Source organism: Salmo salar, chromosome 09, assembly GCF_965601325.2.
Source record: "Salmo salar chromosome 09, fSalSal1, whole genome shotgun sequence".
Lineage (NCBI taxonomy): Eukaryota > Metazoa > Chordata > Actinopteri > Salmoniformes > Salmonidae > Salmo > Salmo salar.
Window position 1 is genome coordinate 23,244,013 of NC_138299.1, and position 144,179 is coordinate 23,388,191.

The 144,179-nt window shown below is 44.9% G+C and overlaps 5 protein-coding genes across 10 annotated transcripts; 3 read left to right on the plus strand and 2 right to left on the minus strand.

Annotated features, from left to right (window-relative positions):
* Window positions 1–9,566: 9,566 nt before the first annotated feature.
* Window positions 9,567–41,662, plus strand: slc35f4 (solute carrier family 35 member F4). Of its 2 annotated transcripts, NM_001173862.1 has the most exon segments (7): window positions 9,567–10,338; window positions 38,305–38,605; window positions 39,121–39,340; window positions 39,473–39,598; window positions 39,711–39,903; window positions 40,006–40,095; window positions 40,901–41,662. In NM_001173862.1, coding segments are annotated over 7 exon segments (1,389 nt in total). In that variant the 5' UTR covers window positions 9,567–10,115; the 3' UTR covers window positions 41,137–41,662.
* Window positions 41,663–42,905: 1,243 nt separating this feature from the next.
* Window positions 42,906–47,850, plus strand: LOC106611023 (uncharacterized). Of its 3 annotated transcripts, none has more exons than XM_014210822.3 (7): window positions 42,906–43,225; window positions 43,339–43,625; window positions 43,747–43,838; window positions 44,081–44,143; window positions 44,284–44,367; window positions 46,535–46,652; window positions 46,812–47,850. In XM_014210822.3, exons 2-7 carry the CDS (start codon window positions 43,400–43,402, stop codon window positions 47,300–47,302), a joined length of 1,074 nt encoding a protein of 357 aa, XP_014066297.1. In that variant the 5' UTR covers window positions 42,906–43,225; window positions 43,339–43,399; the 3' UTR covers window positions 47,303–47,850. The 3 variants fall into 3 exon arrangements, with proteins under 3 accessions (XP_014066297.1, XP_014066299.1, XP_014066298.1); XM_014210824.3 differs by having other exon boundaries at window positions 43,762–43,838; XM_014210823.3 differs by having other exon boundaries at window positions 43,353–43,625.
* A 246-nt stretch (window positions 47,851–48,096) lies between these two features.
* Window positions 48,097–53,764, minus strand: naa30 (N-alpha-acetyltransferase 30, NatC catalytic subunit). 2 transcript variants are annotated; one of them, XM_082955669.1, is made up of 4 exons: window positions 53,208–53,764; window positions 52,624–52,744; window positions 52,120–52,175; window positions 48,097–49,069 (listed from the first exon to the last, which is right to left on the minus strand). In XM_082955669.1, exons 2-4 carry the CDS (start codon window positions 52,739–52,741, stop codon window positions 48,932–48,934), a joined length of 312 nt encoding a protein of 103 aa, XP_082811795.1. In that variant the 5' UTR covers window positions 52,742–52,744; window positions 53,208–53,764; the 3' UTR covers window positions 48,097–48,931. The 2 variants fall into 2 exon arrangements, with proteins under 2 accessions (XP_082811795.1, XP_014066300.1); XM_014210825.3 differs by having other exon boundaries at window positions 53,171–53,764.
* Window positions 53,765–55,791: 2,027 nt separating this feature from the next.
* Window positions 55,792–58,944, minus strand: ap5m1 (adaptor related protein complex 5 subunit mu 1). 2 transcript variants are annotated; one of them, XM_014210821.3, is made up of 8 exons: window positions 58,657–58,944; window positions 57,831–58,491; window positions 57,486–57,713; window positions 57,243–57,382; window positions 56,966–57,051; window positions 56,727–56,839; window positions 56,550–56,646; window positions 55,792–56,437 (listed from the first exon to the last, which is right to left on the minus strand). In XM_014210821.3, the coding sequence occupies exons 1-8, from the start codon at window positions 58,722–58,724 to the stop codon at window positions 56,355–56,357; spliced, it is 1,476 nt and encodes a 491-aa protein (XP_014066296.2). In that variant the 5' UTR covers window positions 58,725–58,944; the 3' UTR covers window positions 55,792–56,354. The 2 variants fall into 2 exon arrangements, with proteins under 2 accessions (XP_014066296.2, XP_045579437.2); XM_045723481.2 differs by having other exon boundaries at window positions 57,831–58,519; window positions 58,657–58,914.
* Window positions 58,945–59,378: 434 nt separating this feature from the next.
* exoc5 (exocyst complex component 5) lies at window positions 59,379–76,695 on the plus strand. The gene is given in 18 exon segments (NM_001165325.1): window positions 59,379–59,495; window positions 62,140–62,234; window positions 64,079–64,226; window positions 64,456–64,650; window positions 66,033–66,097; window positions 66,362–66,390; window positions 66,490–66,599; window positions 66,823–66,867; window positions 67,007–67,147; window positions 67,240–67,322; window positions 67,824–68,033; window positions 68,667–68,814; window positions 70,592–70,700; window positions 70,857–70,977; window positions 73,804–73,890; window positions 73,999–74,107; window positions 74,274–74,489; window positions 74,646–76,695. Coding segments are annotated over 18 exon segments (2,127 nt in total). The 5' UTR covers window positions 59,379–59,468; the 3' UTR covers window positions 74,835–76,695.
* The last annotated feature ends 67,484 nt before the right edge of the window (window positions 76,696–144,179 follow it).

A 144,179-nucleotide genomic window follows, 5' to 3' on the forward strand; every position in this document is an offset into this window, starting at 1 on the left:
GCTGGCTGAAGGAGAGCGTAGAGCATTTGTATGAGCTCTGTTTCATTGTCGTCTGGCAAGACGGTCGGAGCAGAAGTGTCAAAGGAGCGTGAGAGGAGGTCTGCCACCACGTTATCCCTCCCCGGAGTGAACTTCAGCTGATAGTCATACTGTCTGAGGCGGTCGGTCCATCAGTGCAGTCGAAGTGGCTTGTGGCCAGTTCCTGATGCTGACAGTAGCATTGTGAGGGACTGGTGGTCAGTTCAGAGCATGAACAGCCAGCCGTATTGATGGATGTGCCACCTTTCACATGCCCAGACACAGGCCAGTGCTTCTCGTTCGCCCACAGAGTACAGTTGTTCAGTGGGGCTCAGGGCCCTTGAGGCGAAGGCGATGGGCCTCTCAATGCCATTCTGCAGCTGTGAGAGGACAGCTCCTATTGCTCCAGCTGAGGCATCACAGGTGACAATGGTGGGGCAGACAGGGTCAAAGTGAGCCAAAACTGGGGCTGTGGTGGGCTGGCTCTTCAGTGAGCGGACCGCGTCTGAGCAGGCTGCCATCCAGGCCCATGGCTCATCCTTCTTGAGGAGCTGGCGCAGGGCTGCTGCGGTCTGAGAGTAGTGGGGCAGAAACTGGAGGTAGTTGGCTGTCATGCCCAGGTACTAGGCCACCTGAGAGGCTGAGGTCGGTTCCGGGATGCGGAGGACGGCTTCAATGTTCGACATGAGTGGGGCAATGCCTTTGGCCAATAGACGGAAACCCACAAACTCAACAGCTGAAGCTGCAAAGGTGCACTTTCCACCGTTCAGGGTCAGGTTGTTCCGCAGTAGAGCACTGAATACTCTGTGTAGTTGATGGTCATGGATGTGGAGGTCAGGGCCGTGGACCATGATGTCGTCCAGAAAGACTGCCACCCCGGGTATTCCAGCGAGGATGGTGCTCATCACCTTCTGGAAGCAGCTGGGGGCAGGGCTAAGTCAAAAAGGTATGCGTGTATATCTGAACACACCAGCATGTGTGACAAAGGCTGTGAGGTCTCTGCTGGCTGGGTGGAGGGGCACCTGAAGATAACCCTGACGCAGGTCGAGCTTCGTGAAGACCATGGAGCCATGAAATTGTGCGGTCAGCTCCTCAGCTGTAGGCAAGGGGTACTTATCCAGGACAACAGCCTTGTTCACAGCACGGAGATCCACGCAGGTCCGGATTCCACCTGACTTTTTGGTTGCGATGACCAAGTTTGAAATCTAGGGGGCAGCGTTGACTGGCTCAATGATGCCTGCCTCCAACTGTGACTGGAGATCTTTTGTGACATCATCACGCAGTGCAAAGTGGATGCGCCGCAGGGGCTGTATGACTGCGGTCTCGTCCGGGTTCACTAGGGGCCTGTGAGTAAAAGCTGTGAGGCAGCCCAGTCCATCAAACAGAATTGGCCAGTTCTGTTGCCATGTGCCGGTAACTTGGTGGATAGCTGACCCACTGTCATCTCTCAGTGTGAACCCCAAGCCTGTGAAGAGGTCGAGGCCCAGGAGGTTGGCACCCCGCTTTGCAATGTGAAATGTGAATGATGGCAGGTGCTTGGCGCCGTAGTGCACTGGGACCTGGAGGGTGCCTGCAATGTCTATCTTGGATCTCCCATACCCACACAGGGCAGTGGAGGGCTGTTGGAGTGTTAGGTGACTGAAAAACGTGTAGTAAGTTGCGAGGTTGAGCAACGACACCACAGCGCCAGTATCCAGTAACAAAAGCAAACCCACCTCGCCCAGTTGCACGGTGCATGTCATGAATGACACATGGTTAGCGGAGACGATTCAGATTTCAGTGTGTTCATGTTGAGAGCGAGATGAAAATAAGGGCCTGTTCTGGGTGGAGCTAGCAGCTGGGGCAGAATGACACACTTTAGCAAAGTGATTGTACTTTGAACAGTTCTTGCATATTTTCCCACGGGCTGGGCAGTTTGAAGCCCTTGAATTGTGAGAGCTAGCCCCACAGTTGCTACAGCTACTTCTGTTTGTTTGTCTGTGTGCCTGCTGCACGGGCATGTCTGTGTCCATGCAGCTATCGACGTGGGACGGCGTGTGCAGCGTGTGATCGTTGTAGTGCGCCTGCTCGGGCTGAAGCTGCTGTGTGAGAATGGCTGGGGGCCAAGTGTATGCTGCAGAGCTGTCTGTTAGCATAGTAGAGCATTCCAAAGCCGCTTCAACCTGGAGTGCTATTTTAATAGCTCCATCAAGTTGTAAATTATCCAGTTCCAAAAGCAGTTTCTCCCTTGTCTTTTCACATAACATCCCCTCTAACAGCTGATCCCTGATGATCTAGTCCTGAAGTGTCCCGTAGTTACAAGAGCTAGCCAAATTCCTCAGATTAGCCACATAGCTTTGAATGGACTCACCCGGGCGTTGGTGTCTTTTCCATAACCGGTAGCGTCGGAGGAGCACTCGCTCTTTCCCGGCAAAGTGGTTCCGTAGGAGGCTGACTGCAGCGGTGAATGTAGGAGCAGATCCAAGCGCTCTGAAAATCCTCTGTACCGAGGCAGTGATGGAGCAGTGCTGTCCTCGGCTTGTCGGAGATTGAAGAAAATACGTAGCTTTGAGATAAGTGTTAAAACTTTCAAGCCAGTTATTCCACGGGACTGGAGGTTTGCCAGGCACGGCGAGGAATGATGCTGGTGGTGGTAAGCGGAATTCAGCCATCTTCGTCACCAATGTTATATCTAGCTTCGCTGTCAAAGAACGCACAGTTTCACAATGCACATCACTCTCTTGTTTAACGACGTGCCACTCATCCTGACACCCCATTCATCCGTAAAGCAGCAAACTGACGTAACCCATAACAACGTACAGTATGACGAACAGCAAGTCGTACCATACATAACACTGGCGGTGTTGGTGGAGGGGATGATGCTGCTGGTGGAGGGGGGCTGGTGCGGTGCCAACCAAGTCACATGGTACATGATGTCTCCTCTAAGGGTCCTTTTATTCCTTTTAGAGGAAGGATTATGTTTAATTCTTTGCCACCTGTAGCTATTAGTAAGGGCTTTGTCTGGAGTCTTCACTGTACATTATAGAGAGAGTCTTTGCAGGGATGAGTAAACATATACACTGAGTGTACAAAACATTAGGAGAACACCTAAGACTGACCAAGTGAATCCAGGTGAAAGCTATGATCCCCAGGTGAAACCGTCCTCTGTGTTGTAATGGTGATGTGAGGCAGAGTGGTAGGCCCCATCACACAGTGACTCACACTCTGTCATCCAGACCCAGCATTAGGAAAGCAATCATGCTGTGGGCACCAGAACATGTTATCTGTGATAGTGTGGCTGTCTACAGGCGGAGGGATGTTATCTCTCCTGTACCTCGATACATTTAGGAGGGAATTGCACTGGATGTATTTTCATGGGAGGTTGAAAATAAATGTGATTTGTTAAATTAAATATACCCTGCACATATATTGAGAGAGTGAGATATATGGTATTTCTGTCTATACTGTATACACTGAGTGTACAAAACATTAGGAACACCTGAGCTATGTTCGAATACTCTATTTGTGACGTGATACTCTATATGCTATTTGTGACGTGAATTGATTATATAGTATGCTTATTGGTCATAGTATGGATATAGTTAGTATGCCAAAAGTTCCCGGATGTCGTACTAAATTAGACAAAATACGAAGTATACATGCAGTGGACACAATTTCCGAGCTTTTAGGGACCATAATGCATTTCTTCCCGAAAATGGGCGTGGCTTCACAACGTTTTCAGATTTGAAGAAAATGGCAGAAAATATGCAGCCGAAGTCCGACGAGAGAGGATACAAATTCATTGCTTTAATTTTATGACAAATGTTAAGAAAATGTTCAGCAATGTAATAAAGTAATGACTTTTCAAACAAGTTACGTTACATGTTATGTTGGCTGACAATTTGGTAGCTGCGCTATCCTTACGAACCGCATAGATTTACAGCAGTATGTACGGGTATGTTAGCTAGTTACCTAACGTTAGTTGGCTACTAATACATCGAACTAGCCAGGCAGTATTATTAACTATCTGCTATCTAACTAACTACCCAACGTTTATTGACTTGATTATTCACATCATTCCTAGCTAAGTGGTATAGTCGCTGTGCATTTGTTCATTCTGGCTATCTACTCTGAATTTACGAACGGACAATCTGACATTGCTCTGGATTTACGAACACCCAGAGCGCACTCTGGCAATCCAGATTGAATTTACGAACACACCCGAAATTGTCAAATGTTTAGCAAGTCATTTGTTATGCTAACAAGCTAGCAAGAGGTTGCATAGCAACAGCATCAACTTCCGGTAGACAGGCGAAACTCTAGTATGCTCAACTGAAACGATACCATTTGTTTACAGTATACTAAAATGAACTAATGGTATATAGTATGTAGTATACACTCATTAAGTATGTAGTATACAGTATGTTGGTGTGAGTATTCGATCACAGCTCTGCTCTTTCCATGACCTAGACTGATCAGGTGAACCCAGGTAAAAGCTATGATCCCTTATTGATGTCACTTGTTAAATCCACTTTAATCAGTGTAGATGAAGGGGAGGAGATAGGTTAAAGAAGTATTATTAAGTGTTGAGACAATTGAGACATGGATTGTGTATGTGTGCCATTCAGAAGGTGAACGGTCAGGACAAAAGATTTAAGTGCCTTTGAACAGGGTATGGAGGTAGGTGCCAGGCGCAGCGGTTTGAGTGTGTCAACATCCAAAAGGCCGCTTGGTTTTTTATGCTCAACAATTTCCGGTGTGTATCAAGAATGGTCCAACACCAAAGGACATCCAGCCAACTTGACACAACTGTGGGAAGCATTGGAGTCAACATAGGCCAGCATCCCTGTGGAACACTATCGACATCTTGTAGAGTCCATGCCCCGACGAGGGCAAAAGGGGTGCAACTCAATAATAGGAAGACGTTCCTAATGTTTTGTACACTCAGGCTATGTCAATCTAAACCTTGATTATACAGCCGGTCTGACTGCCCTATCAAATCCAGCCTCTCTTTTAATTCCACATCTAAAACCAGAAGCTATAAATAGAAGCTTAACAGTGTAATTGGTCTATTTATAGGCATTAGCTGTCCAACTGCCTGAAAAACATGTTACTGATAATAAGCATCAACTAACACTGCTGTCATGTAACCCCCTCTGATGATGACGTGACACCTCATTAGAGAGGGTGCGGGACACAGGGTCAGAATATTAATAGATTCAATTGATCGGAGGGCTAGAAGAGTAGGCCCTATGACACAGAGTTCAGCTTCATTGACAAGACTAATAAGACCAGACCCCCATGGGTTAGCTGTGCCTGAGAAACATTAACCACCGTCATCTTCACAGAGACAAGATGTCAGGCTGAGAATGCTAAGAATACTGAGCAGGAGGCTGTAGAAGTGTCAGAATGCATTGTTATGACGTTGCCCTCTTTGGGTACAGCGAGCACAAGTGACCCCCCTCCCTCTGCACCAGCCCTTTTCTATGCACCATCCCCCCGACCTCTATACTCCTGACACCAGGCTTTGTAAGAAGAGGTCGTAAATTCCTATGAGGAGATTCTCTCCTCATGGCCACAGTATAGAGACAGTGAGTTTTCATAGACCACACCAAGGAATTTCTTCTACCTCACAGAACTTGACAACCGAACAATATTCAGGTTCTGGAGAAGGTATAAAAGATCGGTGAAGAATCCAGCTATGAACTGGTCTGTTTGGTACAATTTTGTGAAACTCATAAGAGACAATACAACCACATTACTATAATCATGTTTATACAATAGCCTCAGCTATGAGACTTACATCTAAATGGTTGTATAAAATGAATGAATAAGGATGGAACTGTGTGTGAAATTGTGTAATGTGATTTTGGACTGTTTAATGAAGGAAACTCCAATTCCCTTTGGAGTCTTAACTAAATCAGAGGACCGCCCATGAGCACAGTTATGGTCTGGCGTCATCGGACAGGCCCTTTTCTGCTCTTCCGAATAAAACCCCCACCGAGGTTTTCTATCACAAGACCGAGCTTACCTCAATTATGAGATGGCTAAAGGTTGGAGACCATGCATTTCTCTTGATGACCTTTTAACCATACCACGTGGTTAAACTCTTAGACTATCAATACTGACAGAATAAGAACAAGTCTTTGATATTAATTACTAGTCTGCAGCTAGGAATTCGGTATCATTGAATGTGAAGACCGACAACCGCCGAAACAGCTATTCTATAACGACATGAATGAATGTTATTCTGAACTATCCTTTCTAACCACGACAGAGAGAGAGAGAGGGCGGACAGACTCTCCAACAGAAACAAACTTTTCAACAGAGATCCCGACGACATACTGAGCGTAAATATATATATTGATTGCAATTGTTCCCGAATGAGTGAGCGTTCACGTGCAAAGGATTAGCATTTCAATTGTTATAATTATCAACTCTGTAGTGCCTTCTCAGTTGACCCCCCCCCCACTCCCCTTTTGTCTAAGAAGCCGCCATGCCGGTTTAGCCCACTAGGGCACATTCCCCTATGATTTCCTTGTAACCATATCTACTGTTTGTTATGCATTTCTGTGAATTACCTCGTTAGTAAATAAAGGATTTTAAGACAATTGATGTATGGATGACTCATAGTGAAGACTGGGTTCGTGCAGATAACCAACAATTTACGACGTTTGGAATGAGACTGACGTGAGGTAAATAAGTAATTCATTTGAAGACTAATTGATCAGATATTAAAATATCTGAAAGTTATATTAGGAAAATTAGAACTTTGTAATCTGAATATTTTCCTTGGTGCCCCAACTTTCTAGTTAAATACAGTTACATGATTAATCAGGTTAATCGCGTAATAATAATTACAGAGAGTTATTTGATAAATATGTCTTCAGTTTTAATGATACCAAAGACACGACAGCATCTTCATCCCTACGTCCTCATGTTCTCCTTATTACTGAGGGTATGTCACATAACAGATACGGAAATGTATTTATTATGAATAAATAATATTATGAATAAACCAGTCCCCATCCAACCTTGTTATGTGCGTAAAGTAGGCCTACATGTCATTTTTTTTTTAAATATGACAGGCCTGATGTGTAAGGGGTGCGTGTTGGTGGCAGGGAAGTCAGGCGCAGGAGAACAAACTTGGTATAAACAGAGTTGTTTAATAAATGCTGATAAAACTCCAAAACCACCAAAATAACAAAATAACAAAGTGGGTACAGAACCCGTCGCACACCAACACTGAATCGCACATCACATACAAACAAAACAATCTCCAACAAGGACATGAGGGGAAACAGAGGGTTAAATACACAACATGTAATTGATGGGATTGGAACCAGTTGTGAAGGAAGACAAGACAAAACCAATGGAAAATGAAAAATGGATCAGTGATGGCTAGAAGGTCGGTGACGTCGACCGCTGAACACTGCCCGAACAAGGAGAGGGACCGACTTCGTGACATGATGGAAAAATGACACTTTTCGGTAAACTTTCCAAATGTCGACAAAACAAAATACGCTAGAAAACATGGGATCTTTTTATGTTGGTAAAATGTATTATGCAAGAAATGTCGGTGGAAACGCTTTTATGCGCAAATATGATAACCATCATATCAAAGTAAACTTGGAGTCACACATGACGTGTGGTCCTCCTACTACGACTCGTCGGGAAAGCATGCAGTTTATTAGGCTACAGTGGAAATAAGTTATGATGAACTTAACAGGGTGGTGAAAGTGCAAGTTGATGAGCTTGATGCTCTTTTCCAATCAATTCTGTGGGTCTTATTCTGGTGACATGAACATTGATGCTTCTTGGCTGCTGTTTGACAAATAAAAATAATATTTTTTGGGGGGGGAGTCCATAATAATCTCATCATGTAAATTACTCGATCTGCGAGCGTTTGGCTAGAGCGCATGTGCCAATACCGGAGTCGGCACACTTGCTATGTAAGGGGGGGTTTAGTTTGTAAAGACTGGACTCCGGTGGCCAATAAAAAAATCACAGAAACAAAGCTCATAAAGCCTTTGAGGGAAAACACTTCTGGGCACTGGCATCTCTATGTTGTTGCAGCCATGAAGCTTTCATGTCCCTGCCAGGTAGTGGAGAGAGAACTGTTCTGAAGAAAAACAACCAGAGACAATAGAACATGAGGTGGAGATTGGTTTAGTAAGTAAGAGAGGGAGATGAAACACTGCTGGCACCCAGGGGCATCACCACAACTCAGCGAGTGTCTGCACAAAAATGCCAACAGGGGTGCAAATTCTCCACACTCTAGAAATCAATTTCACACAAAGTGCTGAGGACTTGGACAGAGGCGAATCAGAAAGACATTGAAATACTGCAGCTTGTGTTCTTGAATTTGGAGCTGAATAGTAAGCACTTTTTGGGCAGCATCTACAAACTAGGGGATCCTGTCAAGAGGAGCTCCCCTTCTTTCCAACGTCAGCCGTGGAACCTCTGGCGCTCCCTCAGCCAGCAGGAGAAAATAAATTGTTAGGGGCTTTACCTCACATTTAAAGTTCTCCTCATATTTTAATTAAAAACGTAATGGTTGCTTATAGTTATACTAGAGAGTATGACTACTAACTCTGTAAGCTACTCTATTGTAAAGTGCATGCTTTAACTACCCCTGACCTATATTTATGTAAAATACCTTCTCCTGATGTAGGCCTAATACCCTGACAACTACCTCTGTCCTGCCACAAATCAACAACAACAATACCCCCTTTCCCTTCAATAAACTGTATTTGCAGAATCCATTCAGTGGTCCCTGTAGGCTCTCTAGCTCTCCACACTGCACATTTGCTGTACTTTAAAGGTCCAATGCAGCCGTTTTTATCTAAATATCAAATCATTTCTGGGTAACAATTAAGTACCATACTGTGATTGTTTTGAATTAAAAAAGTAAAAAAGAAACAAAAATAGCTTCTTAGCAAAGAGCAATTTCTCATGAAGAATTTTGCTAGGACTGTCTGGGAGTGGTTTGAGTGGGGAGGGAAAAACTGAAAATTAGCTGCTATTGGCAGAGAGGTTTGGCCTTCTTTCTTATTGGTCCTATCAGGTAGACAGGTTGCGTGTTCGAATCCAGCGATAGAAAGTTGTTTTTGAACCAGAGGCAGATGCTTACGCCCATCCTCCATCCCAGTCCACAACGCTCTAGCAAAACCAAAACTTACTTGAAGGTAACATCTCTCACTACTGCCCCTAATGGACGGCTTTTACGTCATCTCCAGACGTCCTCAGACACTGATGGACATTGAATACTGACTTGTATCATGGCTGACCTGCCTGCCAAGCCTCATGCATAATGAAAACACAAAAAATAAACATCACCCATTAAGTATTAAAGGACCAGTGCAATGAAAACGTGATTTTTCTGTGTTTTATATATATTTCAACACTATGAAATTGTGAAAATTATGATAATGCCCTTTTAGTGAACGAGCTGTTGAATAGCGTGCCTGAAATGTAAACCTGTTTTGGTGGGAAGGCATTTAGTAAAGTAGTACATAGACCAATAACAGCAAATGTTCTGTTTTCCCCTCCACACTCAAACCACTCCCAGACAGTCCCAGCTAAATTCTTCATTGAGAAATTGCTCTTTGCTATAAGCTATTTTTGTTTCTTTTTGACTGTTTTAATTGAAAAGAATCACAGTATGGTACTTAATTCTTACCCAGAAATTATTTTATATTGAGATTAAAAAAAACTACGGCTGCATTGGACCTTTAAATACAGCATATGTGCAGTGTGGAAAACTATTGAGCCTACAGCGAGCACTAAATGGATTCTGAAAATACAGTTTATTGAGGGAAAAGGGGGTATTGTTGTTGTTGATTTGTGGCAGGACAAAGGTAGTTGAGGGTATTAAGGCCTACATTATGAGAAGGTATTTTACATGAACATAGGCCAGGGATAGTTAAAAGAAAATATGAGACGATGTCGGTCACGCTCACCAAGTTCCAATAACCTTGCGCACAGTGTGGTGGAATGTGAAATGTGAATGTCCTTTCATAGCTGTTGATTGATGCCATTGATACTATCGTTCGCATGGTGAGCGCGGAACACCCGAATTCTTTCCTTCCCGTCAAAACTGGCCGTTTTGACTTACGATGATCAGTACCGAAGGTCCTGAAAGTGAAGGGGACCAGCCCTGCTTTCGGCTGGAACCGTTGAAAACGCACCTACCCGGCAAAGCGGGTGACAGCCACTTTCTCTTCGGGGACTTGGACACCCCCTCCACAGTGACGGCCAACGGTGTGCAAGACATTGAGGATAGAATTCTACGTATCACTGGTTATTACGGCTATTTCCCGGGCTACTCCAGTCACAGAAGTAAGTCATGAAAACGATATATATACATATGTTTTTAAACAGTCAGAAAAGAAAGTAGCCTACAGTAGCCAGCCTAAAAGTCAACTAAACGAACTCGTAAAACTAAAGGGCTTTTTCCAGACAATGGCACAGATAGTAGTAGACTATGTATGACCAGCATATTATAGAGGGGAAAAAAGAGCTTCGCTTCCCCATATTACATTCATGTTAACCATTTATGTGGGGTTGCAGGAATAGGCCTAAACATTATCTTCACTCACAAAATGAAATACAGTGATTGATGTTAATTCTACTGGTTTCTACTGTTCTGTCAATCACTGAGTTTTGTTTAATGTCAGAAGTGGGCATTTGTTTTTTCATTCTAAGCTGACAGTCGCTGACAGCTTTAGCTATGTCGACTAAGAAGAAGTCATGTTTCTCCTCACATCCCTATTGACTTTTGGTCTGAGACACAAACAATCAACAGCAGACAGACAGACAGTCAGTCACAATGCAACATCGTAATGTGATGCATAGCCACAGACATATTTATTACACATTGTATAGTGACTTGATGTCTATGCAAACCATTGTGCCTGTTACCATGACTGTAGTGTTTACTTAATCATTTAACAATCTAGATGAGGAGGAGTCAACAGATGTTGAGGAGTGTATTAGATGTTGGATGCCTATTGAATTGTTTGTTGCTGGTCATGTTAATAGTTGGCACTCTATTAAAATAATACATATTTTTCACGTACACCCCCACCATTGTGCATGCATTGCAGGATACATTGGATATAATATACTTCGTTTTTTTGCCACCTCAGAGTGCTAGGAGAAGCTGCAAGGAGTATGCCTGGGCCACCCTTAATTGGATTGATCTTGATTTGCTATAAATCTATGTTTGCTGTGGTGAACTCATGGTTTGAGATAAACCTAGATTGAATTATATGGGTTCTTCATGGGATCTCTGTCTAGGAGCTCTGCAAAGTGGCAAAATCACCATATACATCCCCTTTACCGATGACAGCAGGAAGAAAGAAACCCCTTTGGCACTCCACAATGCAATTACTGCCAGCAATAGCTATTACGTTTTACGTCATTTAGCAGACGCTCTTATCCAGAGCGACTTATAGCATATAGAGAATCTATATGAGATTAAGGCTAGTATTCTTCACATAAAATGTTACAGTGGTCAGAAATCCTATATACTGTAATTGGTCCATTCATTGTAGTATATGTGGGTGTAAATGTAAGTGAGATCTGATACTCTTGTTGAAGAAAAATATCAATGATTCAGTGTCCCTGAGCCTGTTGTGTTTCAAACTCTGAAAAATACCCTACTGAATTTAATTTTACGTGTCACACAATCTCCTTTGCATTTCCTAGATGTTATATAAAAGTTAATCTACATTAATTAGTTGTGAAGTTACTCAGACCTAAAGAGCAATATAAGTCAGTGACACACAGTATCACCTGGGGTGAATAACAAGTCTTTACCAGGCTTTAGTGCATCATACAAGAGGATTTGAGATCTTATTCAGTTATACGAGGTAATCAGCTTTCCAGGTAGACAGGGAAATAACTTTCAGCATAGCTAGGGAATGTCTGAATTGATAAGATATTTGCTTTCACACTGTTAAAGCCACTGGAAGATGAGCAGACCATGATTTATGTGGTATATCTGCTCAAGGAATGACATTCCATGAGTGCACCATAACTTATAGTGTTGGATACCTCACTGACTCTCTGGGTTCCTCTGGTGTAGCAGTAGCTGCATCTGGGGAGGAACATTTATATGTCTCTCTTATTATATGGCTTTATTATCTTTGCTTCTTGGCATCACTTACGATAGTCTAACTAGGAAAGAAATAAACCATGCTTAAATGGACATTCCCACCTGTCCCATCTAATAACATGAAAGAGAGCCCTCTCTAAACCAACAGTGGCATAACAAACTCTTTGGTAATATAGCCAAGGATAATGAATGTATAGGATACCATCTGTGATGAAATTACAGGTGCAAGGAGCAGGTGTTTTCAGTGTGGAGGGGAATAGCACCCACAGTCACTTTCTTATTGCACTTCTTATGACAAACCAGATGTGGGTCTCACAGAGAAGCTTTATTTGACATCTAGTCTCTATGATGTTGATGTCTGAGGGCTGCCTGCCACTTGTTCGTAGGTATTTGCTTCAATTTTGAATTCAGAATTAGATGTCTCTTAAAATGTTGCATATCATTTACAAAAAGGTTGCTGTTAGGATTAAGCAAAAATAGCACAGATATAGAAAATTCATTTCATCTTGCTAACGCCATTGGGTAATTATATTTTTGGCCTTCTTCTGTTGACATTTTGCTTTTGTTGCCATCGGCAGTGAATTAATATTATGCCTCCAAGGAGGATCATGGACTACATTTTCAGAAAGGTTGTTGGCTAAAGTTCACATGGTGGTTGTGATGACCGTGATATGACCACAAATGTAAATGTTTTGCTGACATTAAGTGATAAGATAACTTACTGAAGTTGGAGTGTTGATTTGAAATTGTAAAAATGATATAGCTTGCTCTTACCCCAGCACCAGTTCTCAGATCGATTCTGGGGACTCCTCATTGGCACTGCTCAGCCAAATTGCCCATCAGTGTCCCTTGAACAAGTGTTTTTTATAATTTTTTATAATTCGTGGTGTATAGTATCATGTCTGTGAAGTGCTGAGATGGCTTGTTCAGTGATCCAAAGGAGCTGGCTGGCACTGGCATCCCACTGGGCAGACTGGCAGAGGAGAGAGGAAGTGAAATGAAAGGCCTTGGCAACGTCACTCAGCACCGGGCTAGGTTGGCAGCTCACATTAACATTGACATTGGAATAAGAACTCTGTTTTGAAACTCCAGACTGGAGTGTTCTCAGAACAAATATGACAAGGCACACTATGATACTTATAGCACTAAAAGTCTCCCCAGACACACAGACAACACATTCACGTTTCTATTGAAGCATTTAAGATCTTCCTATCCCTAAACAATGTTCCATATCAGTGCTTGTTGACATCAAAATACAGTTGAAGTCAGAAGTTTACATACACTTAGGTTGGAGTCATTAAAACTCGATTCTTAACCACTCCACAAATTTCTTGTTAACAAACTATAGTTTTGGCAAGTCGGTTAGGACATCTACTTTGTGCATGACTGTCACGCCCTGACCTTAGAGACGTTTATTTTCCTCTAGTTTGGTTAGGTCAGGGTGTGAGGTGGGGTGGGCAATCTAGTTTTTCTATTTCTTTGTTTTGGCTGAGTGTGGTTTCCAATCAGAGGCAGCTGTCCATCGTTGTCTCTGATTGGGAACCATACTTAGGCAGCCATTTTTCCCTCCTTGAGTTGTGGGATTGTAAGGGCTGTCGTCGTAAGAAAACCAAGATGCAGCGGAGGATGTGTATTAATTTTAAAGATTTAATCAAATGAACCACTACAAACAAAATACTCGACAGAAACGACAGCAAACAGTCCTGTCTGGTCCTACATGAACAAAACAGAAAACACTAGACAGAAACAATCACCCACAAAAACCCAAAGGAAAAACAGGCTACTTATGTGTGACTCTCAATCAGCAACAACAAACTGCAGCTGTGCCTGATTGGAAGCCACACGGCCAAAATCAACGAAACAAACCAACCTAGAAAAAAGAACATTGAACGCCCACCCAATGTAACACCCTGGCCTAACCAAAATAAAGAACAAAAACCCCTCTATATGGCCAGGGCGTTACAGGGATCTTGTTTTTGTGTTGTGCCTGTGAGCACACCGTTACTTAACGTTTTGTTTGCTTCTGTATTTGTTTTGGTGAGTTTCATTTATTAAAACATGTGGAACTCTACGCACGCTGCGCCTTGGTCTACTCATTTTGACGATCGTGATAATGACACAAGTCATTTTTCCAGCAATTGTTTACAGACAGATTATTTCACTTATAATTCACTGTATCACAATTCCAGTGGGTCAGAAGTTTACATACACTAAGTTGACTGTGCCTTTAAACAGCTTGGAAAATTCCAGAAAATTTTGTCATGGCTTTAGAAGCTTCTGATAGGCTAATTGACATCATTTGAGTCAATTGGAGGTGTACCGTGGATGTATTTCAAGGCCTACCTTCAAACTCAGTGCATCTTTGCTTGACATCATGGGAAAATTAGAAGAAATCAGACAAGACCTCAGAAAAATTGGTAGACCTTCACAGTCTAGTTCATCCTTTGGAGCAATTTTCAAACGCCTGAAGGTACCACGTTCGTCTGTACAAACAATAGTACAAACAATAGCAGCCATCATGCCGCTCAGGAAGGAGATGCGTTCTGTCTCGTAGAGATGAACATACTTTGGTGCGTGAAATAAATCAATCCCAGAACAACAGCAAAGGACCTTGTGAAGATGCTGGAGGAAACAGGTACAAAAGTATTTATATCCACAGTAAAACGAGTCCTATCTCGACATAACCTGAAAGGCCGCTCAGCAAGGAAGAAGCCACTGCTCCAAAACCACCATAAAAAAGCCAGACTACGGTTTGCAACTGCACATGGGGACAAAGATCATACTTTTTGGAGAAATGTCCTCTGGTCTGATGATACAAAAATAGAACTGTTTGGCCATAATGACCATCGTTATGTTTGGAGGAAAAAGGGGGCGGCTTGCAAGCCGAAGAACACCATCCCAACCGTGAAGCACGGAGCGGCAGCATCATGTTGTGGGGGTGCTTTGCTGCAGGAGGGACTGGTGCACTTCACAAAATAGATGGCTTCATGAGGAATTATGTGGATGTATTGAATCAACATCTCAAGACCTTAGTCAGGTATTTAAAGCTTGGTCGCAAATGGGTCTTCCAAATGGACATTGACCCCAAGCATATTTCCAAAGTTGTGGCAAAATGGCTTAAGGACAACAAAGTCAGGGTATTGGAGTGGCCATCACAAAGCCCTGACCTCAATCCCACTGAAAAAGCATGTGCGAGCAAGGAGGCCTACAAACCTGACTCAGTTAAACCAGCTCTGTCAGGGAGGATGAGACAAAATTCACCCAACTTATTGTGGGAAGCTTGTGGAAGGCTACCCGAAACATTTGACCCAAGTTAAACATTTTAAAGGCAATGCTACCAAATACTAATTGAGTGTATGTGAACTTCTGACCCACTGGGAATGTGATGAAAGAAACAAAAGCTGAAATGAATCATTCTCTCTACTATTATTCTGACATTTCATATCGGTGATCCGAACTGACCTTAGACGGAGTTTTTACTAAGATTAAATGTCAGGAATTGTGAAAAACTGAATTTAAATGTATTTGGCTAAGGTGTATGTAAACTTCCGACTTCAAATGTATGATAGAACAACCTGCTATGTTGCACATATTTGTATTGGCTGGTAGTCAACCTACAAGCAGCAGGTGAATTGAATTACATTTTCACTCAGACATTCTTCATGTAGGCCTATGTCTGCACTCACTTTCCCCTTGTCCCTCTCTCAGCCTGCTATTTTTAACTAGCGTCTAATGGGTTGTGAGCTTTCTCTTGAACCACTAGCCCTCAGCTCTCTTGAGAATGGATAAAAACCAATGATTTATACAGTACCAGTCAAAAGTTTGACACACCTACTCATTCAAGGGTTTTTCTTTATTTTTACTATTTTCTACATTGTAGAATAATAGTGAAGACGTCAAAACTATGAAATAACACATATGGAATCATGTAGTAACCCAAACAAGTTTTAAGCAAATCAAAATATATTTTATCAAAAAGAAAGGAGGACCAAAGCACTCTTCATATAATTAACTGAAATGCATTTATTTGTATGGCATTTTCAATAGAAACAAAGTTTTGAAAAACCGACTCGTTTCGGCTGCATGGCCTTCGACAGGGAGTACAAAGAAATAATACAATGTCCTCTTTTGAACAGCTTTTCCAATTAGCCCTAATTTGAAGAGAGAGTGGTTATAAAATTGATTGGACACACCTAGTAAGCAATACTATACACATTAAAAAGTGAAATACTGTAGCTATGTTATCAAAAAATTCAACTCCAAGCTAGAAGTATCAGAACACCTAGATAGTTAGTTCTAACCTTAAATATGACTGGGAGAAGTGTCAAGAATAAGAAAGCAATATATTCCATAATACTGTACACTAGAACACAGCAAACATGAACAACAACAGTCTAAACATAGCTGAGGGCAATTGAGCAAAATGTCCACTAGATGACAGTAAATGGACCTATCACGACCCTACAGGAAGGGTGAGAAATCCATAACTTCATTTAAACCAGGGTACTTAGTGGCCTGTAGTTTGTAAATCCAAAAAATGGAGTATTACGTCAAGCATTTCATTAACTGCAAAACCACTCATGTCATCTATAGATTGGAATGTCCACAGTGCAAGGTGTTCTATATTGGATGGACAAAGGGACGCCTTCAAGACCGCTCAGCGGAACACAGGTATGCCATACGGGTAGGCAATGAAGACTACCCCATGGCAAGGCACTACAAGTCCTTACACCATGGCAACCCTGCCCCCCTACAAGCTATGGGTATTGATCATGTTCCGGCCTCAATTAGAAAAGTGGACCGTCTTAAACAGTTAAACCTAAGGGAATGTTTTTGGATGTACAAACTACAGGCCACTAAGTACCCTGGTACATACATTTTTTTTCCTCATCAATACACAATACCCCATACCGCTTCCCGTGCGGTAGCAGAGAGAACAGTCAATGACTAGGGTGGCTGGAGTCTTTGTCAATTTTTAGGGCCTTCTTCTGACACCACCTTGTATAAAGGTCCTGGATGGCAGGAAGCTTGGCCCCAGTGATGTACTGGACCGTTCGCACTACCCTCTGTAGCGCCTTGCAGTCGGAGGCCGAGCAGTTGCCATACCAGGCGATGATGCAACTAGTCAGGATGCTCTCAATGGTGAAGCTGTAGAACTTTTTGAGGATCTGAGGACCAATACCAAATCTTTTCAGTCTCCTAAGGGGGTATAGGCATTGTCGTGCCCTCTTCATAATTGTCGTTGTATGTTTGGACCATGATAGTTTGTTGGTGATGTGGACACCAAGGAACTTGAAGCTCTTAACCTGCTCCACTACAGCCCTGTTGATGAAAATGAGGGCATGCTCGGCCCTCGTTTTCCTGTAGTCCACAATGATCTCCTTTGTCTTGATCACGTCGAGGGAGAGATTGCTGTCCTGGCACCACACTTCCAGGTCTCTGATCTCCTCCCTATAGGCTGGTTGCCTCGCTTCACTTTCTTAGGAAACTATGCAGTAGTTTGTTTTTTATGTATTATTTCTTACATTGTTACCCCAGGAAATCTTAAGTCTTTTGACATACATCCGGGAAGAACTATTGGATATAAGAGCAACGTGAACTTACCAACATTACGACCAGTAATACGACTTTCCCGAAGCGGATCCTCTGTTTGGACCACCACCCAGGACAATGGATCGGATCCCAGTAGGCGACCCAAAACAACGGTGCCGCAGAAGGGGCAGATGGAGCGGTCTTCTGGTCAGGCTCGCTCACCGCTCCTGAGTATTCTACTCGCCAATGTCCAATCTCTTGACAACAAGGTAGATGAAATACGAGCAAGGGTTGCCTTCCAGAGAAGGCATTCCCCGTTTTACGGAAACATGGCTCACTCGGGACACGATATCAGAGTCGGTACAGCCACCCGGTTTATTCCGGCATCGTGCATCTTCCAAGAGAATTCTCTTCAATTATAATCAAAGCCGTGTATATCCCCCCCAAGCGATACCTCGACGGCCCTGAAAGAACTTCATTGGACTCTATGTAAACTGGAAACCACATATCCCGAGGCTGCATTTATTGTAGCTGGGGATTTTAACAAGGCTAATCTGAAAACAAGGCTCCCTAAATTTTATCAGCATATGGAATGCGCAACCCGGGCTGGCAAAATTCTGGATCATTGCTACTCTAACTTCCGCGACACATACAAAGCCTCCCTCGCCCTCCTTTTGGCAAATCTGACCACAACTCCATTTTGTTGCTCCCAGCCTATAGACAAAAACTAAAACAGGAAACAACCATGCTCAGGTCTGTTCAACACTGGTCTGACCAATCTAATTCCATGCTTCAAGATTGCTTCGATCACGGGGACTGGGATATGTTCCGGATAGCTTCAGACAACAACAACGCTGATTCGGTGAGCAAGTTTATTAGCAAGTGCATCGGTGATGTTGTACCCACGGTGACTATTAAACCTTTCCCAACCAGAAACTGTGGGTTGATGGCAGCATTCTCGCAAAACTGAAAGTGCGAACCACTGCTTTTAATCATGGCAAGGCGACCGCAAACGTGACCGAATACAAACAGTGTAGCTATTCCCTCCGCAAGGCATTCAAACAAGCTAAGCGTTAGTTTAGAGACAAAGTAGAGTCGCAATTCAACGGCTCAGACACGAGACGTATGTGGCAGGGTCTACAGTCAATCACGGATTTCAAAAAGAAAACCAGCCCTGTCGCGGACACTGATGTCTTGCTCCCAGACATAAAAAACAACTTCTTTGCTCGCTTTGAGGACAGTACAGTGCCACTGACACGGCCCGCTACCAAAACCTGGGGGCTCTCCTTCACCGCAGCCAACGTGAGTAAAACATTTAAACGTGTTAACCCTCGCAAGACTGCCAGCCCAGACGGCATCCCTAACCATGTCCTCAGAGCATGCGCAGACCAGCTGGCTGGTGTGTACAGACATATTCAAATCAATCCCTATCCCAGTCTGCTGTTCCCACATGCTTCAAGAGGGCCACCATTGTTCCTGTTCCCAAGAAAGCTAAGGTAACTGAGCTAAACGACTATCGCCCCGTAGCACTCACTTCCATCATCATTAAGTGCTTTGAGAGACTAGTCAAGGATCAAATCACCTCCACCCTACCTGACACCCTAGACCCACTCCAATTTGCTTACCGCCCCAATAGGTCCACAGACGACGCAATCACGCTGCACACTGCCCTAACCCATCTGGACAAGAGGAATGCCTATGTAAGAATGCTGTTCATCGATTACAGATCAGCATTTAACACCATAGTACCCTCCAAACTCGTCATTAAGCTCGAGATACTGGGTCTCGACCCCACCCTGTGCAACTGGGTCCTGGACTTTCTGACGGCCGCCCCAGGTGGTGAGGGTAGGAAACAACATCTCCCCCCCCGCTGATCCTCAAAACTGGGGTCCCACAAGTGTGCGTTCTCAGCCCTCTCCTGTACTCCCTGTTCACCCATGACTGCGTGGCCATGCACGCCTCCAACTCAATCATCAAGTTTGCAGACGACACTACAGTGGTAGGCTTGCTTACCAACAACAACGAGACGGCCTACAGGGAGGAGGTGAGGGCCCTCGGAGTGTGGTTTCAAGAAAATAACCTCACACTCAACGTAAACAAAACAAAGGAGATGATCGTGGACTTCAGCAGAGGGAGCACCCCCCTATCCACATTGACGGGACAGTAGTGGAGAAGGTGGAAAGTTCCTCAGTAGTGGAGAAGGTGGAAAGATCCTCAGCGTACACATCACGGACAAACTGAAATGGTCCACCCACACAGACAGTGTGGTGAAGAAGGCGCAACAGTGCCTCTTCAACCTCAGGAGGCTGAAGAAATTTGGCTTGTCACCAAAAACACTCACAAACTTTTACAGATGCACAATCGAGAGCATCCTGTCAGGCTGTATCACCGCCTGGTACGGCAACTTCTCCGCCCTCAACAGTGAGGCTCTCCAGAGGTTGGTGCGGTCTGCACAACGCATCACCGGGGGCAAACTACCTGCCCTCCAGGACACCCACACCACCCGATGTCACAGGAAGGCCTAAAAGATCATAAAGGACAACAACCACCCGAGCCACTGCCTGTTCACCCCGCTATCATCCAGAAGGCGAGGTCAGTACAGGTGCATCAAAGCTGGGACCGAGAGACTGAAAAACAGCTTCTATCTCAAGGCCATCACTGTTAAACAGCCATCATTGAGTGGCTGCTGCCAACATACTGACTCAATCTCCAGCCACTTTAATAATAAAAAATTGGATGTAATAAATGTATCACTAGTCGCTTTAAACAATGCCACTTTATATCATGTTTACATACCCTACATTACTCATCTCATATGTATATACTGTACTCTATACCATCTACTACATCTTTCCTATGCCGTTCGGCCATCGCTCATCCATATATTTATATATACATATTCTTATTCATTCCTTTACACTTGTGTGTATAAGGTAATTGTTGTGAAATTGTTAGATTTACTTGTTAGATATTAATGCACGGTTTGAACTAGAAGCACAAGCATTTCGCTACACTCGCATTAACATCTGCTAACCATGTGTATGTGACCAATAAAAGTTGATTTGATTTGTACGCATATGTAGATATTCCATAAAAAATCTGCCGTTTCCAGCTACAATAGTCATTTACAACATTAACAATGTCTACACTGTATTTCTGATCAATTTGATGTTATTTAAATGGACAAAAGATGTGCTTTTCTTTCAAAAACGACATTTCTAAGTGACCCCAAACTTTTGAACAGTAGTGTATATATATATATATATATATACACTGCTCAAAAAATAAAGGGAACACAAACAACACAATGTAACTCCAAGTCAATCACACTTCTGTGAAATCAAACTGTCCACTTAGGAAGCAACACTGATTGACAATAAATTTCACATGCTGTTGTGCAAATGGAATAGACAACAGGTGGAAATTATAGGCAATTAGCAAGACACCCCCAATAAAGGAGTGGTTCTGCAGGTGGTGACCACAGACCACTTCTCAGTTCCTATGCTTCCTGGCTGATATTTTGGTCACTTTTGAATGCTGGCGGTGCTTTCACTCTAGTGGTAGCATGAGACGGAGTCTACAACCCACACAAGTGGCTCAGGTAGTGCAGCTCATCCAGGATGGCACATCAATGCGAGCTGTGGCAAGAAGGTTTGCTGTGTCTGTCAGCGTAGTGTCCAGAGCATGGAGGCGCTACCAGGAGACAGGCCAGTACATCAGGAGACGTGGAGGAGACCGTAGGAGGGCAACAACCAAGCAGCAGGACCGCTACCTCCGCCTTTGTGCAAGGAGGAGCAGGAGGAGCACTGCCAGAGCCCTGCAAAATGCCCTCCAGCAGGCCATAAATGTGCATGTGTCTGCTCAAACGGTCAGAAACAGACTCCATGAGGGTGGTATGAGGGCCCGACGTCCACAGGTGGGGGTTGTGCTTACAGCCCAACACCGTGCAGGACGTTTGGCATTTGCCAGAGAACACCAAGATTGGCAAATTCGCCACTGGCGCCCTGTGCTCTTCACAGATGAAAGAAGGTTCACACTGAGCACATGTGACAGACGTGACAGAGTCTGGAGACGCCGTGGAGAACGTTCTGCTGCCTGCAACATCCTCCAGCATGACCGGTTTGGTGGTGGGTCAGTCATGGTGTGGGGTGGCATTTCTTTGGGGGCCGCACAGAGTGTGTCAGCAGTTCCTGCAAGAGGAAGGCATTGATGCCATCCGCCAACTCCTGGACAGTCTGTGGTGCAACGTGGCGTTGGTGCATGGAGCGAGACATGATGTCCCAGATGTGCTCAATTGGATTCAGGTCTGGGGAACGGGCGGGCCAGTCCATAGCATCAATGCCTTCCTCTTGCAGGAACTGCTGACACACTCCAGCCACATGAGGACTAGCATTGTCTTGCATTAGGAGGAACCCAGGGCCAACCGCACCAGCATATGGTCTCACAAGGTGTCTGAGGATGTCATCTCGGTATCTAATGGCAGTCAGGCTACCTCTGGCGAACACATGGAGGGCTGTGCGGCCCCCCAAAGAAATGCCACCCCACACCATGACTGACCCACCGCCAAACCGGTCATGCTGGAGGATGTTGCAGAAAGCAGAACATTCTCCACGGCGTCTCCAGACCCTGTCACGTCTGTCACGTCCTCAGTGTGAACCTTCTTTCATCTGTGAAGAGCACAGGGCGCCAGTGGCGAATTTGCCAATCTTGGTGTTCTCTGGCAAATGCCAATCGTCCTGCATGGTGTTGGGCTGTAAGCACAACCCCCACCTGTGGACGTCGGGCCCTCATACCACCCTCATGGAGTCTGTTTCTGACCGTTTGAGCAGACACATGCACATTTGTGGCCTGCTGGAGGTCATTTTGCAGGGCTCTGGCAGTGCTTCTCCTGCTCCTCCTTGCACAAAGGCGGAGGTAGCGGTCCTGCTGCTGGGTTGTTGCCCTCCTACGGCCTCCTCCACGTCTCCTGATGTACTGGCTTGTCTCCTGGTAGCGCCTCCATGCTCTGGACACTACACTGACAGACACAGCAAACCTTCTTGCCACAGCCCGCATTGATGTGCCATCCTGGATGAGCTGCACTACCTGAGCCACTTGTGTGGGTTGTAGACTCTGTCTCATGCTACCACTAGAGTGAAAGCACCGCCAGCATTCAAAAGTGACCAAAACATCAGCCAGGAAGCATAGGAACTGAGAAGTGGTCTGTGGTCACCACCTGCAGAACCACTCCTTTATTGGGGGTGTCTTGCTAATTGCCTATAATTTCCACCTGTTGTCTATTCCATTTGCACAACAGCATGTGAAATGTATTGTCAATCAGTGTTGCTTCCTAAGTGGACAGTTTGATTTCACAGAAGTGTGATTGACTTGGAGTTACATTGTGTTGTTTAAGTGTTCCCGTTATTTTTTTGAGCAGTGTATATTAATCAGTTTTCCTCTTGTCATGTCAGTCATTGCATTTCTTCGAGAGCTATTTATAACTTGTCAGAAATGTCCAGATCAACTTGCCCATGTCAGCTAACGTTTTGTAGCTAGGTTTCTTGGCCCATAGATTTTGTTGTAATGTTTCAGTCACTCAAATATCACAGGAATACACATTAGACATGGCAAAATGTATAGAATTGCAAGAAAATTTGCTTTAAAACTGCAAAATGTTCTCTGCACCCCATGACAAAATGTGTAGAATTGTAGGAAATAGGAAATTGTAGGAAATAAACTTTAAACTTGCAAAATGTTCTCTCCACCACAAGAGGAGTGTGAACAGTTTGTGTCATGAACAGTACTTGTGCGCGCTGGAGGTTCCCCAATGTCCTTAAAGCAAGTCAAAATGAGGCTCAGTAGTGTGTGTGGCCTCCACGTGCCTTAGTGAAAAGGTTTGGGAACCGCTGCACATTGATGACTGATGAGGGGGGGTTGTTGGCATTACCCCACCATTGTAAAACATATTTTGGAAGTTATGCATTTATTAATGCCATGTTTCTTCTATTACATACTTTAAAATGATATTTTATGAGCTAAACTTAACGCTGCCTTAGGAAGTCTCTGCTAGTCGAACCACGTTGCGGTTGTGTGTCCAGATGTACTATGCTAACTGCTCCTATATGTATTATTTTGTAAATAGTTCACCAAAGTTAATTGCAACATACTGGCTGCCTACTTGTCTTCTTTCTTGGATTACCCACCATTTAGGGGCCTACCTTCCCACTGCCCTCATTTCACCTGTGAGCTAAACATAAAAATAAAAAATGACTTCTTAAAATAACATATTTTGAAAGTTCTAATGTTACTGTCCCCACTACAACAACACAAATACATCAGAAATACTGTAGAATTCCACTAATTCCTATTGAGGAGGGCCAATATGACCGAACGGTGGCTTCAAAGCCTCTCACTGGTCAATACATAGCATCAGCAATACAGAATTTACATACATCATTGGTAAAAGCCCTACAAAGTAATTGGTGTAATATTTCTTTAAAATTGTTTAATAAGGAATCCTGTGTGTTTGCCAATGTAGCAAACATACAAACATGGGAGGCAAATTAGGAATCCAGGTGCTTAGGATAGGTGATTAGCCTTCCCTGTGGCTCAGTTGGTAGAGCATGGTGTGTGCAACGCCAGGGTTGTGGGTTCGATTCCCACGGGAGGCCAGTACAAAAAAAAAAGTATTGAAAATGAAATGTATGTATTCACTACTGTAAGTTGCTCTGGATAAGAGCGTCTGCTAAATGACTAAAATGTAAATGTAATTAAGGCTAACTCAGCATACACTGCATCCTCTTAGAAGTGTGCTTGACCACATAATCTCAGTGTTTGTGAGGCTTTAACAACAGTATAAAACAGGTGGAGGAAATGCATATACCTGCAATACCACCCTGGATTTACCTTGAAAGTCCAGATCTCTACTCCATTAATGGATCCTCCAATGAAATTACAGCTCGTAAAAGGGGAGCTGTGACTGGAGGTCTACTTAGCCTATTACTACCTGCATGTATAAATCAACATGGAGAGCTCTTTAAATCACACCCACTCAGACATCCATTATCTCCCTAGAAGAACCACTGAATACACATAACATGGGCATATCAATGGCATATGGTGCTCCTTATTTGCATTAGTTAACAAATACTTAAGATGACCAAAGTCATATTGGTATACAGTTACAGTTACATCATACAGAAAATAATGGGTAATGCTTCTAACTAATGCTCCTAATCTGCTACTCTCCCATATGCCCACTAGATGTCCCCCTCTTAAAACGTGTGATTTCTTCATCAACAGATGATGGGCATTGGTTTTAATCATCAATCTTAAATTCACAACCTCACACTATTTTGTATAGTCCTGTAATTATTTAATACATTTAAGAACAATGTAGATGAAAATGATATGCTTTGTTATAATAATATGGGTAGTCAGAATACTATTACACCACTGCCTACTCTAATACGTTATTTCAAGGAGCTCTCTGTCCTCTCTGCCTCCTCTCCTCTCCTCCTCTCGTCCTCTCTGTCCTCTCTGTCCTCTCGTCCTTTTCCTACTCATCTCTGAGGCGTACTAATTAACAGAGAGATGCATAAAGACAAAGGGCTGTATGGTGGCAGAGGGACATGGGCTAATCTGAATGACAAAGGCCCTGAATGGGGCTACTGCGTCAGTGTACTGGGCCAGAGCACACCAGAGCAACGCCGTTGCTATGGAGGAGTGCTGAGTTTTTTGGGGGGACCTGTGCCCTGGTCCAAGATGCAACAGCAGCACAGTGTTGGCCATGGATAAACCCTGGTCGGGGGTCTCTAGGGTTGTGATGAGAGGGGGAAGTGTGTGGTAGGTCTGAGGTGGAGATGTGTGTCATTGCGACACAGAGTGAGAGGGCTTGTCCCAGTCCTTATGGTCATCCCATCCCAGCACTAAGACTGAGAGTCACACCAGATGTTCCATCTCACCAGCTGCTGTTGTTGCTCTACTCTACCAACCTAACATGTGGCTGAAAGCAAACATCCCACAGATGAATGAACATGTTTCAATAAGACGTTTAATAACAATGCTAGTTAGTTTAACTGTTTTGAACTCTTAGCACAGATAGGACCCATGGAAATTCATTTGCTCACGCATTAATCATGCAAACACATGTATTTTTTATTGTGGCACAGCGTCAGTGGGATTTAAACCTATGCTCTTCTGTTCTCTATCTATGGAATTAGTCCACTGTGCCACCAGGATGGAGCTAGCATGCCATGTTTTTTTTTATTCATTCAAAGCTGTTAATTTAAGTCTATTCAAACAGACCCCATTTCAAAGGAAACAAACACTCATTAAGATCAGGTGTGGTCAATTATTGGGAGCTGCAACACACCTGAACACACTTAACAAGACAGAGGATAGAGAGAGTTTTGTTGATGCTGAAAGGAATGTATGTTTTTTAAATAACATTTTTAGAACGTTCTCTGAACGTTACTAAAGTTTTCTTGTGGTTTTGATGGAAAGTTTTCTTAACGTTTTCTGACAAATTTGAGAACATGACTTTAAATAGAACCACGAGGAAACCTGCAGGAAGCATTATGCTGAAAGTACTGAAATTCCCACAGAAGACCGCTGTTTCTTAACGTTCTCTGAACTATTTGAGAACATTCCCAATGTCAAACCAGTTGGAGAACATTCATAGAACATTACAAAATTTTAAATTAAACGTAACCATGTTTGAACTTCTAGGAAACGTTCTGTTAAAGTAATGAAATACCAAGAAAATTATTTATTTTTGTCAAGTTCTTTAAAAGTGCACTATGCACCTTTCAATTTTTGGGGGAATAGTTTGCCTTATTTCAGTTTATGTGACAAAAGAAGCAAGTATGGTGTAGAGAATCATTGGACCATCTTAACCGCTGTGAAATATATTTTTCATAACCAAAAATATGGTATTTTCAGCTGTTTGAAGCTGGTGTACAAAACCGAAAGTAAAAGACACAGAAACTGAACTTAAGAACGGGAAGCATAGAAATAGTGCACATAGGACAGCTTCTTAGACTTGCTTTCAATGAGATTTGACTTTGCTCTTTACTCACATTTTTTGTGAATTTGGTCAGGTCGCTCTGTGGGAAGATTGTATGCAAAATAACCATAGGCCAACCACACTCTCACCAAACTCTAAGAAACATATGGTTCTCTCCAGACTCCACTTTAAGGAACGGTGAAGCACTTTGATCTGCCATGCTCTCTGTAGCCTTGCCAGGATTATGACTGATAAGAATTGTAGAGGAGAGACAGGAGAGCGGGAAGGGAGGTCAGAGTGACACTGATATAGTGAAAGAGAGAGGCTGGAGTACACATTTCCTGGTAACTGTAATCAGGGCTACCCAATGGGAAGGTGCTGCAGCACTGGTTCACTGTATTGTTGTTCATATCTCTGGTGAAATACTGCTCACTTGAGCAATACATAACTCTCATCCCCAGCCGGCTTTGATTTTACTGGCTTGGGAGTATGCAGGGTGGGGGATATATATTACAGGGTGCTGAACCTCTGCTCTGTGACTCACCTCCTTAATGCTGTAGTATGCTATTGATGTATAGGCCGAAGTGACAGTGAGGCCCATTAGAACGTTTGATTGTGAAAACCGCTGAGAGAGGCAGGATGACCGGGAGAGAGGGCACTGAGATGGAAACTCCTGACCACACTCACATTGGCCATGAGTATGCCCTGTGCTCACGCCTCTGCTGGGGCATACTGGGATACCTACAGGTGGTGTTTCTCCTCTCCTGTGAAGGATGAGCTTAATAAAACAGTTAAGCAGTGGGCACTCTCCTCAATCAAAAACAATACCATGAACCGGGAGTAAAACATTTTAATTTCTGATACCCTGTTTTTCTCTATGATAATACTTTGCAGCTACAGTTTTTGTATCTGGTCCCTGCTCTCTCCAGCCCCCCTTTCTGTGGGCATGACAGAGCACCATGAAGTGGGCTGAATGTGGGGGTGTTGGAGAGAGGATGTGCAGCCAGACTCGCTTCTCCTTCTCATCTAGACTCTGGGAGCTTGTACTGCAGTAGATCTCCCTGTCATGAGGTGTATTGAGGCAGCCTGGTCTCATAGACTAGACGTAACATGGTAGGTAAATCCAGGACACTCAAATGAGTATGATGTTATGCTTGGTATTATGACAAGACAGAAGGTTATTTAAGGCAAAAACAAAAGTAGGAATTTGTAACATATCATACGTTTTGCAGATTCGTAACATATTGTATGAATTACAATAGAGCCCCACAGTGTGTCAGAGTTTCTGTGTTATTTGATTGTTGTTTCCTTAGCTTACCACTGGAGGGCACCCTTACACTGTTTTCTAGTTTCCAGGTTACCCTGATAATTACTTATTGGATTCACCTGTGTTTAATTACCTTCTCTGTTCACCTGGTTGCCTTGTTATTTACGTTCCTCAGTTGGCCTGCATCTTTGCTTAGGTCTCATGTTTTATTAGTATGCTCTTGTGCAGTTGCCTTGTTTCTGTTAAGACTCCAAGTAAAAGTTCTGGATTTACCCTTACCTCTCCTTGCTGTGTTTCTCTGTGCCTGGGTTTGAGTTCGAACTAGCATTATTATTAAGGTAGACCTAAGACTGCTATGGACCCAGCAGAGTTTTTTCAGTCGTCCTAGGAACATTCCGAACTCCACCATTTATGGTCAGCTCTCACCCACCATGGAACTGTGATTGGTCGCCATGAGGCGCGGCTGCAGGCATTGTCAGAGGATTTAAGAACTCTTGTGTCCGCTCTGCAGTCAGGACAGATGGGAGCAACGGCTGCTGCACCTGTGCCTGTTCCTAATACTCAACTCCCTACCAGCTCAGCGTCTTCCTCCCTTCGGGAAGCCTCATCTCCCAGCACCGGAGCGATATGAGGGGCATCCTGGGAGGTGTCGTGGGTTCCTGCTCCAATGCTCGCTGGGCTTCGAGCTGCAGGCATCAACGTTTCCCACTGAGCGTTCCAGAGTGGCATACGTAATCTCCTTGCTCTCAGGACGGGCTCTGGCCTGGGCCACGGCAATATGGGAGTAGCAATCAGACATTTGTTTTAATTGGCAAAGCTTCACCCAGGAGATGTTTGTTTTTATCACCCCATCAGTGGCAGGAACACTGCTCAAAGACTCATTGTGCTTCGGCAGGGCAGCCGGAGCATAGCAGATTACACCATTGACTTTCGGACGCTCGCCGCTGGGAGCGGTTGGAATATAGAGGCACTTCACTCAGCCTTTCTGAACGGACTCAGCGAGGTTCTCAAGGATGAACTGGCTTCCTGGGACAACCCTGACACTCTGGATGAGCTTATCGTTCTGGCCATCCGGATTGACAACCGACTTCGGGAATGTCGTCGTGAGAGGACGGAGGGGTTCGGAGTTGTTTCCAGTATTTCGGGCTCCACTGAGGGAGTCGATTCTTCGTTTGTTCCACTGCCTTATGCTGCATCTGCTTGTCCTGTATCCCGCCAGAGTTCTCAATTCGGCTCTGGTTCTCCTTCATATCCTTCAGAGGAGGCGATGTAACTGGGACGCACCAGACTTTCCGCTCTGGAGAGAAGGTACAGGATTAACAAGCAACGTTGTCTTTACTGTGGACAGTTTGGACATTTCCGTGCCTCCTGTCCCAAGCTGACGGGAAAGGGGATGACTCGTCAGTAGACAGGAGAATACTGGGGAGTCAGATACAGTCTCCAGCTGCCGCCACGGTACACACCTTGCTTCCAGCCAACCTGCGGTGGGACAATGGGCAGTTGGACATTCCTGCTTTCAATGACTCTGGTGCTACCGACTGTTTTCTGGATCGCACATTAGCTCGCCAACAGGGGCTGACTCTTACTAAGCTGGACATTCCGTTGTCGGTCACTGCGCTGGATGCTCAACCCCTAGGGTCTGGGAAGGTGACACAACTCACCATGCCTATTCAGCTATGAGTTCTGGATTATCATGTGGAGTTTATCCAGTTGCATTTGGTGGACACTCCTGCGCTTCCCCTGGTTCTTGGACATTCGTGGCTTTCTATCCATAATCCTCAAATTGACTGGCCCTCAGGAAGAGTTCTGGGATGGAAACCTTCATGCCAGTCCACCTGCCAGCAACTCTCACCACATCTTTCCGGCCCTGCTCGTCTGGAGGCTTCCAATTCTCCTGTTTCCCCGGCTGGGGATGACAAGCCTGATCTTTCCCACATACCTCGGGATTACCGGGAGCTGGGTCAGGTCTTCAGCAAATGAAGGGCCAGCAAACTGCCTCCTCACAGGTCCTATGATTGTGCCATTGACCTCTTGCCTGGCACCACTCCTCCAAGAGGAGGGCTGTATTCTCTCTCAGGTTTAGAGACTGCAGCCAGGCGCTGGCGGCTGGTTTTATTCGGCCGTCCACTTCATCTGCAGGAGCGGGTTTTTCTTTGTTTGAATGAGGGATGGGGGATTACGTCCCTGTATCGATTACCAGGGTTTAAATAACATTACTATCAAGAACCATTACCCCCTTCCTCTTATGTCATCAGCCTTTGAGAGACTCCAGGGATTTCTCAAAATTTGATTTACGGAACGCGTACAATCTGGTGCGCATCAGACAGGGAGACGAGTGGAAGACAGCGTTCAACACCCTAAATGGACATTATCAGTACCGTGTCATGCCATTTGGACTTACAAATGCTCCGGCCATTTTCCAGGCCCTGGTTAATGATGTGCTGCACGACTTCCTTCACCAGTTCGTATTTGTGTACCTGGATGACATCCTCATCTTCTCCAGGTCCATGGTTGAACACATCCAACATGTTCGCCAGGTTCTTCAAAGACTCCTCTCTCACCACTTGTTCATGAAGGCCGAGAAGTGTGAGTTTCACATTCCTCAGATCTCCTTCCTGGGGTACATTGTGTCTTAGGGCTGTGTACATATGGACTCCCAAAAGGTAGAAGCGGTGGTCAACTGGCCGCGGCCCAGCACAGTCAAACAAGTCCAGCGTTTTTGGGGTTTTGCTAATTTCTACTGGAGATTTGTGAGAGACTAGTTCGGTGGCTGCGCCACTGACAGCGCTCACCAAGGGCTCGGCTGGGTATGTAAGCTGGACCCCTGCTGCTGAGAAGGCATTCCAGGACCCTTACCTCTGCTCGCTGTGTTTCTCTGCACCTGGGTTCGAGTTCATACTAGCATTATTGTTACATAATGGAGGTGTCATAATACCCATAAAACCTAGCGGTCAAACAGGGAAATGATTCCAATCGTTTTTCCACCAGATATTTTTTCCCATTGGGGATTTTAGAAACACTTAAAATAAGGGCTGTGTTTCGTGTAGGCTTACCCTGGCGTGACGTTTTGATAACCATGTAAATCTCTCTAAGACAAGGTGAATTTTATCAATATATTCAATTGACACCTTTTGCTAACAGGTATTGTGTCAATTTAAAACTTTCAAAATTTAGCCAATTTATTCATTATTACATTTAACTAACATTAGATAGTTAATACAGAGATTCTTACCTTTGCCTCGATTTGGCAGTCTTGTCCAGATCATCATGCATTTTGTAGTTTATGATAGACACATTAGCAGCCAATTAGCATTTCATTTTTGGGGGTTAAATACAGGCAAATATATTGATAAAAGTCACCTTGGCCTAGAGAGAGATTAATACGGTTATCAAAATGTCCTGCCAGTGTAAGCCTACACGGAACACAGCCTTTATTTTAAGTGTTTCTAAAAAAAATCCTATGGGAAAAATGAATGGTGGAAAAACAATTGGAACCATTTCCCTGTTTAACCGCTAGGTTTTATGGGTATTATGACTCCCACTGTCGTACTCTATTCGTAACATATCATATGAAATGGATGATGGGTGTCCACAAAATAATACACTGCTCAAAAAAATAAAGGGAACACTTAAACAACACAATGTAACTCCAAGTCAATCACACTTCTGTGAAATCAAACTGTCCACTTAGGAAGCAACACTGATTGACAATAAATTTCACATGCTGTTGTGCAAATGGAATAGACAACAGGTGGAAATTATAGGCAATTAGCAAGACACCCCCAATAAAGGAGTGGTTCTGCAGGTGGTGACCACAGACCACTTCTCAGTTCCTATGCTTCCTGGCTGATGTTTTAGTCACTTTAGAATGCTGGCGGATTTTTCACTCTAGTTGTAGCATGAGACGGAGTCTACAACCCACACAAGTGGCTCAGGTAGTGCAGCTCATCCAGGATGGCACATCAATGTGAGCTGTGGCAAGAAGGTTTGCTGTGTCTGTCAGCGTAGTGTCCAGAGCATGGAGGCGCTACCAGGAGACAGACCAGTACATCAGGAGACGTGGAGGAGACCGTAGGAGGGCAACAACCCAGCAGCAGGACCGCTACCTCCGCCTTTGTGCAAGGAGGAGCAGGAGGAGCACTGCCAGAGCCCTGCAAAATGCCCTCCAGCAGGCCATAAATGTGCATGTGTCTGCTCAAACGGTCAGAAACAGACTCCATGAGGGTGGTATGAGGGCCCGAAGTCCACAGGTGGGGGTTGTGCTTACAGCCCAACACCGTGCAGGACGTTTGGCATTTGCCAGAGAACACCAAGATTGGCAAATTCGCCACTGGCGCCCTGTGCTCTTCACAGATGAAAGAAGGTTCACACTGAGCACATGTGACAGACGTGACAGAGTCTGGAGACGCCGTGGAGAACGTTCTGCTGCCTGCAACATCCTCCAGCATGACCGGTTTGGCGGTGGGTCAGTCACGGTGTGGGGTGGCATTTCTTTGGGGGGCCGCACAGCCCTCCATGTGCTCGCCAGAGGTAGCCTGACTGCCATTAGGTACCGAGATGAGATCCTCAGACCCCTTGTGAGACCATATGCTGGTGCGGTTGGCCCTGGGTTCCTCCTAATGCAAGACAATGCTAGACCTCATGTGGCTGGAGTGTGTCAGCAGTTCCTGCAAGAGGAAGGCATTGATGCTATGGACTGGCCCGCCCGTTCCCCAGACCTGAATCCAATTGAGCACATCTGGGACATCATGTCTCGCTCCATCCACCAACGCCACATTGCACCACAGACTGTCCAGGAGTTGGCGGATGCTTTAGTCCAGGTCTGGGAGGAGATCCCTCAGGAGACCATCCGCCACCTCATCAGGAGCATGACCAGGCGTTGTAGGGAGGTCATACAGGCACGTGGAGGCCACACACACTACTGAGCCTCATTTTGACTTGTTTTAAGGACATTACGTCAAAGTTGGATCAGCCTGTAGTGTGGTTTTCCACTTTAATTTTGAGTGTGACTCCAAATCCAGACCTCCATGGGTTGATAAATTGGATTTCCATTGATTATTTTTGTGTGATTTTGTTGTCAGCACATTCAACTATGTAAAGAAAAAAGTATTTAATAAGATTATTTCATTCATTCAGATCTAGGATGTGTTATTTTAGTGTTCCCTTTATTTTTTTGAGCAGTGTACATAACATACGAAACATAACATATCATATGAAATGGATGATGGGCGTCCACCAAATAATACATAACATATGAAACGTAACATATCATATGAAATGGATGATGGGCGTCCACAAAATAATACATAACATATGAAACGTAACATATCATATGAAATGGATGATGGGCGTCCACAAAATAATACATAACATATGAAACGTAACATATCATATGAAATGGATGATGGGCGTCCACAAAATAATACATAACATATGAAACGTAACATATCATATGAACTGGATGATGGGCGTCCACAAAATAATACATAACATATGAAACGTAACGTAGCATACTAATTGGAGTTTTACTATCTTACGTCTACCCCAGGTTGAGTGAGTCCAGGTTGAGTGAGGAATTAGGGGTGGTGGGGGGACTTATTCTCAGTTAAATTCATTTGTGTTACAGTGGCACAAACAACAGGACAGGACCTCTATAAATAATCTAAGACTGAAGGAGTAGTGAAGTAGGAGAGAAGTGCCAGCAGAGGAGCGAGAGAGAGAGAAAGAGGGAGAGAAAGAGAGGGGGGATGCTTGGTTACCTTCCAAACAAAGCATCTGATTTGCACAGCAAATGAAGAGGAGGGGAAAGCAACGGAGGAGCAATGAAAGGAAAGAGATGGAGGGAGTGATTGCACGGCGCCACACACTTGAGTCTACCTTGAAGACGGTGTAGCGTTAGATCACGGCATGACAGCTCAACAGTAGTCTCCACTCCACAGCACTTCTACTGAGCTCCACCACTGTCCAGAGAGAGAGTCAACATCTAAGTAAGAAACAGTGAGGGAGTCAGCTCAACTGATTGAAAAGGATGGAGCAACAGTGAGGGAGTCAGCTTAACTGATTGTGAAGGAGGGAGAGACAGAACTAAAGAAGAAGATGAACATTAATAGACATTTAGAAAGAAGAAGCGGATAGAGAGCTAAAGCAAGCTGCCTGTGGATGAGCCAGGAGCCCGGGGATGCAGAGGGATTGCAGGAGGAGCGTAGCAGCAGCAGCAGCAGCAGCCTAGCCAGGCGGACAGACAACATACACACATCTCAGAGAGGGACTGTTGGCTCTGCCCCTAGTGGAGGATGAAGAAGCATTCAGCCAGAGTGGCTCCTCTCAGCTCCTACAGCTCCCAGGTCCTCACCTGCTCCATCTCCGAAGGTAAAAACTCCAGACTGGGGGTAGGGGACAGGGAAAAAGGGATGGAGTCTCACCCTAGGTGCCATGTCTCGGACATGTGTGTGTACATTTGTGTGTTTGCGTATGCATGTGTGTCTAAGATGGGCAGCATTGGAAACTCATCAAACCCTTCTATAAGAGCAGAGATATGCGTGGTGATTACCATATATTTGTGCATTACTAATACCTATAGCTAAACGACTGGCAGTTTTGCTGTTTTTACATATTAATACTTGTGTAATAGGGCTTGGTGTTAAGTGGTCATTACATGGCTCATTAAATCAACCCAAAGGGCAGAGTATGAGAGAGAAAGAGAAAGAAAGAGAGAGAGGGGGAGGAAGGAAGGAAAGGAGGGAGGGAGGGAGAGTTAAGGTAGCTTAAACAAATTAGCATGTGTCCAGTCCTAGTATAACTGTGTGCTCTGGGCTTTCTTTGATTAAGTAAAGAGCACATGATGTGCCCTCCACAGAATAGTGCATACAGGGCTTCTTGTTAAGTCTATTAAATGTCACAATGGCATGAACATAATATAAACAATATAAATTATGTAAACAATATAAAGTTATCAAGTAGACTATTATCTTGTGATTATTCAAAATCATACACAATCAGATGAATGATTAATGATTATATTACCAATCCACTGTTAGGATGACAGAACTATGAGAAACTTCCATGCCTTTGCTCTTCCCCATTCTTTGGGAGGGGATACAGAACTTATCGACAGGGACTGTGATATCACAGCGTGTGTTTAGTTGTCATTTGTGCCACACAATTGATATTGACCAACCCGAACATGCTGACGGCTTGGCTGTTCTCACATCTGTTCCTTCTTGCTTACCTGTCTTGTATGTGATTAGTTTTATGCAAAACCCATTTAGATCAGGACACGGGTACCACATCCTTTAAATGGTACAGGCCTCTCCACAGCCATACACTGTTTCTAAGGATTTGAGTTCCATACCATCCATTGCCTTTGTGTCTATTTTGCAGAGATGAAGAAAAGATACGCTTAATCCTCAATTAATCCATGTCTTTTCGTCTCTCCTGGGATGGAATAAATGCACTGCCTGACTCCTGTATACCACTGCATGCCATCAGTGTTGTTTGCATTTCTCACCTTTGCTTATGAGTCAACTCAAAACATAGCTTTGGGCTTAATACAGTATATATCAGGATGTATAGGTAGCTAGGTAAACGCCTACTAAACAGCATTGCTTAGAGATATTCCTGTTCTTTGCAATACCTTAGCCAAATGATGCTGTCAAGTGTCCAGACTACAGCTTGTGAGATACCGTCGGTTTCCTTTATAGTTTTTGCTAAGCTATTCTTTGCTGTGCCATACCATATTGTCTGTTACAGAAGCTCAAATGTAGCCAATACTTCAGCATTAATGAGGTGGAATGCGGAATTATAGTTTTGTTTTAATATCCGCATCCTGGCAAAGGATCAAAGTGTGGTGTTTTTGCCTGGGCAAACAGGATGCTAGCAAGCCTACAATGTGTCGCTCTCCGCACCTAGCACCCATTACAGTACTGTACAGTGAATTATGTCCTCTCAGTATGGGCAAGATCTTTGAGTGGTCAATGAACCTCAGAGAGAGGAGGACAAAGAAATGTAGCTCAGCATACAACATCTACATCCAGATTCCCTCATAAAAATGATGTTACTTCTTTTTTTAAATCATGCAGTTCTTGATCGTCTCCCATACTCCCCTTAAGGTCTAGCTGTCTGTCCCCATCTGGGACAAAGTGAGATAAAATCTTTAGTTTTAAGGCATAAAACTTTATAAATGATGTAAGTCCAAGTGCCAAGTCTTACATTTCCTGGATATATTGGAGGGGATATTTTCATCCAATAGTAAAACTCTGCAATATTAAACTCTGCACTGTACGTCAAGATCCCAAGCCAAATTGACATAGTTCCAATTGCCAGTGAAAGCTACTGTATCTAATTGGGTGGCAGGTAGCCTAGCAGTTAGAGCATTGAGCCAGTAATCAAAAGGTTTCTAGTTTGAATCCCGAGCTGACTAGGTAAAAAAATCTGTAAATCTGCCCTTGAACAATGCACTTAATTCGAATTGCTCCCGGATTGTCGTCAATCATGGCTGATCCAATGCTGTGACCCCACTCTCAGGGGGAGTGGGATATGCAAAAAACACCTTTCCATTTCACCACACACTTGTTAAGGTTACACATTTGTACATGTGTAAAACAGGACAAATATAAGCACCACCTATTTGACATTTTGAATTGTCACAGTAACCTCAGTTGCCACAGTAACCATGAAGCAAAGTGGGGCAGAGATATAGTTTCCCTATCAAAGTGATCCTTTAAAGAAAGAAGTCAAACAGCACTGACTGGAACTGATTCTAATGTACTGTCTGTCTTCATAATCAGCATTGTCCAGCATTGTCTGTTTGTCCAGCTTTTCGTGTCTCTGGAAAGGCACTCTTTGGATAGATGCAATGCTCAACTAATATTATGTAGCAACTGTAGGTGTATGATTGCTGTTGAATAATGGTGTTACTGTTTGTTTTTGTCATCATGAAGTTTCTGTAGGAGTGGATACTGACTAGCAGCATTATTGTAACTTAGGATCAGACAGCATAAAGTGTCTTGGGTTTCAAGGACATTATCGTTCTGGATGTGCTGCCGACATCTTTCTTCCTACTTCTAAGGCTTTAAAGTCTAACAGAACCCAGCACACACACACTCTTAAGCATCTATGACATGTTAAGCCAGCAATTAATGTTACCCTTGAAAGAGTTTCATCTCCTGCATTTTCCATTTCATTCCACTCTGATTTCTGTTTTAGAGAACCTAAAGGGAAGAGTCAAGGTATGAATCGTAGTGGCACTTTTATAGTCTTGATTGGATTTTTGGGGGGGACCGAAGACTGCTCTGAACCAACAGTTTTCTCTCTGGGAGCAGAGGGTCGATACCTAGTGGTGCACATAGGGGTTTTATTGGATTACTTAGAGGCACTGATTGGATTCATGTTGTTTCGAGCATTGCTAATGGCCCTCCTCAAAGCTCCAAGTAGAGAGGAGCGAGAGAGCCTGCTGCTTCCCGCTGTACTGTAATGTAATGTCTATAGCCATGGTGGAAATTGCTGGGCTGAACCCATAGTGCTGAACCAGCAGGCTGAGAGTGAGCAGCAAACACCCAGCACATGTCTATTTTATTCCTGCCCTGGTGTAGGTTGATCACGCTGAGGAGGCCTAGATAACGGATCCTGGATCTCCGGAAACGGCCTCACATCATCTCAGTGACACACACACAAAACACACACGCGTGCACACACCATTCACACCCACAATCCATTAAGGCAATGCACCAACCAACATTATTCTGCTTTGACTGCAAAATGACTGCTGCAAGGAATAACATTCAATATAAGTCCTTACATTTCTGTTCTTGATTCCTGGTTCTGTGTAGTAGTGGGTTTGATGTGTGTGCTCACAGTTAGCTTTACGGTTCTCCTTGCTCCCAGTCTCCCTGTGAACAGTGCAGCAGTCCAAAAACCACCCAGTCTGCGCTGAAGCCACTGAATGCAGAAGTGCACACTCAGAGCTTTGGTAATCTATTCTCTTTACAGTCGCAAGCAAAAAAAAAGGCAGATACCAGGATAGCGTCATAGAATAGAGCTTGGAACCCATTGGTCTTTATGGAACAATCCACTCTAATTGTCTTTGTGAAAGCTGTTCCACATCAGCTTTATTTTCAAGTGCTATGTGTTTTATTGTGGAAATGGAACATTCAAATTGACTTGTTGCTATCAACCACACACTGGAAAAACAAATACTGAAAACACATGCTTATGGCTCTTTGTCCAGAGTGTCGCTGTCCACTGTGCTGAATGGGGTGCCACTGTCCATGGTGCCGAAGCTAATGGCACTGTCCATGGTGCTGAAGCGTCTTCTATTCACCTACACCAATGCCTCTTGTGATGCAACAAGCCTACAGTACATATCCCTCCATACTTTAACTACGGATGTGTTTACCCCCACAGGAGAGGAGGGTTCTGAGTCTCATGCAGACACACCAGGCAGTGAGACCAGTGAAGAGGGGACATCGTACCAGACGTGTGCTAACACAGTGCTGAAGGTGCTGGGGGGCCTCCTATTGGTCCTATGTGTCTCCTCCTCTTGGGTGGGCACCACTCAGCTGGTCCAGCTCACCTTCAAGTCCTTCTCCTGCCCCTTCTTCATCTCCTGGTTCAGCACCAACTGGACCATCCTCCTCTTCCCTCTCTACTACGGAGGCCACGTGGTCACCACCCGGGACAAGCAGACGCCTATACAGAAATTCAGGTGATTGATCATGACAGTGGGGAAGGGCTTATACAAGGTTGCACAGGCTAGGTACCGTAGCTCCTTGAGAAACCATAGACTCCATAGGCTATAATTCCAGGGTATTGAATCAGTTTTGACACCCAGAAGGGTTTATGGGAGCTGCAGTAGTTTGTAAAATTTGTAAATTGCTTTCTGTTCAGTATTCGGGGGGGTTTGATCTCCTCCAGTGCTGTGAGATGTTGTTTATATGACACACCCTTCCTCTAATTACCATTGGCACAGGCCTGTGAAAGGGGATATTGACCGCAACCAGGAGAAATGGCCAGTGTAATAATTTCAATGAAGCATTGCCTCTCAGCCGGAAGAACGGTTTTGACTTCCATCCAAAGTTTTGGAATTCCCACTCTCACATTTCCTCATGGGTATAGGACTAATCCCATTGATAAGTGCTCTTACCAACAACAAATTTGAGAAGTAAATAACCTCTTCCTTTTCTCTATCCACTATTTCCTCTCTATAATTCCATTTGTCAGAGAGTGCAGCAGGCTTTTCGGGGAGGATGGGATGACCCTCAAGCTGTTCCTGAAGAGGACAGCCCCTTTCTCCATCCTGTGGACCCTGACTAACTACCTGTACCTGCTGGCCCTGAGGAAGCTGACCGCCACTGACGTCTCAGCCCTCTACTGCTGCCACAAGGCCTTCGTCTTCCTGCTGTCCTGGATCGTCCTGAAGGACCGCTTCATGGGTGTACGGGTCAGTACTCTACCACTACTATTACTTAATTGGGCTTGATCACACAGCTATCCAATGAATCATACAGGGGAGTGGGACAGTAGGCACAAGTATTAAGGTTGATTGGTTTACCTCCCTCATTCCTACCTGCAGATTGTGGCGGCCATAATGGCCATCACAGGCATCGTCATGATGGCTTACGCAGATGGTTTCCATGGGGACTCCATCATAGGCGTGGCCTTGGCTGTAGGCTCCGCGTCCACATCGGCTCTCTACAAGGTTAGTTTACTAAGCAGGTGCCTGTTTATACTGAAATAATTAGTATTCTTAATTAGTTTTACATAGAGTTCCATCAGTATAACATATCTGGACATTGTTTCCTCTGCTGCAGGTGCTGTTTAAGATGTTCCTGGGCAGTGCCAACCTGGGTGAGGTGGCTCACTTCCTCTCCACCATGGGCGTCTTCAATCTCATCTTCATCTCCTTCATTCCCCTCATCCTCTACTTCACCAAAGTGGAGCACTGGGGCTCTCTGTCCTCGCTGCCCTGGGGATACCTGTGTGGCCTGGCTGGGCTCTGGCTGGGTGAGTGGAAACACACACACACACACACACACACACACACACACACACTATTTGATCTTACTAGAAACAATATTTGTGTTAACATTGTCATTTGTCTTCCAGTGTTCAATATCCTGGTTAATGTTGGTGTGGTGCTTACCTATCCCATCCTCATCTCTATAGGGACATTGCTCAGTGTGCCCGGCAATGCAGGTAAGTGTCGGTGTGCGTGTGTATCTCTGAAATATGTGTAAAGGCCTCTTTATTCTAAAGCATGCAGAGGTATTGTATTCAGACGTCAGTACTTGAGGCCCCGGCAACAAAAAGATTACACAGCAGGTCTCACTCTCTCACCTCGGAAACCCAATCATCATTGTGCCTTCAGACGCAGCAACTATCCGTCACAAAGGGAGGATCAGGTTGCTAAGGCGACACTAAATGCCCACAGTTATTTTCCTTAACCACGGTGGCCGTGTATGAAGGTCAGCGGGTTAATACAGCTTGGCGCGGTGCAGGGGTGTAGACCTTTAGAGCAGAGAGGAAATAGTGGCCCACTTGTGCTGATTGTAAGCTGCATTAAGCTACATAATGTATATCCCCTCTGCAGTTCAGTTCATCCCCCCACTTTTGTCCTGCGGTTTCTGTTACTTTATGTAATTATCTAGAAGAAAAAGAAACGCACACCTTTTAAGGCAAGGTGCTGGCTAGCGGGGCAGAAAACTTGAAAATAAGGGAGAGCCGCACACCCTAGGAGCTCAGATATGATATGATACCCTGATGAAGACAGCTTGGCTGTCGAAACGTTGGACATTACATTTTTGCATCTGAGCTCCTAGGGTGTGCGGCTCTCCCTTATTTTCAAACTTTATGTAATTAATCAGAACATCTCTCTCTGTCTTTCTCCCTCTCTCTCTTCTATTACCTCACTTCTGCATAATTAATCAAAACATCTCTCTCGTGCCGTACCTCCCTCCCTCTCCCTCCCTCCCCCTCCCTCCGTCCCTCCCTCCCTCCGTAGTGGTTGATGTGTTGAAACATGAGGTGATCTTCAGTGTGGTGCGTCTGGCTGCCACCTGCATCATCTGCCTTGGCTTCCTGCTGCTGCTGCTTCCTGAGGAGTGGGACTCCGTCACGCTGCGCTTCCTCGCCGCATTCAAGAAGCCTGAGGAGCATGGAGAGGAGCTGACTGATTCCAGCATCCACACACGCAGCCGCAGCCAAGCCAATGGCGCCGTCTCAATCCCTATGGCATGATCCTCCAATGCCCCGTCCCATCACCAACCCCCATCCTCGCACGGTTCTACATGTCCCGTCTGGGAAGCGTGGCGGGATGACTCCAATGCTAACTACAGACCAGGAAGTCCAAAATCAGGAGAACAGGAAGTGTATCTATGACTGAGAGAAACTGTTGTGGTGTGGAGTTGAATCTCCTCTGTCACTTTCCCCAGGAATTAATGGGGAGTCAAAAGAGAACCTTTACTGCTGATTTTGCTGAGCGTAAAGTTGGAAAGTCTTGAACTCCTTGCCACACCCAGTCTTGCCCCTAGACCACATAAGCCCAACCTTGAACCTGCTCCACGAACTGTATTCTGTGAATATAAATATTGACAGGGCCAGTTTGGCTCAATCTTATCTGCATTTGTTGAATTTACTTAGAGGTGTATCAATAGAGTATTTACATTTGCTTCTTATATAGTATTATATACAGGAATGGGTTGGGAAACATATACTTAACATACAGGCTCTTTTTCTTTTTTAATAAATGTCAAATAAAGACCAATAGCTTCTTGATCAGATCGTCTTATAAACACATTCACAACCTTTAAAAACACGCTACGTTCAAGACAGGAAAATTATTGAGATGGCTGTAAATGGATATTTCAGTTATCAATAGCCGCGGAAGTGGATCAGGTCCACATTCGACAAGGCAGAGCTTCTGAGGACTATCTCCATAAAGCCAGGGCCTTCATATCATCCTATTACATCACCTCTGTATGGGCCACGTACGCGGCACACAGACAGCAGGTTCATGTTGATATGTATAACTAACTGCTCAGTAGAACTGCTCACACGTCACTACCATGTCTTCTGACCTGATTCGTCTTAGTTCCAAACATATCCAGCAGTATGGAGTGTGATTCATCCAGTCTTAGTAATAATGTATTTAATTAATTCTGCAGGGATGACAGACTCTCCTCTGTCATCCATTCCTCTCTCTACTCCCCTGCTCACTTCCACAGAGATCTCCAGTAATTAGGTGATGAAGGCTTTTATGGCCCAGCAGCAGCCTAGCACTGATTCATCTGCAGGTAGAAACACACAGCTCCTCCTCAGCCAGTCCGCGACAGCTACCAGGCAAAACAGCCTTTCAGTGGGATAGAAATAGAATGAAACCAATTTGAAAGATGGAATAACTAAATTCATTTCAGGGCACTTGAATGACTTTATTCCTGGAGACGAAGTGCAGTGTGTTTGTTGGAGCTGTTCTCCTCTGAGGCTGTGAGACACAGAGCTCAGTCCCCAGTCAGTGCTGTGATGGCTGGTGTGCTGTCAGTGAAACATGACCTCTAATGAAGCATTTGCTGAACTGACAGATTCAGAGACTGACTGTTGTGGAGGCTGCCCCATTAAACCAAATGAGCGAGAAAAGAGGAGGAGGTGGACGAATGTAGGGAGGGGTTTAAATCCTCATTACTGATGATTTGCATATCCACACACTGAGACAGAACAAAGTACAGCATCTCCATGTTATGCAGGTTGTCCGAACTCTTTTCATCATTTGAAAATTAATTCTCAAACTTTTACCTTTATTTCTATGTCCTGCTGTAAATTATTTCCTTGTTGGAAACTGTGAAAGCATAGTGTATGTTGTCGAGGCAGATTCTGTAAATGATCTATTTATTATTATGCCTGAACAGTTTGGAGCGTGAAGGGGAAGAGGTATGGGGCTAGAAAAAAAGCAGGGTCTTTCAAGCATTAACTTGGAGTTACAAAGTAACCTGTAGGGAGAGTTGTCATAGAAACACAGCCCATTATAATGAAAAATAAGAAGTATAAAGACAGGGATGGGGGCACAGACCTTCCATTTTAACCACAACTAAAACTGTTACTCCACTTGTACAGCTGCAACATACAGAATGGATTCCTGAGATGTATGCCACCACAACTAACTAGGGAAGTTATTATGTAACTAATGGTGTCATACCAAAGGGCTATGCTAATTTATCAAGAAAGAAAAGTAAACTACAGTACATCAACAACCGTAGCAGCCGTGGCGGAGCATGGCACACCACATACAACCAAACGAATGAGAGAACATGAGCGGAGGACTAAAACAAGTGAGGTGAGACAAGTTCTTCTAATTTCAGTCTAAATTACTGTAAGTAATTTATACTGTCCGGATTTCATAATATTAACAAACCCAAATTAGAGTGTGATTACTTGACTGATCAACAGACTTTCGCTAAAAGCATAGCATAGCAGTCTGACGGCCATAGCAGAGGGCTAGTGGTGGACTATGGGCTCTACAGGATCCAGGTCCAGGCTGAGTCAGGTGGCCTCGTGTCACAGTCAGCCAGAGGGAAACCAGGACCAGCAGGCCAGTCATCCCACCTCACAATGGACCATCCCTGCTGTGCCAACCCCACTGGAGCCACAACATGGGCTCCTGGGACACAGTAGGACTATCCAGCTGCCCCCACTGAAACTGGAAAACTCTGCAAGCTTCCCACCGCTATCTACAGGTCAGTAGACAGATTATTTTGTCTCCAAATGTGGTTGTCATCATCATGAAGGCTTAACTGTCTTGTGTGTCTATATGCATGTGTCAATGTGTGTATATGTGTGTCTATGCATGTGTGTAAGAATCATCATATGTAGCAAGCAGCCTCCCACAGAGTCAAAGCAACATTTGGGGACCAAGCATCATTCATTCTCATCCACCACGAAGACTACAGGTCAGAACAGTATCGCTTTCACTACCATTTTACTACAAACTGTCACAAGCATTCTTGTTCAAGTGTTCCTAAATTCCTACTTTATCTTCCTATTTCTGTGAAATATATTGTATTTCAATTTAGTGCCTCTGACTCTACATTGGGGGAAGAGTGGCTGTGTTATTGCATTGACTGTTGTTGTGATGTGTCTATGGGTACTGTATGTGTACCCATGCAGACCTCCCATCATTCTCTCTCCTCAGGTGTTGCAACCGCTGGCCCCTCTTAGTGCAGGCCTCAAGGTTACTGCCAATCACATGGCCATGGTAAAAAAAAAACTGAAAAACATCAGTGCCATTTTGTCTGTTTATGCTGTGTGTTGACATGTATACAAAGCCTTTGTCAATTTTGAAGCTGTTTATGACCTTATGCTTGTGTTTGGTTTGTTCTCTTTCTCTTGTCACAGGACAGAGACTGGAGAGATGGGGGTGTCCTCCACTTTTCTACCCCCAGCCAGCGGGCACACGATGGCACCGGCCACCATCCGCAGGTGTAGATAGATAATGTCATGGATTTACAGTGCCTTCAGAAAGTATTCACACCGCTCGACTTTTTCCACATTTTGTTGTGTTACAAAGTGGGATTAAAATGGATTTAATTGTAATTTATGCAATGTCAAAGTGTAAGAAAAATTCAACAACAAAAAATATACTAAATGGAAAATAAAACATGAATATATCTTGATCAGATAAGTATTCAACCCCCTGAGTAAATACATAGAATCACCTTTGGCAGCGATGATATTTGTGTCTTTCTGGGTAAGTCTCTAAGAGCTTTGCAAACCTGGATTGTACAATATTTTCCCATTATTCTTAAAAAAATTCTTCAAGCACTGTCAAGTTGGTTTGCTAGGCAGCCATTTTCAAGTCTTGCCATAGATTTTCATGCCGATTTAAGTCAAAACTAACTAGGCCACTCAGGGACATTCAATGTCGTCTAGGTTATTATCCTGCTGAAAGCAGGGGCGGTTCTTGGGGGGGGGGGGGCAGTGCCCCTGTGACAACAATTTTGGATCCCCTTGTGGCCCCCCTAAATGTGGAGTATGAAATCATTTTGACATAACTAATTATTGCTATTGTTCTTTTTTTACATCCGTTATTAGACAGTGGCAACGCGGAACACTAATGATTATGAACATGGTCTTTTGCCGCCTAATGCAGTGAAGAAAACGATATGACAACAATAACATCTAATGTAACTGGCCCCTCTAACAGTACAACTGGCCCCAGCTTGGCCCCCCCAGTTGAAATGGCCTAGAACTGCCACTGGCTGAAAGGTGGATTTGTTGTCTCCCAGTGTCTGTTGGAAAGCAGACTACACCAGGTTTCCTCTAGGATTTTGCCTGTGCTTAGCTTTATTCCTTTTCTTTTTATCCATAAAATCTCCCTAGTCTTTGCCAATGACCAGCATACCCATAACATAATGCAGCCACCACCATGCTTGAAAATATGAAGAGGGGTCTCTGTAGTGACTGGGTGTATTGATACACCATCCAAAGTGTAATTAATAACATCACCATGCTCAAAGGGATATTCAATGTCTGCTTTTTTATTTTAAATTGTTTAAACCCATCTACCAGTATGTGCCCTTCTTTGTGAGGCATTGGAAAACCTCCCTGGTCTTTGTCTTTAAATCTGTGCTTGAAATTCACTGCTGGACTGAGGGACATTACAGATAATTGTATTTGTGAGGTACAGAGATTGGGTAATTATTCACAAATCATGTTCAACACTATTATTGCACACAGAGTTAGTCCATGCAACTTATGTGACTTGTTAAGCAAATGTTTACTCCTGTAGTTATTTAGGCTTGGCATAACAAAGGGGTTGAATACTTACTGACTCAAGGTCTTGAGACAAGACATTTCAGCTTTTCATTTTTCATTCATTTGTTTTACGTAATTCCACTTTGACATTATGGGGTATTGTATGTAAATCAGTGACACATAAGGCGGCGCACAATTGGCCCAGCGTCGTCCAGGTTAAGGGAGGGTTTGGCCGGGGTAGGCCGTCATTGTAAAATTAAGAATTTGTTCTTAACTGACTTGCCTAGTTAAATAAAGTTTAAATAAATAAAAAAACACAAAATCGAAATGATCAATTTTAAATTCAGGCTGTAATACAACACAATGTGGAAAATGTCAAGGGGTATGAATACTTTCTGAATGCACTGGACATGCTTATGATCCTCAGTCTTCAAAACAATTACATGTGATTTGATTTAGTCAGGAATGTTGTTATGAGAGGTAATTTACCAGAGAGAGCGAGAGCAGCTGGTGAGCTGCGAGCCTGGGCCCCTTCTGTCCCAGTGGGCCTGATTAAAGCGCTGGTGGAGTGGAAAGTGGGGTGGGCTACAGCTCTGACTGGCCCTCAATGGGATGCGCTTTCAGGGTACAGGGAACAGGAAAAACCCCACTACCAGGCAAACACACACGTGCGCGCACGCACTCCCTCACAAACCGACATATATATATATATATATTGTAACAATTTGTACATTTTCATTGCATAGGGCATGATCTAGGGATCAACATTTTTTCTGTAGCATATCATTGATGCATTATGTGTATACCATGACGTGACTATATTATATTTAAAACTACCATTTGGTGGTGACTCATGCATGGTCTCTCTGGCTGTGTGGGTTGGGTTGTGTAGGGAGGACTCCTGGAGGCACAGATGGTCCTCAGTCAACAGGCCCAGCGGAGAAGGAGAGCCCACCAGAGACGAGTCCGAGAGCAGCGGGTCCACGAGAGGACAATCTACATAGATAATGGTGAGACTGGAGACATTTTGTTAATCTGGCTGACACCAAACTCAGCCTGGCTAAAAAAATGTACCACCAACTTGAACATGTTCTAAGTGATGCGTACAATCCATAGGGCTCTAGTACTTAAATAGACTGTGTACTTTGTCTTGCTCCCTTGGCCTCTAGTTGAAGCACCTAGCAGCAAAGGGATACAGAGACTGCATCTGCTGAACAGGCCAACCCAAAGGGACATATTTTGGGATGAGATGACAGGAGAGAGTCTTGACCTCAAGGAGATCCTGCAACCAAGCCCCCTTCCCCTGGAGCAGGGAAAGAGACAGCAGTCCCAGCCTGGACCACCACCGTGCCTGTGTAGGGATGAGGAGCTGATCAACAGAGACTTGGCTTGGGAAGGCCTCAGGAGTCCTCACCGGAAAACCAATACTCTCACAGACAGAGTGGCAGGGGAGACAGATGGTGGACTGACCATGAGGAAAACCTTACCTTCGATGCTGGACTGGAAGACAGAGAAACAAAGAGATACAATTCCCAAACACTTGAGCTCTTTCGGGGATAGTGAGAGGGCTAGTAGGAGGCCTCTGGGAGGCTGGCAGAGAGAGGGCATTAGAGGTCTATGTCATGGGGAGAGGGGGATTTGGGAACCTGACCTGGAGTAAGAGCTGTTTGAGAGGTTTACTAATCTGGATTAGACCGGATCTCCAATCTCAGTTTGCGAAATGCTAATGGTGTATAGATAGATGGTCACTTCATTTTGAAAAGCAGAAATTGTAGCTCATTTATCTTTTAAACTGTTAGCATTTTTACTGTATGATCACATGGCAAACTAAAATATTGCTTTGTCATAACCAAAGTTTTTCAGAGAATGTGTCCACCACCAGTGTTACACTATGGCCTGAATGTATTCATAGGATTGCTTTATTAAAATAGCAGCTGTGGTTAAAGTAAGTCTAGGATTGCTTCATTAGAATAGCAGATGTGGTTAAAGTAAGTCTCATTATGGGAACAAATCTGTTTTCCATAACAAATAAAATGTGTTTATGAAAGTGACTGTGTTATTATTATTCCAGCCTGTTTGAAGTCAGTGTGTGGCGCCCTCTAGGGATGATAGTGATACTACAGGTGTGGAAAGGTCTAAAATTAGCTTGACTAACACCAGCATAATGTTCAGAAGGTGAGAAAGCACATTAAAAAATAATACATTTGGCTTTTTGATCTTATTTCCATCATCATTAACAATACATGGTAGTTATATAGCGCTTTTCAAGGACCAAAAGTGACTTTAATTTTGTTACTCAATCTTAATCTCTAAAACGATGGAAAACGGACAGACAAAATACTACCACCAAATAGTACAAAATCCCAGCAATGAATGACCAAATACATTACTTTGTCCATCTTAAATTGAAAGGTGTCTTGCGATACACTTTTGAAAGAAGACCCATAAAAGATATCTGACCATATTTTGTTTATCTTCAAGACCTCTAGACACAATGGTAGAGACAAAAATGAGTACGTACAAATGGTACAAAATAATTTCCTTCAATGACCGTTTAATTTAGCTTCAAAGAGAATGTATTTTCTAAATTATCTTTGGGGCTGAGTTTTTGTTTAATGAGAAGCACACTGAAGACCTCTTGTGCTCCCCAATTCCCTTCAACATTGAAAAGATCTATTGCACTTCAGAGCTCCTTTTACCCTAACAGGAAATTGCTTATTGCAGCAATCCTCTCCACCTTTATGAAAATCCTGATGGAAGCTCTTAGCAGGATTAGAGAGACAATAACACTGGCCAGCTACCACACACCTGGGGCCACAGCGGACACACAAGACAAGGGACAACTGCATTTTGTTCTTGAATCAAATGAGAGGTATTCTCTTTTCTTATGACTTCTGAAGCAATTAGGCTGTATAGCCCTTATAAATGGCTTTATGAAAACATTCATATTGCATAGTCTTACTGTTCTTCCCAACTTATTTTCGCCATGTTTTTAGTCCTCTAATTTAAAAAAATAAAAGGACAGAGGCAAGCTGTTGTTTTGTTTGTAATTGATTTAGTTTGGTCGAGGTCAAAGGCTAGGGTGTGGTTATTTTCAGTTCATTTCCACTGGCCACTAAAATGCCACAAGTACTCCCAATTCAACAAAGAAAACTGTGGTACCGGTCTCCAATTTTTCTTCCTGATCTTTCTGGATTTTATGTGGCGTTGATGTTTCCCTCGTAGGGAGGACGTTTGTTCCTGAGACTGGGAGAAAGAGGTCTCAGAGCCAGAGACACTGACTGTATTGCTACCGGAGCCACAGTTTGAGCCGCAGAGCATCCACTCCATTTAAATAGTATTGGAAGAGCCTCTTGTCCCTTACAAAGCCCAGGTTCTCATACAGTTTCTGGGCTGATTGGTTGGTGATCTCAGTCTCCAGCACCACCTGTTAAAGTCAACAAAACCAAGTAATTTGTAAGAGATTGTTACCTCCATCTCCATACAAAATGGTATTCAATGGCATTTTCAGTTTCAAATGTGCATTGGTGTAATGAGATTAGAATCAAGCTTAAAACTTGTCACTATTTACGGTAAAGAGTGTGGCCTGTTATCTTCTAGCTAAAATGTGGCCTAATGTAAGGTGACCAGAAATGGTTTTGTTTTTGTGTGGGGAGGGGGGATACTGTTTGAAAATAAAATGCCATGGAACTATATTTAACTATCAATTTTCCCTATTGTCCTTTAAAATACTTCAAACACAGAAATGGAATAACCCTCCACAGTTCTTAAAAGCCTAGCTAGTAATTTTTGAATCACCCAGGTTTGGTAGCCTATTGCTGTTGCATGTACATTCTGGTCATGGTGTGTTCATATTTTTTTTATTTAACCAGGAAAAGCCCATTGAAACCCAGAGTCTCTTTTTCAAGGGAGACCTGGCCAAGAAGACAGCAACAATCAATATATTACAGCATTAAAACATACAATTCAACAACATGATCCAGCCTAAAAAAAAGCATTTACACTCCTCTGTAACAGTCTCCCACCAACATTTAAAATTAATTCAGTGGCACTAACTAGAGGTCGACCGATTAATCGGAATGGCCGATTAATTAGGGCCGATTTCAAGTTTTCGTAACAATCGGTAATCGGTATTTTTGGCCACCGATTTGCCGATTTTTAAAATGTTTTTATTATTATTTTTTACACCTTTATTTAACTAGGCAAGTCAGATTAAGAACACATTCTTATTTTCAATGACGGCCTAGGAACGGGGGTTAACTGCCTTGTTCAGGGGGGATTCGGGGATTAGTTTTTGCAACCTTCTGGTTACTAGTCCAATGCTCTAACCACCTGCCTTACATTGCACTCCACGAGGAGTCTGCGTGGCAGACTGACTACCTGTTACGCGAGGGCAGCAAGAAGCCAAGGTAAGTTGCTAGCTAGCATTAAACGTATCTTATAAAAAAAAGATCAATCTCAACATAATCACTAGTTAACTACACATGGTTGATGATATTACTAGTTTATCTAACGTGTCCTGCGTTGCATATAATCGATGCGGTGCCTGTTAATTTCTCATTGAATCACAGCCTACTTCGACAAACGGGTAATGATTTAACAAGCGCATTTGCGAAAAAAGCACTGTCGTTGCACCAATGTACCTAACCATAAACATCAATGTCTTTCTTTAAAATCAATACACAAGTATATATTTTTAAACCTGCATATTTAGTTAATATTGCCTGCTAACATGAAATTGTGTCACGCTCTTGCGTTCATTGCCTGGCTCGTTGCGAACTAATTTGCCAGAATTTTACGTAATTATGACATACCATTGAAGGTTGTGCAATGTAACAGGAATATTTAGACTTAGGGATGCCACCCGTTAGATAAAATACAGAACGGTTCCGTATTTCACTGAAAGAAAAAGCATTTTGTTTTCGAGATGATAGTTTCTGGATTCGACCATATTAATGACCTAAGACTCGTATTTCTGTGTGTTTATTATATTATAATTAAGTCTATGATTTGATAGAGCAGTCTGAGCGGTGGTAGGCACCAGTAGGCTCGTAAGCATTCATTCAAACAGCACTTTCGTGCGTTTTGCCAGCAGCTCTTCGCAATGCATTGCGCTGTTTATGACTTCAAGCCTGTCAACTCCCAAGATTTGGCTGGTGTAACCGATGTGAAATGGCTAGCTAGTTAGCGGGTGCGCGCTAATAGCGTTTCAAACGTCACTCGCTCTGAGACTTGGAGTAGTTGTTCCCCTTGCTCTACATGGGTAACGCTGCTTCGAGGGTGGCTGTTGTCGATGTGTTCCTGGTTCGAGCCCAGGTAGGAGCGAGGAGAGGGACGGAAGCTATACTGTTACACTGGCAATACTGAAGTGCCTATAAGAACATCCAATAGTCAAAGGTATATGAAATACAAATCGTATAGAGAGAAATAGTCCTATAATTCCTATAATAACTACAACCTAAAACGTCTTACCTGGGAATATTGAAGACTCATGTTAAAAGGAACCACCAGCTTTCATATGTTCCCATGTTCTGAGCAAGGCACTTAAACGTTAGCTTTTTTATATGGCACATATTGCACTTTTACTTTCTTCTCCAACACTGTTTTTGCATTATTTAAACCAAATTGAACGTGTTTCATTATTTATTTGAGGCTAAATTGATTTTATGTATGTATTATATTAAGTTAAAATAAGTGTTCATTCAGTATTGTTGTAATTGTCATTATTACAAATACATTAAAAAAAAAAAAAAAAAACGACTGATTAATCGGTATCGGGTTTTTGGTCCTCCAATAATCGGTATCGGCGTTGAAAAATCACAATCGGTCGACCTCTAGCACCAACATATCTAGATGAAGCGTGGATTGTAAACTATTCCATGCCTCTGGTGCACAAGACGAGAAGGCAGTCTTGCCTAATACTGTAAATGTCCTGGGGACTTTAAGTAGAAACCACCTAGCAGACCGGGTATGGTAACTGCTGGTGGTGAAGGAGACCAGACTACAGAGGTAAAGAGGGAGTTTACCCAAAAGGGCCTTGTAGATGAACACATAAAAATATACGTAGCTTCCTGCACATATAAAGTGAGGTCCAACCCACCATTTGGTTGGTATAAGGTGCAATGGTGGGTGAGTGACTTGGCATTTGTAATAAAGTGCAAGGATGCATGATAAAAAGAGTCCAGTCTCTGAATCACTGGTCAAACGTTCTCATAAAAGGTCCACGGCAAAGCCTCGGGAGAAAACGAGTTTGGTAAAGGGATTGATACATGCAAATCTGATTGGATACAGCATTTGATTATTTAACTATCAGCCCCAATTTAACTTCAAGGTTGCTTTTTTCTTTCTAAGGGCTAATCAGGGACATTTTCAGGGACAGGCCACCAAAATTGGGGCCTGTTCCTGGAAATTGGGGACGTCTGGCCACTCTTGCCTAATGTCTTCCAGGGTAGATATGATTATGTAAAAGAAACATACCTCATCACAGTCATCATCCATCATAGCATAGATAGCCTTTTTGACTAGATATGTACCTGAAATGACAGGAGTGATGACATGTTAGAGGTAAACATGAAACATAACACAGTCTTGCAGGGGTGGGTATAATTTGTGTAATGTTCCAACAGGACTCTGTTCCAAAAGCTTCGTAAAGTACAAGGTTGCCAACAAACATCGCATACAAAGTAACATGATCAATACACCTAGCTAACTAGCTGCTGAATAGGCATCAACTCACCATGTAACCTATTCTTAATGTTTGTCGATAGGCTACCAGAGTGAGGACAGACATTTTTCGGAATAAAGATGGTGAGTGAAAAATAGCCTACTCCCTACCTGGTACCTTATTCTGCCGCTATACAACTTTGTATGCGTTGTTAGTTGGCAACCTTGTTATTTACAAAGTTTTTGGAACAGATACCTTTTGAAATGTTCCACACATTTTACCCACCCATCTTGGAGATCCTCCTAATGCCCACTTACCAATTCCTTTCCTCCTGTATCTGGAGTCCACAGCCAGCATGGCAATGTAGCCACGGTGAATCTTCTTGTGCATATCCAGTTTGCACACAATGGCACCAACACAATCCTTATCCACCATCGCCTGTGGCACAGAGAGGTAAAACATTTTATTATCTATTGGCTGGCAGGTGTGAAGGCTTTTTCTCCAGCCCTAACACACCATATTCATCCCTGAGCATAGCCTGGTAGTGGCAAACTACAATACATGATCAGTCCCTAAAATCCATACAACTTTATATCCGATTAAACGCAACTCCGCGATTTACGATGGAGTTGAGTTTGCGACTAGTGTGGGCGTACTGGAGATCCGACGTCACATAAAAACGTCATTTTTTGTGTTTTTTTTTTACTCTAGATTTCAGCATCCAAAGTAAATAATTGCCGTCAATTACACACGACATTGTTATGTGATGTTGGAGCTCCAGTCCGCCCACACTAGTCGACACTCAACTCCACCGTAAATCGTTGAGTTTAGTCAGCTAGTTAACAACTTCATAGCTCTACGTACCAGGAAGCAGAGTTGAGGCCAGTTATGAATGAAATACCTATATGTATAAATCGAATAAGGCTCTGACAAGTCCTTGGTAATAAGCCTTTTGATGTCTGACATTTGCAGTTCAGACTCGTATGGTACGTATTCCACGTCTCCCTCTATGTTTGAACATAACCCAAGCCTTCTCAGTTCTTCCACAATAACTTGAGAGGTGATAGTGGCAGCAAGCGCGGATGCCACCAGATCTTCTTCAGCGCACAGCGTCCCGTGGTCTTCCATGTCTCCCTCCATCACCACCACTTCTTTGCTGCATGTTAGCACCCCGTCGAAACTGCTGGAATCTATTTCAGCCATTCCCATAGTTGGCATGTTGTTGTTGATTTCGTTATTGTTCGCATGCAGACAGTGCGTTTAGCCAGCTAACGTTCGCTAGAACGAAAGAAAGTCGCTTGCACGGTTAAAGTTGCGAATCTGTTTTTAAAGTATATAATTTATTTTCTGTAGCTAACCCAACGCATGTACTGTAGCTAGCTAATAACTTCTAAAGTTTGTTGCTAGGCTAGCTTCTGCCTGTCAAAATTATTGCTGCCGTAAAGCATTTACTGTGCGAAAAACAACTTTACGACACTCAGTCGCATAAAATCTTAGGAACAGTGTTGTTGTAATGTCAAGAACAAGATGTCAAAACATTTTATGAAATAATTTAATGAAGAATAAGACATCTATAAACCCAATTTATGTTGTTTTTATCGTGCGACACACCGACAGAACTCAATAACATGTTCTCTAGCCCTACCACTGGATGTCGTAGTATGCTTGACAGTGTGAGGGGAATGGACATATCATGTCGATCAGTCTTGGTCCCTGGGCCAATAATTATTCATGTGTACATATATATTATACCATTATATATTGGTCATTGATCACAAATTTAGAGTGATTTGCTCACAAAAAAAAGTGGTGCTCCTTTTCTTGTGTTCTGTTTAATATTATGTGGGTTCCACAGGTGAGCACAAAGATTATCAAAAGACAAAAACCATGGGTGTTCATAAACCTAGTAGCCTTACTATTTGATAAACAAGTCAATGTATCAAATCAATTGCTTCAAAACATCTCCCGAAATTCAGCATCTCAATTTAGTTGTATGATATGTAGGTTCAAGGCATTCTAGCAGAGGCTCATTAAAAGTGCCCATTCATTTAGCAAGCCTTATTTAACCAACAATGCTATGTTTGCCAGTACAACCCAGTGACTGCACTGACTCCAAGAGCCAGGCTGACAACAGACCTGGATGCTCAAGAGCTTTGGAGCAGTCTGCCCCTTAAAAAAAAACTTTTCCAGTTCAGTACACACACACTGGGTCTTAAAGCCAAATCAATGTGGAGGGTGGGTGTCTGCCACAGCATACTGCTACATAAAAAGGTGAAGGATGCCGTGTGAGCAATTGGTTCCAATTGACAGAGGATTGGTCATGGTCAGTCTTCTGGGTGGAAATCCACATGAGAATGTGGCGATTGTACCAGCAAGGAGGGCAAGAGAGGCCAGTACTGGACAATAGAACACTCAGAAGAATCTGGCTGCAGTGGAACACACTCAAAGTGGATCACAATCTCCACCTGCTTTAACACTTCAACTACCAGATGTTCACATACTTAGCAGTGTATATATTATCAATATACTGTATTCCTTCCTTACTAAAGACAGGCTGTTGTATGTCTTGGGAAACACAGCTTGGTTAACTTGAGGACACTTAGAAATATCATCCAGATGTCTGTGCAGGGAAATAGTCTAGGGCTCTTAAAATGTGTTTTGTAGACACTTACATGTATACCTATGCATTTTCTTTTCATTGACAGGACTTTCTTATCATGGTCATGTGTGGATGAGCTGTACTCTAACCAAATTGCAATTATTTGTCATGCAATATTTAAGGTGGCCACCACACCCTGTTTCTCTTTACAAGTGTTTCTCCACGTAGCCAGTCATCTGGCCAGCTGGGGGTGGTGGAGGCCTCAACTTTTTAGAGGGTTGTTCGGTGCTCCATCTCAGGCTGGAGAGGCTGGGTATTTGAAGAGGCCACTGGCTGACAGGCAGTGCAGTCAGAGGGGGGGACCAGGGAGACCTGCCAGTTCTCCTGAGAGGCTCTTTGTGGCAAAGACGCTGCCCAGATCAGCCTACCCTTTCACATCCCAAGCCCCATCTCCCACAGTACCTCAGCTCCAGCCGACGACAAGGCCCCAGCTGCTAATTATCTGGCTGATGGAAAGGCACTGAAGTGGGACTGTCAGAGCTAGGGGTGGCCCCTCTCTTTAAAGAGATGTGGCCAGTGGAGTGGGATGTCCAAACATTTCCAAAATATAGGAACTGGCAGCATCAATAAATACAAATGTACACAAATGCAGACATTATTGTATTAACGTCAATATTTATTAGCAATATTCTAGATTCTCTTTCCAGTACAAATACTCTTTAGTAAGATTCAGTTGAATAACCATTATCTGTATTTAAAGCTAGAATCCTTAGTAGCTACATCCATTTCTGAACATACATTAATGATATATACATTTATACCCATTGATTCTTGAAGAATATAACTTATAAATGACTCATGAACTTAATTCAACAGTCATACCCCATTAGAACCAAAAATATAAGATTGTTTACAAACATCGGAGTAAAGCAATGTAAAAAGAAAACACTGTATAGCCTCAAAACATAGTAAAAAATATTATTTTGATATCATGGATAGTCAGTCCTTGCAACCATAGCAATGTCTATGATTTTGGGAGTGGTTACATTTCTCCAGGCCCATCCCTCAGCTTTTTACCAAAACAGAGGTGGGGTGAACACTTTGTTATTGTTTCAATTAAGGATTCTAGCTTTAAGGCATATTCTTTCACTGAAAATTGATTGGTCTGTTCAGTACGGATGAGAAACTGCATTTTGCATCTTAGATGAGACCAAGGCTGTCAGAACAACAGCAGATACAAGCCATTCAGTTACAGCACTTTGACCATTGTGTTCATAATGTTGTATGCTGTTTGTTACACAGATTCAAACCTTGTCACCAGAATCCAAAGCAGTGTCTGTTGTCCTGCAATGATCTTATGCTCTGGAGATCCATCATGTGTTTGGCCCATCCCAGAAATGGACGAAGTAGTCATTTCCTCAATGCTGGTCTATACTGTACAGTTCCATCCTACAGCATCATGTGTCCAGAGGACACTGGTGCAGTTCCAGTTGAGTTCCAGATAAAGTATTCTGAGGATAACAACTCCCGGGCTGCAGAGAGAAGAGAGAACGCACATTCAGGCTTCACAAATACATATTTTTCATATATATATTTTCATAGAAAATAATTAAACCGGCATTAGAACCCAAATCTCTCACTCACATGTGACTATACGAGGTTTTGCAGAGGAATAGACCTGCACTGAATGCTGGTCCACACAGCATCCAGACAGAGTCAAGTCTGGCACTCGGAAGTACAACTGAAAAACATGAAGGAAAAGTTTTTCTGGTATGTTTAGTTTTAGAAGCATCTCCAATGTCTAGAAAGAATCTGACTTACTTTGATGTAGGCTGTAAGGTCTGTGCAGAGAGGATCTGTAGGTCCTGGGAACTCCCCTGAAAAACTCACACTGCCCTCTAGTGACACCTCGCGGGACTTGGGGAACTTCTGGCCTAAAGAGTGGCAGGGCAGAATATGCACGTTGTTTTTCCATAAACAAAGGGTATTTGAAACTTAAATATGTGGTACACTGGGTCATTGCACAGTGTAAATGTTGTCCCCAGACCAATGAGACGTACCGAGGACCCAGACCAGCAGGTTCTTCTCCTTGGACACCTCCAGCTGTCCTGAGCTCACTTTCACATCCACACTACCCATCTGGTCCCTGCAACGACACAGAGGTCAGAGGTTAAACGTAACCTCAAGTCAAGATGTGTTTCTTTACAAGATTCCAGAAACACTGCATTTCAAGCAACACTAGAAGGGATGATTATGTGTAATAAGCTACTATATTGACATCAGGAAGTGCATCATCAATGTGAGATGTTATGCATTGTTTATATATGCATAGGTTACCTGTTAAAAAACGGCAGATGTGCCTCACAGTACTCAAAGCTGTTCCTCACACTCTCGTGAAGTTTGAGACTCACAGTAATACGCAACTGGTTGTCATCATTCTTCAGCTGATAGGTGCCTAGGATGGGAGGCACGGGGACCTGAGAAAATACATCATTCAATCTGACAAGAGATGAAGACAGCAATGTATGAAGGAGTGAATGCATGTATTTAGCTATTTTTACAAGCTCTGGACTTGTGTACCTGAGATGTGTAGCTGCAGAGCCTGAAAGGCTCAAGAGGAGGGGAGAAGGGGAACTTGTATGGGCCAGAGAAGGCAGAGCTGTCACAGTCCTCAACACTCATGGCAGTCAGAACACTGGCATCCAGTGAAGACACAGAAGGGTGGACCAGGACATCCATCAGTGGTGAGCCATTGGGTGGCAGGGTGAGAGTGACCGTCACATTGGGAAGGACCCCTTCCACTTCACACTGATGACACAAAGGGAAAAAGCACAAATGGGTTAGAGAGAATGAGTAGACAGCAGAAGGTAACAAGAAACTTCAGCATTACATTACCATAGACATAGACAGTATCACTGTGCTCACCTTGCAAGTCACTGTGCCATAGACATCCCAGAGGTCCTGCCTGTTTCGGTTTCCATACTGCATGGAGCGCACCATCTCCGTTAGAGCCACATTCACCACAGCCCGACCACGGTGCACCCCTGTTTTCCAGGCTGGCTGTTTCTGGGTCCCTGCAGGAGTGGGCATTGCTGATGCCGATGAGGCCCCTGGCTGAGGGATGTCCAGTGGGGTCCCGAGGGGGCAGATCTGCAGGAGGATAGAGGGCATCATGGCCAGGCGAGAGGCCAGCCCCTCTCTGTCAGGCTTACTCCCAGACCCACAGAGGAAAGCCTGCAGGCCTGCCAACAGTGAGAGGCCCTGGGAGACAGAGAACAAGCTGGCCAGAGGAGGCCGGGGATCAGCGGGGGCATCCACCATGGCCAGACAGGCCAGGATCAGAGGCCCCTGGGAGATGACCAACACAGGCCAAAGGACCCCTCCACTGGGGCCTTCTACATGGAGCTCCAAGGCTGGTGAGCGCTGCTGGTGGAGACAGTCATCTCGTAGAGCCACATAAGGTTTGTCAGAGTCAGAGAGGCCCAGCTCAGTGAGTAGGAGCTGGAGCACAGTGCCATCTTCTGGGACAGACACATACAATGAGCCGGCCATACACTTAACACGCTGCTCCACTGTTGGGTATCGCCTGTGTGAGAAGCCATCACTTTTACCTACTATGTACATAGCCAAAACAGCAATACGGGACAGGTGTGAAATAACATATATATAAATATAACACATATATAAATATAACACATATATATAACATGATGACATTATATTTTACGCACACAGGAAAAACATTACAAACCTGGAAAAGCGCACTACTACAGATTCTCCCCTCTCGTAAGATATAATCCACAATGCCCTCACACTCATTTTGTCCAGAAAAAAATGCCTGTGATTGATAGGTTATGCATACATATGATAACCACGTTTCTTCGGTGATAGATCTACGAGGGAAATATTAAAGTAGTCCAACAAAGGGGGACATTTAGCCTCATTTTAAACTTGCACGACTGAGTTTTCATCGATATTCTATTCTGTTTTCGTTGCAAAATTAACTTCCTATTTGTACAATCATGTGACAGCCTGAACCAATCAGGATACTTTTGCGCATGTGTGTTTACGCAGTGTACTTTCCGGGGTGTCACTCGTTACCACAGCCACAAAGTCAAAAATGAATTGTTTTTGTTACATTTTGCTATTCATTTAAGGTTAGGCATAAGTTTAGCAGTGTGGTTAGGTTTAAAATCAGATTTTGATAAGAGAAATTGTAAGCGGGGTTTAGTCATACTAATGGACACGCTCGACATTGCAGCCAACTTTAAAGGCGAGTCGAGACTGACTGATTTACACATTCCCTTGCGTCCTAAATACTGCTCAATATTATTGATCGATTAGTCAGTCAGTCACAATTAACCCATGATACACCACGGGTTTGACGCTCTCGAATACGGCCTATGGCCATGGTTGTGGAAACTAGTGACGACCCGGAAGTAGAGCTGTTAAATTTATCAACAAAGGGCAAAACAGAAATCCAGCTGATCAATTAGTCGGTTGTCATACCTGACTGTTGGTTTGCCTAAACTGCAATTTGTACATTGCAGATCTAAGTAGAACATGGCAACGACTCCTCAACTATTCGAGGTAAAATAAACTGTATGTTCCCTTGGCCTTTGCTTGGGCTAGCTGACTGCTAACTTTAGTGATAGCTAGCTAGGAGGAGAAGTATGAGCTAGCCAACCGCCTGTTTAAACGTTAGATGAGTAGCGTTAGTTGAAATGTAAAATTTATTATTTTAGGCTAACTAGCTAGCCAGATATAGCTATAAGGATTGGAAATTGTGCCTCAGCTAGGAAGTTGCCTTGCCAGCAGATCCGACCCGCTTGCTTACAGCTGCACTAAGGTCGGATAGGCTTCCTCTGTAGGTTAACACACCACGGAGCCAGCGCGAGGTAAGGCTCGGAAAACGTACTTCAAAACAGGGATGAGAAATGCGGTGTACTCCGAATTGTCCCAACATCCCAACTGTTACACCGATAAAATTCGGAGTATAACGCATTTCCCAGGATTGAGGTACGTTTTCCAGCTCCGCGGTGTCTTAGCCAACACAGGAATCCGACCCCAGGCCTAGCGCAGCTGTAAACAAGCGGGTCAGATCTGCTGGTTAGGAAGTTGCCCTGCTGTCCATCAGCTAACTACGTTACCGTTTGCTAGCTATTTTGCACTGACAGCTAGCTAACAAAGCTAGCTACTGTAGTGTTTACCCAGGCAGATGTTGACGATGTGATCATTTGTCAATCATGATGTATGTTGACTAGAGGGTTATACTACAAAGTAGGTTCAGTGAGTTAGCCAGCTAACTTTGATAAACAACCAGAAATAATTCTTTTTGGTTAATTAAGAAAGCTAAACTCATGTGTTTTTGGATGTTGAGCCCATTTCAAGTTATTTTAGAGCATTTAGACAAGTTAGCTGGTTAACTCATTGAACTTGATTTGTAGTATACCCCTCAGCTGTACCTTAATGATTAGTGATTGTTACCAAAGTTACCTCTAGCTCTGGGGCAAAGTACGGCCCTTAGGCCATATCCGGCCCGCTGGTCACTTCAATCTGGCCCGCAAGACATATTACATTTATTATATATTATTTATTTTTTTAAACATTTTTTTATCCCCAATTTCGTCGTATCCAATTGGTAGTTACAGGCTTATCCCATTGCTGCAACTCCCGTAGGGACTTGGGAGAGGCGAAGGTCGAGAGCCATGCGTCCTCCGAAACACGACCCAGCCAAGCCACACTGCTTCCTGACACAATGCCTGCTTAGCCCGGAAGCCAGTCGCACCAATGTGTCGGAGGGAACACTGTACACCTGGCTACAGTGTCAGCGTGCATACGCCCAGCCCGCCACAGGAGTCGCTAGAGCGTGATAGGACAAGGAAATCTCGGCCTGTCAAACCCTCTCCTAACCCGGATGATGCTGGGCCAATTGTGCACCGCCTCATGGGTCTCCCAGTCACGGGCCTGCTGTGACACAGCCTGGGATTGAACCCGGGTCTGTAGTGACACCTCAAGCACTGCGATGCAGTGCCTTAAACCGCTGCACCACTCGGGAGGCCTCCGCAAATTGATTGCGTCCCTCCGTTGAATTTCAAAACCCTGATGTGGTCCTCGAGCCAAAAAGTTTGCCCACCCCTGCTCTAGCTGCTCTATGTCGTGTGTTATTGCCTAAGTTACTGGTTTACAGTAGCATTGGCTAGGTAGCTTGTCACGCCCCTAGTTATCAGTGTTGGGGAGTAGTGAACTAGCTACCTTGTTCACCTAGTCATTTAATGACATTTTGCAATAGCTTGGTGGTGGTTGAACTAAATTCAAATCTTGGTAGTTAATTACTTTTTTGCCATGTTTTGGTGTAGCTAACTACTGTAACTGCACGCTAATTTTTTGCAAAAAGAAAAGATGGGTGAAGAAGGAAAGAATTTCCTTTATTTTTTGTCATCAAACCTACCTAATTCTCACTTGAAACACTTTGTGTGCCTAATTCTAACTTTGTGTTAAATAGGCTAAATCATACATTCTGTTAACATCTGACTATATGGATCTGTTCTTGCAATTTGTAGTATATGACATTTCAGATTTAGATATGTTATTTTTATCACGAAGTAGTTTGGAAGAAGTTAACTATTTTTTTCTAAATAACTTTAGCTAAGTAAACTATATTTCTCTTAAGGGTAGCTTAACTTCAGTGTGAAGTAATTGGTAGCTTGGTAAACTGTGCAGCGGGCTAAGGCACTGCATTTCAGTGCAGTCCCATAGGGCGGCCCACCATTGGCCCAGCGTCGTCCAGGTTTGGCCGGGGTAGGCCATCATTGTAAATAAGAATTTGTTCTTAACTGACTTGCCTAGTTAAAGGTTAAATAAAAAAACAGCAACTATATTTTCAGAGTAGCTTCCCCAAAACTGCTTGTTATAAGCATTGAAACCATGTAGCCAGCTAGCTACTTGAGTGCACCTGTAATCAATCGTTGACCATTTGACACAATAAGGGTTAATGTATGCCATGGTCTAGCCAACTCAACGATTTACGATGGAGTTGAGCAGCGACTAATGTGGGCGGATTGGAACTCCGACAGCACCCAAATATTAGCCCACAGTTATACAGTCGTGGAGTTGAGTTTAGTCGGCTAGCCAGGTTGCAGTATTGCTCATGTCACATCCCATGCTCACCAGTTATCTAAGAAAGTCTTGACAGGACAGAGATTGACACTGTCTGTGTGTGCTTGATCCACAGGAGCCCTTTGATGCAGATGAGTACATAGAGAGGTTGGCCTGGAGAACCCCTGGAGGAGGGTCCAAAGGCGGAGCTGAAGCATTCGACCCCAAAAGGTAGTCTTGTACTAAAGACATGGCTTTATTGAAAGTTACCGTAATCATGACTCTTCTTGACCTCTTTTCGAAAGACTAACTAACCCTAACCCCAACCACCTGCCTAATCTTGATCAACCAGCAGCCAATCCCCTGTCTTATTGCAGGTCCTTGTGCTTCCCCTTTTAAGACCCTTACCTTTGTTTCAGCCTTATCCCCCTTTCTTAAAGCTCTAGGCCCAACCATACAACAAGTTCTATTTAAACCTCTATTGAAGATAACTCGGAGGCAGTGCGTAATGGGAGGCTACCAAGCTCTGAGTCATACAGTAACTGACAGCAAGGAAATGAATGTGCATTGGGATGGGAGATGTCCCTAAGCTGAAGCCACTGCTGCGGGAATTAGCTAAGAGATTAAATACTCATCATTTTGGGACGTTTCTTAGTCTGTTAAATATGGTGCTGACTTACAACATTTGCTCCACAGTCCTCACTTTAAATGCAGCTGACGAAGCTCCCAGTTTGTAGAGCTTCATAAATCTGGGGACCCAAGAATTAAGCCCTCAATACTATGTCTAAATGTTAACTGAATGAGTGTAAGGTTAGTACAGTGGTCACCAACTGGTCGATCGCAATCTGCAAGGCATTCCTAGTCGATCACCAAACATTTCTGAAGAAAAGTCAACGATAAAGCCTTGCGCTCCTATATACATGTTTTATAAAAAGGCATCTTGCTCTGTTGGCAGTAGGTACATTTGATTCAGAAGTTCTGCGTGCCTGGTAGGCAAAGTGTTCCCATTTTGAACCACATTTCGTTTGTCTGGAGGGACAAACTCTGCCTACCCGGCAGACCAGGAAAGTTAAATCAAGTGTGCCTACTGCGCTGTCCAGTCTGTTAGCTAAAATCACTGTGCATACAGCTTCCACAGCAAAGTTTGATATTAGCCTAGGTGAGATTTCATAGCTTTTAAAACCTTGACCAGAGAGACTGTCAAAGAATATAGCAAAGAGCTGGTGTTTTTATGAGTGAGTTTCTGTTTTTATTCAACTCTTTTTCAAAACATAAATCTGCTTCCACTCACGCTGCAGCTCCAAGGAATGAGTATCGATAGACCTGCGTCTTTTATTAATTGCTCATTGTGTCTATTTTAATATCAAGGAATATTTCACTTTTTCTGGTCATATGCACAAATTCATGATGTTCCTGAGGCAGAAATATGATGCCCTCTCTCTGGTCAGTCTCACCGGAGGAAAGGAGAGAGCAGGGACTGTGAGAGGCAGACCCTTCTGCTGCTCTCTCCCTCCACTGAGACTGACCATCGGATGCAGGTACCATCACTCCAGTAAAATAAAAAAGCCAATTATTTAAATGTATACTCAGCTGTACCTCGCAAGTGATAGAACTGATCTATTTTGTTATCAAATCTCAAGTTTTGAAATATAATATGGTCTGAGAAGAACAATATTGTTAGGCCAAGCATAGCCAATATGCTGCGATAATGTATTAGGCCTACTGCACAAACCTCATTCCTACAGAACTGTTTTTTTATTGCATAGGCTTACAGTCATGTTTTTTTAAATGTTTTTTTAAAATCTGAGTTGTTGATCTTGGCTTGCATTTTGACCCCAAACGTGATCTTGACTCAAAGGCTGGTGACGACTGAGTTAGTAGGACAAATCCAACCCAAAATGACTCACCCATGCTAGTATACTAAAGCATTTTGTCTACCCTTTGTTTGCTGTGAACTTATGGCTGTAGATCAAGTTGAAGGCCAGCTTGTAAGTGAACTCATGGCTATGGAGTGTCTAGACCAATGTGAGGTAGGCCTGCAGTCTTTTAAAGCCCTTGTCCTGCTTCCCTCCTAGGCTGCTGGAGGAGTTTGAGAACCACATAGAGGAGCTGAAGCAGCTAGATGAGAAGATCCAGCGGCGGGTGGAGAAGCTGGAGCACCAGTGTCACAGAGAGGCCAAGGAGTTTGCCCACAAAGTGCAGGACTTACAGAGGAGCAACCAGGTCAGTTTCACGACACACTGGACCCACCACAACCTCAGATCCCCAGCCTTTTACTCTGTAGACAGGCACGTTTTGAAGAGAATGTCAGAGTCCAGTGTAATATAAAAGCATTATGACCCTTGCTACTTTTGGAAGCCCTGCCATCATGCAAGATTATTTTTATCCCCATTCATTAATCATGTCACACAATGTGCGACTTCTTTTTGCACAACTCTCTGTCTCCATACAGGTAGCCTTCCAGCACTTCCAGGAGTTGGACGAGCACATCAGCTATGTGGCCACCAAGGTGTGTCACCTTGGCGACCAGCTGGAGGGCGTGAACACGCCCAGGCAGAGGGCGGTGGAGGCACAGCGTCTCATGACCTACTTCAATGAGTTCCTGGATGGGGACCTGCGCAGTGATGTCTTCAACAACCCAGAGAAGGTCATGATACATACATTACCATTCGCCCTCATGTATTCTTACAGAGATTGACCTTTTTTGTTTTTCAAAAAAGAAAAAGATTGACCCTTGATAATAACCTCTACAGCAGTGAAAGATGTTAAGAACTGAAATAAGTCAATGAACAGGATTGAGGTAACCACACATTTTAATTTGTGGAATTGATCCCTTTAGTTGGATCCCTTAGCTAATTTGGATTAATCAACTGGCCTTTGCTTCTTGACAATAGCTAGAGGATTGACTACCATGGATGTCAACATGCTCATGTCTGTCTTAATCGCATTAATTAATTGCAAGGTGTGAGAGAGACCCCTTATTTATTTTTTTATTTTTTTGCTATTGACGGGCTTGGTCATCACTATTTTGCCCTACTACAGCTAAATGTGGCATGGGAAAGCATATCAAAATATATTTCTTATGGGAAAAAACTGGGCCTAATTAATCTAGATTTCCTATAAGAGTTCAAAGCCATTTGAGCGACCTCACTATCAACCCTCAAAAGTTTGATTGGGGATTGTCAAAACAGTTTAAGAGCAAGTGGGGATACTGTAATCAAAGCAAGCGGAGAGTCTGGAGGTCAATCTCAGAGACGGGACCTGGAGATGGGATGGGAATGCTTCCAGAGAGGCATGGTGGGAATATCGGACAGATCCCTTTTCCTGAGCATACCTCCAGATGAGGGGGAAAGAGGAAAGCTGCGAGTGAATAGCTGAAGGGGGAAGGCTCTGCTAATCCTTCTGAAAGGGAGGGCTGGGCCGCCAGCGTGGAGACAAGTGCTGCTAAACCCTGACTGCAGAGAGACGGCTACATTACTTACATGGGATTTAGCTAATCTTAGCTGGGGGACAGATACTTAGAAAACCTTTGCCGCGCAGAAAGGCTGGATCCTCCTCATGGGAGTGGAGTAATGATGTTAGCTGAGGCAGGCATCTGCGGGAACAGAAGAGTTGCGGACGGCGGGCCTTTACTAGGTCTGGGGTTTTCAGCCAGCGTGTATGTCGGGGAGGGGAGTGGGGGGGTTCTCGACAGGGCCCATTTTTTTTGAGAGATATCCCTGGCCGGACAGATTATTGAAGGCGATTTAGGCTCCTGTGGGATTAGAGCCCATTCAGAGGAGGCATGCCAATAAAGAGTTAGATATGCTGCTAACCCAGGGCTGCTGCCACGGATGCTGTTAGCCAGGTGAGCGGCGGCTGCTTGTTATCAGCTCCATGGTGTACGAGGAGGAGGAGGAGGGCTGGTTTAACATGATCTCCTAAATGGAGATGCTGCTACTGTTGGTCTGCTCTCTGTTTGGGTGTTCATTTCTTATGTTTCTCTCTCTCCCTCCCCGACTCCTTCCCCCCTATTTCTCCCTCTCCCAGATTAAGGAAGCTGCTGATATCATTCAGAAGTTGCATCTCATAGCACAGGAGCTGCCGTTTGACAGGTGAGTAGTCCTGGAGGCAGCTTTACACGAGCTCTGTGGTACAATGTAAACAGTATCGGTGCCTCCAGCCCAACCAGACTAGTTTTGTAAATGTTATGTTGCATTAACTAGTGTTTCTGAGGGAGAGAATACATTTCACTTCAAGTCAGAGGGACTACAAATACAACACATCATGCAAGATTACATTGACATCATTTTGGGTTTGAGTCTTTTTAATCTCCGTTATCCTCTTTGGTGAATGCCTTTATTCTTGTCCTCTAACAGGTTTGCAGATGTCAAGGCCAAGATTGCAAGTGAGTGGTTGCATTCAAAATGACCTTTGTTGCTGATTGATCAACGAGTGATAACACAGCCATGCTCAGAAAGGCAACTAAATCTGAATGTGCGTCTAGGTAAATACCACGACCTGGAGCGCCAGCTGATCCAGGAGTTCACGGCGGCCCAGCGTAGAGGCGAGATTGGACGCATGCGGGAGGTCGCCGCAGTCCTCTTACATTTCAAGGTGACCCACAAACACTGGACTGTTTTGATATGTCTCCATATTAAGGAAAGATTAGTGTTATTGTTTGAGCTGTGTATGTGTAGTAGTAGTGCATATTGTAACTTACAAATATGCACTTGTATCTCATTTAGCGTCTATGCAACCATGCATCGTTTGTTCTTTGGAGATGTTGGATTGTGGTAGTGATGCAGGTGTGATTGTGACATGTCTTTGTTTCCTGCAGGGCTATGCACACTGTGTAGATGTTTACATCAAGCAGTGTCAGGAGGTGAGTGTGCAGTGTTCAGTTGAACATGAACCCTTTTATAACAGTTTAGTATAGACTACCTGTGCGCTTCTGTTGTAGTCTCACCACAAGTTGTAGTCCTGAGGTCTGTAATTAACTCTGTGTGTGTGTGTGTGTTCAGGGAGCGTACATGCGTAGTGACGTGTTTGAAGACACGGCCCTCCTCTGCCAGCGAGTCAACAAGCAGGTGGGAGAGGTCTTCCAGAGCCCCGAGACCGTCATGGCCAAACTCATCCAGAACATCTTTGAGAACAAACTACAGGTATAGTGAACAATATCTGCCACTAGATTTGCCAGATAATATCTTCTCTGACCCAGTTCTGTTGGACTGACTGAGCAGCTTTGTGTTTCCAGGCTCACGTGAAAGAGAAGCTGGACGAGACCCGCCGCTCTGACATAGAACAATACCTCAAAAACCTCTATGACCTCTACACCAGGTAATATGTCTGTTCACCTTTGAACTCTCACTCTTAAAGGTCCAATGCAGTCTTTTTAAAAGTTTTCTATCTCGATACCAAATCATTTCTGGCTAACAATACGTACCTTACGGTGACTGCTTTAAATTAAAGCAATTTCTCAATCAATAACTTTGCTTGGTCTGTCTGGGAGTGGACTGAGTGGGGAGGGGAAAACTGAAAACTAGCTGATATTGGCAGAGAGGTTTGGAACTCTCTAATTGGTCTATTAACTTATTTACCACCTGGTGATGTGAACAGGCAGGCCAAAACTCCATCCCACCACAACAGGTTGACATTTCAGGCAATCTTTTCAGCTCTTACTAAAAGGGAATTATCATCATTTTCAAAGTATTTTTGCAACCTCATAGTGTGGAAATATATATAAAACACAGGAGATCAAGTTTTTGACTGCACTGGGCCTTTAATACCTCATACCCTCCGGTCTGACCATTGCTAAACTTGGCAACCCTGTGTCTCCAGGACGACAGCCTTGGCGTCCAAGCTAACAGAGTTCAACCTGGGCTCAGACAAACACACGTTCCTGTCCAAGCTCATCAAGAACATCTTCTCCACCTATCTGGAGAGCTACATTGAAATGGAGAAAGATTACCTCCGCACACGCAGCGCCGTGATCCTGCAACGCTACTACGACTCCAAGAACCACCAGAAACGCCCACTGGGTGGGGGCAGGTAGGAAGTGACTGACCACCTCTACCCTAGTGCCCCCTGACTCTCTCCTCTCTCCTCCGTCTTCTCCCTTTACCCTAAACTTCCTTGTCCGCCTTGGTGTCAGACCTGTGTTGTATTAAATAGTTAAATGGATTTAAATAGTACATCCCTCATCTCTCCACTCCTCATATCAAGGTCCTGTCTTTGAGTTCAGACTCCTCCCTTTCCCTTAATGTTGTAATGGTGAGGGAGTTGGGTTAATGTCCCGGGTATGCCCCAGGTGAAGCCGGGCTGCCTCCCGGGCGTCAGCCAGGTGCCCTGTTTTGGCCGACGACATAGTCTGCTCAAAACAAAAGTGGCGTAGTTTAGGCACTTGGAGAAATTAGTACGATTCTGTGTTTTCACATGCAAACGTGGTTACTTTTGATGAAAAGGCTTTACCCGCCTTCCCAATTAACTTTTTTGAAAATTTAAACATTTTATGGAGAAAAAAGAAAGTGGTGTATTTCTGAATGATGCACTATGCTGCCTTGTTGACGACATGACAGAGGTGCAGATTTCGCTTCGATTTGATAAGGGCACTCCTCCGTTCACGTCACGGGCCATAGCCCGGTGTACTTAATCAAACTCCCTCAATGTAAACCCCCCCCCCAGTATCCAGGAGCTGAAGGAGCGGATCAGACAGCGCACCAACCTGCCATTGGGGCCCAGCATCGACACCCACGGGGAGACCTTCCTGTCCCAGGAGGTGGTGGTCAACCTGCTGCAGGAGACACGCCACGCCTTCGAGAGGTGCAACAGGGTGAGGCTGCTACGCTGCCCCCTACAGGAGAGACAATAACACTGACTGCAGTGATGTCACAGTCTGTACTGAATTATCATAACAGGATCCTTTTGGTCACAGTGATCATACAGTTGAAATCGGAAGTTTACATACACTTAGGTTGGAGTCATTAAAACTCGTTTTTCAACCACTCCATACATTTCTTGTTAACAAACTATAGTTTTGGCAAATAGGTTAGGACATCTACTTTGTGCATGACACAAGTCATTTTTCCAACAATTGTTTACAGACAGATTATTTCACTTATAATTCACTGTATCACAATTCCAGTGGGTCAGAAGTTTACATACACTAAGTTGACTGTGCCTTTTAACAGCTTGGAAAATTCCAGAAAATTTTGTCATGGCTTTAGAAGCTTCTGTTTGGCTAATTGACATCATTTGAGTCAATTGGAAGTGTAGCTGTGGATGTATTTCAAGGCCTACCTTCAAACTCAGTGCCTCTTTCCTTGACATTATGGGAAAATCTAAAGAAATCTGCCAAGATCTCAGAAAAAAAATGTGTAGACCTCCACAAGTCTGGTTCTTCCTTGGGAGCAATTTCCAAACGCCTGAAGGTACCACGTTCATCTGTACAAACACCATGGAACCACGCAGCCGTCATACCGCTCAGGAAGGAGACACATTCTGTCTCCTAGAGATGAACGTACTTTGGTGCGAAAAGTGCAAATCAATCCCAGAACAACAGCAAAGGACTTTGTGAAGATGCTGGAGGAAACGGGTACAAAAGTATCTATATCCACAGTTAAACGAGTCCTGTATTGACATAACCTGAAAGGCCGCTCAGCAAGGAAGAAGCCACTGCTCCAAACCGCCATAAAAAAGCCAGACTACGGTTTGCAACTGCACATGGGGACAAAGATCGTACTTTTTGGAGAAAAATCCTCTGGGCTGATGAAACAAAAATAGAACTGTTTGGGCATAATGACCATCATTATGTTTGGAGGAAAAAGGGGGCTGCTTGCAAGCCGAAGAACACCATCCCAACCGTGAAGCACAGGGGTGGTAGCATCATGTTGTGGGGGTGCTTTGCTGCAGGAGGGACTGTTGCACTTCGCAACATAGATGGCATCATGAGGCAGGAAAATTATGTGGATATATTGAGACAACGTCTCAAGACATCAGTCAGGAAGTCGCAAATGGGTCTTCCAAATGGACAATGACCCCAAGCATACTTCCAAAGTTGTGGCAAAATGGCTTAAGGACAACAAATTCAAGCTATAGGAGTGGCCATAACAAAGCCCTGACCTCAATCCTATAGAAACTTTGATGGCAGAACTGAAAAAGCGTGTGCGAGCAAGGAGGCCTACAAACCTGACTCAGTTACACCAGCTCTGTCAGGAGGAATGGGCCAAAATTCACCCAACTTATTGTGGGAAGCTTGTGGAAGGCTACCCGACACATTTGACCCAAGTCAAACAATTTAAAGGCAATGCTACCAAATACTAATTGAGTGTATGTAAACTTCTGACCCACTGGGAATGTGATGAAAGAAATAAAAGCTGAAATAAATCATTCTCTCTCTACTATTATTCTGACATTTCACATTCTTAAAATAAAGTGGTGACCCTAACTGACCTAAAACAGGGAATTTTTACTTGGATTAAATGTCAGGAATTGTGAAAAACTAAGTTTAAATGTATTTGGCCAAGGTGTATGTAAATGAGGCCTTTGCAGTAGATCCCTGTAGAGTGCTGAGAGTAAATCAGGTCCTGTCTCTGTGTGTTGTGAACCAGCTCTCCGATCCCTCGGACCTGCCCAAGAACGCCTTCTCCATCTTCCTGCTGCTGGTGGAGCACCTGTGTGTTGACCACATTGACTACGCACTGGAGATCGGCCTTTCCGGTACACACAACTCTCACTAACTGTCACTAACACAGTAAAGGTCGCAAAACATTTTAGAAACATTGATTAAATCCTTTTTATGTGTGGGTGTAAAATGAATCTTCTCTTGTGCCTTTTTAAATGGAAAGTGTTTGTTTCTCTCGCCTCTCTCTACAGCCATTCCATCAGCTGATGCCAAGAATGCCAACCTTTACTTCCTGGATGTAGTTCAGCAGGCCAACACCATCTTCCACCTGTTTGATAAGCAGTTCAACGACCACCTCATGCCTCTTATCAGGTTTGCATAGGGCGTGTCCTGTCAATCACACCTATCCCCCTCGTTCCATACTGTAGTCTGTTGCTAGCACAGACTGGAATATGTTCCGGGATTCCTCCGATGGCATTGAGGAGTACACCACAGTCATTGGCTTCATCAATAAGTGCATCGATGACATCGTCCCTTCAGGGACCGTACATACCCCAACCAGAAGCCATGGAGTACAGGCAACATCCGCTGTGGTGGAATTATTGTAAACAAAAGGATACTTTTTGATTTCTTCAAAACAATCAAACTTTATTATTTAATTACTGCAGTTATGGAGCTGGTCGGTAATCACCCCTGAGAACTCAATGAGCGGATTTGAGCCACAGCATTTTATAGTGAAGTCCATCCTCCTGGATGTTCATGACAATAAACAGACGTATGGAATGGGTCACAAGGTTAAGATTTGTATGAAAGATACTTATAATTCACAGCAGACAGTATCTCATTATGTAGAGACCAGGGTCTAGCTCTGGAGTCGTCTCTCTCTGGTACCTTATAGAAAAGAAACATTAACTCATGTTCTGGAATGCGGTATCCCCAAGGACATCATATATCTCTCCCAGAGGCCCACTTTCAGTTCACACAGACACAATAGAGTTATAAGAACCCTCTATTTTGTTGCATAAAACAACCATTTGATACAATAAAAGTATTATAACAATCTTGCAATTTTGCTGTCACACCGCACTGAGCTAAAGGTTAGAGCTGCCGCTTTCAAGTAGCGGGACTCTAACCTGGAAGCTTATAAGAAATCCCGCTATGCCCTCCGACGAACCATCAAATAGGCAACGCGTAAATACAGGACTAAGATTGAATCGTACTACACCGGCTCTGACGCTCGTCGGATGTTGCAGGGCTTGCAAACCACAGACTACAAAGGGAAGCACAGCCGAGAGCTGCCCAGTGACACGAGCCTACTAGACGAGCTAAACAAGCCAATGTATGTAAAATCTTTAAACAGGTCAACATTCACAAGGCTGCAGGGCCAGACGGATTACCAGCACGTGTACTGCGAACATGCGCCGACCAACTGGCAAGTGTCTTCACTGACATTTTAAACCTCTCCCTGACTGAGTCTAATACCTACATGTTTTAAGCAGACCACCATAGTCCCTGTGCCCAAGAACACTAAGGTAACCTGCCTAAATGACTACAGACCCGTAGCACTTACGTCTGTAGCCATGAAGTGCTTTGAAAGGCTGGTCATGGCTCACATCAACACCATTATCCCAGAAACCCTAGACCCACTCCAATTTGCATACCACCCCAACTGATCCACTGATGAGGCAATCTCTATTGCACTCCACACTGCCCTTTCCCACCTGGACAAAAGGAACATCTATGTCAGAATGCTATTCATTGACTTAGCGTTCAACACCATAGTGCCCTCAAAGCTCATCACTAAGCTAAGGACCCTGAGACTAAACACCTCCCTCTGCAACTGGATCCTGGACTTCCTGACAGGCCGCCCCCAGGTGGTAAGGGTAGGTAACAACACATTCGCCACACTGATCCTCAACACACGGGCCCCTCAGGCGTGCGTGCTCAGTCCCCTACTGTACTCCCTGTTCACTCATGACTGCACGGCCAGGCACGACTCCAACACAATCATTAAGTTTGCCGACAACAGTGGGAGGCCTGATCAACGACGAGACAGCCTATAGGGAGGAGGTCAGAAACCTGGCAGTGTGGTGCCAGGACAACAACCTCTCCCGCAACGTGATCAAGACAAAGGAGATGATTGTGGACTGCAGGAAAAGAGGACCGAGCACGCCCCCATTCTCATCGACGGGGCTGTCCAGGCACACCAAGACAGTTGTGAAGAGGGCACGACAACCTATTCCCCCTCAGGAGACTGAAAATATTTGGCATGGGTCCTCAGATCCTCAAAAGGTTCTACAGCTGCACCATCGAGAGCATCCTGACTGGTTGCATCACTGCCTGGTATGGCAACTGCTCGGCCTCCGACCGCAAAGCACTACAGAGGGTAGTGCGAACGGCCCAGTACGTCACTGGGGCCAAGCTTCCTACCATCCAGGATCTCTATATCAAGTGGTGTGAAAGGAAGGCCCTAAAAATGGTCAGACTCCAGCCACCCCAGTCATAGACTGTTCTCTCTGCTACCACACGGCAAGCGGTTCCGGAGCGCCAGGTCTAGGTCCAAGAGGCTTCTAAACAGCTTCTACCCCCAAGCCATAAGACTCCTGAACATCTAATCAAATGGCTACCCAGACTATTTGCATTGCCCCCCTCCCCCCCTTTTACACCACTGCTACTCTCTGTTGTTATCATCTATGCATAGTCACTTTAATAACTCTACCTACATGTACATACTACCTCAACTAACCGGTGCCCCCGCACATTGACTCTGTACTGGTACCCCCCTGTATATAGTCTGGCTATTGTTATTTTACTGTTGCTATTTAATTACTTGTTACTTTTATTTCTTATTCTTATCCATATTTTTTTAACTGCATTGTTGGTTAGGGGCTCGTAAGTAAGCATTTCACTGTAAGGTCTACACCTGTTGTATTCAGCATTTCACTGTAACACCTGTTGTATTCGGCTCATGTGACAAATAAGATTTGATTTGTACTGTACACGATTACTGCCTCTTACGGTTTGATAGCCTCCAGTTGTTGTTGTTGTTGTTATTATTATTATTATTATTGTTATTATTATCATTATTATTCTTCACTAACAGGTAGCAACTCTGTAGCAAGTTTCATGTTTTCCACATACAGTTCTGTGTTACTTTGTATTACCTTTGACCTTTTATGGACCTTCTCTCTCCACCAGCTCTTCTCCCAAACTGACAGAGTGCCTGCACAAGAAGAAGGAGGTGATTGAACAGATGGAGGTGAAACTGGACACCGGCATAGACAGGTCAGTAAACCACAGTGTTTTAATGTTACCAACAACATCATGGGAAATTAGTGAATGTATTATATTGGTGTGTGAGGGGTGGTTGTCATGGCGTTGTCCTCTCTGCAGAACGCTGAACTGCATGGTGGGACAGATGAAGCACATCCTGGCTACGGAACAGAAGAAGACAGACTTCAGGCCTGAAGACGAGAACAACGTCATGATCCAGTGCACCGCAGTAAGTAGTGAACTGCACTCAGCCTCCACCCCTGGTCTCATATGCAAAGCAAAGAGAAACTGTAGTCGGATGAGTTTTAAAAAGTAAAAAAAATCAGTGCCATTTCACTCGACCTGTGACTCCTAACCTACACGGTCTGATACCCCTTCCTGCCTGTGCTCCCCAGGCCTGCTCCAAGGTGTGTGTGTACGTAAGTCGGCAGGTGGAGCGTGTGCGGAAGTCCATGGACGGTAAGAACGTGGACACAGTGCTGACGGAGCTGGGCGTGCGTTTCCACCGCCTCATCCACGAACACCTGCAGCAGTACAGCTACAGCTCCATGGGAGGCATGCTGGCCATCTGCGACGTGGCCGAGTACCGCAAAAGTGCCAAGGACTTCCGGGTGAGAGGTCACACCAGAGTTAGCATTACAGCTGTAGCAACAGTTTACATCATAATATTAAGCGCTAGTAATGCTACTGAGTTAATGCTAGCTAGCATACTGGCTTGAGTTGGATGTTGTAAAAGTTCTGTGTATGGTTGACTGTCTGTCCCGCAGGTTCCTTTGGTGCTGCAGCTCTTTGACACGCTCCACGCCTTGTGTAACCTCCTGGTGGTCGCCCCCGACAACCTCAAACAGGTTTGCTCCGGCGAGCAGCTCACCAACCTGGACCGGAACCTTCTGCATGCCTTCGTCCAGTTGAGAGTGGACTACCGCCAGGCCAGACTGGGACGCCACTTCAGCTAATAGCCCCAGTCCATGGGTCACTGTCCAGCCCTCTGTCCGTCCATCCATCCATCCAATCACCAGGCCCTATGATTTCACAAGATTCACCATAGAAACAGAATTCAGCCAACCTGGATGGAGTCTTCTCTGTTCTGAGTTAGTCTTTCATTCTCATCTGCAGTAGCACCTTTTGCTTGTTTGTCCGTCTTAGAGGCCAAGAAAGACCACTGCCATTCAGTTGGGCTACCTGATTTCTGCAATCCTGAGATGTATTGACTGAGCTGTCTTGTTTTTAAATACTAATCCACCAAACCAACGTAGAAGATTTTGCATATTGCCGGTAATATGGACCTTGATTTCCAAGATTTCTACTTTAAAATAAAGAGACGTTTTGATTGTGCCAAATATATGTTCTGTGGCTGCACTTGTCCACAGGAACAAATTCTAAAGCTGCAGTAAAGGGAAGGTTGAACTCTGCATAGCTCAGGCATGTCATGCAATGACTGACTGGAAACACCCACCCCTCAGAGAACTCCCAGAGGAATCTACTTTACTCTCACCACCACCACCATCTCTCTCATATCGCTCTCCCTTATCTCTCTCTTGCTCTCTCATACACTATATGTACCAAAGTATGTGTACACTCCTTCAAATTGGTGAATTCGGCCATTTCAGCCACACCCGTTGCTGACAGGTGTATAAAGCTGAGCACACAGCCATGCAATCTCCATAGACAAACATTGGCAGTAGAATTGCCTTATTGAAAAGCTCATTGACATTCAACGTGGCACCGTCATAGGATGCCACCTTTCCAACAAGTCAGTTTGTAAAATTTCTGCCCTGTTAGAGCTGACCCAGTCAACTGTAAGTGCTTTTAGTGGGAAGTGGAAACGTCTAGGAGCAATAACGGCTCAGCCGTGAAGTGGTAGGCCTCTAGACTATTCTGTGCTTCCATCTTTGTGGCAACAGTTTGGGGAAGGCCCTTTCCTGTTTCAGTATGACAATGCCCCCATGCACAAAGCGAACTCCATACAAAAATGGTTTCTTGATATCGGTGTGGAAGAACTTGACTGACTTGCACAGAGCCCTGACCTCAACCCTAGGGAAAACCTTGGGATGAATTGGAATGCCGACTGCCAGCCAGGCCTAATCGCCCAACATCAGTGCCTGACCTCACTATTGCTATTTTAGCTGAATGGATGCAAGTCCCCGCAGCAATGTTCCAACATCTAGTGGAAAGCCTTCCCAGAAGAGTGGAGGCTGTTATAGCAGCAAAGTGGGGACCAACTCCATTTTAATGCCCTTGATTTTGTAATGAGATGTTTGATAAGCAGGTGTCCACATACTTTTGGTCATTTACTGTATCTTTCTCTATATCTATATCTAACCAAGCCTGATATAGAGCTCTGCTGTGCCTGGCAGATAGTCACATGACCACCTCTCTCCGACCCCTGACCTCAGGGCAGAGGTGAGGGGTCATCACACTGCGCTGTGATCCCAGCTGTAAGTATGTCTGAGAACCACTCGGAGGTCCTGGGTGGTCTGTCTGTGGCTGGGATGACGGGTAATTGCCTAGATCGACACCTGTTCATCTACAGGGGCTTACGATCCATGCTTTGTGGCCTGAATCAGGGTCAGGACACAGTGAAATGTTGCTCTTCAGTGCTTAAGGAGATAATGAGTGAAAGTTAAGTGGACTTCACAGGGTATACAAGGCCAGGGAGGGTCAAGATCATTGTGCCTCGGCTCTCACATGGTGGTAATTGATTGTCAGTGTCAGTTAAGATCAAACCTGAAGTTCTATTGTCTTATGATAGGCTGTTCCCAGTGTACTGCTCTTGACCTTAATCAATGATTCATAATAAACGTTTTGTTTAATTAATGTCTTTACTTTTATCACAATCTTACTGGTTAATTTTCATAAACAATCAGTTGAGTTTGAAATGTTAGTACTCAGTGAGAGAGTAGGCTTGGTGCTGGAAGTGATAGATATATATACAGTGCCAGTCAAAAGTTTGGACATACCTACTCATTCAAGGGTTTTCATTTATTTGTACTATTTTCTACATTGTAGAATAATAGTGAAGACATCAGAACTATGAAATAACACATGGAACCAAAAAAGTGTTAAACAAATCAAAATATATTTTATATTCAAAGTAGCCACCCTTTGCATTGACAGCTTTGCACACTCTTGGCATTCTCTCAACCAGCTTCACCTGGAATGCTTTTCCAACAGTCTTGAAAGAGTTCCTACATATGCTGATCACTTGTTGGCTGCTTTTCCTTCATTCTACAGTCCAACTCATCTCAAACCATCTCAATTGGGTTGAGGTAGGGTGATTGTGGAGGCCAGGTCATCTGATGCAGCACTCCATCACTCTCCTTCTTGGTCACATAGACCTTACACAGCCTGGAGGTGGGTTGGGTCATTGTCCTGTTGAAAAACAAAAGATAGTCCCACTAAGCTCAAACCAGATGGGCTCCATGCTTCATGGTGGGAACCACACATGCGGAGATCATTCGTTCACCTACTCTGAGTCTCACAAAGACACAGTGGTTGGAACCAAAAATCTAACATTTTGACTCATCAGACCAAAGGACAGATTTCCACTGGTCTAATGTCCATTGCTTGTGTTTTTTGGCCCAAGCAAGTCTCTTCTTATTATTGGTGTCCTTTAGTAGTGGTTTCTTTGCAGCAATTCCACCATGAAGGCCTGATTCACACAGTCTCCCCTGAACAGTTGATGGTGAGATGTGGCTGTTACTTGAACTCTGTGAAGCATTTATTCGGGCTGCAATTTGAGGTGCAGTTAACTCTAATGAACTTATCCTCTGTGGCAGAGGTAACTCTGGGTCTTCCTTTCCTGTGACGGTCCTCATGAGAGCCAGTTTCATCATAGCGCTTGATAGTTTTTACGGCTGCACTTGAAGAAACTCTTGAAATTTTCCCGATTGACTAACCTTCATGTCTTAACGTAGTAATGGACTTTCGTTTGTCTTTGCTTATTTGAGCTGTTCTTGCCATGATATGGCAAATAGGGCTCTCGTCTCTATACCACCCCTACCTTGACACAACACAACCGATTGGCTCAAACGCATTAAGGAAAGAAATAACAGGCGCACCTGTTATTTGAAATGCATTCTGGGTGGCTACCTCATGAAGCTGGTTGAGAGAATGCCAAGAGTGTCCAAGCTGTCAAGGAAAAGGGTGGTGACTTTCAAGAATCTCAAATATAAAATATATTTTGATTTGTTTAAAAGTCTTTGGTTACTACATGATTCCATGTGTTATTTCATAGTTTGTCTTCACTATTATTCTACAATGTAGAACATAGTAAAAACCCTGGAATGAGTAGGTGTGTCCAAATGTTTGACTGGTACTGTACTTCTATGACTCATTGGGTATTCTTAACATGCCAGACTTTCTTCCTGAAAGAGTACAGTTCTCTAGTCTCCAGGAACAGAATTTGTTCGAGGGATTAGACATCTAGCGGTTCATGAAATGTGTGCAGTTGTCATGGACTGGAGAGACGGGGCGAGATAGAGATGGTTGAGAGCTCAGCCACAGCTTCGGCTGGCTAGTGTTGTGTAGAAGGTACACAGGGTGCTGAGTAAAGTCAAACAACACAATTAATTAGGCTAATATTAATATTATCAATGTCACTGAAATTCAATTCTCCCAGCCCTAATCACAACTACGTAGCTTGTAAAAATGATTTTGTTAGGCCACGGCGCAAACACTGGGCCTTTTCCAAACATTTGAAAACTATTTGTTTTTGTGGCGATTAATACATGCTGCCTGGGGAAGGGTTGGGGTAATGGGCCCCAGCCAGGGACGATAACTGGAGAGGAGTTGAAGGGAGAGGAACGGGCTGCCCCCAGGGATGCCCCGCCTGGGCAGATGGGAGGGAGGGATGTTGTTTTGGGGGAGTGTTTGAGCAGGTGGAGGGGATTAGTAACACTGTCAATACTGGAGAGCTGGATAAGACTGTTCCCTCTTACTCATCAGCTGCCACAGTTTGAGCAGTTCCTGCATAGACACACACATCCGGACATGTTTACACACACAGGGGTATCTGTCTGGAGAGGGAGACAAAACAGGGTTGTTCTTGGTCTACGTTGTCAAACCTCTGGTTGAGGAAAATATATTTCCTGCTGCTTTTTCTTGTGCCTATTACAAGGCAGTCCAGCAAATAAATGTGAGGATCTGGATGTAGAGAACCTTATTTAACTTCTGAAGACCTAACACTGTCCATGTTTCTTTCTATCAATCATCTTACCTTCCTACAAGGAAATCCAAAATATTTATCCAAACCCATTCACTTTCCCTCCACACGCTTTCCACCTCTCTCCCTCTCCTCTCCTCCCCCCTGAGCTAGATGCTCACCCAGCAGGCTCAGGTAGAGCTCAGCCAGCTAGTACACCTGTATTAGTGCCCTGATACGGAGTGGCCCCACTATTAAGCCACCAAACCTTCCAATCTGCAGTGTCACCAGGATAATTATCTGTCACACCCTCAGGTAGGGGGATGTCTCCTTGTCAATCAATTTGTTTGCGGAGTGCGTTATTGTATTCAAATTCTGTTTCAGACTCTAGACTCTCGAGTGCTCCACTTTCTATGTTCAACTGCAACAACTCTTAAAACTCCTTTTATTGTCTGTTCTGTTAAGAGGTTTGATTCCTCCAGTCCTCTGCTCTGTCCGTCAATATCATCCTTCTCTCCTCAAGTCATATTCCCCCCTCATCCACACTTAAGCACCAGTCTTCCAACCCACCCCCTTCTGCACCCTCAGATGTCATAGCACTTTCAGTTTGTCCACTCTGTCTACGCTACGAGCCCAACTAGTCCTCCAGCATCCCACAAATCCCTGCTTTCGGGGTCTCCATAACACGCCGGTCCTCCCTCTGCCTCCTGGAGCACTGACAATAAAGCATTACAGCAGTCAATCCATGTCAACAACAGCTTCGCTTAATTCCTGCTAAACACAATTTAAGCTAAATCTTCAGCTAATGATCCATAGTGATTAGCACTTGCTCTTTCGTCTGCCGGCGGCTTGTATCAATTTCACTTATGTATTTGATTTTCCTGCCATCATCAGAGAGATGACTCAGGTGTGGGAGTTGTGGCAACCAGCCTTGGAGGGGGTTAAGGATTCCCCTTCAAATTAGTCACCAAGTAATTAACACTTTGTGTTCATACAACACCCCTCATCAGCATATTTTACGTGGGAATCGGAGTAATGATGCCAGAGCCAGCAATAACTGGTGCTATTCAACTGCCTGTTGTCACCAACTACATTTCATATCAGACATTTGTCACTTGGCATCTATGGCTTAGAAAGAGGGAGTCAAGATATACAAAAGGAGTCCTAGTGTGTAGTAATCAAAAGGGAGGTTGGACACAGCTCTGATAGGGGTTGTAAACAGGGTGCTTTCCAATTGAAAGAATGGGTTGTTGTTCATGTGCTGACCCTTCCAAAAGCTATTCTCTAGGATGTCACTATGTGAGGGGCTTAGAACAGGAGTCAGGAGGTGGGCATCATGCCATACCCCCACTTACCCGCCAGGCTCTCTTGATGTGCTGCAGATGTTGCCCCAGCCTTGACCTGCTGCCCAGAGTTAACCAGCCAGGCCCAACATGGCACAAGTTTCATGCCACGTTCAGTCTTGGGCAGCCTGGAGCAGCACTAGGCATGGTGCCAATGGTCTCCTCCTTCCCTCTGTCTTGTTATACCAAAGGCTGAGTCCACTGTGGCCCAATTGAGCCCTCCCTTAAATCATTTATCATACCATCCTTTTGATAATATTAAACCAACGTGCCATAGTGTGCTTCGTTCTCCCCGCTCCTTCCCTTTATTCCATAAAAACTCTATTAATACTCTGCTATTGTGGAGCGTTTTCTGGAGCTGCTGCCTGGCTTGGTGCCTGGGCTGTGCACGCTCTTGGCTGGACTCGTCTGTTTGACTGCTCCACAGGAACAGACTGGCGCTCAGACTGAGGGCTCTGTCTCCGAGGCCTGCACACACAATCAGCTAAGCATGGCTCTGTCTCCGAGGCCTGCACACACAATCAGCTAAGCATGGCTCTGTCTCCGAGGCCTGCACACACAATCAGCTAAGCATGGCTCTGTCTCCGAGGCCTGCACACACAATCAGCTAAGCATGGCTCTGTCTCCGAGGCCTGCACACACAATCAGCTAAGCATGGCTCTGTCTCCGAGGCCTGCACACACAATCAGCTAAGCATGGCTCTGTCTCCGAGGCCTGCATACACAATCAGCTAAGCATGGCTCTGTCTCCGAGGCCTGCATACACAATCAGCTAAGCATGGCTCTGTCTCCGAGGCCTGCATACACAATCAGCTAAGCATGGCTCTGTCTCCGAGGCCTGCATACACAATCAGCTAAGCATGGCTCTGTCTCCGAGGCCTGCACACACAATCAGCTAAGCATGGCTCTGTCTCTGTCTGTGATAAACAGGGTTGTCTTCTTACAAGAAATCCCAATATAAATTGTCTCATTGCGAAGGGCTTGCGCTTGTCAATAGATATGTTTTTGTAGCTAATCTGCGTCCCTTAGAGACACACGCGCATGCCACACACACACACACACACACACACACACACACACACACACACACACACACACACACACACACACACACACACACACACACACACACACACACACACACACACACACACACACACACACACACACAAAGCGATGGCTAGGTTTAATAGCGCTCATCCTACCCAGGGATGTGAGCAGTTAGGTGTCCAGATCATGGGATTGGGTTGTTTTCAAATAGAAACATCTGCAGCATGCTCCTAATGTGGCGCAGTAGTCTAAGGCACTGCATCTCAGTGCAAGTGGTGTCAATACAGTCCCTGGTTCAAATCTAGCCTGTATCACATCTGGCCGTGATTGGGAATCCCATAGGGCGGCGCACAATCGGCCCGCGTCGTCTGGGTTTGGCCGGGGTAGGCTGTCATTGTAAATAAGAATTTGGTCTTAACTGACTTGCTTAGTTAAATAAAGGTTAAATAAATAAATAAACTAAATCTGTGTGGCCTGTGCCGTGCCAGCACACTTGGCAGAGAGAAACAATTGAGCTCCATCTCCTCGACTGAGGATGAAACACTACGTCAACACATGCTTTTGTTTCATTAAACATTTGCCTCCAGGGTAGATCAAATGTAAATGAATGTGTTCTGTGCTCTCCCTGTATTTTTCTATGTGGAATGAGTATCCGTGCTGCTGTAGTAGAATGGTTCAGTACCTCTAAAAGACAAGCAGGGGGCAGTAGTGCACCAGTATTACTCTCCTCCCCTGACAAACCCTCTCTTCCTCAGAGCTACTCACAATGGGGATCTGCCTGAGGAGGGAAATGTTGCTTTTTTAGGTCTGTAAGCCCATATCCCTTAATCCTCAGCCATGATTGACAATCATGATTTAGGGTATATGGTGTCCCATTCTAATCCACGAGCAATGATTTCATTTGCATACCTTCTGTGCGTGGCCTCATTTTGGAGGAGGAATCCGTTGCCTTTGTAAGTGATACAGAGAGAGAGAGAGAGAGAGAGAGAGAAAATGAAGAAGAGAGCATGGATAGGGGAATGTTTGTGATTTTTGCCAGAAGGGGAGATGATGGCAGTCTTCATGCCTAACAATACCTTCCCTTTGCCCGTCTTCCTCTCCAGCAACACGTTCCTCTGACAGGCAAACAGAAACACGCACAACGCGGAGAGACACACCACAAACATAACAGAAACAAACAGACACCAGAGCATAGAGACATATAGAGACACAAGGGGACCCAGAGGAACACACAGTGATGCTCCCTCACACGTTGCAAAACTAAATTGGTATTTGCTCATTTTATATCCAAGTCAGGCTTAATTATAATCATGGGAGTTTGGGAGTTACCGTATAATCTCTGGAAGGTATTAAGAATTACCCAGAACACACCACAGCAAAAAAGAAACAAATACAAATACTTACAATTATTTTCCAGTTATAATACCAGAGGGACTCGACATCAAATAACACACGCTGTTTGGCATACCTTCAGAGAGTAGTCATCCACACTGTATCAATGAGGGTGTTGTACAGAGGGGGATTACCTGATCGAGGGGTTGAGGGTCAATGGCTAGGCTTACTGTACTACATGTATATCAAAAGTATTTGCACAACAATTGGTTTGTTTATCTAAATATCCTGTGAATGTATAGGATGCGATTAGGAATAAAAAAATATATTAAAATGAGAATATCTCACTGTCTCATATGGAACACTGACTGTTGTTACATGTTCACGATGTATGGATAAGGATGCTTTTGATATATACTGATTGAAGTGGATTAAACAACTGACATCAATAAGGGATGATAGCATTCACCTGGATTCACCAGGTCAGTCTATGTCATGGAAAGAGCAGGTGTTCCTACTGTTTTGTTTTATTTCCTAATCTATAATTGTGTAATTACAGCATTGGAGCGCGTTCAATATTCTACCATTATAGTCATTATTGTAATTGGAGATAAATTAACATAAAATATGCCTATGTGGAAGCAATATTTGTTTGCGATGTTAGTGCTACACATGCAACTACTTACACATAACACACTTAGACATGGAGAAATTACAGCAGAAATATCTATATTCTAAAATAATTACTCATGTTATTATCATATTGTATTAGTAGATGTTTTGTAGTGCATACGAGGCAAGCTTTTTCTTATGGGACATTTTCCACTGCAGTTCAAACATCTTTCAACACATGCCACTCATATTACAGCAGAGGAGGCTGGTGGTAGGAGTGATATTATGATGGGCTCATTGTAATGGCTGGAATTGAATAAATGAAGTCAAAACACATCAAACCCATGGAAACCCATGTTTGACTCTGTTCCACGAATGCCGTTGCAGGCATTACAATAAGCCCGTCCTCCTATAACTCCTCCCACCAGCCTCCTCTGTATTACCGTATACATTTATTTTGGAAAGAAACCTGTAAAGTGACCTTGAACATATCATTCTCACACTTTCATAATGGTTTATTAATCTTTGACTCAATCCCTGAGAGACCAAGTTATCTAGGTTATCAAGTCTCAATAGGAGTGAATAGATGTTCAGGTATCTCTTCCCCCAATGAATCTACCTTTGCGAGACCACCACATTTTGCAATGAACTTCCTGACACTCTTGACTGACTGAGCCTGGCCAAGCCTTTGTGACAGACTACTTCCCTTTGAGATGGTAACTGTGTGATAATCGTCTCTTATCTCCAGTAGTATAATGTCTGTCTGGTTAACAGGCTGTCTGTCGACATGTTTCCATACTGTAGCGTCAGTGTTCGGACTAGCCTGGAGAAGACAGGACATAGTGAGACACACTGACTACAGCAGATAACCTGGACACGACAGTTCACACAAATACAGGAACATATTGTTTATCTTTTCAGACTTGGTATTATAAGTGGCTTAAAATTATCCTATTTTTATTTGTAAAAATAACTAAAATAAATGCAGTAACATACAGTAATTAAAAATATTCCATATTAAATTTTCAACTTCCCTTCCATAGACTGGCTCATTGCAGTGAACAGCAGCAAACATACCTGACAGACCTGGTCAGTGCTACTTACTGTATCCACCATTGGTGCCTGCTGGCTACCCGGCCCCAGCCTCACCCCAAACCCCAGCCCCACCTCATCCTCAACCTTAGCCTGACCTAGCCTGTCAATGTGGGAGGTGCAGTGTGATTAGCACGCCTGCAGCACGGCTGTGTGTACTTTAACACAGTGCCCCATCCCGCCTCCTTGTGCCATCCTACCATCCCAACCCCTCTGCAATCAACACTGTTTACTGGCTTAATTGATTCCTTTGCTTTATCTCTGTACCTCGTTAATGTTGTTATTAAGTGAGTGAGTGAGTGAGTGAGTGAGTGAGTGAGTGAGTGAGTGAGTGAGTGAGTGAGTGAGTGAGTGAGTGAGTGAGTGAAAGCTCCTCTTTTACCCCATTTTGAGAAATTATACCCTTGTACTTGATCCAGCTAACAGGATTTTCTTAAATTACATTATAAAATACCATCTTTTAACTTCTCTTTCTCTCTCTATCCTTTCATTAGCAGGTCTGCCTCAAGGCCTGCTCACATCAATTGGTTGGGTTAAAGTTACAAAGTTAGGCAGCTCAGTGCTCACGGTGGTTTGTGGACGAGAGGGGGTGGTTGGGGTGGGGTAGAATTATTCATTTCTGAAGTATAAAAAAAATAAAGAGATTGAATTAAGAGTATTGGCCCTCTGTTATCCAGCACGGGGAGCCTCAGGGACCTGCTGTGGCGGAGGACATTATGCTAATGCTCTCTCCCTTTCCCCGCTATCTCTCTCTCTTTCCATTTCTCCCTCTCTCTCTCTTCTCTCCCACACCCTCTCTCAGTCAATCTCTTCTCCCTCTCTCTATAATCTCTTCCTCTGCCCCCCTGTCCTGTCCTCGTCTCTCCCATCTCTCTCACTTTATAATCTTCATCAGTCTGCAGAGGCAGAGAGCAGTCTGGGGAAAAGACAAGCTGTCAGAGTCTCCTGTCAGTACACTTCCCTCTCTTTCTCTCTCGCTCATTAAGTGCTGATTGCGTTACAAAGATTTCCAAGAGCAAACCAGAGGGGTTCTGTCTCTCTCGCGCGACAGAGATATCTCTGTCTCTTCATTCCCTCATTGTGATGTGTATGATAGTAGTAGTCAGAAGATGGAGATTCAAGGGGATCTTCGCTCATTTACAGACACTGTTCACACTCCTGTGATCCTCCTACCCAGATCATTCCTCCTATCAGGTCATCATATACTGCAACTGCAGAAGCTATACATAAACAACACAGTTATCCCTGAGCCTTCACTGTTTCCTTTTCAGTGGCCAAACATTGCTATACCACACTGATGAGCCCTGGTCCAGTTAATTAAGACTCCATTAGGAGATGATGGAACGGTGTGGGTGATAAGGGGAGGATGGCCAAGGGGGAGGAGAGAAGGAGAGGAGGAGGAGGAGGAGGGCAGGGAGACGAGGAGTCAGTAACAGGGCCAGTAATATTACAGCAGGAGGAGAGAGACTCCCAGCAGCACCGGTGACACAGGAGCCACAATAGACAGGTTTGAGGTTTGCAAATATTAGCTTTGTGCAAGATGTAGGGGTTTCTCTTCCTTTACAAACTCATTACATATTCAGAAGCAGATGTTGCAACGGCAGTAGAGAGGATGAGGGGGAGGAGGAGGGCGGGTGGCTAAATGAAATGCTGGGACGGCAGAGTTTCTGTCGGAGGAGCAAGTAATTGGCCCCTTGACGATGGCGGTGGCAGAGAGGCACTTCCCCCCCCCCCCCCCCCCCCCACCCCACCCACCCCCCTCTGCTCTCTCATCTCCTTTTCCTCTCTCATCTCCTTCTCTCCCCAGATCTGATAAAGGTAAACGTGGAGCAAATGTGTCATTTGATGAGGGAGGATTTCGACAAACAGAGCTGACATGATGAGCCTGTGATCTGCCTGTATGAGTGTCAGCAGGGGCCCAGGCAGAGATCTCAATCCTCCCTCCTCTCTTTCTCCCTCTCACTCCCTCTCACACACACATGGCTCTGTGTGCATGGAGCCTCAGTAATTGCTGCCTGCCATCCATATCTTGCTCTCTCTCTCGCTATCTCTCGCTCTCTCTGGCTCTTGTTCACTCTCTTTCCTCCTCAGAGATTTCCTCTCCTTCTCTACTCCTCTTTTCCCATCAAATAAAAACCTTGGCAGTCACTTCTGCACCTCATTCAATGTCTGACTCTCACACTAATCTCTAGTCTCCATGTCTTGAGCAGAGCACTGTATGTGAAATCTGTAGTATGCACCTTTCTCACATTTAAGCATATCATCTTGAAATATTCCAGGCCCACAAGACCACAGACACGCAGGACAGACCAGAAAGATAAAGTTAAAACAATTCAAATGATAAATACCAACTTTAAAGAACAACATGGGTGTGCATCTGAAGCCCAGGGCTAGAATGATGCAAGACCAGCTAAATGTATGGGGACTATAGCAATATTTTGGATTTAAACTTGCACTTCTCTGGTCACCAGTTCATTTATCTCACCATCAAATCCAAAAGAGATCATCTTATAAAGAGTTCATCAATGACCCTTCAAAAACCGATCATGAGTCTCTCAGACCAGCAGAAATACATCTTCCTCATTCTGCTCCACTTACAGTAATTGTCATCTGTTCAACTGCTGCAGTCTTCATTCTATCAGGCAGTCTTTTCCTCTCCATCTGAGAGAGAGTGAGTCATTCGGTTTGAGCTTCTTTACTCAGGGGTAATGGTCCTGCCTGGTCCCATGACTCTCTAATCCAGGGACACAGTGGCCGAGCTACTGCTCTGTGCTGCTCAGTACCCTCTGTGTATGGGCAATGGTCTCTCTCCTCCTTTCAACCTATAATCAACCCCTGGAACTATTGTTTTGATTGCAACACCTGAAAACATTCCCCCCCTGTAATAAAGCACCTTATTTAAGCCAATGCAAATGCTTTACTGAATCAGTAGTCATCGTAGTCAGGACTGTAACTCTGGCCCTATATTCACCACACTCAGATCCTGCTCTACAGGGAACAGGTCCCCAGCCTGTTTGTCAAAGCACAGCTCCCTGGGACGTCATTAGAAAGAGATGGCCTGCCTCTTATGAGAAGGCTGGTGTGGAGGGAGAGGAGAGGAGGTTGGTGTAAGTAAGGAGGAGGGAGGCGGGCACTGAGGAGACCTGAACTTTGTTAATGGACTGTTTCTGTGTGCGAGTCACCCAGCTTTGAAAGCCAAGCCCCCTGGGTGAGGGCTCTGAAGCGCCAGAATCAAACATGCACAATCAGTTCCACTCCTTAAATCTCCTTTAGAAGCATATCTATTTGAACAGCCTTTCCTTAATTTGTTTCTCTATCAGTTAGTGGGTTGTGATCTGGCGGAGTGCTTCGGCAATATGAGGCACGGTTGAATGGTGAATATGGAGATGGTTCTCTCTTCCTCTCTTTTTTTCTGCTGTCTCTCTCGTTTCCTCTCTCACCAAACGTCTGACAGAAGGATGCTGATATGTGTCGTATTAAGTGTGTTTGTGTGTAGCACATGGGGATGTGTGAAATTACTCCTCAGCCTGAAGTTTTTTATTTATTTTTTATATATTTCACCTTTATTTAACCAGGTAGGCTAGTTGAGAACAAGTTCTCATTTGCAACTGCGACCTGGCCAAGATAAAGCGTAGCAATTCGACACATACAACAACACAGAGTTACACATGGAATAAACAAAACATACAGTCAATAATACAGTAGAACAAAAGAAAACAAAAAGTCTATATACAGTGAGTGCAAATGAGGTAAGTTAAGGCAATAAATAGGCCATGGTGGCGAAGTAATTACAATATAGCAATTAAACACTGGAATGGTAGATGTGCAGAAGATGAATGTGCAAGTAGAGATACTGGGGTGCAAAGGAGCTAGATAAATAAATAAATACAGTATGGGGATGAGGTAGGTAGATAGATGGGCTGTTTACAGATGGGCTATGTACAGGTGCAGTGATCTGTGAGCTGCTCTGACAGCTGGTGCTTAAAGCTAGTGAGGGAGATATGAGTCTCCAACTTCAGAGATTTTTGCAGTTCGTTCCAGTCATTGGCAGCAGAGAACTGGAAGGAAAGGCGGCCAAAGGATGAATTGGCTTTGGGAGTGACAAGTGAGATATACCTGCTGGAGTGCGTGCTACGAGTGGGTGCTGCTATGGTGACCAGTGAGCTGAGATAAGGCGGGGCTTTACCTAGCAGAGACTTGTAGATAACCTGTAGCCAGTGGGTTTGGCGACGAGTATGAAGCGAGGGCCAACCACCGAGAGCGTACAGGTCACAATGGTGGGTAGTGTATGGGGCTTTGGTGACAAAACGGATGGCACTGTGATAGACTGCATCCAGTTTGTTGAGTAGAGTGTTGGAGGCTATTTTATAGATGACATCACCGAAGTCGAGGATCGGTAGGATGGTCAGTTTTACAAGGGTGTGTTTGGCAGCATGAGTGAAGGATGCTTTGTTGCGATATAGGAAGCCGATTCTAGATTTAATTTTGAATTGGAGATGCTTAATGTGAGTCTGGAAGGAGAGTTTACAGTCTAACCAGACACCCAGGTATTTGTAGTTGTCCACGTATTCTAAGTCAGAGCCGTCCAGAGTAGTGATGCTGGACGGGCGAGCAGTGATCGATTGAATAGCATGCATTTAGTTTTACCTGCGTTTAAGAGCAGTTGGAGGCCACGGAAGGAGAGTTGTATGGCATTGAAGCTCGTCTGGAGGTTAGTTAACACAGTGTGGAGGTTAGTTAACAAGAGCAACATCATTGATGTATACAGAGAAGAGAGTCGGCCCGAGAATTGAACCCTGTGGCACACCCATAGAGACTGCCAGAGGTCCGGAAAACAGGCCCTCCGATTTGACACACTGAACTCTATCAGAGAAGTAGTTGGTAAACCAGGCGAGGCAATCATTTGAGAAACCAAGGCTGTCGAGTCTGCCAATAAGAATGTGGTGATTGACAGAGTCGAAAGCCTTGGCCAGGTCGATGAATACGGCTGCACAGTAATGTCTCTTATCGATGGCGGTTATGATGTCGTTTAGGACCTTGAGCGTGGCTGAGGTGCACCCATGACCAGCTCTGAAACCTGATTGCATAGCAGGTGAGATTCGAAATGGTTGGTAATCTGTTTGTTAACTTGGCTTTCGAAGACCTTAGAAAGGCAGGGTAGGATGGATATAGGTCTGTAACAGTTTGGGTCTAGAGTGTCACACCCTTTGAAGAGGGGGATGACCGCGGCAGCTTTCCAATCTTTGGGAATCTCAGACAATACGAAAGAGAGGTTGAACAGGCTAGTAATAGGGGTTGCAACAATTTTGGCAGATAATGTTAGAAAGAGAGGGTCCAGATTGTCTAGCCCAGCTGATTTGTATGGGTCCAGATTTTGCAGCTCTTTCAGAACATCAGCTATCTGGATTTGGGTGAAGGAGAAATGGTGGGGGCTTCGGCGGGTTGCTGTGGAGGGTGCCAGGCAGTTGACCGGGGTAGTGGTAGCCAGGTGAAAAGCATGGCCAGCCGTAGAGAAATGCATATTGAAATTCTCAATTATAGTGGATTTATTGGTGGTAACAGTGTTTCCTAACCTCAGAGCAGTGGGCAGCTGGGAGGAGGTGCTCTTATTCTCCATGGACTTTACAGTGTCCCAGAACTTTTTTGAGTTAGTACTACAGGATGCAAATTTCTGTTTGAAAAAGCTAGCCTTAGCTTTTCTAACTGCCTGTGTATATTTGTTCCTAACTTCCCTGAAAAGTTGCATATCACGGGGGCTATTCGATGCTAATGCAAACGCCACAGGATGTTTTTGTGCTGGTCAAGGACAGACAGGTCTGGAGTGAACCAAGGACTATATCTATTCCTAGTTCCACATTTTTTGAGTGGGGCATGCTTATTTAAGATGGTGAGGAAGGCACTTTTAAAGAATAGCCAGGCATCATCTACTGACGGGATGAGGTCAATGTCATTCCAGGATACCCCGGCCAGGTCGATTAGAAAGGCCTGCTCGCAGAAGTGTTTTAGGGAGCGTTTGACAGTGATGAGGGGTGGTCGTTTGGTCGCAGACCCGTTACGGATGCAGGCAATGAGGCAGTGATCGCTGAGATCTTGATTGAAAACAGCAGAAGTGTATTTGGAGGGCGAGTTAGTTAGGATGACATCTATGAGGGTGCCCGTGTTTACGGATTTGGGGTTGTACCTGGTAGGTTCATTGATGATTTGTGTGAGATTGAGGGCATCAAGCTTAGATTGTAGGATGGCCGGAGTGTTAAGCATGTCCCAGTTTAGGTCACCTAGTAGCACGAGCTCAGAAGATAGATGGGGGGCAATCAATTCACATATGGTATCGAGGGTACAGCTGGGGCAGAGGGAGGTCTATAGCAAGCGGAAACAGTGAGAGACTTGTTTCTGGAAAGGTGAATTTTTAGAAGTAGAAGCTCGAATTGTTTGGGCACAGACTTGGATAGTAATACAGAACTCTGCAGGCTATCTTTGCAATAGATTGCAACACCGCCCCCTTTGGCAGTTCTATCTTGGCGGAAAATGTTATAGTTAGCGATGGAGATTTCAGGGTTTTTCGTGGTTTTCCTAAGCCAGGATTCAGACACGGCTAAGACATCCGGGTTGGCAGAGTGTGCTAAAGCAGTGAGTAAAACAAACTTAGGGAGTAGGCTTCTAATGTTAACATGCATGAAACCAAGGCTTTTACCGTTACAGAAGTCAACAAATGAGAGCACCTGGGGAGTGGGAGTGGAGCTAGGCACTGCAGGACCTGGATTAACCTCCACATCACCAGAGGAACAAAGGAAAAGTAGTATAAGGGTACGACTAAAGGCAATACGAACTGGCCGTCTAGCACGTTTGGAACAGAGAGCAAAAGGAGCAGGTTTCTGGGCACGATAGCATAGATTCAAGGCATAGTGTACAGACAAAGGTAAGGTAGGATGTGAGTACATTGGAGGTAAACCTAGGCATTGAGTAATGATGAGAGAGATATAGTCTCTAGAGACGTTTAAACCAGGTGATGTCATCGCATATGTAGGAGGTGGAACAACATGGAAAGGTTAAGGCATATTGAGCAGGGCTAGAGGCTCTACAGTGAAATAAGACAGTAATCACTAACCAGGACAGTAATGAACGAGGCATATTGATATTAGAGAGAGGCATGCATAGCCAAGTGAACACATGGGTCCAGTGATTGGTTAGGCTGACTAGGGACACGGTGATTCAGACAATTAGCAGGACAATGCTAACAAGCTAACAGTTAGTAGGCCGGGGCTAAACAAGCTAGCAATTAGCAGACCGGGGCTGGAAAGCTAGCAGTTAGCAGACCAGGTTAGCAAGCAAGCAGTAGGCAGACTGGGGCTAGCAGTTAGCAGACCGGGGCATGCAAGCTAGCAGTTAGCAGACTGGGGCTAGCAAGTTAGCCTTTGGGGGACGTCGCGATGGGGGTAAGTCTGTTTTTGCCTCTTCGTGCGGTGACGTCGATAGACCAGTCGTGGAATTAGTAGGGTTCCAAGTAGCTCTAGATAGCTAGCAGGCAGGTTAGCAGAATGGGCACTCAGCGGACGTCGCGTCTGAGGGGCCTGTTGGAATCCTCAGGCAGATTATGTCGGTATTCCAGTCGTAGAGGATCAGCGGGGTTCCGTGCCCCGTACCGGCAATAGAAGGGGTCGGGATATTGTAGCCCAGGAGTGGGCTTCGGTGGTAGCACAGGAGCCCTGGCTGAACTAGCTTCAGGCTAATTGGTGCTTGCTCCGGGATGGAAACGCTAGCCAGGAGTAGTCACCCGGGATTGCGGTTAGCTAGTTGCGAAGATCCAGTTCAAAATGTTCAGAGTTTGCGGTAGGAATCTGGGGAAAAGAAGAAAAAAAAAGTGTCCCCACTTGCGCAATCAAATAGCTAGCCTTTCGCGTGGCGCTGATGGTACGATGCTTCAGGAGGGTGGTCAAGTGTGCTAGCAAGGCAGAGTTCCTGGGTTCGAGCATCGTGTGAGCCGAATCAGGAGGAATTGGTGCTAAGCAAGCAGCGTTACATCCTTTACAGATGTGCGTGCCTTTTCAAGACCATTAATCATCTGCTTAGTTTGTCCAACCCAGAGCAATAGATGTCACTAGGTGGAAATAGTGCGAGGTACTTTGAAAAATGTCTTCCAAAACACACCTTTGGCATCCAGAAAACATTAGGCATCCTATGGACTAGGACCCTTGGATAACTAACTACGCTTGGCCTTGGGGCCATGGACTGAGCCTTGGCTAGCATGGCTGTGGGTGTGTGGGTGCCGCGTGCATGCATCCACGTGGCCTAGCTGGAAGCGGAGCGGGAGCATTGAGTCGACAGCTCTGGCCATCCAGTGGCCCACTCCGGAGGTCACCCTGTTTGACTTTTCCTACAATCCCCTGGAACAAAGGCGTCATTGACGTGAGGAATGTGCTAGGCCACCATGGCTGCCCCCCGTACCCCTCCATCCCCCCCAAAACCTCCACCCACACTGGACTCACCAAGTGATTAGTTAGGGATTAAAATATTTGCTGTGCAAATATCTGCCTTGGCTGTCTGACCCAACACCGTAGTTCAAAGACATGGGCTTAACCATCACTTCTCCTAACTTCACAAACATCACAGGCAACCCTAGACACCACCCTTAACATCTTCAAACTCACTCTCCTTATTAGCAGGCAGAGTTGACTTTCTTGAAAGCTTAGGGGAGAAGAGATGTTGGTAACGGTCTCGTACAACATTGTGAGCAAATGAACGTCAGGGCCTATATGGGCATGTGCTGAGATGGCTTGTTATAAGTGTATCATGTGAGGTGCTGTGAGGTGCTGACATGCTGAACCTCCTGTTAGCTATATGGCCCACTGACACTGGGGTCAGACATGGGAACCAGGGCCTCTTCAGGGTGAAGGGCAAAAATGCTCCAAACATGGAAGAATATCGACTGACAAATGAAAAGAGGACTCATGGAGGACCCATGCTCACTGTTAGAGGTCCATTCTGTGTCCAGCATCTTAATTATTATTTATTTAAGGCTGGCTAATTTAGCATCAAATCTGATTTATAATTTCCTTGGGGAATGGCTCTGGACATGCTTCTCTTGAACAAAAAAACATAAAAGATTTTTATTAAGAGTACTGTATATTGTGAAAAGAGAAGGACGTTTTTTTCAACGTTTTTACGAAAGCTTCAAAGTGCTGAGTAGAGTGGAGGAGAGGAGAGGAGACGCTGCCAAGTACATTATTGCCCCTCCGGCCAAAACAACATGCATCCCTGACGCCTTACACCACTCAGCAAATTAAGAGCTGGGCTTGTGGCTGGGGCCTTCCACCTTAACAGCCTCCACCTCGCCACGGAACAATGAGACCCGGTGGCCGCCACAGTGCATTCATCCCAGCTCTCTGCCTGGTCTTGTTATTCCTTTATTATGAGCCCGGTGACTCAGGGGGCTATTATTGTTTTGCTTCCGACAGTCATTTGGCACAGTGTTCTTAATTTCTCGCGCCCCCGTCTCCATCGTACCTTTCCTTTGTGGTGCGTGGGGGTGGGGGCAGAAAAGGCACGTTGGTGGAAAGCAAAGGTTTAATTACTTTCTGTTGAATTAATTAAGGGGAAAAACTTGTGGGTCCCTGGAACAAAAGTGAGGCTGGCTGCAGGCGGTGTTCTGGGATGGACGCAGGGCGGGGGGAAAGCGTCATAGCTGTCTGCCAGATTCTGGGGATTTAAATTAAAGCGGGTGCCCCGGCAGGCCCGTCTCCCAGGGCCCCATATGGACCTCTATATGGACCTCTCAGAGGGCCTTATTGGTACCAGGCTCACAGCCATCCATCACTGTCAGGCCACCCTGCATGTCCCAGCCGACAGGGCCTGGAGCTGGGGCGAATCGCACCAACACTAGTGAGTTATGAGAATTATATGAAGCACCACTGCTTCTCTAAACAAATGAGAAAAGGAGCTTTGTGGTATTTGTCTGTATTTGTCTGATGGGTTGGAGGGGAAAACAATGTTGCCAGTAGTAATAGGAGGAGGGGGCTGGAGTGGAGGTAGGGGGACAGGGAGGTTGAGTCAGAGGCAGTGCCTGAAATGGGGCCACTGCTTAATGCCTATTTATGGTCCTGGTCCAAACCTATCAGGACTGCTATTCCCCTTTCTCTCTAATCTGGATCCATCAGTGCGCTGTTATGCTGCTCCACTGTGTCCCTCACCCTCATTCATTCCCAATCTGCTATCGCTTTGTTTGATGGTTTTGTTGTGGCTTTTAGGCCCCCTGGTCTTTTTGTCCCTACCCATGCCTTCATCACATAGAATGTGTTAGTCTTGAGGACCAGAACTGCTCTTCCAACATGTAAAATATGATCAGGGGCGGTATTAAGGTTCACTAGTGGAGTGCTGTATGTGTTTGTGCGCACTGTGATGGGGGGAAGGGAATGTTGGTTGAATACAACATTAAAGTGTGCATGACGGTGATATCACCAAATTAGATGTCCCTAATCCCCCAGGAATTTGAATTAGACAGGAATGAATCAGTTCTGGAATGAGTAGGTGTTTTCAGAGGGGAAGCATTGCTGTGATGTGAGCTCTAGCCAGTAAAATACTATTCACAATGAAAATACAAAAATTAAGGAAAGTACTTTAAGTGGAACTGACAGCATTTTAACTACTTTGCAGATATGAAACAAACAGACAATCATAATATTCAGTCAAAAATATCAAATTCCAAGTTTATGCTACAAAACTAACTTTGGGTCTGTTCGTAAATTCAGTCTGGAGTGCCAGAGTGCGCTCACAGTGTGCTCTGGGCATTGGTAAATTCAGAGGTTGTCAGATTATCCATTCATAAATTCAGAACATTTCACTCTCAGAGCGCACACTAGACAAAGAGTAGGGTTGATCCGAGCGTTCTGACCAAACAACGGCAGTCAAGCACCCAAGCTATCTGGCTAACGTTGGCTAGCTTGCTAATTGCTAATTTGTTGGCTAATTCACCAATGTATCTCTTGGTAGTCCAAAAAATATTGCTATCAGGTTGTAAATCACAGCTGGCCTGGTACATTGTTTGCTGCCACCACCCATATGGGATGCACTGTTTCAATTTTAATGACTCAATATTTTGAACAAAAACAGACAACTAAATGCTAAGGCTGGGAATGTCAATGCAATCAAAATAGCATGGGCAATGATCACAAGTCAGTCATAGCGTGGCTAATATGCTAGCGTTTCTATTCATGTAGCTCTTTATTTAGCAAGCTAAAAACACAGAGCCTAACGTTAGCTAGCTAGCTGCTGGGAGGATGTCATGTCATTGGAGGAGTGTGTGAGTGATCGACTTTTTCCCCTCATATTGTTTTTCAGTGGCTATAGCTAGATGCAGGTGTAATTTGGTTAGCTAGCAAAAAAAATGTAATCGCTTTGCTAGCTATACTGAACTTGAACAACTGTTATCCAGTTAGCATATTTCTTGTGTTCAGAAATTCACCCTGGCTATCTACTCTGATTCAGAGCACTCGTCTGAGTGTGCCAGAGCGAACAATAACTGATGAATTTACGAACGCGCAACACCCGCTGAATATGACTGGTGTCAGTAAACATAGGCCAAAAAAGTAACAGTAAGTCATGAATGTTCTAGATAACATGTAAACAGCCCAGCTAACCAGCTCTGCTAGGGTGAGTAAAATGGTCAGAGTGAAATGTTCTCTCATTTGTGTCTGGATGTATCTAGCTAGCAAGCTAGCCAACTTTAGCCAGTTAGCTTGGGTGCTTGACTGCCACTGTGAGGAATGCTTGGATCAACCCTACTCCTTGGCCAGAGCATCCAATGTCAATCATGCAGTGTGTGCTCTGAATTTACTAACGACCCAGAGTGCACTCTGACACACTGGAGTCAATTTATGAATGTACCCTTAGCTAGTTGTCAATCAAATGTATTTGGCATTGATCAAATGGGTGGGCAGGTAGGCAAGTTCCCATTCATTGTCAAAACGGGTTGGGATGCATTGGCAGGCAAGCTGCAGATGGACGAGCTGGCTACTATTCCCCATCGTTTATCAGTGCAACTTTGACGGCCAACTAGCTGAAAAAGTTTGAGGGTTTATTTAATGTTCCCTCGTTAGATTTGAGCTAATCTCGCTCTGGCATTAGTTGTGATCTTGTTGTTGTTGTTGATGCGCATAACTGAGGGACAGATAGCCTACCTTTTCATGGTTGTTTGATCAATAGGACTGTAAAGTAAAAAAATGTGAGAGGACTCTAGTGGGGTTTATATATTTACAGAAATCCATTCAGGTGTATTTTGTGGCTTTTGACGAATGTGTTCTAACGATCTAAAGCCGCGCTGTTGCTACTGCCTGTAAACACACAGTCCAGTTCATAGTGAATGATGACAGGCCTTACTGCCTGTAAACACACAGTCCAGTTCAAAGTGAATGATGGCAGGGTCTACTGCCTGTAAACACACAGTCCAGTTCAATGTGAATGATGACAGGCTGTGTGGCAAATAGGTTCTTCTTCTTCTTCTTCTTCTTCTTCTTCTTCTCTTCTTCTTCTTCTTCTTCTGTGGGTTTTATGACAATCCAAAAAGGTGTATTGCTGCCACCAACTGGACGGGTTGAAACCAAAACAATGTAAAAAGAAAATCCATGTGATAGGGAAACTAACTTAATACACCCAAATAAAAATAGTACATTGACAAAACAAAACAAAACTCCAACTTCTTCCTTCTTTCAATTCTCCATATCTCCCTTCTCAGGCTCTAGGCCTGAGAGGGTGGTGCGGCTTGTGACAATATTCCATGTAACTCCTTGGCAGAGAAATCTTTCAGCCCCAGGAACTGCTCTGCCATTTCCACAATTATTTCTATCTTCCTGGACCTTCTCTCCACTATAGCTATAAAAGCCACAAATTCACCTTCCTAACCTTTACAATGTCAGGATCCTGCTGCTGAAAGGCAACCCCTGCAGCCTGCGGTCAAGGCCTATCTACTAGTGATGGGTCCTTCACGAACGAGTCGGCTCTAAGAGCTGGCTCTTGTAGGTGAACGTTGAGAGCTGGCTCACATATCAGAAGAGCCGAATCTATTTATAAAAATATTTTTAAAATTAAGATATGAATAATCAAAAGATTTAAGTGAATAGAATGAACTAATTCAAAGAACGAAAAAATAAATAAAATAATATAGGCCTAAATGCTCAAGCGCATACACATTCGTTCTGACTGTCTGCTCAGACTAACAGCCTCACCTGTTGTTCCTGTCAATCAGACATGCAGTGTCAACCAATGAACCAAAGATGCGTGAGGGAGGGCCGAGCCAACTCACTCACAGTCACACACTTAGCAGCCGAGGAGAGAGAGGAAGGACAGATGAAAACAACAGCTGGAAAATGAGTCGGAAGCACAGTAGCATTTGGATGCATTTTAATAGAGACAATGTTAGAGCACAGTGTGGAATTTGCCAAAACAAAATCTCATATAAAGCCGGTTCTACGCACAACCTACACCGGCATATGTGAACTGTGCACCCAACTGTGAAGCTAGCTATAGCGGAGCTTCGAGAAACTAGCGGGCCTGCTAGTGATAGTGGTGGAGCCAGCACCTCCACACGTGGAGATGTATCCACTCAGTCAAGTAGGCCTACTCCGCAACCCACAGCAACACAGTCTTCTATGGACCAGATTAAAACAAGGCCAAATTGATATTGCATTGGCTAAAATGATTTCCAGCAATTTTCGATCGTGGAGGACAGAGGTTTTTTGTTCTTTATTTTGGTTAGGCCAGGGTGTTACATTGGGTCGGCGTTCTATGTTCCTTTTTGTATTTTTTTGTTTTGGGCCGTGTGTGGCTCCCAATCAGGGACAGCTGAAGCTCGATGTTGCTGATTGGGTGTCACACATAAGGAGCATGTTTTTCCTTTGGGTTTTGTGGGTAATTGTTTCTGTTCCAGTGTGTTTCCTGTCAGTACTGTTTGGCTGTCGGTTTTCCTGTTTTTTTGTATAGTGTTCTCTTTGTTTGAATTAAATGTCAAGATGAACACTAACTCCGCTGCACCTTGGTCTTCTTCCGACGACAGCCCTTACAGTCTAGCTGTCTTCTGGACTGCTTTGAGTTCAGCGACCGACACACCTCAGAGAACTTGTCAGAGGAACTGTTGAGAGTGGCCAGAGAATGGCAAGTAGATGGAAAAGTGGTATGTTGTGTTAGCGACAATGCAGCTAACATAACCAAAGCCATGAAAGTTTTAAAATGGACCCATCATTCATGTCTTGCCCACACAATCAACCTGATGTAAGAGATGCTCTGAAGGTGATGAAGCCCACTGTGGACAAAGTGAAAGCAGCTGTGGAATACTTCCACAGGAGCACAGTAGGCGCTGAAAAACGGAAGTCTACACAACGCCAGATGGGGATGCCTGAGCTGAGGCCTAAACAAGACTGCACTACAAGGTGGAATTCAACATTTTTATATGTTGAAGAGGTTTCTTGAGTCAAAGGATGCCATCATCTCTACCCTGGCCATTGTCAATGCACCTGTTGATGCTCTGACCCAAGAGGAATGGGAGATGGTGGAGGAGGTGTGCAGAGTCCTGGAACCCTTTGAGCAGGTCACTGTGGAGATCAGTGGAGAGAGGTACAGTAAGCAGTTATTACTACATCATTATTTAATCCAGTATTATATATATGAGCAGTAGATGAAAATGTAGTATCAGTAGACAAAACATGAACCTGAACTAATAAGTTACTGTTCTCTCTCTTCAGCTATGTGACAGCCTTAAAAATGATACTCCTGTGTAAGGGTCTGCAGCGAATCACAGCCAGCCGCCAGAGAGAAGCAAATGTAACCACAGGACATGTGACAGAGTTGATGGACACCCTATGTTTATCAATGGACAAAAGTTACACAGAATGGAATATAATCACGTGCTATCAGAAACCGCTGCACTTGACCCCAGGTTTAAGAAGTTAGCCTTCAGTGATGCCAGAGCAATTGATTAGGCTCTTCAAAGAATAACCTCAGCAGCAGGGAGGGACAGCCCCAGCAGTCAGCTGGCTCAGGCACCAGGGCAACAGGAAGAAGAGAGATCAGATGGAGCAGAAGCACCAGCAGTAGTACCACAAACATCTGCTGTTTGGATGCTGTTTGACGAGAGAGCTCATTGCATTTTCACCCTTGTGGGGCATTAGGAAGACGTGGCTTCATGCTACCCACCACAATTGCAACATGTCATATTTTCATCACTTTCACAACACATAATATGATCTTTTCCACAACTTGGACATCTTGTCTTCTCCCTTCTGCAAAAACTTGAAACATGACCAAAAGCTTTACAATGATCACACTCCATTGGTATCGAAATAAATGCTCGGACTCTGTAGTTAATATACCCTAACTGCACTTGAGTAGGGAGAAACTCCATATCAAAAAACTAAAGAACAGATAGACTCTTCACTTTTTCTTCATTCACCACACAATTCATCCAACGTGCATCAATTACTCCAGGAATATTTTTCATCTCTTCAACATCTACTTCCCATGAGATTCCAGATATAACCCCCTTGAGGGGTGCCCTGTTCCTAAGAGACACACACGCCACTTCAAACTTATCAAATCGGGTGAGACGCAACACACGTTTCATCTGATCCGCAGAAGCACAAAAAAATCTAAATCAGCCTGCCTCTCGTGATCCTCACAGCCTTCACTCTACCCAGCACTCTCTCCACCAGTTTGGATATCTCAAATGGATTCCTCAAGATTGGTAATTCGATCAGCTGCTCCTCATTTACAAACCGTACTCCTACATGATACGAAGTGACATTCTCATCACTGTACTCTACTTTGCTCCGTTTTCCTTTCTTTTGGACAATATTCCAATTCTCCTTGATTCTACCGCCATTAGATTCAGAATCCACTTAATTATCCGCTTCCGCCATCTTTTTTTTCCCAAACTCAGCCTCCCACTGGCAAATGGGTTATTTGCATAAAGGCCTACTGTAGCTCTGATTGGCTATAGCGCACCGGTCTGCGTAGACTCCGGTCTTGGACAAGACAGATGTTTTTATTAGGTTTTATTTACTGCCGTGTCTATTAATTATCCAAATGCATGGCCGCTTTCCCACTGTATATTGCTATAGAATTTTCACAAATGCCTTAGTATACCTTGTTCCCAAACATTCTAAGAATTTATTAACCTGAAAATGACCGTATCTAAGAGCTCGCTTATCAGAAAAAAAGTGTCATATTCTTCCTGGGAGTGTATATGAACAGATTTGAATAAGATTTCATATTGCATAAACACTCTCAGTTCCACTTTAAGCAAGGCAAAACTACAAGCCAACATGATCTGAGAGACATAACATAGGGTAAAATGTATTGTGACAAACTGGGGACTGAGAAGACATTTTCTCATTTCTACTAACCTGTGGGTTTGTGTGAGAAACATTCTTTACTTGCATGTGAACTCAAAAACACCATAATGAATCACACTGATTAGGCACAAAAGCAGAAATAAACACTGTCACACCAATGCAAATGATTTCCTCATCAAAGCTTTCTCTACAGCAGCCTATGGCTTTACCTCTGTCAGTGGAGCTGTGTCTGAACTAATGACTACCTTTCACTGGAGTGTAAAGTAACAGCTACTGGGTGGCCAACCGTCCTACTGCTCTGTCTCTGCCTCATGCCCACCCACGGTACAGAGGTGTTCAAATCAGCATAGGGAGGAATCTGCAATTCTACATCTCTCTGCCCCACGGCACACACACACACACACACATACTGTACGCTCTGCTCTGATTCACTCCAGCACTACACCTGCTAACGGTGGCGGCAGCAGCAGCATTATAACGCGCTGTGCTACCTTTACAGATTATCCTTTTCATGAGCAATTAAACACTTCTTGGGAAAACACAACACTGAGAGGCTTACCATACACACAGGCACACACATGCACAGACACACACACAGCATCAAAACACAGAGAGTGCTGAGGAGTGGAGACTGACTCCCTGCCAAGACTCTGCAGCCACGCTAATGGATTCCCAATAAATAAATCACTGTAGCGTGGCCTGTATCTGTAAGTGTGCACTGTTTTAGAGGCACGGTCTCTCATACTATCTAGTTGAGAGATCAATAATGCTTAGTGATTAAGCTGTGTTTTATTTTGGGGGGGGAAATGGAGGCAGTGTACTCTGTAAATGTTCTTATTGGCACATGTGAATTTCTTTGCACTCAAATTAAGCAGGATTAAGGCTTGGGGGGGACAGAGGGGGAGCAGTGGCCTCTCCAGGCCCCAGCTCATGTGACAATAGCTGAGTGGGGCTCAGTGTGGCCAGCTAGACTGTGTGTCCAGATTCAGTAGCAGATCCAGGGGCAGCCAGGCCTGAGAGAAAGGCTGCCTAGCCCTCTCTCTGTCAACACGTTGGGCTCCCCTCTCACTCCACTAGGGGTTTCACATGGTCTTCAATACCTTTCCTATTGGGGGATTCCCTGTTTTCTTGATACCCACCAGTTATTTGAGATAAGATGGTAATCCTTCCTTTCTTATTGAGGATTCACAGTATAATAACAAAAGTGTAAAAAGGATAATATCATTGATAATATCATTGGACTCTCTCTCTCTCAATTCTGTCACACTCGCACACGCGCACACAAACTTTCCTTGATCACGTTAACTGAAGGCGAATGAAAGCAGTGAGGCCCAGAGAATAGATGAGGCCACGGCCATCCTTAGTGTGAGGAGGGAAAGGGCCCCAGCAAGCTGAAATAGCTTAGGCTCCCAAAGAAATTAAATCCAGGCACTTATTTGTCAGGGTGTCTGCCTGCTCTTTCCCCGTCTCTGCACTGTGTGAATATGCATGAGGATTTGAGAGGTATAAATAGCGGAGGTGTCCATATTGCCACTGCGTTTTCCATCAGCACAGAGAAAGGATTTAATGGGCTTATTATGAACTGCATTACATCACCAACGGCCAAGTAAAAATTCCTTAAGGGAGAAGGAAAAGGGGAAGCTTACACTTGGGCAAAGTTTATACAGCTGACAAATCACCTACCCCTCCGTCTGAGGGTGAGAATACTGCACTGCTCTATAGGCCATACTCATTCCCTGGTCTGAGGCAGAAGGTCAGGTTTGTTACTTCCTATCACATTGTGTTATTGGTGAATAGGATGCCACTGTATATTTCTGAGTAGTGTCTTTGCTTTCAGTGTCTACAATATATTTCTACAGCAGCACGCACCCTGTCTTCTCTTTCTCCCAGTCAGTGTTCTGTCCCATTCCTTCCATGGTCCCCAGTGGGACCTCTTCCTCCCAGTCAGTGTTCTGTCCCATTCCTTCCATGGTCCCCAGTGGGATCTCTTCCTCCCAGTCAGTGTTCTGTCCCATTCCTTCCATGGTCCCCAGTGGGATCTCTTCCTCCCAGTCAGTGTTCTGTCCCATTCCTTCCATGGTCCCCAGTGGGATCTCTTCCTCCCAGTCAGTGTTCTGTCCCATTCCTTCCATGGTCCCCAGTGGGATCTCTTTCTCCCAGTCAGTGTTCTGTCCCATTCCTTCCATGGTCCCCAGTGGGACCTCTTTCTCCCAGTCAGTGTTCTGTCCCATTCCTTCCATGGTCCCCAGTGGGACCTCTTTCTCCCAGTCAGTGTTCTGTCCCATTCCTTCCATGGTCCCCAGTGGGATCTCTTCCTCCCAGTCAGTGTTCTGTCCCATTCCTTCCATGGTCCCCAGTGGGATCTCTTCCTCCCAGTCAGTGTTCTGTCCCATTCCTTCCATGGTCCCCAGTGGGATCTCTTTCTCCCAGTCAGTGTTCTGTCCCATTCCTTCCATGGTCCCCAGTGGGATCTCTTCCTCCCAGTCAGTGTTCTGTCCCATTCCTTCCATGGTCCCCAGTGGGATCTCTTCCTCCCAGTCAGTGTTCTGTCCCATTCCTTCCATGGTCCCCAGTGGGATCTCTTCCTCCCAGTCAGTGTTCTGTCCCATTCCTCCCATGGTCCCCAGTGGGATCTCTTCCTCCCAGTCAGTGTTCTGTCCCATTCCTCCCATGGTCCCCAGTGGGACCTCTTCCTCCCAGTCAGTGTTCTGTTCCAGTTTCTCTTCCTCACAGCTCCAGATCTGACCCAGTTATATTTACTTCACAAGGCTGTCCCACTCTGAAATCCCCTGAAAGATGTTATGTAATTGTCTACAAAATGGACGAAGGATGGAACAGTTATGTTAATATAGAAACCAATGGGTAACACTGTACAATTTATATACTGGGTCAAATCACATGGTAAGAGGTTAATGGTTAGGGGCACTCAGGGAGAGCAAAGAGGGGAACCACAGGGGTACCCCCTGTATGGCTAAAGAGAATGACTACAGCTGTGGGAGATTGACAATGTAGATAAGACCAGGCTGACTGACTGTATGAGAGACAGAAAGATAGAGCAGGCAGGATGGAGGGAGGGAGCGAGGGAGGAAGGGAGGGAGCTGAAGCGGTGATCTCATGATAAGCCTGATAGAGAGAGAGAGGGCTCAGAGCACTCACAGAGAGCATTAGACAGAGGGAGGCAGAGACAGCAGGCACCACACTGGACACCCCCTCCATCAGCAGGACCCCGCTCTAACAGGGGCCCAAGTCTGGGTAGGTGCCAGTGCAGATGCAGACGGGCAGAGCTGAGGAGAGAAACAATTGGGCAGGGGGCATCAGGCTGGGCGTAAGGGGAGGGAGATAGAGGGAGAGAGGGAGCGAGGGAGCGAGTACCATCCCCGCCGCTCTTTATCGCAGCCATTGATCATGGCGTGTGTGCATTGATCCAAGTCGACCATCTGCTAGCGTTAGATAAGCATGCGAGGGCCTGGGCATTGTGCTGTCACTCACTGAGTGTGCACTGAGACAGAGACAGAGACACAGAGAGCAGGAGAGAACGAGAGAGAGAAGGGGGAGTGGTGATGTTGAGGAAGGAGGGGTGCGTTTGGCTGCAGGGAATTATGGGGGTAGGATTAGCCTCTTCACTTGCAGGAAACAGAATTTTAAACGGCTGTCTCCTGGCTCTCCCTCACACAGACACATGCACCACCCCCTTTCCATGTCTCCTCTACACCCTACCCAACCCAACCCCGCCCTGTCTCACCCTAGCTCCTCTCACACTATTACAGGTTGACTTCATCATATCCATAACAGTGTACGGTGGCGTGCGTACCCCGGACGCCACAGCGTGGAGAGTCATTACTCTGGTCTTAAGGCTCTGCCCCAATGCTTAACCTCCTCTTTTTTCTCTGTTCACTCTCCTCTCACCTCCATTAGTCCCCAAATCCCCATTCTGTCAACTCTATCTCTCTTTCCCTCTCCTCCCATATCCTCTCTTTAGATGCATAGCGGAACACCTCTACTGTTCATACTATAATTATAAACTGGGTAGTTTGGGTCCTAGATGCTGAAAATATACCAAGGGTATGACGCAAAAACACTTGCTTACTGTTATTTGTATGTTGGTAACCTGTTTCTAATAGCAATAAGGCACCTCAGCGGGTTGTGGTATATGGCCAAATAGAGCACTACTAAGGGCTGTATCCAGGTCCTCCGCTTCGCATTGGGCTCTATTGCTTAATTCAATAGTCAGCCTTACTCTCTGTTGGGCTTGGAATCATCATCATTATCATCATCGTCATTATAGTTATAGTCATCATGTATTCTATGCAAAGTTCAAATTCCTTTATTTTTGCCAAATTAGTTCTAATTTATCAAAGTACGTAATAAAATGATACATGGGACCTCACATTTCGATTTGCGTGCATTACATGATTAACAAAAGTATGTATCCTCAATTAGACATAGAGCTTTGGTAGATGATCCAGTCTCTGAAATGAGAAAGGAAAACCAAAGCAGCCATGTAACAGTCATCTGTTAATCACAGTGTGAGAGGATGTGAGAGGATGGCATGGCAACGTTTGTGTCCAGTCCAGTCGACGTAGAGTTGGCAGAGGAAACCGTCCAGTCCCCTTTTCCTGTTTTGTGGGTTTAAATCAGAAAAATTGATACAGAAGATCTGGGGAATATTTTGGTTACCAGGGAGGCCCACAAAAGAGCAACAGCAACAGGGGCTTGGTCTGAGGGGGTGAGTGGCAGGAGAGAGAGGGTGTGTTGAGGGGCCAGAGAACCTGCCATTCCCCCACCTCACCCTCGCCACAAAGCTCTCCCTATCTTCTGTACAACTGTCTTTATGTCCATTCTACTCTGTTGTTGCAACTTTTTCTTTGCTCCATTTTCCTTTTTAGAATGTGCACATTGAGGTCCAAGTCTGGGGCCTGCTGCATTGTGGGAAGGTGGGGTGTTTTAGATGTGGAGGCGAGTGGGTGTGGGGGGATTAGTGGGGCCGGTTGGATCATTTTACAGCCGCCGACCCCCCTAGACTCCTGGACAATGGGGATTAAACTTCTCTTATTCTTCACCCAGAAACGGCAGGATGACAAAGACAGTATTCCTCTGGGTCTTTTAACACCGGGCTTCACAGCTGAAGATGTGGACAAGGTGGGGGGTGGGGCATGAGCAGCCTTCTTACACAAAATTAATCCTATGGAATTTTCTCCTCATTGCAAACGGAGATTTGCAGCTTTTGCCTTGCTATCTTTGCCAATCCACACAAAACATGTCAGTCAATCGAGGATGACAGTGGTGGCCAGTGTTAGTGTTTACATCTGAGGAACCCAGGGGCTGCGTGGAAGGCAGCGTTCATTCAGAGAGCTGATACTGATCTACACAGCAGTGCTGCCGCTGCCTGCATCAAAGGCAATGTGTCAGTAGCTCATTTGGAATTGATGTGATAGATTCATTATATTTCATTTACACCGGCCTCCCGCTGGACATCCACTCTGCCAATTTTAAGGCCCAGGCAGCCAACATATCAGCACCACCACGTTCATCACTTCCCCACAATTTCACCTAACAGTGGAGGAGGAGTAATTGTTAAATCAACAGTGGACTCTGAGTGGGTGTTCTCATCAGAAATGGATTGTGTGATTTGTTAATAGCATTGTTGTGATCATTTCAGTACACATACCATTTTTCCTATTTATGCCTATAAGTGTTTTTGTAATGCCTCTTAGAAGGGGACATAGATGTTCAATCATTTCATAATCCTCATTATAGAACACTTTGAACACAATGGTTTGTTTATTCCTACAGACACCAACTACTGTATATGCATGTGTTCCTCCTAATCTTGAAGAACATTGTTTAAACCATGTTTAAGCCATCTGAGAAGCCCTCTGGTTTCCATTGCAGTATAGTGTACCACTGGATAAGAGTGTATGGTGCTAATGCAGGCCTGACCCTGTAAATGAGGCTGTATGATGTTTGTGCAGCAGTTATTGTTATTTGTACCCTAACTGAGCAGGTGAACTATCCATCTAACTAGCCTTATTATTGACCAGCGACCTCATTCAATTGAAAAAAAAATGTGTGTTATTATTTCTTATTGTTGTCCCATTATTGAGAGGGAACCTGCAAGTCAGCATTTCATTGCAATGTGTACACCACGTGTATTGTGTGCATATGACAAACAAACTTGGCTTGACTATAAGTGTAACAACTTCAGTAATGACCCATCTCTCAACCTCACACCTTTACCCCACCACGTCATCACAAATACAAGTATAGAATCTCTTGAAAGGCCGGAGCCAGCTTGCAGCAACCTGCCACTACTCCAGCATATACTACTGCTCTTCAGGAAGTAGAGGTTGTCTTTCGACACTATTAATGGGTCTCTAACTCATCACTCTGTGTTGTGTAGTTGTTGTTGGTTTTATCCCACCAGAGGAACTTCACAATGTCATTCCGTTCTCTTTCAGAGATAAATGAAATGAGAAATGCAGTGTTGTCTTTGGTGGTTGGCGCTGAGCAATCTCCAACAACAAATTATCCCCTCATCATCCTCCTCCCAAGTCTGTGGCTAAATCATTTCCCTAATAAAAATGCATCTTTCGATTGGGAGGGTGGGGATATTTTAAATATATGCATATTATCTTTCTCTCTTTCCCCCTACCCTTGCTCAACCCCTCCCTCCTATCACTCTTCCTCCTTCCCCCTCACTCACTCCCTCTTTTCCTCTCTTTCTCTTGCTCTCCCTCGCTCCCGCTCTCCCTCTCTCCCTCTCTCTGCAGTAAATAAAATATGAAATGAGTGTTCTAAAAACACAGACTGGTCACCAGAAGATAAATGTTTCAGCTGTGTTTACTGTGTGTGAGTGTTCTCTCTTTTTAGTCCTTTTTTCTTTTTCATTGTGTCCATAATTAAAATTCCTTTATTTTCAAAGTAGTTCTAAAAGAGGGAGCTAAATTGCCTTTTCCGTGTTTATATGTTGTCATTAGCCCACTGTTGTATTTCAGGAAGAGGAGAGCGGGGGGGGGGGGGGGGAGACAGCACCAATGTCCTTGAGCTGGATGGGAAGATCAACTTTATTGTGTGTGTTTGTGTGTGCGCATGTGTGTGCGTGCATGCGTTCCCTGCAAAAATGTTTAAATAAAATCATATTCTCTATGGAATATAAAATAAATCAAGTTTGTAAATAAAAATGAATTTGTTGGCTGTTGGACTAATCCAATATGTCCAAATGTATCATTATTTACAATTGAGGTGTTGATGGATCCAAAAAACACCAAATATGTAAATGTAAATTAAAATTAAAAGACCTATTCTGACACCTTATAATGAACACCACATATTTTCAGAACACAACCACACAAACACAGAACTGAAACATGCTTATCTAGCAGCACAATAGAAACAAATTTCCGGGGAGCGTGGCTCTTCATGCACATTGATGAAGTCAGCCCACATTGATACCCACATTGCAACCCCCACCACCTCCCCACTCAACCCCAAAGTCTACACCTCTTCATGGGGCAAAATCAGAACTGAGAACAGATCTGATGATCAGGGACCTCATTAGAAAAAGGTGACAATGAGGTTTTATAACTCCAAATTTCTACCAGCCAATCTTCCACATCTCCCTTTGATACTCAGGGCACGACCAGGGAGGCTGACATGGGTGGGTCCTGAATTGACACGAGGATGCAGAGAGACAGAGTGTGGAGATCCTTTGCCCCCTCTCCCTGTCGATGGGGTTCAGGGCCCTATGGCCATCCCATAAGCTTTCATATAATGAATCTGCTGGACTGAGACCATCTCATGTCCAGCAATGCTCATATTCATGTACGCACGCACACACGCACACACACACAAGCGTGCGCACACACACACTCCTCTCTCGACAGCATACGATGCTATCCCCCTTCTGCTTAGCCAGGCGCCCATAATTGAATCTCAGGTTAGGATTAATTCTAGGAGCTGCACTTGACTCGGTCAAAAACAACTATTACAGGGAGGCAATGTTGTTGTTTTTTTACACAGCACTTCACATTGATTAGTCAATGTGCAGCGATGAGAAATGCATTGGATTCTAGATGACTGTCATTTGCATTAAATGAGGAGTTTGCCACTTCCAGGGGAGGGAGACCGCCTGCCTGACAGCCATCAAGTGGAACAGACCAAATATCACTTTTTATATTGTACTGAGAGAATGAACACACACACACACACACACACACACACACACACACACACACACACACACACACACACACACACACACACACACACACACACACACACACACACACACACACACACACACACACACACACACACACACACACACACACACACACACAATACAAGCACATACTGATAAAACACAGGAGAAATGTATGATGACTTTCCTCACAAGATGTTGCCGTGTTCAAATCAAAGTCGGGAACAGTCTATCAATGTGAAAAAATTGGCAACAGCGGGCATTACAAACACACAGTAAAGAAGTCGAAAATCCTTTGAAGAGAGACCAATGTTCTATGACATAATAATCACTCAAGGTCAAGGAGAGGATCATCCAGGACTCAATCACATGATGTGAGCTCTGGAGATGGAGAGGGTTGGGAAGAGAGAGAGAAAGAGATGGTCATAAACACTGAAGTGGACGATGAGTATGCTTCAGGTTTGGTGCTTTAGTAGAGTGATATCAAGAGCATTTAAACCTGCTGGCTGCTCAAGGATGGACTCAATCTGAGACCCAACTAAAATGGGGATATTATTTTAGGAGGTTGAGCTGAGACATAAGGAGAGAGAATGACAGAAAGACTGACAGAGTAATGTTGAGAGATGTACAGTTGTGAAAGAGCAGGAGAACGCGAGAGTGATACGGAGAGGAGAACAAGAAAGATGGAGGGAAAGTAAAGGTCCTTTGCCCCAGTCTAGTCTCAAGGGAGCTGGTCCAGGGAAAGCATGGGCCTATTTAATTTCAGGGTGAAAAGAAGAGAGGCAGGAAGGAGGAGGGGTGGGGTAAAGGAGGGGGCTGAAAATTGCCCTCTTTCGGTTTTGAATGAAAGAAATAAAACGTTTCTCTTGCCTCCTCCCGACGCGCTGTCAAACTCGATCAACGCTGAGTGCCGGTGACGCTGCTCACCTCCCAGACTCCCCCTTTGCACAATGGACTCTGTGAGGAACCACCATGCATTTCACATTCAATTTAGCCCTCCCCAGGACATGGCTGTCAGGGTCATCACTGGCTGGATAAGACCGGGCCAGGTTGGGGGGATGGAGGGCGATGTCCTGGACTGAGGTAGGTTCTGGAAGAGGGGGCTATTGTTGACAGGTTTGGGCAAGCAGGTCGGAAAGGGGGTGCTGCTGGTTTGGTAAGGTGGGAGGGTCAGCGGGGACTGAGATTTGGGGGAGAATGGAGAGAAGATTTGGGGTGAAAACAGGGGTGATGGAGGGTGGCCTCTTCCCCATAATAAAAAAAAGTCTGGCTGAAAGGTCTGGCTGGAGCCTTTCTTCCACAGGGCTTATGCTGTTTTCCATGGGGTCCTCAAAAGGAGCTAGGAGACCATTACCCCACTGAAGCCCATTAGCCAGCATTAGGAGCGTCCACACACACACCCGCACAAGGAGATTTGAGACAAGCCCCAAACAGCCCACAATAACCGCGAGGTACAAGCCCTGAGCCTTAAGACCTCGACTCGCCCCAAAAGAGCCCTGAATAGACGCGCCCCAAATCATGTTGTTGAACAAATCAGGTATTAAGGAGAGAGGAGTTTGTCCGAATATACTTTCCCTAAAGACTTTAGTTAAGCTAGTTACTGCGGGGCTTTAGTTAGGCATGGACCGCTTGTGTGTGTGAGCGTGTGTGAGCTTGTATGAGTGCGTGTGTATGAGTGTGTGTCGAGGGGGCCATCATTCTCCGGACATCTACACTGTGCCTCCCTCGAACATAAACCCCTCCATCCCTCACCCCCTCAGACAGAAACACACACACACACACCCAGCCTGAAGCCTGTGTTTACCCCTCCAAACAATAGGCTGCTATTGGCAATTAAATGGCATTTGGTGATCTGGAGTGCAAGTTAATGGTATTACTAGGGCAATTAATCTCCTGAATGGTGGAAAGGATTTGCTCCTCACCAATAAAACACTACTCACCATCTTACCAGCATTACATAGCTTACCTTGGGCTTATGATTCACGGCTCGTCGATTACCATTTGAATATTTATTTTTCACGCGGACGACACGGATGTAGTTCAGGATTGGCGGGATCCATTGATTTCCTGGTGCCTTCGACTGGGCCCACAGCTCTCTGTGAATCAGCAGCCTGGATGTATTCACTCATCACAGGCCTTTCAGTCAACTCAACCTCCCCTAGCCTATAGACTCCATCACTTGACAATCATACAGGTAGCTAGGTTACACTCTCTCTGCTCCCACTGTTGTAAAACATTTGTCTCTCAAACTCAACAGAACAGCCATTAAGCCCAAATTTCAAGTGTGAATCGGGCGGTCTGTAGACCGCTGTCACGCACAACTGTGCGAGTGTTTGGACCATTTTAAGTCTTTAGTGATTTGGATACCGAGGAACTTGAAACTCTCGACCTGCTCGACTGCAGCCCCGTTGATGTGGATAGGGGCATGCTCGGCCCCCCCTCTTTCCTGTAATCCACGGTCAGCTCCTTGGTCTTATTGACGTTGAGGGATAGGCTGTTGTTCTGGCACCACACTGCCAGATCACTGACCTCCTCTCTGTAGGCTGAATCATCGTCGCCGGTGATCAGGCCTGCCACGGTCGTGTCATCAGCAAACTTGATGATGGTGTTGGAGTCGTGCGTGGCCACTCAGTCGTTGATGAACAAGGAATACAGGAGGCACAAAGCACACACAAGGAGGTGTTCAGACCCAGAGTCCTAAGCTTGACGAGCTTGGAGGGGACAATGGTGTTGAACGCTGAGCTGTAGTCAGTGAACAGCATTCTCACATAGGTATTCCTCTTATCTAGGTGGGTGAGGGCAGTGTGGAGAGCAATTGAGATTGTGTCATCTATGGATCTGTTGGGGCGGTATTCAAATTGGAGTGGGTCTAGGGTATCTGGGATGGTGGAGTTAATGTGTGCTATAACTAGCCTCTTAAAGCACTTCATGATTACAGATGTGAGTGCTACAGGGCGGTAGTCATTGTAGCATAAAGCCTTAGAGTTCTTGGCAACAAGAATGATGGTGGTCATCTTAAAACATGGGGATTACAGACTGGGACAAGGAGAGGTTGAAAATTACCATGAATATGCCTTCCAGCTGTTCTGCGCAGGCTCTGATAACACACCCTGGAATACCATTGGTGTCCCACGGCCTTGCGTTGCTGACCTGATTAAAGACCTTTCTCACAACGACCTCAGAGAGCGAGATCACCCAATCCTCTGGGTCGGTGATGGCCCTCACACCCAGATCATGTTGTTGTTTTCAAAGCGTGCATAAAATGCATCGAGTTTGTCTGGTAGAGAGGCATCGTTGGGCAGATCACAGGTTGGGTCTTCCTTTGTAATCCATAATGGACTGTAACCCTGTCACGTGCAGCGGCCGTCAACGCCTGTGCAATATGATTCCACCTTTTTCCTATATTGTCCTTTTGCTCGTTTGATGACAGCGAAGGTCATAGCAAGGCTTCTTGTACTTACTCTTGTCCTTGGCCGTAGCTTCAAGGTTGTCTACTATAGCTCTTTGTGGGGTAGCCCTGTCCTTTAGTTTAGCTCCAACCTCGGTGTTAATCTCAATGTTTATCTTCATATGAGTTTCGACCTGTCCCCAAATGAATTCACAGTTGGTTTTGGTATTTTAACCTGCGTGTCATGAACGCGTCTGTTGGGGATAGACAAAATCAACATGCGCACGACGACATACACACAGCTAGTTTGGTCATCATACAACAGTGTACTGCTTACTTACCAGTCCTTTTTCAACAATGTTAAAGATAAAAAGTTACATAAAAAATTGAAATAGGGACACAAGAAATAAATATACAGTGAATACTGAATAACAATGAGTAAAAATAACATGGCTATATACAGGGAGTACCAGTACCGAGTCGATGTGCAAGGCTACGATGTAATTGAGCTGGCTATGTAAACATAGGTAGGGTTAAAGTGACTAGGCAACATGATAAATAATAAACAGTAGCGGGTAGCCATTTGATTAGCTATTTCGCAGTCTTGTTTAGCAGTCTTATGGCTTGGGGTAGAAGCTGTTCAGGGTCCTGTTGGGTCCAGACTTGGTGCACTGCTACCGCTTGCCTTACAGTAACAGAGAGAGCAGTCTATGGGTTGGATGGCTGGAGTCTTAGAAAAAATGTTGGGCCTTCCTCTGGCACTGCCTGGTATAGAGTTCCTGGATAGCAGGGAACTTGGCCCCAGTGATGTACTGAGCCATACTCACCACCCTCTGTAGCCCCTTGCGGTCGGGTGCCTTGCAGTTGCCGCGTACCAATCGGTGAAGCAACTGGTCAAGATGTACTCAATTGTGCAGGTGTAGAACCATTTGAGGATCTAAGGGCCCACGCCAAATCTTTTCAGCCTCCCGAGGGGGAAGAGGCACTGTCGTGCCCTCTTCACAACTGTGTGGGTGAGTGTCACACCCTGATCTATTTCACCTGTCTTTGTGATTGTGTCTACCCCCTCCAGGTGTCGCCCATCTTCCCCATTATGCCCTGTGTGTTTAGATCTGTGTTTTCTGTTTGTCTGTTGCCAGTTCGTCTTGTTTTTTTCAAGTCAACCAGCATTTTGTGTCTCAGCTCCTGCTTTTCCAGTCTGTCTTTTCTCGCTCTCCTGGTTTTGACCCTTGCTTGTCCTGACTCTGAGCCCGCCTGCCTGACCACGCTGCCTGCCCCTGACCCTGCCTGCCGCCCAGTACCGTTGCCCCACATCTGGTTTACTGACCCTTGCCTGCCTTGACCTGTCTATTGCCTGCCCCTGTTGGAATATTAAACTATTGTTTATTTGACGTGGTCTGCATCTGGGTCTTACCATCATACCTGATAGTACAAACTGGCCATGACTGACCCAGCAGACCTGGACCAGCTGTGCAACGCCATCTCATCCCAAGGAGCCTCCATTGGTAGGCACGAGGAATTGCTTCGTGGGCTGATGGAGGGTGTCCAAACGTTGGCTGAGTGCCATGACCGGGCGTTGGACATACTGCTGGAGCAATTCAGCGTGTTGTCTGAGGGGCAGCCTGCCACGATGGTAACCCCACTGCCCCTCAGCAACTTGGCGGTTAGCACTGCCGCCCCACCTGCCACTCCACCTTCCCGGGAGTCCCAGTTACCTCCTCCGGAACGCTTTAATGGAGAGCCGAGCACCTGTCGGAAATAAGCAAACAGGAAACCACTCACCCAGAGGCGGCGCTCCTAGTGGCCGGAGACTTTAATGCAGGGAAACTTAAATCAGTTCTACCAAATCTCTGTCAACATGTTAAATGTGCAACCAGAGGGAAAAAAATTCTAGATCACCTGTACTCCGCCTCGCGCCTCGCCCTCCATTTGGTAAATCCAACCACAACTCTATCCTCCTGATTCCTGCTTACAAGCAAAAATTAAAGCAGGAAGCACCAGTGACTCGTTCTATAAAAAAATGGTCAGATGAAGCAGATGCTAAACTACAGGACTGTTTTGATATCACAGACTGGAACATGTTCCGGGATTCTTCCGATGACATTAAGGAATACACAACATCAGTCACTGGCTTTACCAATAAGTGCATTGAGGACGTCGTCCCACAGTGACTGTACGTACATACCCCAGCCAGTAGCCATGGATTACAGGCAACATTCGCACTGAGCTAAAGGGTAGAGCTGCCGCTTTCAAGGTGCAGGACTCTAACCCGGAAGCTTACAAGAAATCCCGCTATGCCCTGCGAAGAACCATCAAACAGGCAAAGCTTCAATACAGGGCTAAGATTGAATCATACTACACTGGCTCCGACGCTCGTCGGATGTGGCAAGGCTTGCAAACTATTACAGACTACAAAGGGAAGCACAGCCGCGAGCTGCCCAGTGACACGAGCCTACCAGACGAGCTAAATCACTTCTATGCTTGCTTCGAGGCAAGCAACACTGAGGCATGCATAGCGCCCAAACAGATCCACAGATGATGTAATCTCTATTGCACTCCACACTGCCCTTTCCCACCTGGACAAAAGGAACACCTATGTGAGAATGCTATTCATTGACTACAGCTCAGCGTTCAACACCATAGTACCCTCAAAGCTCATCACTAAGCTAAGGAGCCTGGGACTTAACACCTCCCTCTGCAACTGGATCCTGGACTTCCTGACGGGCCGCCCCCAAATGGTGAGGGTAGGTAACAACACATCTGCCACGCTGATCCTCAACGCTGGAGCTCCCCAGGGGTGCGTGCTCAGTCCCCTCCTGTACTCCCTGTTCACCCACGATTGCATGGCCAGGCACGACTCCAACACCATCGTTACGTTTGCTGACGACACAACAGTGGGAGGCCTGATCACCGACAATGACGAGACAGCCTATAGGGAGGAGGTCAGAGACCTGGCCAGGTGGTGCCAGGACAACAACCTATCCCTCAACGTAACCAAGACTAAGGAGATGATTGTGGACTACAGGAAAAGGAGCACTGAGCACGTCCCCATTCTCATCGACAGGGCTGTAGTGGAGCAGGTTGAGTGCTTCAAATTCCTTGGTGTCCACATCAACAACAAATTAGAATGGTCCAAACACACCAAGACAGTCGTGAAGAGGGCACAACAAAGCCTATTCCCCCTCAGGAAACCAAAAAGATTTGGCATGGGTCCTGAGATCCTCAAAAGGTTCTACAGCTGCAACATCGAGAGCATCCTGACCGGTTGCATCACTGCCTGGGTACGGCAATTGCTCGGCCTCCGACCGCAAGGCACTTCATCAGTACATCACTGGGGCAAAGCTGCCTGCCATCCAGGACCTCTACACCAGGCGGTGTCAGAGGAAGGCCCTGAAAATTGTCAAAGACCCCAGCCACCCCAGTCATAGACTGTTCTCTCTACTACCGAATGGGAAGCGGTACCGGAGTGCCAAGTCTAGGACAAAAAGGCTTCTCAACAGTTTTTACCCCCAAGCCATAAGACTCCTGAACAGGTAAGCAAATGGTTACCCGCACAATTTGCATTGTGTACCCTTCCCGCTACTCTCTGTTTATCTTATATGCATAGTCACTTTAACTATACATTCATGTACATACTACCTCAATTGTCCCGACCAACCAGTGCTCCCGCACATTGGCTAACCGGGCTATCTGCATTGTGTCCCACCACCCGCCAACCCCTCTTTTTACGCTACTGCTACTCTCTGTTCATCATATATGCATAGTCACTTTAACCATACCCACATGTACATACTACCTCAATAAGCCTGACTAACTGGTGTCTGTATATAGCCTTGCTACTCTTATTTTCAAATGTCTTTTTACTGTTGTTTTATTTCTTTACTTACCTACCTACACACACACACACACACACACACACACACACACACACACACACACACACACACACACACACACACACACACACACACACACACACACACACACACACACACACACACACACACACACACACACCTTTTTATTTGCACTATTGGTTAGAGCCTGTAAGTAAGCATTTCACTGTAAGGTCTACACCTGTTGTATTCGGCGCACGTGACAAATAAACTTTGATTTGATTTGATATAGCTCTTTTCCGTCAGATTGCTCCAAAATAGCCTACATCATGCTGATGTCTGGAAGGGCTCTCACTTGGGCTACCACCATATGGGAACAGCAGCCGGCCATATGTTCGAGCCTGGAGGGGTTCGTGGGAGAGGTGAGGAAGGTCTTTGATGCCCTGTTCTCTGAGAGAGAAGCTACCAGGAGGCTAATCCAGCTCCGGCAGGATTCCCGCGCTGTGGCCGACTATGCAGTGGATTTCCGTACGTTGGCAGCGGAGAGTGCATGGAACCCAGAAGCACTGTTCGACATGTTCCTGCACGGCGTCTCGGAGTAGGTTAAGGATGAGCTTGCGGCTAGGGAGTTACCTACAGATTTTGACTCCCTCATCGCTTTGACCATCCGCATCGATGGGTGATTGCGGGAACAACGGATGGAGAGGAAATTCGATTTCACTTGCATGTCCAGGGATTCCACCTCACCTCCGAGTCATCCCGGAAGTCCCTGATGGTACCGTAGCCGAGAGCACCCCAGTTTTTCCGACCTTCCTAGAAGAGTCATCGAGGAGGGCCGAGGCACTGTTTTCCGAGCCCATGCAACTAGTCAGGGCTGGGATGTTGCCAGCGGAATGGCAACACCGTATCAGCACAAGGAGTGTGTCTGTATTGTGGGAATTTTGGTAATTTTGTGTCCTCGTGCCCGGTAAAAGACCAGGCTCACTGGTAGGAGCGAGTACTCTGGAGGGCCATATGGGGAACTTTCTGCTTCCCTTACTCGCACACCTTTTCATGTCATTCTGCTGTGGGGAATCCAGTCCAAATCTCTCTGGGTCCTCATTGACTTTGGGGCCGATGAGAGCTTTTTGGACGCTACCCTGGCTTCCGAATTGAACATTCCCACCCAGCCCCTCTCCATTCCCATGGATGTTAGAGCATTCGACGGGCACTCTATAGGTCGGGTTACCTATAACACCACTCCCATCAACCTACGTGTGTCAGGGAATCACAGAGAGACAATTCAGTTCCTGCTCATCAAGTCCTCCCAGATCCCCATGGTTTTGGGACTCTCCTGGCTCCAGCGACACAACCCACTCATCAACTGGTCTACAGGTGCCATCATGGGCTGGAGTCCGTTCTGTGACGTCCATTGTCTGAAGTCTGCGCAACCTGCCCCGGGACATCTTCCTGGGTCCTCGGAGGTGGTTCCGGATCTCTCTGCCATTCCCGCGGAGTACCAAGATCTCCGGGGTGTTCAGCAAGTCCCGGGTCACTTCCCTTCCGCCGCACCGCCCCTATGACTGCGGGATTGACCTTGTCCCTAGCACCACGCCGCCCCGTCTTCGCTGTCGGGACCTGAAACCTAGGCTATGGAGGACTACATTGGGGACTCCCTAGCTACTGGATTTATCCATCCCTCTTCCTCTCCCACTCCTGCGCAGGGTTCTTCTTCGTGGAGAAGAATGACCCTGCGCCCGTGCATTGACTACCGGCGACTCAATGATATCACTGTAAAGAACCGTTATCTGCTACTACACATTTCCTCTGCCTTCGAGCCACTCCAGGGGTCCACTGTGTTCTCCAAGCTGGATCTACGTAATGCCTACCACCTGGTGTGGATACGAGAGGGGGACGAGTGGAAGACCGCCTTTCAACATGGCCAGCGGCCACTACGAATATCTGGTCATGCCCTTTGGCCTCACCAACACCCCTGCCGTGTTCCAGGCTCTGGTGAATGACGTTCTCCACGACATGCTGAACCGGTTCGTCTTCGTCTACATTGATGACATCCTCGTCTTCTCCCGCTCCCCCCAAGAACATGTGCTCCATGTCTGGCAGGTTCTCCAGCGCCTTCTGCAGAACGAGTTGTTCGTTAAGGCAGAAAAGTGTGAGTTCCATCGCTCCACCATTCCCTTTCTGGGCTACATCATCTCTGCTGGGAGCATCAAGATAGATCCCGAGAAGGTGAAGGCGGTGGTGGATTGGCTTCAGCCTAAGTCCAGGGTGCAGCTGCAACGCTTCCTGGGGTTCGCCAACTTTTATCGCCCCTTAATCCGGGGTTACAGCACCCTGGCCTCCCCCCCGGACCGGGCGTTCCGGGACCTTACACACCGCTTCACCACGGCTCTGATCCTGGTTCATCCGGACACTTCCCGTCAGTTCGTGGTGGAGGCCGATGATTCGGAAGTCGGAGTGGGGGCTGTTCTGCCCCACCATGGACCTTAAGCTGCATCCCTGTGCCGCCTTCTCCCACCGCCTCACCGCCACAGAGAGGAATTACGATGTGGGGAATCAGGAGCTTCTCGCGGTGAAGATGGCATTGGAGGAACGAAGGGGCGGAACATCCATTCATTGTGTGGACCGACCACAAAAACCTGGAGTATCGCCGCACCGCCAAGCGCCTCAACTCCAGGCAGGTGAGATGGGCCCTGCTGTTTACCCGGTTCAACTTTTCCATCTCCTACTGGCCGGGGGCCAAGAACGTCAAGTCGCATGCCCTGTCTCGCCGCTATAACCCCACGGATACCACCCCGGAGCCCGATACCATCCTTCCCACCTCATGCCTGGCGACGGCACTCAGCTGGGGTATCAGGAAACAGGTCCGGGAGGTGCAGCGGTCGCAGCCGAACCCTGGGGGTTTCCCAGATAATCGGATATTTGTGCCTGACGCTGTCCGCTCCGCGATCCTGGAGTGGGCCCATTCCTCCAGGTTTGCCTGCCACCCGGGCTCCCGGCAGACCCTTGTGTCACGTCCTGGCCAGTATAAGGTTAATTGTTTTTGTAGTTTGGTCAGGACGTGGCAGAGGGTATTTGTTTTATGTGGTTCGGGTGGTGTGTTTGTGTAAAGGGTGTTTGATTTAGTATTTCCGGGTTTTTGGTTGATGGTCTATGTGTTTGTATTCTATGGTTAGTCTAGTGTGTGTGTTTCTATGTTTGGTTAATTGGGGTTGGGACTCTCAGTTGAAGGCAGGTGTTGTCTATCTGCCTTTGATTGAGAGTCCCATATATTAGGGTGTGTTTGTGTGTGTGATTTGTGGGTGATTGTTCTGTGTTGAGCTTTGCTTTGCCAGACTGTTTGTTAGTTGTTCGTTTTTCGGTTTTGTTATTTTGTATGTTCATTTTTGAAGATAATTAAAAATCAAGATGAGCATTCACGTACCTGCTGCGTTTTGGTCCTCATTCACCGACGACAACCGTGACAGAATCACCCACCAACTATGGACCAAGCAGCAGAAGAAGGAGCAGAGGGAATTTGAGTTGGACTGGCGGGAGAAGTGGACCTGGGAGGAAGTTCTGGACGGGGCCGGACCTTGGCACCAGGCTGGGGAGTATCGCCGCCCGCAGTGGGAAATTGAGGCAGCCAAGGCAGAGAGGCGTAGGTACGAGGCCATGGACGCGCTGAGGGAGAAGCACGAGAGGCACCCCCAATAATTTTTTTTGGGGGGGCACACGGGTAGTTTGGCTAGGCGTAAGAAGAGCCGGAAGCCAGCTACCCGTGGTTATATGGAGGAGCGTATGGGGTGGAGAGCGCTATGTTTCGCTGAGGAGCGCACTCTCTCACCCATACGCACGCACAGTCCGGTGCGCGTTATTCCAGCCCCTCGCAGGTGCCGTGCTAGAGCGGGCATCCAGCCTGGTAGGAGGATGCCTGCGCAGCGCATCTGGTCGCCGGTACGCCTCCGAGGTCCAGGCTACCCAACTCCCGCTCTACGCACGGCTACCATCAGGCCCCTGCACAGCCCAGTCTGCCCTGTACGAGCACCCCGCTCGTACAGGGCTACTAGTTCCATCCAGCCAAGGCGGGTTGTGCAGGAGGTAAGATCTAGACCGACTGTGCGCCTCCATAGCCCTGGGTTTCCAGCTCCTGTCTCTCGTGCGGACCCGGAAGTGCGTCAACCCAGTCCGACTCGTCCTGTTCCCGCTCCCCGCACTAGCCTGGAGGTGCGTGTTAATAATCTGGTAAGCCCATTACCAGCACCACGCACCAGGCTACAAGTGCGTAAACCCAGCCTCACCAGTCAACAGTCATCAGAGCTGCCCGCCAGTCAACAGTCGTCATCAGAGCTGCCCGCCAGTCAACAGTCGTCATCAGAGCTGCCCGCCAGTCAACAGTCGTCATCAGAGCTGCCCGCCAGTCAACAGTCGTCATCAGAGCTGCCCGCCAGTCAACAGTCGTCATCAGAGCTGCCCGCCAGTCAACAGTCGTCATCAGAGCTGCCCGCCAGTCAATAGTCGTCATCAGAGCTGCCCGCCAGTCAACAGTCGTCATCAGAGCTGCCCGCCAGTCAACAGTCGCCGGAGTGGCCAGACTGCGCTGAACTGCCGGAGTGGCCAGACTGCGCTGAACTTCCGGAATGGCCAGACTGCGCTGAACTGCCGGAGTGGCCAGACTGCGCTGAACTGCCGGAGTGGCCAGACTGCGCTGAACTGCCGGAGTGGCCAGACTGCGCTGAACTGCCGGAGTGGCCAGACTGCGCTGAACTGCCGGAGTGGCCAGACTGCCCTGAATTGCCGGAGTGGCCAGACTGCCCTGAACTGCCGGAGTGGCCAGACTGCCCTGAACTGCCGGAGTGGCCAGACTGCCCTGAACTGCCGGAGTGGCCAGACGGTCCAGACTGTCCCGAGTGGCCAGACGGTCCAGACTGTCCCGAGTGGCCAGACGGTCCAGACTGTCCCGAGTTGCCAGACGGTCCAGACTGTCCCGAGTTGCCAGACGGCCCAGACTGTCCCGAGTTGCCAGACGGCCCAGACTGTCCCGAGTTGCCAGACGGCCCAGACTGTCCCGAGTTGCCAGACTGCCCAGACTGTCCCGAGTTGCCAGACTGCCCAGACTGTCCCGAGTTGCCAGACTGCCCAGACTGTCCCGAGTTGCCAGACTGTCCCGAGCTGCCAGACTGCCCAGACTGTCCCGAGCTGCCAGACTTCCCCGACAGCCTGGAACGGCCTGAGCCGGAGCCACCTGTTGCTTGGGGTTATTTTTTGTTAAGGTGCTTCTGGGGTAGCACCTTTAAGGGGGGGGGGGGGTACTGTCACGTCCTGGCCAGTATAAGGTTAATTGTTTTTGTAGTTTGGTCAGGACGTGGCAGAGGGTATTTGTTTTATGTGGTTCGGGGTGGTGTGTTTGTGTAAAGGGTGTTTGATTTAGTATTTCCGGGTTTTTGGTTGATGGTCTATGTGTTTGTATTCTATGGTTAGTCTAGTGTGTGTGTTTCTATGTTTGGTTAATTGGGGTTGGGACTCTCAGTTGAAGGCAGGTGTTGTCTATCTGCCTTTGATTGAGAGTCCCATATATTAGGGTGTGTTTGTGTGTGTGATTTGTGGGTGATTGTTCTGTGTTGAGCTTTGCTTTGCCAGACTATTTGTTAGTTGTTCGTTTTTCGGTTTTGTTATTTTGTATGTTCATTTTTGAAGATAATTAAAAATCAAGATGAGCATTCACGTACCTGCTGCGTTTTGGTCCTCATTCACCGACGACAACCGTGACACCTTGCCTTCGTGCGACAACGCTTTTGGTGGCCTACCATGGTTCCGGACGTCGCTGCCTTTGTCGCCGCCTGCACGGTCTGTGCACGGAACAAGACCCCTTGACAAGCTCCGGCTGGCCTCCTCCAACCTCTGCCCGTCCCTCACTGTCCCTGGTCTCACATCTCCCTGGACTTTGTCACGGGTCTCCCAATTTTCCAATTGTTTCATTCTGAACGGAACCATTATTTTTATTTGTTCCATTCCACTGTTCCGACCAGCAAAATAAAGTTCAGAACCGATTCAAACAAAAAAAGGTTATGGTTTATATCGTTCCTTTTTGTTCCCTTTTAAACCTCTGAAATCATAAAAAAATGATTTAGCTTGACATTAAATTACTTCACCAATCTTTGCGGATAGAGCAGCTTGCTATGGAGCGGGCAAGCTATTTACATGCATTGGACAGACAAGTGTAAGGGCGCATGCGATGTAACAGATATTTTGTAGGTGGGGAGAGAGCGAGAGAGGGTGGAGGAAGAGGCTTGGCTTGAAGTGCTGGGCAGCTTGTTGTTATGATATGCATTATCTGAATTAGGCCCACATAATTATACCTACGGAGGAGCGGCTTCTATAAAGGAACTTAGAGGTCATTGAAGTTAAGTTACCCTAACGTTGGACCAGCTAGCTAGATAGCTAACAAGCTTGTGTGTGCAGAGCAGCACCAGAATTAAAATAAACTCTCACTTTTTTGTAGTTAATAAATTCAATGTGAAACATGATAACTATAGTATCCTTAACTAGCATTGAAAATGTTATTGAATAGGTCATTTTCAAATGAAAAATGTATCTCCCTAATTTCTGAGTCACGCTTGTAACGTCAGTAGGTTACTAGACTATGCTTCGGAGAGGAGGGGCTACACACGCACACACACTGGCAAAGATGTTCAGCTGGCAGGCAGACCCTGGAATAAGTTTCTGAGTGACAGAATGAGGGCTTTGTATAGGGGCTTTGATGTGCTTTTTTAAATGCCCGGAACGTAAAATAAGATTAACTGGTTCCCATGCTTTTAAAATAACGGTTTTGTTCCGGAACAGTATAGATCTTTTTCATTTGCGGTTCTGATTCTGTTCATCAAAAAACAATATATATTTTCTGGTTTTTGGTTCTGTTCCCTGAAACGGTTCCAACCCCTGACCCTGACCCTAACTCCTAACCCCTAACCCCAAACCCTAGCTTAGCTAACAGTAGCCACTTAGAGACCTAGCTAACGTTAGCCACAATAAAGTGGAATTTGTAACATATCATACGTATTGCAAATTCGTAACATGTACGAATTGCAATTCGTGACATATCGTACAAATTGCAATTCGTAACATATACTTTTTTCATTAATACCATACATACCATACAAAATGTAACATATACTAAATGAGGGAGACACATTTACTTTTACTATGTTACGTCTATCCTTGAGTCCAGGTTGCAGCGAATGCCAGGTCTTTTCAGTGCTGTTACAGTGTAAGTAGCTATAGCTTTCCAACACATTATTGATGTGTCTACTACTGAGAGAATTTTGAGGTGTGTAATGCAAATACAAACCTTATTAACCTAAGAATTTGATGTTATCTCACTGAGACTGTAATTCAAAGACCTAACTGTGAGTAAGGTCAGGGCATAAATACTAAAGAACGGCAGAAAACAGTGCAGACCTTCCTGCCCACTTTTTCCTAAATAAAATACTGACTAGATCAAACTATCTATGGATAAGGTGATAGAGGGAAAGAGAGATGGGGAAAAAAGAGCACGTTTCCCCCTTAAGAATAGCTAAATAATTTGGGTCCAGTAGTGTCTGCATCTCTTTCTCTCTCTCACTCGGCTCTTGTTTGTCCAGAGATCCAGTTCTGTGAGTGGCCTGTTCCATGGACAAGGAGCTTTGAGAGGAATATGGAAAGGCAGATTTAAAGGTGACGGGTGGTCAGAGGGGAGGGAGAGAGGGGCCCTTGTTATCAGAGCTATGTGGCTACATTTAGAAAAAAAACTCTCCCCCCTCCACCCTCTGGTTAATGGAACTAAGGAGGAGATGGCGAATGTAACAAAGACCCAGCTTAGAAAGGTCTAGTCCCATGGGGAGAGGGATAAAGTCATGAAAAACAGAAAATAAATATATAAATATAATTATTTTTTATTCTGATCTCTATCAGGATCATATATGATACAGCATCAAAAGAAATCTTGTTCAAACATGCAATTTCTATCATTTCAAAAGGTTAAAACAGCCTAAAATAGCAATACCAAAACCTGAGGACTGTTGAAAACATGTTCTTTCTGGTGTGTGGGCCGGGGGACTAAATCCAAACTGCACACGTCTTGTAGTAGGGGCCAATTCACTAATTAATTCATCATAAGAGCAGGGATCATCAATGCCCGAGGACAATACTCAGATCTGGCCCAGATCTGTAATGGCTCTGTTTTTAGATGTTGTACCTCTGTGCACCAACAGGGCTCCACAACCTTCACAGAGCAGACAGATCACAGAGAGAACCAAACAGAACAGAGTAGTGGCTGTTGATTCTGAGGATTATGGGAACGTCTGTTTGTCCCCACACACACCATGTTGCCCACCAGCCAAAAGACACAAGATGCCTCCAGTCTGATTCATTTCCACTCTCCTCGTCAAGTGTCTGTGGCATCCGCAGTCACTATGAGACCTTCACTGGGGGATTCAGACAGATATTCACATTTACCTACTGCGGCTTTTCAAAATATGTAACTGCATGTTTTAAATATTCAATTTTCAATATTTCAATATTTTTTTGTAGAAACATTAAAATCCCTTATTTCTCTGTTATTATATCATTACATTGATTATTACATAATCGTTTTCTTACTGATGCCCTAACCTTAAATAAATCCACATTTTTAAAGTAATAACTATTCTGGGCCACCATGTGGGCAAAATGTAATCAAAATAACATAATATGCATACATTGATTCCTAATGCATGATCACCCCCCTCCATAAACGCAAAGAAAAGTAATATGCAATCATACGCCCTGCACCCTTAACCCTCCCCCTTATGCCTGCCACTGCTCTTATCTCCTAATGTGTGAATTCATGGGCTGGAGAAAGATGAAGTCTAACTGGCATTATGCTGCCTCTCCTGGGACCTGACTCCTATTGCTGTGCAGTTTAAGCCATTTCAGCCAGAGCTATGATCTTAATTAGCTACACCTAAAGCTTGTCTCTCCCCAGACAAGTCTAATTAAGCTCAGCACCTTCCCTGGCCAGGGCCCCTCTGTTGGCTAGAAATGAACTCACAATCTCTTGTCCAAGGACTACAACCTGGGATACATCACAAGTAATCATCTCCCCACTACCACCAACCCGCCACCACATACCCCCCTTGTCGGCCCAGTTAGTACCCCCCTCTGTCAATCCACAGTCCAGCACAATGGCATTTTTCCCAACTAATTTGCTTTGTATATTAAATAGCCTCTTCACCCCAGTCAAAGAGAATCCTCCTCCTCACAGGACCCTTAATAAGTCAGTGGCAGAGAGAGGGGCTAACTGGCTAACTGACTGACTGCGTATCAAAGAGCAGTCTTACCTCTTTAGGTCGTGGCGGTCGCTCAAGCTAAATGCCTGCTTGTTAGTGTATGGGGGGGGGTGTAGTTCTCCTGTATTTGTTCATATTGTCGCTCGCCTCACTTGTTGATCCAACGTTTGTGTATGTTTTCTAAGAGACATCCTCTTAATTGCATAGTTCCCTTTAACCCTTTCAAGGACATTGAACTTATATTGTAAGCCATCACCACTGATAGCCATGTCTGTCCATCACCACTCTGATAGTCGCCATTGCTAGATATTGCTCTGTGTCGTCATGTCAGCATCCTAAACTCCTTAGTGTTAGTGTGGGCTGGCTCAGCCACTTAGCTAGGATAAGCCCTGGCTAATGTCATAATGGCCATGAGGATTCCTCTGAGCCCTCCTGGGTTATGTCAATTCATCAGGGGGAAATGAACTGCCGCAATTAACAGAAATTAGCCCAATGCAATTGAGCAACTGTGGGTGTATGAGAGGAACGAACGACACTCACACCCCCTTATCGATACGGACTTATCAATAATATTTATGATACCGCAAGCTAGACTCATCAGCTATTCATGCAAGCCATAATGCTGGAACACTGAGGATGTAGGCAGCACAACCGAATAGCTAGCTAGTCAATATCCAATAAGAGGGCTGTAGTAGTAATCTCTCCTCAGGTTGCAGACCTGTGCCTGGTAAATAAACCCTGCAAGAAAAATAACACACTGAAGCTCACGGCCAGGCCTCACAGCTCCGAATAGGAATAATAGGTTTACGAATAACTTATACACACAATAAAATAACTTTAATCTTATGTTAATATGTGACAATGTAAAATGAAATATTAATGCCTCCTCATAACATTACATGGTTGGAGTATAATGTCTAATGTGGATTTCACCAGCAATAGAAATTGCAGCAGTGGATGAAAAATGATTCCCTGTGTTAAGGATGCCCACGACCCTCCCACCCTCTTATCACACCAAGCTAAACAATGTTTCATTTTACCTATTAATGTTTTTCTCCATATTATGTCTATCTCCGATAAGCTACCCAGAACAGGGCTGAGAATAGCCCATATTAATATATGTAGTCGTAGAAAAAGGTTCATGAAATCAATAACTTTCTAACATCAGATAACATTCATATACTGGCCATCTCTGAAACTCACAGATAATTCCTTTGATGATACTGCAGTAGCAATACAAGGATATAACATCTACAGAAAAGACAGGAATGCCTATGGGGGAGGTGTTGTGGTACCTGTTCAGAACCAAACCAAGATAATTGACATAAAACACAATGGAAAAAGACTTTGGAGTACCTTAAATTCAGTGGTGGAAAAAGTACCCAATTGTCATACTTGCGTATAATTATAGATACCCTAACAGAAAGTTACTCAAGTAAAAGTCACCCAGTAAAATAGTACTTGAGTAAAAGTATTTGGTTTTAAATATACTTAAGTGTCAAAGGTAAATGTAATTGCTAAAATATACTTAAGTATCAAAAGTAGAAGTAAAAGTATAAATCATTTCAAATTCCTTATTTTAAGCAAAGCAGACGGCACCATTTTCCTGTTTTTAAAATTCACGGATAGCCAGGGGCACACTCCAACACTGACATTATTTACAAAAGATGCATTTGTGTTTAGTGAGTCCGCCAGACCATAGGCAGTAGGGATGACCATGTGTTCTCTTGATAAGTGCATCAATTTCACCTTTTCCCTGTCCTGCTAAGCATTCAAAATGTTATTAGTACTTCGGGTTGTCAGAGAAAATGTATGGATTAAAAAGTACAATATTGTTCTTTAGGAATGTAGTGAAGTAAAAGTAAAAGTAGTCAAAAAATATAAATAGTAAAGTAAAGATACCTCCAAAAATGACTTAAGTAGTACTTTAAAGTATTGTTACTTAAGTACTTTACATTACTGCTTAAATGATACATGTCTCATGAGCAGAAAACCCAATTAATCTTGTTTATTTAAGTTGATGGGTAATTTATAACAAAACCTTTAGATATTGCCAATAATTTCAATGACTATTTCACTAGTAACGTGGAAAAACTCAGAAGTGAAATGACAACATTGAACAGTGAACCATCATATTTTTGTATAAAAGATGTAATAATGAAAGAAATGTACTGCTGTTTTGAATTTGGTCAAGTTAGTGTGGGAGAGGTGGAAAGACTATTGTTACCCATCAGTTATGATAAGCCACCAGGTATAGACAACCTTGATGGGAAACTATTGAGAATGGTATCAGACTGTATTTCCATCGCTACTTGCTATATCTTTAACCAAAGCCAAAAGGAGTGTGTGTGTCCACAGGTGTGGAAGGAAGCTAAAGGAATTCCACTGCCTAAAAATAGTAAAGCACCCTTTGCTGGCTGTAACAGCCACCCAATCAGTTTGCTGCCTGCTCTTAGTCATATCAAATCAAATGTATTTATAAAGCCCTTCTTACATCAGCTGATATCTCAAAGTGCTGTACAGAAACCCAGCATAAAACCCCAAACAGCAAGCAAAGCAGGTGTAGAAGCACGGTGGCTAGGAAAAACTCCTAGAAAGGCCAGAACCTAGGAAGAAACCTAAAGAGGAACCAGGCTATGAGGGGTGGCCAGTCCTCTTTTGGCTGTGCCGGGTGGAGATTATAACAGAACATGGCCAGATGTTCAAATGTTCATAGATGACCAGCAGGGTCAAATAATAATAATCACAGTGGTTGTCTAGGGTGCAACAGGTCAGCACCTTAGGAGTAAATGTCAGTTGGCTTTTCATAGCCGATCATTCAGAGTATCTCTACCGCTCCTGCTGTCTCTAGAGAGTTGAAAACAGCAGGTCTGGGACAGGTAGCACGTCCGGTGAACAGGTCAGGGTTCCATAGCCGCAGGCAGAACAGTTGAAACTGGAGCAACAGCACGGCCAGGTGGACTGGGGACAGCAAGGAGTCATCAGGCCAGGTAGTCCTGAGGCATGGTCCTAGGGCTCAGATCCTCAGAGAGAGAGAGAGAAAGAAAGAAAGAATTAGAGAGAGCATACTTAAATTCACACAGGACACCGGATAAGACAGGAGAAATATAGATATAACAGACTGACCCTAGCCCCCCTACACAAACTACTCCAGCATAAATACTGGAGGCTGAGACAGGAGGGGTCGGGAGACACTGTGGCCCCGTCCGACGATACCCCCGGACAGGGCCAAACAAGCAAGATAAAACCCCACCCACTTTGCCAAAGCACAGCCCCCACACCACTAGAGGGATATCTTCAACCACCAACTTACCATCCTGAGACAAGGCCGAGTATAGCCCACAAAGATCTCCACCTCGGCACAACCCAAGGGGGGGCGCCAACCCAGACAGGAAGATCACGTCAGTGACTCAACCCACTCAAGTGACGCACCCCTCCTAGGGACGGCATGGAAGAGCACCAGTAAGCCAGTGACTCAGCCCCTGTAATAGGGTTAGAGGCAGAGAATCCCAGTGGATAGAGGGGAACCGGCCAGGCTGAGACAGCAAGGGCAGTTCGTTGCTCCAGTGCCTTTCCGTTCACCTTCACACTCCTGGGCCAGACTACACTCAATCATAGGACCTACTGAAGAGATGAGTCTTCAATAAAGACTTAAAAGTTGAGACCGAGTCTGCGTCTCTCACATGGATAGGTAGACCATTCCATAAAAATGGAGCACTATAGGAGAAAGCCCTGCCTCCAGCTGTTTGCTTAGAAATTCTAGGGACAGTTAGGAGGCCTGCGTCTTGCGACCGTAGCGTACGTGTAGGTACATACGGCAGGACCAAATTGGAAAGATAGGTAGGAGCAAGCCCATGTAATGCTTTGTAGGTTAGCAGTAAAACCTTGAAATCAGCCCTTGTCTTAACGGGAAGCCAGTGTAGAGAGGCTACCACTGGAGTAATATGATCAAATATTTTGGTTCTAGTCAAGATTCTAGCAGCCATGTTTATTAAACTGATAGAGAGAATTGTGTTTGACAAAACATTATTTTTCAGAAAACAAGTTAACTACTGACTTTCAGCATGCATATAAAGAAGGGCACTCAACTTGTAATGCACTGACTCAGATGACAGATGACTGGTTAAAATAAATGGATAATAAGATGATAGTTGGAGCTGTATTGTTTCTAACGTCAACAACATGCATGCCAGTCTTTCCTGGTTGGGGGTTGATGAGAGATTAACTGCTTATCTTCTATTTGTTATGAAAGGTATTACTGTAATGAAAATTCAAGATGGTCTGCATAATCAAATAACATTCAGCTCAGACACCCATACATACCCTACAAAACAAGCCACCAGTGGTATCTTCACAGTCCCCAAATCCAAAATGAATTCACAGCAACACACAGTATTATACAGAGCCACGCCAGTGGGCAAAACCTGGTTGAAAAGATGTCAGTAGGATGTCTTTTTATGACGTCTTATTCTGGTCGCAAACTGTTTGAAAAATTGTTTTTTTTTACAGACCAGAATATGACGTCTTTTTCTGTCCACCATACGACCAGTTGATCATAATTGTGACCTCTGTCTGACCAGCTGGTCATAATTCTGATCACTATAGAAATGCAATGATATTATTATGTGCTATATTACGTAGCCTACTGGCCATAGTTAAGACCTCATCATAACCTGGTAATGAACACCTGACTACAGCTTATTACCTAGTGTAATCATTGTTGCAGATGATATTTCATTGCATTTCTATTTGTTTCCATAGTCACCAATTAAAGTTTAAATATGCAATTTCCTCATATACATACTTTGCGTCCTACTCCACCACGGCGGTCAGGGGCATATTTTAGGACTTTCCAGAGGGCCCGCATCACATCAACATCCTGAATTGTCTGGCTTTTCATGACACTTACTATTACATTAAAAAAAAGAAAATGAATTAACAATTGACATAATGTGGAAATGCATGACACGACAGAAGAGTAAAGCACAGTAAAATATCTTTAACAGTCAGGATCTACTAAAGATGTCTCATTGTCTATGCCAAATGTCTCAACTGCTCACATATACTTACCAACTACAACGGAGCCCACATGAGTGGTAGCAAAGGCATGTTTGCTCCTCTGTCCCTGTCACGACTTCCGCCGAAGTCGGTCCCTCTCCTTGTTCGGGCGGCGTTCGGCGGTCGACGTCACCGGCCTTCTAGCCATCGCCGATCCACTTTTCATTTTCCATTTGTTTTGTCTTTGTTTTACACACCTGGTTTCAATTCCCCAAATACATGTTCATTATTTATCCTCTTGTTTTCCAAATTATTTTTGTGCGTGATTGTTTTATGTATGTTCGGTCCGTTATTGTGGGCTCGGTATTACGACATGTTATTGGAATATTTGAGTAAAGTTACTTGTGTTACTCATCTCTGCTGTCCTGCGCCTGACTCCTCTGCACCAGCTACACTCAGACAACTACAGTCCCTTCACATTGAAGTGGAACATAAATTCATTGCTCATCAATCTGAAACATTTTAAGAAAGAGGATTAGACAGTAGTTGGATAATGACCATTTTTAACTCATCTCTAAATGGCGATGTTTTGCTTAATCCAAATACATGTTATACATGTTGCAACTTTTTGAAAACACACCGCTCCATAATCATGAGGACATTCTCCCAGACAAAGGTTCCCCCAATTGAGGACAACTTGGCAGTCTTAAAAAAGAAAGGGTAAATGCAAAAATGTAAGTATGTGTAGAGAAGCAATAAAGAGACATTAAAAGATCTGTCATATCAATCCTGCAACAAACATTGGTAGAAATGTGTGTAATTGACAAATCTCTTCCTCTTCTCTGCAACTGAGCATGTGTGAGTTTGACTGAGCGACAGGGAGAATGAGCAAGACAGAAATGGGAGAAACTTTACATGACTCGTCACGCAATATGTTAATTGCTTAAAAGTTTTAATGGAAAATATAATAGTTATATTTTCAGGGTCATCTTCAGGTGCAATAATTTTTGACTAATTACCGATGGAAATAATTAGCTAATACAGACAAAAGATTCCCATTAGAAGCCAACACACACAGCAAGCTACCAGATATCATTAATCACACAACAATTATTTAATTGTACTGCAGTTTTACTGCATTTTAACAGCAGTGAATTTTTCTCCTATTTCGTAACTACGAAAAACACTGCCATAGCCTGTAGTAAAAGCAAAAGCATTTATAGCATTGGAGATTCTCTACATTGGGAATCATCTCTGATAGCTATAGGACCGCAGAGACTGTCACAAATTTCTGCTTCTAATGACATGGCAAATTCAATGACTTGGAGGTGAAATACATTACATGACCAAAAGTATTACATGACTGCTCGTTGAACATCTCATTCTAAAATCATCACCATTAATATGGAGTTGGTTCCCCCTTTTGCTGCTATAACAGCCTCCACTCTTCTGGGAAGGTTTTCCACTAGATGTTGGAACATTGCTGCGGGGACTTGCTTCCATTCAGCCACAACAGCATTAGTGACTAATGTTGGGCGACTAGACCTGGCTCACAGTCGGCGTTCCAATTCATCCCAAAGGTCTTCAATGCGGTTAAAGTCAGGGTTCTGTGCAGGACAGTCAAGTTCTTCCACACCGATCTCGACAAACTATGTGGCTGAAATAGCCAAATCCGGGGCCTCCTGAGTGGCGCAGCGGTTTAAGGCACTGCATCGCCGTGCTTGAGGCGTCACTACAGACCCTGGATCGATCCTGGGCTGTGTCACAGCTGGCCGCAACCCGGGAGACCCATTAGGCAGCACACAATTGGCCCAGCGTCGTCCGGGTTACGGGAGGGTTTAGCCGGCCGGGATGTCCTTGTCCCATCGCGCTCTAGCGACTCCTTGTGGCGGGCCGGGCGCATGCACGCTCACTTCGGTTGCCAGTTGTACGGTGTTTCCTCCAACACGTTAGTGCGTGTGGCTTCTGGGTTAAGCGAGCATTGTGTCAAGTCACTTTAACCATATCTACATGTACGTACTACCTCAATCAGCCTGACTAACCGGTGTCTGTATGTACCCTCGCTACTTTTATAGCCTCGCTACATTTATAGCCTCGCTACTGTATACAGCCTGTCTTTTTACTGTTGTTTCATTTCTTTACTTACCTATTGTTCACCTAACACCTTTTTTGCACTATTGGATAGAGCCTGTAAGTAAGCATTTCACTGTAACTGTTGTATTCAGCGCACGTGACAAATAAACTTTGATTTGATTTGAAGAAGCAGTGAGGCTTGGCAGGGTCATGTTTCGGGGGGCGCATGGCTCTCGACCTTCGCCTCTCCCATACAAGAGTTGCAGCGATGGGACAACAATGTAACTACCAATTGGAAATCCTGAAACTGGGGAGAAAAAGGGGTCAAATGTAATAATTAAAATTAAATAATCAAAAACAATTGGTGAATCTACTAATTTGAAGGGGTGTTCACATACTTTTGTAAATTGGTAATTCATCCCCTGCTGAATAAAAACCTCAAATGGCCCTATTCCTGAAAAAGTTAATCGGGCCGGATAAGCTTACGTGTACTCGGCCTGAGTACCACCAGCCGGAGTCCAGAGTAATATGATTCTGCCGGACTCAGGAAAAGCTTGGCCTGCATGAAGCCCCCCGTGTTGACTGGGTACAGCATGCCACGAGACCCTAAACCGCTTTGGTGCACTCTGCTAGCTGTTGTTTGCCAAGAATGCTCTACTGAATCATGCAAACCCTGCTGAAAAACAACATTACTCAAATGTTTATAATTGTAAAGGTTCTAGTGTGTTATATACAATTGAAGTCAGAAGTTTACATACACTTAGGTTGGAGTCATTAAAACTCATTTTTCAACCACTCCACAAATTTCTTGTTAACAAACTATAGTTTTGGCAAGTCGGTTAGGACATCTACTATGTTTATTACACAAGTAATTTTTCCAACAAATGTTTACAAACAGATAATTTCACTTATAATTCACTGTATCACAATTCCAGTGGGTCAGAAGTTTACATACACTAAGTTGACTGTGCCTTTAAACAGCTTGGAAAATTCCAGAAAATGTCATGGCTTTAGAAGCTTCTGATAGGCTAATTGACATAATATGAGTCAATTGGAGGTGTACCTGTGAATGTATTTCAAGGCCTACCTTCAAGCTCAGTGCCTCTTTGCTTGACATCATGGGAAAATCAAAAGAAATCAGCCAAGACCTCAGAAAAAAAAAATTGTAGACCTCCACAAGTCTGATTCATTCTTGGGAGCAATTTCCAAACGCCTGAAGGTACCACACTCATCTGTACAAACAATAGTACGCAAGTATAAACACCATGGGACCACGCAGCCGTCATACCGCTCAGGAAGGAGACGCATTCTGTCTCCTAGAGATGAACGTACTTTGGTGCGAAAAGTGCAAATCAATCCCAGAACAAGAGCAAAGGACCTTGTGAAGATGCTGGAGGAAACAGGTACAAAAGTATCTATATCCACAGTAAAACGAGTCCTATTTCGACATAACCTAAAAGGCCGCTCAGCAAGGAAGAAGCCACTGTTCCAAAACCGGCATAAAAAAGCCAGACTACGGTTTGCAACTGCACATGGGGACAAAGATCATACTTTTTGGAGAATTGTCGTCTGGTCTGATGAAACAAAAATAGAACTGTCTGGCCATAATGACCATTGTTATCTTTGGAGGAAAAAGGGGGATGCTTGCAAGCTGAAGAACACCATCCCAACTGTGAAGCATGGGGTTGGCAGCATCATGTTGTGGGGGTGCTTTGCTGCAGGAGGGACTGGTGCACTTCACAAAATAGATGGCTTCATGAGGAAGAAAAATTATGTGGATATATTGAATCAACATCTCAAGACATCAGTCAGGAAGTTAAAGCTTGGTCGCAAATGGGTCTTCCAAATGGACAATGACCCCAAGCATACTTCCAAAGTTGTGGCAAAATCGCTTAAGGACAACAAAGTCAAGGTATTGGAGTGGCCATCACAAAGCCCTGACCTCAATCCTGTAGAAAATTTGTGGGAAGAACTGAAAAAGCGTGTGCGAGCAAGGAGGCCTACAAACCTGACTCAGTTACACCAGCTCTGTCAGGAGGAATGGGCCAAAATTCACCCAACTTATTGTGGGAAACTTGTGGAAGGCTGCCCTAAACGTTTGACTCAAGTTAAACAATTTAAAAGCAATGCTTCCAAATACTAATTGAGTGTATGTAAACTTCTGACCCACTGGGAATGTGATGAAAGAAATAAAAGCTGAAATAAATCATTCTCTCTGCTATTATTCTGACGTTTCACATTCTTAAATCCTAACTGACCTAAAACAGGGAATTTTTACTAGGATTAAATGTCAGGAATTGTGAAAAACTGAGTTTAAATGTATTTGGCTAAGGTGTATGTAAACTTCTGACTTCAACTGTACAATGGGTGCATGAACCACAAACCCTTTGGACATGTTTATATAGATTGGTGTCTGTTAATTGAGTAGCATTTAGATAACTGGTCAGATTTCAACAACAAAAACAATATCAACCAAAATAAGACGTATTTTTCAATGACGTCGAAAAGACGTAATCTGGGCGTGATTAGGTTAGAAGACGTCCCGACCAGATTTGGACCTGTAAAAAAATGACAAAACATTTAATGGAATGGCAGGAACTGTGAGGGTACACGCACACACAAATACACGCACACACAGACACACTCAAAAAACACACACTTTTTTGTTGTATTGTTCGTATTATTAAAAAAATAACAAAATTGTATTGGTTTTATATTGTTGTATTTTAAATGTGTGTGACTGTCCTTGTCTATCAGTGTACCAGTGTTCTGTTACTTGTCATGTTTTGTGTTTTTTGTGGACACCAGGAAGAGTAGCTGCTTCCTCTGCAAAAGCTAATGTGGATCCAAATAAACAAATCAATTCTACTGCACATGCAAGTATCTCAATAGGCTCTGTACAATAGACCTCCAAGGCTGGGGGAGTTTCAATATCGGGCTCCATGTTAGAAGTGAATGTAGTGCACTCTTCATGCTTGCTCACAGGGGGGACTCTGAAGAAAGTGAGGATGACAGAGAAAGACAGAGCAGAGGAGTGTATGGGGATCTCCTCGTCGGAGGCTAGCCATGGGTGATTCTCGGTGAAAGCCTATTTGTGGATGAAAGTGCAGCAACCCTGGAGTCCACTCGCATAGAGAGGCACATAGATGCGAGGCCAGTGATTAAGGAGGCGTGAGGGCAGGACAGCCCTTTAATTTGGGCTGAGGGGGGGTGGGGGCCGGCTCTGGTGTATCTGTAGCAGACAATGGCGATTACCTTCCTCTTTATCTGGCGGAGAGGGGGTTTTGAGAGAGCAATCTGAGGAGCAGAGGAAATGGCACGACACAGGATTAGTGGCACAACAGGATGGTAAATTAAATGTTGGAGATGAAAGAATGAGGCTCTGACATGCATCAATAGAGAGCATTCGCTGAATTCTAATAACAGCAGCCGAGGAGAAATACCTGCAGAGATTAGTGAGAGAGAGGGAGATAGATGGAGGACGGGAGAGGGACAGGGGAAATACACAATAAAATAAATGACTTTGGGTGTCTGATGTCATGTGACAACCCATAGCAGGGAGCAACAAGGTGTGTGTGTCTCTGGCTGCCAAACAGTTACAATAAACATCGGCACAACATGAACTCTTTAATTGTGTTGTAACTGACTGTTAGAACCTGTTTATATCTCAATGTTGCGATGATAATAATAAGTAGGTACAGCTATGACCTTCGACCCCCAGCCAGCCCACCTGGAGACTTCTCTTTCTGAGACTGGAGGGGACGTGTCCCTCCATGTGCACTTCTCCTCCTCTCTTTACCTGCTCTGCCCTCATGACTCATCTTATTCTTCAAGACAGAGCGTTAAGTGACTGACACAAATTCTCTTCAGCCATAAATGTGGCTTTCACCTGTTTGACAGTGTTGACATGGTCAAACTGGGCATGTGTAGCAGATGGTGGGATCTGTAAAACTCACTCCTCAGCCTGATGTGCTGTCCCTTGTGCCATTGAAGGCCTTTTTTTGGTGGAGCAATGGGTTGGATTGCTTTAAGTGTGACTATTACACATGCACACCTTTTGCATAGTTAAGACAAATTCAAGTGACTGTTACAACCTCTAAAACCCACCCAGATTAACCACATCTAAATCACTGCAGGAGCCAATAGTGAAAGTTATCAGTCCAATGCAACATAATAGGCATCTGCAAACAAACAACTAATAATACCATCTCATTTACAGTACTATATGTTCCTTCATTAGCGACAAACACTTGACACGGTAACCATAAACAGACTCATTAGTCTAGATTCTTCTGATTGGCAGGTATTACTGAGAAATATAGGGAATTAAAGAACAAAAAGAGAAAGACGAGAGAGAGAAGAGGAGATGGAGAGAATAGAGGCGGCTGATACAGCGATGACAGCTGACAAGGCTGGCAAGAGAGAGAGAGACAGAGGAGAGGAGAGCAGGCCAGAGATGATTCTATCAAAGTGTTGCTTTATCAGTCTTATTACTACACTGAGGCAGGAAGATGAAGAGGGAAGATGAAGAGGGGTTTGCCTGAATCTCAGCTACAATTGAGGGGGGGGGGGGGGGGGGAGCACACTTACAAGCGCTATCAGCCACAAATATCAAATCAGCTCTCACTGCACCTAATCCTGCTAGACAGACAGACAATGCTGTTGATTCAGTTAACATGTGGTCAGGCATACACATACCGTCACGTGTTTGTATGCCCACAGACACACACGCCTACCTATATACAAATAGATGGGAGCTGTTTCTCTTCTGTAGGTGATGGTTATATAGATGTTACTCAGTGTGTTGTGCTTTATGCGCCCACTATCAATGCTCCCACGTTCGCACCCAATGGGCACACACTGGTTAAATCGACGTTACTTCCATGTCATTTCAATGAAATTACATTGAACCAATGTGGAATAGGCATTGAATTGACGTCTGTGCCCAGTGGGCAGAGACTGCATTCACAGTAATGGTGTTGGCCAGATAGGTCACCTATCTCAGGAGCCATGCCACCACACATTGTGCTCTATGACCCCCCTGAACACCCATGTGTTCTCACAGCCATGTCAGCAGCAGCGGTGGTGGAAGCACATCCTTGCCTTGTCTTGGATGCCACTTGGCAGACAGAAAAGGACACAGCCAACTTCATTATCCCACAATAACAGGCTAATTAATGTGTTTGTTAGCAACAAATCACAGTACAACAGACAGCATGTCCCTGTCCTGTTTTGAGCATCTTAATTACTTCCTCCCTCTCTCACCCTCTCTCTGTTGCCGCTGCTGCTGTTGTTATTTTGCATATAAAAGGCAGCAGCTAATTGTCTGGTCTATAAATATTCAGCATGCAATTAGCATCCTGTCCTGCCTTTGCGCGGCGTTATCAAATCGCCGTTTGGAGCGCTGTGCGGAGCGTACACTCAATTCTCTGTATCTAATGGGAGTTTGATAGCAGCACAGACCCTTTTGCTTTCGTTTAACTCTTCCGGTTAGCTTTGAGCAACGAGCACATCCGCACCGCACTTGAGAGAGGGAGAAGGCCAGGGTTAATGCGGCACAGATGATACCTCTGGAGGAGGCTGAGGTGCGTTGAGCATGGAGTGCTAAAGGTCGTCTCACTGATCTACTCTGTCTCTGATGAGACGGGGAGCATGACAGTATATCAAACTGCTGAGCCTGAGGCTATGCCGCTGTGGCTGCCTTTCCTCATAGGCTATTTAACTACATCAACTCCCAAAGCAGATTAAGTAAATACTTGAGCAACTCAACTTTTGACTTGAATTTTAAAAGGCAATGCTCCCACGTTCGCACCCAATGGGCACACACTGGTTAAATCGACGTTACTTCCATGTCATTTCAATGAAATTACGTTGAACCAATGTGGAATAGGCATTGAATTGACGTCTGTGCCCAGTGGGCAGAGACTGCATTCACGGTAAACATTGCATACAGTATGTCGGCTCAATAGGAAATTACTTTTACATTTCAATCGCGCTGTACTAGCACCGAACAGCGATACATATTGAGTCGAGTTCTTAAAAATATAGTTTTGCTAGATTTTAAAAAGTATCTTTTAGAAGCTGAGAATTGCGAACTATTGCCATCACCCACTGGTATTGTCCTGTACAGAGAGGGCATCAAGGAAAATAAGAAGTAGGAGGAGCTTGAGAAAGGAGTGTTCTAGAAGGCCAGAGGAGGCTGCCACACTCCACCTCACTTAGAATCAAAGGGATGGCGAAAGACAGGGAGAGGAGGAGAGAGGGGTGGTGGGAGGCTGGAGAAGGGAGACTTCACGAATGATTGCAGCCCAGTTTGAGCTGCTAAAGTGCAGACGTGAACCTCTTTCATCTCCCTTCAGGGTCACTGTCCATGGACGGAATGAACCTGTCATCTCACTCTCATTTTGCCACACCAACCTATCCCACTCCCCAACCTTCCCACATTTCCCCCCCATCCGCCCAGTCAACCTCTGCCCAGGGCTGGGAGGGAGCAGCGCTATGCTATGGGCAGCAAAGTGTGACGGCATCACACAGGCCCTGGGAGGCCGCAGAGAGGCAGAGGCCCCATTCACCCTGACTGAGATCAGGGGAACCATGGAGAGAGGCACTTTGGGAAAAGTCACACTGACTTCAACATGCATGGTTTGAAGGGGAAGGCCCAAAAAATTGCTGAGTGGAGAAAAATGTGGAGTAGGGGGATGGAGAGTCAGTGAGAGAAAGGAAGAGAGGAAACAGAAGATGGATCAGAGGAGGAACAATAAAGGAAGTAGTTGAGGAACAATAAGAGAAGCCCAAGAGTAAAGAAAATGTAGAAAAACTGTGGAGAGGCATAGTTAAGGAAACCTAAATCATGAAAGGAATACACAGAGAATAGAAGAGGTGGAGTCTGAGTTGAGGGAGTCTGTGCTGACCCCTGTCTGGCTGGAAAGTCTAGCTGGAGCCTAGAGGCTTGTTAGAGGCAGTATCCACAGGGCTCCTAATTGGGACGAATGGGGCCATGTGGTCTGGTCTGGAGAGAGAGGAGAGGGGAGTCAACCGCGAGAGAGATTTCAGTGGTGAAGGGAGCTTTCCAAGTCACATGAAAGTTTGTGAGGATGAATGTACCGTAATTAGATTAATAAGTAGCTTAATTTATTGCAGCAGAGGATATCAGTTGCTCCACATTAGAGGCAGGCCAGAAGATTAGCCCTGATCGGCGTTTCCAAAACACGATTAACCCCCCCGACACAAAGACCAGGCTCTTTTACAGGTTCCTACCCAAAGGCCCCGGGATTAGAGAAACATGTTGAATAATCAGCAGTGGCCCTGCATGTTCCTCTCAACTCTGCACTGGTCGGGGGGAGCACCGCAGAAACCTGTGTTTCCGTGTTTCCCTGTGTTGCCCTGTGTTTCCCTTTAGCCAGCAGTATACGACCATGTATCCCACTGCTGACTTGCCTCAATCTAAGCAGGGTTGGTCCTGATCGGTCCCTAGATGGGAGACCAGATACTGCTGGAAGTGGTGTTGGAGGGCCAGTAGGAGGCACTCTTTCCTCTGGTAAAAAACAAATAGCCCAATGCCCCAGGACAGTGAAGGGGACATTGCCCTGTGTAGGATGCCGTCTTTTGGATGGGACATTAAACGGGTGTCCTGACTCTCTGTGGTCACTAAAGATCCCATGGCACGTATTGTAAGAGTAGGGGTGTTAACCCTGGTGTCCTGGCTAAATTCCCAATCTGGCACTCATACCATCACAGTCACCTAATCATCCCAAGCTTCAAATTGGCTCATTCATCCCCCATCCTCTACCCTGTAACTATTCCCCAGGTCGTTGCTGTAAATGAGAATGCGTTCTCAATCAATTTACCTGGTAAAATAAGGGCTAAATAAAATGTAAATGCCCTGTTTTTCTATGCTGCCTTGTATTTCTCTATGTTGCCATGTGCCATATGGTTCAACACATTGTACACCTTTCTGAGACTTCACTTTCTCCACACTGCTTCTTGTTCCCTGCTCCATGTATCCCTCTCCCCCTCCCATTTTAAAACCTTGTCACTTTGAGTAATGGCAAATGCATAATGAATGAATAATAATTAGTTACTAACAGTCTCTAATCAACCAATTCCGTTAAGAACTATTAAGAAATGCGTGTACAGTTGACTAAGGAGTCAATCCCAGTCAATCACTGTGTTGGTGAATGTGTGGCCACTAAATAGGCTGGTTAACCGGTGGCCCTCTGGGACACACAGCTTCATGGCTAATTGATTGTCTCCTCCAGAATGACAATAAAGACCCCAGCATATGTTCCCCACAGTCCCTGCCACATGCGGAATGAATGCAGCTTTCCTCTCCTCACTAAGTTTTAGATCCATTGATCATTTACTTCCTGTACATTCGGCCTTTAAAAAAAAAAAGAACACAACTGGCCTTAAGCCAAGAACTTTACAGAGTTTACAGTAGGAGGGTGATGTGTATTATACCACATATTCTTCAGGGATACCTCTTGGGTTGACCAAACAAGCACGCCTCTCATGATCGCTGAATTCTATGGTGTTCATAGACAGCATTGAGGTATCCATGCAATTCTGAGCCTGCATCTGTTTTACTACAGACATAACAAGTCAAACATCTTGCATTCACATGTCCTGTGTCCTGGTCCCAGTCTGAAAAGGAGATCTAGAGATCCAGTCATTTATATGTACCCCTTGTTCACCAGCTAATGTTTATAAATTGCTCAGCTGTTGCCACCTTGCCAGAAAGACGAGCCCTGTTTACCCTTGAAAGCCGGTAACTTTTACATTTCCTGCTGCTGTGCCGCCACCGTGTACCGATTATCCTGTGTGACTATGCAGCTCCATGGATTGGTGATAATATGCGCAGAGTCAACATGTCCCACAGACTGAGCCCGCTGGCTGGTGCAGGCCCCCACCCCTCTCCCTGACCCCCATCCACTCAAATACCTCCCCACAACTGGGGGTGCTGGGGAGGTCTACAGAAGCTGGGGGGGGGGGGGGTCTACAGCTGGGGGGGAGTCTACACTGAATACGAGGCATTGGTCTCTTTCTCTCTCTCTCTGTGTGTGTGTGTGTGTGTGTGTGTGTGTGTGTGTGGAGATCTGCTAGTCACACACACTCACACAGTCCTTTGTGATTGACATATTCTGCGCCAGCTACTTCACACACACTGGGTGGAAGCCCCTCACACTCACTGACCCTCTCTATCCCTTTCATCCAGGTACCTTAACTACATACCTGCTGTAAAGCCCTGTTTCTGGTATCAGAAAACAGAGAAAATAGTCAACCTAATGAAAAACACAATTCAATAAGAGATTATATTTTCGAGACAGAACATAGCTTCCCTGTGCACATGTAAAACAAAATTCAGGTGTGTAATAGTTATTCAACAAGGTTGAAACAAGTAAACACTGCCACTAAGCATCAGAACATTTTGAGTAGAAGGATATGTTTCAAGTTTTTATGTCACGCGCACCAGTACAGTGAAATGCCTTTCTCGCAAGCTCCAAACCCAACAATGCAGTAATCAATATCAATGTAGCACTAAAAATACCATGAGCTACAACAAAAACTCTAAACAAATACAAATAAGAACACGAAAAAGTAAGAAGCTATATAGAGTACACAGGGTCAGTTGTAATACCATATCAGGTAAATGAACTGACAGCAGTCAGTTATCAGTCCAAATAGCTACATCCATCTGATTGTGATCCACTAAACTCCCATGCTAAACCTCTAAAATACACCCCAAGTTCTTTATTCTACTATATTACTTCAAATATAGTCCTTTGAGTAGAAATAAAGCTTAAAGGGGCTTTGGAAAGTTGTATCTCAAACTTAAAATACCATGTATGGCATCAGATAGGGAGATTTAAAGGGGTGGATGTAAGTGTGAAAAGGTAAGGTACTTACCCTGGGAGGACCACAATTTCCTGGGGTGATGAGTAGGTGAAACTGGGGAGTTGAGAGCAAACTGTCAGTTGGCCATGTTATACCATTGTCCCAGGAAAGGAAAGGAGTGGCTCTAAAACCTTCACATTGGCACATCATCACATTCTGACCAGAAAGAGAAGACACCAAGACAGCTAAACCAGTGTCTTCGTGTCAGCCTCTTCCTATGTGTGCATATCAGTGGCGGTTGATGCCGTTTAAGATAAGGGAAGATTATTTAAAAATGATTTTATGAGAATGTCCTTATTTCTATTACAGTATATTGGATGACTATCATTCATATTCATTCCATTCACCCAGCTCAATGTAACATTGATCGGTTTAAGCCACTATATGATACTCTAATTTTCCCTATAACCATCATGAGGTTGCTACAACCTAACCTACGAATTAAAGTTTAGAGAAATTACAGTAAACAAGGTGACAGACAGTGACACATTCAGAACCACCTTCCACTCTCTTGCCTACATCTAGCTGATAAATTCAGGAATTTTTATCCCCATTTTGTTCCGTTTTCTTCTGTTAAAGAAACGTTTTTTCAACAGAATTGGCAGAATGAATACACCCCTGATCACACGCAAACACAAAACAAGCAGCCACATGTAAACAGCATGATCACTTTGCTTGTTGTATATATATAATACCTTCTCGCATCTACAATCTCTTCTCCTATCACCTTTTCCCTTTGCTTGCAAACTTCAGTGCACAATACAACAGCTGTCTGTGACCAGACGAAAAACCTTTCCAAGCCAAGCCTTTATACCTTAAATGCTAACCGCTACACACGGCCTACATCGTTTTCACCATATTAACGTCATAGTCAACATATCTACTAAAACTAACAATGTAGTAAACCCGCTACGATCATGCAGTAGTGTACAGAAAGCAATTTAGCAGTTACACCAGTGGAAGAGTTCCAGTGTTGGATCGCCAGCCAGCTAGCTAACAGAGCATCCCTCTCTGTTTGAACCGGGTGTTTGAGTAGGCTAAACTAACTAGCTGCATTCGCTAGCCAGGTACAGTGCCTTCAAAAAGTAGTCAGACCCCTTGACTATTTCCACATTTGGTTACGATACAGCCTTATTCTAAAATGGATTAAATAAATAAAAATCATCAATCTAAACACAATACCCCATAATGACAAAGTGAAAACAAGTTTTTGGAAATGTTTGTTAATGTATTAAACATTTTAAACTGAAATACCTTATTTACATAAGTATTCAGACCCTTTGCTATTATACTCGAAATTGAGCTCAGGTGAATCCTTTTTCCATTGATCATCTGTGAGTTGTTTCTACAACGTGATTGGAATCCAACTTTGGTAAATTAAATTAATTGGACATGATTTGGGAAGGCACACACCTGTCTATATAAGGTCCCACAGTTGACAGCGTATCTCAGAGCAAAACCAAGCCATGGGGTCGAATGAATTGTCCATAGACCTACGAGACAGGATTGTGTCAAGGCACAGATCTGGGGAAGAGTACCTAAACATTTCTGCAGCATTGTAGGTCCCCAAGAACACAGTGGCTTCCATCATTGTTAAATGTAAGAAGTTTGGAACCACCAAGACTCTTCTTACAGCTGGCCGTCCGGCCAAACTGAGCAATCGGGGGAGAAGGGCCTTGGTCAGGGAGTTGACCAAGAACCTGATGGTCACTCTGACAGAGCTCCA

Bases quoted from the DNA above. Each gene is read 5' to 3' on its own strand.
- slc35f4 (XM_082955482.1), top strand. From the start codon at position 10,116: ATGATCAGTACCGAAGGTCCTGAAAGTGAAGGGGACCAGCCCTGCTTT. The intron at 38,606-39,120 runs GTGATTGATCAT...TCCATTTGTCAG, and splicing joins ACGCCTATACAGAAATTCAG to AGAGTGCAGCAGGCTTTTCG. The intron at 39,341-39,472 runs GTCAGTACTCTA...TCCTACCTGCAG, and splicing joins ACCGCTTCATGGGTGTACGG to ATTGTGGCGGCCATAATGGC.
- LOC106611023 (XM_014210822.3), top strand. From the start codon at position 43,400: ATGGGCTCTACAGGATCCAGGTCCAGGCTGAGTCAGGTGGCCTCGTGT. The intron at 43,626-43,746 runs GTCAGTAGACAG...CATGTGTGTAAG, and splicing joins CTTCCCACCGCTATCTACAG to AATCATCATATGTAGCAAGC. The intron at 46,653-46,811 runs GTGAGACTGGAG...CTTGGCCTCTAG, and splicing joins GACAATCTACATAGATAATG to TTGAAGCACCTAGCAGCAAA.
- naa30 (XM_014210825.3), bottom strand. From the start codon at position 53,524: ATGCCAACTATGGGAATGGCTGAAATAGATTCCAGCAGTTTCGACGGG. The intron at 52,745-53,170 runs GTACGTAGAGCT...TCTGTGCCACAG, and splicing joins GGCCTCAACTCTGCTTCCTG to GCGATGGTGGATAAGGATTG. The intron at 52,176-52,623 runs GTAAGTGGGCAT...CTGTCATTTCAG, and splicing joins ATACAGGAGGAAAGGAATTG to GTACATATCTAGTCAAAAAG.
- ap5m1 (XM_014210821.3), bottom strand. From the start codon at position 58,724: ATGAGTGTGAGGGCATTGTGGATTATATCTTACGAGAGGGGAGAATCT. The intron at 57,714-57,830 runs GTGAGCACAGTG...TTGTGTCATCAG, and splicing joins ATGGCACAGTGACTTGCAAG to TGTGAAGTGGAAGGGGTCCT. The intron at 56,438-56,549 runs GTGAGTGAGAGA...TTCTCTCTGCAG, and splicing joins AAAACCTCGTATAGTCACAT to CCCGGGAGTTGTTATCCTCA.